General features: G+C 43.1%; 3 protein-coding genes across 6 annotated transcripts; 1 reads left to right on the top strand and 2 right to left on the bottom strand.

Moving 5' to 3' along the window:
- The first annotated feature begins 405 nt into the window (after positions 1 to 405).
- Positions 406 to 2,957, top strand: NKX2-5 (NK2 homeobox 5). The gene is made up of 2 exons (XM_030829883.2): positions 406 to 736; positions 2,317 to 2,957. The coding sequence occupies exons 1-2, from the start codon at positions 406 to 408 to the stop codon at positions 2,955 to 2,957; spliced, it is 972 nt and encodes a 323-aa protein (XP_030685743.1).
- A 45,093-nt stretch (positions 2,958 to 48,050) lies between these two features.
- On the bottom strand, positions 48,051 to 69,321 carry BNIP1 (BCL2 interacting protein 1). The gene is made up of 6 exons (XM_030829914.3): positions 69,086 to 69,321; positions 66,261 to 66,353; positions 61,970 to 62,061; positions 58,699 to 58,800; positions 57,776 to 57,894; positions 48,051 to 50,837 (listed from the first exon to the last, which is right to left on the bottom strand). Exons 1-6 carry the CDS (start codon positions 69,167 to 69,169, stop codon positions 50,641 to 50,643), a joined length of 687 nt encoding a protein of 228 aa, XP_030685774.1. The 5' UTR covers positions 69,170 to 69,321; the 3' UTR covers positions 48,051 to 50,640.
- Positions 69,247 to 138,436, bottom strand: CREBRF (CREB3 regulatory factor). 4 transcript variants are annotated; one of them, XM_070045225.1, is made up of 10 exons: positions 138,315 to 138,436; positions 112,970 to 113,163; positions 110,574 to 110,699; positions 108,081 to 109,167; positions 100,867 to 101,061; positions 99,023 to 99,212; positions 97,734 to 97,807; positions 85,733 to 85,855; positions 78,838 to 78,973; positions 69,247 to 69,362 (listed from the first exon to the last, which is right to left on the bottom strand). In XM_070045225.1, the coding sequence occupies exons 2-9, from the start codon at positions 112,976 to 112,978 to the stop codon at positions 78,858 to 78,860; spliced, it is 1,920 nt and encodes a 639-aa protein (XP_069901326.1). In that variant the 5' UTR covers positions 112,979 to 113,163; positions 138,315 to 138,436; the 3' UTR covers positions 69,247 to 69,362; positions 78,838 to 78,857. The 4 variants fall into 4 exon arrangements, with proteins under 4 accessions (XP_069901326.1, XP_030685769.1, XP_060152596.1 ...); XM_030829909.3 differs by lacking the exon at positions 69,247 to 69,362 and having other exon boundaries at positions 78,381 to 78,973; XM_060296613.2 differs by lacking the exons at positions 69,247 to 69,362; positions 138,315 to 138,436 and adding an exon at positions 137,123 to 137,224 and having other exon boundaries at positions 78,381 to 78,973.
- Positions 138,437 to 144,179: the final 5,743 nt, after the last annotated feature.

Here is a 144,179-nt window from a genome sequence, read left to right as displayed (position 1 = left end):
TCCTGTGCATCCATCCTGGTAGGATTTTCAGGCTAATGTTTTGGACAAATCTCAGGCTGCAGGAGCGAAAGGAGTCTTCCGAACGCGTTGCGGGCCCTTTAAAAAGCAGAGCGGGATTTTTTTTTTTTTTTTTTTGAGCCGTATGACTATATTAGGTGACCCGAAAGTGCTCATCGCTCCTGTCAACGAGGCCCCCGGCCCAATGGCAGGCTGAGCCCCCCTCCTCCGGCCTGGTCCCGCCTCTCCTGCCTCTTGCGCCCCGCACTACCTGCCGCCCGGCCACATCCCGAGCTGGAAGGCGGGTGCGCGGGCGCGCGGCGGGCACCATGCAGGGAGGCTGCCGGGGGCCGTGGGCAGCGCTGCTCTCTGCCGCCCACCTGGCGCTGTGAGACGCGCGCTGCCACCATGTTCCCCAGCCCCGCGCTAACGCCCACGCCGTTCTCGGTCAAAGACATCCTGAATCTGGAGCAGCAGCAGCGCAGCCTGGCCGCCGGGGAGCTCTCCGCGCGCCTGGAGGCCACCCTGGCGCCCGCCTCCTGCATGCTGGCCGCCTTCAAGCCCGAGGCCTACGCGGGGCCGGAGGCCGCAGCGCCCGGCCTCCCCGAGCTGCGCGCAGAGCTGGGCCCCGCGCCCTCGCCCGCCAAGTGCTTGCCTGCCTTCTCAGCCGCCCCCGCCTTCTATCCGCGTGCCTATGGCGACCCCGACCCTGCCAAGGACCCTCGAGCCGATAAGAAAGGTGAGGAAGAAACACAGGCTCCTTCTCCCCTCTGGGGTTGCTTTCGTCCCCAAACCTCGCGGCCAAGAAACTCTGGCTTGGGTAGAGGAGAGGCGAGTGCCTGGGCGGATGGTCGAGCAAAGGGGGCTCCGAATGTGAGAAGCGAGGTTGTCGCCAGGGTCTCCTCCCACCCCCGCCCCACGCTTCCAGTCGGAGGTTTAGAGGAAATGCTGGATCGTGACGATCAGAAACAAGAGACCGGAGAGAAATATATATATACTTTCTTGCGGCCTAACAAAGCCCCAGGCGGCGGCAGCCCCGCTCCTGGATTTGTTATGAAGTTGAAGTTGAGCGATCCGTTTGTGGTAGACAGAACAGAGGGAGAGAGAGGGAGTCTGTATATCGGTTTTTTTTTTTTTTAATCTCTTGAGGGTCTTTTTGAGGATCTGACGAAAACCGCTAAACAGAAATCAAAATGCTGCACGCCAGACATACTTTTGCGCACAATTGGAGCAGGTCCAGGACCTTCTATAGCCCACCCGTTACCCGGGGTGGCTGGGGCCTTTCCTCCTTTGTGCCCTGAGAGTGGAATGTTTGAGAACAAGGATCTTGAATTTAAAATGGGATACTCCGGACTCTCAAGAATCTGACTTAGCAGCTTTATTTTTCCATAACAATTTTCCCACGCGGCCAGGGCCGAGAGGTTCTCTCCTGGAAAAAGTTAGAAAATGCCGCGCGACGAAAGGCGTGGGGCAATGGAGGAGACGACTGGGGAAGTCGGCCGGATCGCCGCGCGCATCCCGAGGTCCAGGGGGAGGCTTGCCCGCCGGTGGAAAGGGCGCGTCGGGGAGACGGTGGCCCAACGCGGGGTCCGCAAGAACCTGGGGAGGCCGGGGGCACTGGCTGAAGGGCCGCCGAGAGCCCAGAGGGGCTTTCTGTGATCCTACAAAAGTTTGTCTAGTTGCAGAGGGGAGGCCTCAGGAACAGCTGCCGGAGGGCACGGCAGCTTGAATTGGTCACTACCGATTCAAATTCAATTGGAATCCAGGGACGCCTGCCCACCCGCTGCTTTTTGGGCGCTGCAAAATCTCCGCAGCAGTTGCACGGGAGCCTTTGATAGATCACCAAACCAACACCTCTTGGCCTTCTGTTTCTTCGGTTCCCGTAATTTTGAGATAGTGCGACTGACCCTGGTGTGAGGCCTAGGTCTCCTTCAGTTAACCTCTCAAACCAAAGTAGTCCTAATCTAATTCACCCCAGCGCATCACTTGGCTTTATTTTCTTTGCAACCTGAAGTCGTTAAGTCACTGTCCATCTCTTTCACCAGAATGTGAACCAACCCGAGGGCAGGGACCTGTCTTGTTTTGTCCTCCTGTGCCTAGAGCCGTGCCCGGCACATAGTAGGCAGTCAACAAATGTTGGCTGTCGAGCGGAAACCGAGCAGTCGCAGCGCCCAGTGCAGCCGGCAGAGTGACCCGTAGTCAAGCTGGGGGCTCCAGGCAGGACGGGGTGGCACCCACTGGGGCTCGTCACCCGGCGGGAGCTCGGGGGTGTCGGGTCGCTGTGACCCAGCGTCTCTCTGCCACTCTGTCCCCCCTCAGAGCTGTGCGCGCTGCAGAAGGCGGTGGAGCTGGAGAAGCCTGAGGCGGACAGCGCCGAGCGACCCCGGGCGCGACGGCGGAGGAAGCCGCGCGTGCTCTTCTCGCAGGCGCAGGTCTACGAGCTGGAGCGGCGCTTCAAGCAGCAGAGGTACCTGTCGGCCCCGGAGCGCGACCAGCTGGCCAGCGTGCTGAAGCTGACGTCTACGCAGGTCAAGATCTGGTTCCAGAACCGGCGCTACAAGTGCAAGCGGCAACGGCAGGACCAGACTCTGGAGCTGGTGGGGCTGCCCCCGCCACCGCCGCCGCCAGCGCGCAGGATCGCGGTGCCAGTGTTGGTGCGCGATGGCAAGCCTTGCCTCGGGGACTCGGCGCCCTACGCGCCAGCCTATGGCGTGGGCCTCAACGCCTACGGCTATAACGCCTACCCCGCCTACCCGGGTTACGGTGGCGCGGCCTGCAGCCCTGGCTACAGCTGCACCGCTGCTTACCCCGCTGGGCCGCCACCGGCGCAGTCGGCTACGGCGGCCGCCAACAACAACTTCGTGAACTTCGGCGTCGGGGACTTGAACGCCGTGCAGAGCCCCGGGATTCCGCAGGGCAACTCAGGAGTGTCCACGCTGCACGGTATCCGAGCCTGGTAGGAAAGGGACCGGTGTGGGACGCCCCCGACCGATCCCACCTCTAAAGAAGGGCACCGACTCTCGAGGAGAGGGAGGGCTCCCGACACGATCCTGCGTCCCTCGGATGTCACATTCACTCCCGCGGAGGCCTCGGAGCTTTACCTGCCCCGTGCGCCTTTGTCTCCACGCGAGGGAGAGTTTGTGGTCGGGTTTACGGAGCTTGCGGTGAGTGATCCCGCAGCCTGGTGCCTTAGCCGTCGCCCCGGGAGTGCCCTCCGAGAGCCCACGGGCATCCCCAGTCTGCCGAACACCGGCCAGTTGGGACTGGGAGCCCGGGCGCGGCAGGCCTAGCATCCGGCCGCCTTTCCTCGAACCTGGGCCGGGCGCCCGGGCCCTTGCTGCCTTGCCGCTGCCCCCACCCCCGGTATTTATGTTTTTACCTGTTTCTGTAAGAAATGAGAATCTCCTTCCCATTAAAGAGAGTGCGCTGATCCTCCCGTGTGTTTCATTCAGCTTCGGTGCTTCAGAAACTGAATTTTGGAGGGCAGAGGCAGCCGGCCTTGAGTTGTAGGGATGGGTATTCACTGAGCAAATTGATAATAATGATAAATAAAGACTCACTGTGCTGGGTCCCATGTTAGGTGCTTTCTGGGATTGCTCATGTAACCTTCAACAATCCGACAAAGGGAGGTCCTATTTTAAAGTTTAGCAGACTGAGGCCTGGAGAGGTTTAATGACTTGCCTGTGAGCAAACAGCCAGTACTGGTAGAAATGAGGTTTGCTTCTGGGTCTCACTTCAGAGACTGAGGACACTGGCCCAGAGGTCTCAACCTCACCTCCTTAACCCTACTAGGTACCAGGCACTGTTCCAGGTACTGGGCATTAAATGGAGGGCAAAGGCACCTAGGCCCTATGCGATCGGAAGGCACCGGAACTCATCCTGCTTAGAAGAATGCTGCAGCCCATTTTATAGATGGAAAAGCCCAGAACCAAAACCTTTGTCCAGCTCCTCAGAACTCCCCAGCCCAAAGCCGTGGCCCGGCCTCACCGGTTTCTTGGCTGGGCAGAATGCAGAGCCTGGACCACACAGAGGTGTCTGGCAGACCGTGCTCACCTCCTTCTGTGGTTAGGCCCCCATGAATTCACGTAGTCAGGGAACCCTTCTCCCCCACTTGGCCGCCTCTCAGCATTTAACGAATTTTGCACTAGTCCTCACCAACGAAGGTTGTTGTATAGATTTTACAGATGAGAAAACTGAGGCTCAGGGAAATCCAGCTAAAAACCTGCTCACTGTGGGAGTTCCTTGCTGCCTTCCCCTGTTTTTTCATCAGTAAAATAAAAATAACAAAAATACTCAGGTCCCGCCAGTCCTCAGGGGCTCGGACCTGACTTCCAAGCTCCTCTACCTCTGGCTCATCTACCGCCAGCCTCCAAAGTCAAGAGGAGCTAATTCAATTCTTTAAAAGGGAGGAAAAAGGGAGGGAGTCAGGGACTTTGTGTTCCTGTGGAATGTGGGTTTTTCTGAATTTTGCCTGGAAAGTACAGGCCTGGCTGCCTGGTCCCAGAGCTCTTGGTGGAAGACAAAACATTGCTCCCGGCATATCCTAATTCAGTGCACCTCTTAGGCTGGGGAAGAGTCCTCAAGCCGGGCCTGGGGCCATCCTTCTGTCGAAGGGAGGGACCGAGCCAGGAACCAGGCAGCTCTGCCAGTGCCTGTACCGTCCTCTATTCCTCAGGCTCACCCCACTGCCTTTGGGGATAGGGGAAGATGCCAGGAGATTCTAGGCGCTAAGAGCTGAGCTGGACGCAGCTTGCGATTCAGGGATGCTGGGGTGTATGCAATCGACCATTGCAGGGTTATGGGCTGTACTCTGTAGGGAAGTGGGAAAGGCTGCCTCAGAGCTTGGCTCGGGGCCCTCGGACTTGAATGTCTCTGCTGTAAAGTCCAAGCCGAGGACTGCGGGGTGGGGAAGTGTTCAGCTCAGCACTTGCACACAGCCTCCTGAGCCCACGACCCTACTCCGAGATGCACACCGCGGTCCCATCTCATGGAAGGGCACCCGGAGGCTGTACCAGACCACCAGACCAGCTCTTAATTCAGACAGCCCTTTCCTACCAGGCAGTCCCAGCAGGCGGCCTAACTCACACAACCAGGGAATCCTTCGACCTGGAGCTCATCCACATTCTCACCCTTAATTAGTGTCCGCCCCCCACTCCGGGGTCCTGCATGTCCGTGGGCCTTTCTCATCTTACACTCGTCTACGGTAACATTAGAGAGAAAATTTTTTTTTGCACAACGTTATACTGCTACGGTTTTTCTATGATGCCTCTGTCTCCCTCTTTATCATCCTTCAGGGAGCAGCTGAGTGACCCCAAGGTCTCTCACAAACGGATAATAATGGCTGGCTGGCTTTGGGCTCACTGAAAGCCAGGACTCCGGGCTAAATGCTTACCGGGGTTCTCTAATCTAATCCATCTTAATTTGCAAGCCAGGAAGCTGAGGACCAAAGGTTAAGGTAATGGTCAAGGTCATACATTCCCTAAGCGCGGAACTGGGAAACCCACCGGGCAGATACTGAAGGGCGGGGGTGGGCGTGGGCGTGTTTAAGAACCGAGAGCCCGTTCACGTCGCTCTTCAAGATGCAGCGGGACGCTGCTCCCTGCCCCGAGCGAGCCTACGTTCTCACCAGTGGGGTGAGGATCTCAGGCTCGGTATCCAGGCTCATTATGGAGTAAACTGTAGTGCGCAGAGCCCTGGGAAGCGGCACACGGCTCTCGCCAGCCGAGGGTGTTGGGTCTGGGAGCCAGGGGCATGAGGGTCTAAGGGTCATTACTATCTTAAACTAATGACGCCCGCCTTCCCATAGCGACCCCTTCGCAAATCAAATCGGCAGTATTTGTTTTGTTTTCCAAGTATTCTATAAACGAAGTGTGCAGAGTGAGAATATTCAACCAGGACAGAGAAGTGAGAAATGCTGGGGACCTCCGAGGTGGCAAAGCCCGCGGAGATTAGTGCGGTACAGGCGGACTCTGCATGCCCGGAGTGCCAGGGGCGCACCTCGGGAAATAGTTATACTTAATAATTTTTTTTAAAAAATCAGCCACCCGCCGCGGTTAAAAATTAATGAGATGATAAACCGTGACATTAAAAAGAAAGACGCTGGCTCCGCAGGCTGAGGCGGAGTGGTTCCCTCAAGCCCAGCGCCGCCCTGCACCAGCCGGCGGGCGAGAGCCCAGGCTGAGGGTCCCCAGCACAGAGGCTGGGCCACCACGCCTCTCCCCTTACCGCCGAGCTCTTGCCCAGAAGTCCTCTCGCTTCCTAGCGTTATTCCCAGCGAACAGACACAGGTTTGGCCAAATCAGAATAGCTCCCGTTTTATTTTGTATAGATTCCCCATTAAATCGATGTCATGTGGCGTATTTCAATACCTGTATTTAAACGAACGCTCAGAGCACGCAGGGTTCCCTGGAACTTTACGACTTGACAGCGGCCGGGAACCCTGGCCGCTCCTTGGCAGGCACGCCCTACGTGGGCCTGCCCCTCGCTTCCTCTGGGAGGTATTCCCGGCTCAGGCCGCGGGCGCTCCACTGCGGGAGCCAACAGCCCGGCAGCTCCGGGTCTTGCTGACCTCCCTGCTAGACTGGGCTCCTGGAAAAAGGGGCCAGTGGCTTAGATTTCATTTATAACTCATGGAGCTTCCTGCGGTACAAGCACTGTCCTAGCTCTTTACAATAAACCCGGGACTTCCCTGGTGACCCAGTGGTTAAGAATCTGCCTGTCAATGCAGGGGACACGGGTTGGATCCCTGGTCCAGGAAGATCCCACACGCCGCAGAGCAAGTAAGCCTCTGGGCCACAACTACGGAAGTCCACGCGCCTACAGCCCCTGCTCTGCAACGAGAAAAGCCACCGTAATGAGAGCGCACCGCAACAAAGAGTAGCCCCCACTCATCGCAACTAGAGCAAGCCCACGGGCAGCAACGAAGACCCCAAAAATACAATAAACCCATCTAATCCTATTTTACACCTCTGAGTTCTGCTGAGGAAATAGATGAAGAATGAATCTTAGGCCCAAAGAGGAGGAGTAGCTTGCCCAAGGTCACACAGCTCATTAATGCCAGAGCTTGGTTTCAAACCCAGGCAGTCTGATTCCGGAGCCCAAGAGCAAGGTAACATCTCATGCCCAGTTCAAAGAGGAGGCACAGAAATGTCTGTCAGCAATCCCACTACTGGGCATATACCCTGAGAAAACCATAATTCAAAAAGAGTCATGTACCAAAATGTTCATTGCAGCTCTATTTACAATAGCCAAGACAGGGAAGCTACAGATGTCCATCAACAGATGAATGGATAAAGAAGATGTGGCACATATATACAACGGAATATTACTCAGCCATAAAAGGAAATGAAATTGAGTTATTTGTAGTGAGGTGGATGGACCTAGAGTCTGTCATACAGAGTGAAGTAAGTCAGAAAGAGAAAAACAAATACTGTATGCTAACACATATATATGGAATCTATAAATAAATAAATAGAAAACAGTTTTGATGAACTTAGGGGCAGGACAGCAACAAAGATGCAGAAGTAGAAAATGGACTTGAGGACACGGGGAGGAGGAAGGGTAAGCTGGGACGAAGTGAGAGAGAGGCATGGACATATATACACTACCAAACGTAAAATAGATAGCTAGTGGGAAGCAGCCGCATAGCACAGGGAGGTCAGCTCTGTGCTTTGTGACCACCTAGAGGGGTGGGATAGGGAGGGTGGGAGGGAGGGAGACGCAGGAGGGAGGAGATATGGGGATGTAGGTATACGTATAGCTGATTCACTTTGTTATAAAGCAGAAACTAACACACCACCGTAAAGCAATTATACTCCAATAAAGATGTTAAAAAAATGTCTGTCAATTGATTAAAGGGTACAGTAATAATATTAGCTAACAATTCTTCAAAGATTTCTAGGTGCTAGGCGTATCAAGCATATGAGGTAAGCACGACTATTTCTCACTGAGGGCAGAAGAGGAGACTGAGGCACATAGAAGTGGCCCACCCCACATCAGGGCAGCTGGGATTCCAGGGGGCCCATCTGTCCCCCTTGCACCACTCTGCTGCTTCTCAGGAGAGCTTACTGCAGAGGCAGGTAGGAAGTGAGCAGGCCTGGTAGGCCGGTCACCCAGAGCCACCACCCACCCTGCCCCAACCCACAGCTGCCGAAGATAACAGTGGGGACGATTGCCTAATATCTGTTCTTGCTTCCTCTGTGCCAGGCACAAGGCTAAGTGCTGAACCTGCAAAGCTCATTCTGTCACTTCCCAAGGAGGAAACTGAAACCCAAAGGAGTTAAGGACATTGACTACCAAAGGTCACTCTGGTAGTGTGGCCCAGGGAATCCTAGATGGGAATCTAAATGGCTCCACTAGAAGCCCTGGCTCCTTTTTTAAAAAAATATTTATTTATTTATTATTTATTTTTGGTTGCATTGGGTCTTGTGCTGAGCGCGGGCTTTCTCTAGTTGCGGCGAGCGGGGGCTACTCTTCGTTGCGGTGCGTAGGCTTCTCATTGCGGTGGCTTCTCTTGCTGTGGAGCATGGGCTCTAGGAGCATGGGTTTCAGTTGTTGTGGCACATGGACTCAGTAGTTGTGGCTCGCGGGCTCTAGAGCGCAGGCTCAGAAGTTGTGGCACATGGGCTTAGTTGCTCCGCAGCATGTGGGATCTTCCCAGACCAGGGCTCGAACCCGTGTCCCCTGCATTGGCAGGTGGGTTCTTAACCACTGCGCCACCAGGGAAGCCCGAGCCCTGGCTCTTTGAAGCACTCTCAGCAGTTTCCAGACTTGCCTGAAGACATAAACTGCTGGAGGCTGGGACAAACCCAACCCCCTGCCTGCCCCAGCTCCCTTGAATTGGCCTCCCTGGGGACATCACCTAAAAAACCGCCTTTGTAAACAGGTGATCTTCATCATGTGGCAAGTTGGAGAACTGCGTCTTTCCCAGAGGCCCCAGTTCCTTCAGGCTCCTCTCCTGATGGCCTGGGAGAAACTGGAGTCAGATTTCCCCTCTCCAGGCCCTGCTTGTCCATCTCAGCGTCTCTGTGTGTTTGCTGGGATCCAGTGGCTACAGCACAAACCCAGCAGCCTGGGGACCCTGGGAGGGCAGAGGGGGGCAGAGGGAGGGAAAGAGGAGGGGGGGGAGGTTAGGAGAGGTACTCTGGGACACACTTGTCTTGGCCCAGACCACAAAACCACCCCTGTGGCTTATGCAGCCCAGTACCTGCCAGCACTGCATAGGAGAGAAGATGAATTCTGGGGGACTCTTCAGAGACAGTCTATCTGTTCTTCCCAGATCCTAAGCTCCCCCGTGGAGCCCCACAGGAAGGTGAGTAGGGGCGAACCAACCTCCACAGGGGTTTACAGGGTGCCAAGCTTTCCATCTGGCCCTCTGTCCACAGGAGGCTTAAAAGGTTTTTGTTATTTACCCTGTTCCACACTTAAGAAGCAGCCAAGCTGAATTCTAAAACCAAACCCTCTTCTTTCCAGCACACCCCAACTAACCCTACCCCACCCAAACTCCAGCCTACAGAAATCTCACTTGCTGCTCTGTCTCACATTAACTCCGCCACTCACCCCAAAGAAGTTTCCTTTGTCCTCAGCTTCTTAGGGGAGGTTTGTCACACAATCCTGGCACATTCCTGCCTCAGGGCCTTTGCACTGGCTGTTTCCTTTTCTTGCAATGACCTCCCCCAGATATCTGCCTGGCGGATGCTTCATCTGTTTCAAGTCTTTACTCAAATGTCACCTTATCATGAGGCTCCTATTTAAAATTGCACCCCCTGTGGAGAAAAGGGAACCCTCCTACACCGTTGGTGGGAATGGAAACTGGTGCAACCACTATGGAGAACAGTATGCAGGTTCCTCAGAAAACTAAAAATAACGTTGCCATGTGATCCTACAATCCCACTCCTGGGCATATATCCAGAAAAGACAAAAACTCTAAGTCGAAAAGATACATGCACCCCAATGTTTGTAGCAGCACTATTTACAATAGCCAAGACTTGGAAGCAACCTAAATATATATATATATATATATATATATATATATATATATATATAATGGAATATTATTCAGCCATAAAAAAGAATGAAATAATGCCATCTGCAGCAACATGGATGGGTCTAGAGATTATCATACGAAGTGAGGTAAGTCAGACAGAGAAAGACAAATACCATATGATATCACTTATATGTGGAATCTAAAAGAATGATACAAATAAACTTATTTACAAAACAGAAATAGACTCACAGACACAGAAAACAAACTTATGGTCACCAAAAGGGATAGCTGGGGGGCAGGAAGGGAGAAATAAATTAGGCATTTGGGATTAACATATACACACTACTATATATAAAATAGATAAACAACAAGGACCTACTGTATAGCACGGGGAACTATATTCAAGACCTTGTAATAAACTATAGTGGAAATAAATCTGAAAAAGAATGCATATATGTATATGTATAACAATCACTTTGCTGTACGCCTGAAACTAACACAACATTGTAAATCAAATATATTTCAATTAAAAAAAAGAATTAAAACAACTGTAGATACAACTATATTTATTGACTATAAGATGAATTTATTTTCCTAATTTTTCGTTTCATTTTCTTCAAGACAAAGTCCCAAACTAATTTTTCCTTTTTTTTTCCCTATATTTTGTTTTCACATTTTGTACTCTATTTTAAATAGCCCTTTTTTCTGGCATGAGTTTTCTTTAGAAAATGATCATCCCCTGTTTTGTCTTAGGACAGAACTTTCTCTTATAGTCTTGTATTTGAAGTTCCTCCTTTCTATCTGGTGAACTCCTACTCATCCATCAAGGTCCATGTCATATGGCCCCCCCCCTTTCTGAGAGCATCCCCCACTGTTAGAGAATTAACTTTATAACTTGGTAATCACTGTTGTATCTGGTGCATCTCTATGCCCACAGTGCTTAACAAAGAACATGCTACATAGTAGGTGCTCTCATCTGACAAATGAATGATTGAATAAATGAATGAATAAAGCCTGCCGTTGGGAAGCAGTACACCCCACAGAGGCATCATCTCCTGTACTTCCTTTCTGTAACAGTCATGGCATTTGTAAGTCCTGTTGTAATTCTCTCTCCACTGGTAAACTGTGGGCTCCATGTGGGAAAGACAGCGTTTGTGTGCTCACCCTGCACAGAGGCTGATCATAGCAGGCAGGTAATAAATGTGCACTGCCTGAATGAACAGATTTATTTATTTTGATTTTCAAGATAAAGAAATGCACTTCTGGAAACAGAATCTTAAAATGTGCCTGTTTGCAATTACTCACCACCTTCTCAAACCCCGCTCCTCCCTGGCAGCCGTGAAATTCATTCAATACATACTTATTAAATAATCTGAAAGGCACTGGTGAACCCACCGGAGAGTAAGATCCCTGCCATCATGAGTTTCAGTTCTGGTGGGGGACAGACAATAAACAGATAAATACATATATAAGACCATTTGAGATTTTTATCAGTACTGAGAAGAAAATTCAGCTGGGTGATATGACAGAGGGGGCTGGGGGGGTAGCTGAGGGGGAGGGGGAAGAGGTATTTTAGACTTTGTGGTCTGGCAAAGCCACACACTGAAGGCGATGTTTAAGTTTTGAATGTTTAGATGCAGCCGCCATGGGAAGATCTGGTGAAGAGAGTTCAAGGCAGAGGGAGCAGCTTGTGCAAAGGCCCTGAGGTAGGAATGACCTTGGCATGTTCAAGAAACAACAAGTGTGGTCAGAGCTTAGTGAGCACTTGGGTGGTTAAGTGGGTGGGTGGAGGAATATGATGTGGGGTCGGAGAGGTCAGCTTCATAGGCATGGGACAGATTGATTTATCGGTTATAAGTCTCCACTCCCCTGTATAGTATTTCCACCCCTACCCAAACTTCTCTGACGCTTGACTTTGGACTTGCCCATGGGAGTTGCTTTGATGAATAGATGTTAGCAGATATGACACAGGCAGAGGCTTGACATATGCTTTGCTCTCGTGTTTCTGCCATCGCCATGGGAAGAAACTGCTCTGCCAGCCCACTGGTCCAAGGAGGAAGAGAGACACCTGGACGTGACCTATGGGCCAAGCCCCCAACCTCTGCCAAACTCCAGCCAACCCAAAGATGCGTGAACAAGAAAAGCTGATGTTTTCAAGCTACTGCATTGGTGGGCAGGGCTGTTTCACAGCATTAGTGTGGATGCAGTTAACTAATAGAAGGCCATTGCAGGAGGTGGGAGCGTAGTTCAAGGGTAATGAGAAGCCAGCCGGGAATGCTTCCTTCCACGGCCCGTAGATGGCGGCAGGTGGGCAGCCATGAGGGCAGTTCACTCACTCTATTTGTCCTCCTGTGGGACACAGAACGTGACTGCATTTCCCCACTACCTTAAAGTTAGCGTGGCCATGTGACTTGTGAGCAGAAGCAATATTAACGTGTCACTTCCAGATGAAAAGCTTTAGGAGCCAGAATATTGTTCCGTCTGTCATTCTTCCTCTGTCAGGGCAACCAGTAAATCTCGTCTAATTCCCCAGACTTCGCTACACTTCCACTGCTCCCAGCTTGGTCCAGGCTACCATATGTCTCACCTGGGTGACCACAGTGGCCTCCAGCTGGTCTCCTCCTTTTCATTCTTGTTCCCTGTGTTAAACAGAATAATGGCCCCCAACAATGCCCGCGTCCTAATCCCCAGAACCTGTGAATGTGCAAAAACAAAAGCAAAAAACAACAAAACAACGACAACAAAAAGCAAAAACCCTTGCAGATGTGATTAAGTTAAAGGTCTTGAGATGGGGAGGGTATCCTGGAATCTCTGGGTGGGCCCCATGTAATCACGAGGGTCCTTATAAGAGGCCAGGCAGCGAGAGTCAGAGGAGATGTGACGATAGTAGCAGAGGTTGCAGCGATGCAGCCAGGAGCCAACGAATGCAGGCAACCTCTAGAAACTAGAAAAAGTAAGGAACAGATTCTCCCTGGAGTTCCCAGAAGGAATGCAGCTCTGCCGACACCTCGATTTTAGGACATCCGGCTCCGTTACTGTGGGATAATATATTTGTACTGTTTTAAGCCCCTAAGTTTATGGTAATAGAAAACAAATGTACTTCCCTACAGTCTGTTCTCCACTCAGCAGCCAGAGTGATCTATCAAAGACCAGAAATCGGATGCTGTCACTTCCTGCACAAGGCCCTCGAGGGGTCCGTCCCCCTTGCTTGTAGGGGACTCTGAACTCCTTGCCTGGGCAGCTGGCCTTGCCCACCGCTCCAGTCCTGTCACTCACTCCTGGTCACCGGCTCCTGCCACGTTGGCTTTTCCTCACCTCCTTCCTACAGATCTCTTCCTTCTGCCCATGATATTCCTCGCTTCACTTGTAGCCTGTATCTCCTCCTCTTCCCACGGGACTCGGCCTGAATGCAGCTTTCCCAGAGGACTTTCTGAGTCCCAGTCTAAACCGGGTGGTCCCGTGTCCTCTATTTCAGCAGCCTTATTACAGTCTGTTGTTACACGTTTGCAGGTGCACTGTGTACTGCCTTCCCTTCTAGACTGTAAACACCACGAGGGCAGGGACTTTGCAATCACAGCCAGTACTTACTGAGCAATTACAAAGTGTCAGGATGCACTTGCAACATCATATTGAATCCTTACAATAATTCTGTAGCTGGACACCGTCCTTATCTTTGTTTCACAGATAAGGCCCAGAGTCTTAGTGCACAGGACACCAGGAGCAAGGGGCAGAGCCAGGACTGAACTCAGCACCCAGACAGGCTGGTCCACAGCCCATTCTTTAATTCACTAGACTCTCCTACTTCTGTTTGATTTCAAACCTGACAGCGTTTTCCCTCAAGGAAATGCACTGTTTGGTCCTGCAGGAATCATATTCAAAGCCAGAGAACCTGGTTTAAGCACTGCCTTTCGAAGAAGCTAATCGTGCCCCTGACTCCCGCCAACCACATGCTGGGCCATCTTCCCCTGGTGGATTAAGGGGCCTGCCCCTCACAGCTGTCCAAGCTGGGGGCTGACATGAAGATGCCGGAATTCATCCTCTGCTCTTTCATCCGCAGCCTCTGGGGCCTGTGGTCCGGAGTCCAGTGTGGGGTGGGCGGCAGAGGCTGCAGCAGGTGAGGCCTCGCCAGCAATTAGCTCCCATGCCCAGACACTTACTCCTTTTTATGTTCCTAATCTTTTTACTGGAAACACTCTGGATTTTGTTCTGAGCTGTTCTGGGAACATCACCCTCTTCAGAGGGCACTGGGAAGTCAGGTGTTTTCAACACCAAGATCCCCTTGGAGAATGGCCCCCACTCTGAATGAATAAGTTCCAGAAACACCACCACTAGAGAGAATGGGTGGCGTTAACAGAGGACGCCTAAACAACAGGTTAAGAGAGAATTGTTGCAACAAGAGAAAAAAATAGGTAAATTGGACGTCATCCAAATTAAAAACATTTGTGCATCAAAGGGCACCATCAAGGACTTCCCTGGTGGCACAGTGGTTAAGAATCCGCCTGCCAATAGCAGGGGACATGGGTTCGAGCCCTGGTCTGGGAAGATCCCACATGCCACGGAGCAGCAAAGCCCCTGCGCCACAGCTACTGAAGCCCATGCACCTAGAGCCCGTAGTCCGCAACAAGAGAAGCCACTGCAATGAAAAGGCTGAGCGCCACAACGAAACCTCCGCTCGCCGCAACTAGAGGAAGCCAGTGCACAGCAACGAAGACCCAAAGCAACCAAAAATAAAAGAATAAATTAATTAATTTTTTTAAAAAGTCACCATCAACAGTGTAAAAAGGCAGCCCACAGGACGGGAGAATATATTTGCAAATCATATGTTTAATAAGGAATCGATGCGCAGAATATAAAAAGAACTCCTACAACTCAACAACAAAAAACAAACAACTGGATTTTTAAATGGGCAAAGGACTTGAATAGACTTTTCTCCAAAGAAGATATACAAGTAAGCCAATAAGTACATGAAAAGATGCTCAATATCATTAATCATTAGCAAGATGCAAATCAAAACCACACACACATTAGGATGCCTACCATCTAAAAAAAAAAACAAACAGAAAATAAGGGCTGATGAGGATGCAGAGAAACTGGAACACTTGTACGCTTCTGGTGGGGATGTAAAATGATGCAGCCTTTGTGGAAAACAGTATGGCAATCCCTCAAAAAAAGGAATCATAGAGTAACCATATGATCAGCAATTCCACATCTGGATACACATCCAAAAGAAGAGAAAGTAGGAACTCAAATAGATATCTGTGCAATGTTCATAGCAGTGTTATTCACATTAGCCAAAAGGTAGAAACAACCCAAATGTCCATTGATAGATGGATGAATAAATGAAATGTGGAATATACACACAATGAAATATTATTCAGCCTTAAAAAGGAAGGAAATTCTGACATATACTAGAACATGAATGAACTTTGAAGACTTCATGCTAAGTCAAATAAGCCAATCACAAAAGGACAAATATTGTCTGATTCTACTCATATGAGGCACCCTAGAGCAGTCAAATTAATGGAGACAGTAAATAGAATGATGGTTTCCAGCAACTGGGGGTAGTAGTCATTGGGGAGTTGGTATTTGATGGATACAGAGTTTTAGTTGGAGAAGATGAAAAAGTTCTGGAGAAAGATGGTGTTGATGGTAGCATAAGAATATGGATGTACCTAATGCCTCTGAACCGTCCACTTTAAAAATGGTTAAAATGGTAAAGTTTATGTTATGTATATCTTACCACAATAAAACAAAAAGAAAGAATTATCCTCCCAACAAATGAACTACAGGGTCACCCTTGACATTGTCCTCCTCCTCAGCAGCGAACACATTAAGGGTTACAAAGTTCTGTGTTTACATCCTTGATGTCTGTAGTAGAGTGATTGTAAAATAGCCCCAATTATCCACCTCTCCCCACATCCATGTCCCTGACAATGTGACTTTGCTGCTCCTCCCATCAAGCAGTAGAGTCTATTTCTTTATCCCTAGAATCTGGGCTGGCTTTGCGGCTTGTTTAGAATCTCGTGGAAGTGGCAGTATGCCAGTTTTGACCTTGTCCTCAGGAGATCTGCTTGCCCTGTCGGAATCCTGTCACTGTCATTAGAGAGAGCCAGAGGTAGCCAGCTGGAGGATGAGAGACTCTGTGAAGAGAGCCCATTTATCCAGCTGAGGCCATCCCAAACCATCCCACAGCCAGCGGGGCCCCAAACACGTGAGCGAGGCTAGCCAAGATTGGCAGAGCTCGTCTAGATGACATGTAGCTGGCTGCATATGCATGAGTAGGCCCTACCCAGACCAGAAAAACTGCCCAGTTGACCAGGAAACTCAAGAGCATAATACATGTTTATTGTTCGCAGCCATTCTTGGGGTTGGGGAGGGATAGTTGTTATGCAGCAACAGCTAACTGATACATACAGTACAGAGACCTCAGAGATATTGTGGGTTTAGTTCTAGACTATTGCAATAAAATGAATATGGCAATGAAGTGAGTCATTGGAGTGTTTTGGTTTCCCCATGCATTAAAAAAAAGAAAAGAAAAGAAAAAAGGTTCTGAAGCACCTAGGAGCAGGAGAGGAATAAAGATGCAGACATAGAGAATGGACTTGAGGACATGGGGAGGGGGAAGGGTAAGCTGGGGCAAAATGAGAGAGTGGCATGAACATATATAAACTACCAAAGGTAAAATAGATAGCTAGTGGGAAGCAGCTGCGTAACACAGGGAGGTCAGCTCAGTGCTTTGTGACCACTTAGAGGGGTGGGATAGGGAGGGCGGGAGGGAGACGCAAGAGGGAGGAGATATGGGGATATATGTATATGTATAGCTGATTCACTTTGTTATAAAGCAGAAACTAACACAACATCGTAAAGCAATTAAACTCCAATAGAGATGTTAAAAAAGTTATATTTACTCTATACTGTAGTCTGTTAAGTGTACAATAGCATTATGTCTAAAAAAAACTACATACCTTAATTCAAAAATACTTTATTGCTAGAAAATGCTAACCATCCTCTGACAATGCAGGGCTGCCACAAATGTTCAATTTGTGAAAAAACACAATACCTGCAAAGCACAATAAAGCACATGCAAGAGAAAAAGGAGTGCCTGTACATTTTTCATCCATTCCCTCTGTCTTTTTTGCTGCCAATAACCTCCTTTGGACTTTGATTAACTTATATATTTTTTGTTATTAATTTCTGCTTCTTACGTGCTTTAAGTTTTTTTTTTCTTCTCCTTGAATTGGAAGCATGTAATATTAATTTTTAGCATGTTAACTGTATGACTCAAATCCTCTATATTTTTTGTCTACTTTGTTAGACAACCCCCAAGAAAGTTTTGTTAAAGTCTTTCACGAAAATTGTGATTTTTGCCAAATTCTTGTATTTTTGAGAGTTCTTGTGTTGTATATTTAATGGCTTGTTCTTCGGCATACAAAGATTCATAAATGGTACATACTCATATATCTTCGCTTCCTATGCGCCACACAATATTCGAATATATTGTTTAATTAATGTCCTAATTTACAAATGAAGGTGCACAGAGAGGTTAAGTAACTGACCGTGGTCACACAGGAGAGAAGTAGCAAAGCTGGAATTTGAACCCAAGCAGTTCTGGCTCCAGAGCCTACCACTTAACAACTACACTCTACTGCTCCTCATTGTGATGGGTAGAATTTTTCAACATGAATGAATTTGTACCATTTACTCCTCATTGCCTGAATCTACTTTGTCTGATATTGATGTTGTTTTTCCTTGCATTTCCCTCAGGTTTTAGCCTGCTTCCTCAGAAAGCAGAGCTGAGGTCAAAGCTTACTACTTTGCAATGCAATAGGAGACCAGCTGCAGTGGGGCAAAGGAGGTGAGGTCAGGAAGGAGGGTGAGGTCATGGGAAGGTGGTTTCCAAGCTGGTCACCATCTGGTAACCAGCACAGTTGATCAATGGACCTCGTGGGATTGTCTTCCAGAGGTTGTAAGCACAACTGCATCTCCGGACACCACATGGGGAAGAAGGGAAGAGAATGATTTGCCAGCTCTGGTCTCTCATTGGTGGAGGGTTTGCTCCATAGAGTATCAGCTCCCTGCTTTTCCAGCTTTGCCTGCATGGGGACCAAGTGGTCCTCGAGCATCTCACACCTCAGCAGCAACAGGGAAATCCCAGGACCCGAGGTGAGAGGCACACAGCGTGGGCATGAGGCTGCTCTGTCGGGTTCTGCCCACAGGAATTTGGGTGGAGCTCACAGAGGTGTGACTGGGGTGACCTGAAGACAGGTGAGGCGTATGAGAAGTCTGATACACCTTGTCAGCCATCTCTATTTTCAACTTTCCACATCATTTGATTTTAGGTCTGTCATACTGTTTATTATTTATAAGGGGCTGATCTAAAATAAATAGAATGACCTAAATGTTTTTTAACCTAATCTGAATCTCTGTTTTTCTTTAGAGAATCTAACTTATTTAAATTGTTTTCCTGTCTTTTAATATTCTGATCAGTCTCGCTGGTGATCTGGAAGTTACACATTATATCCACACTTTGCTAAGTAGGTACATTATATCAAATTCACACACATGACACACGGACTTATTTTTCTCTATTAATGCCCAGAATGAAACAGATTTATTGATTCTAATCTGTGGAGGGTAAGAAATTGAGTGTACTCTTATTTAGTCCTTTCTTCTCGTTATTCAAGAATTACATTTGACATTTGCACTTAACACCAAGATTACATTATCAACAAGTATTTAGACTTAATTTCAATTTTACTGCTGACTGCCATTTGCTTTACACCATATTTTCCTAGTTTTTGTGTCCTCTATTTTATATACTCATTAAATGACAGAATTAAAAATGGAATATCTCGTGTAATTTTGTTTCAGGAAGAGTATGTAGATGGTATACTTAAATTGGTTTTTAATTATAAAAGCTCTGCAGCTTGTGAAACGTCAAACAGAATATCAACATACAACTCAGACAGAGAGGATGCTTTCTGAGTTCCTGCATGTCTGAAAGTGACTTTATGTTGCCCTTGAATTTGAAAAATTGCTTGACTGAATATGAGATTCTTGGGCTATAATATTTTCCTTTCAGTGTTCTGTAAACATTGCTCACTATTTTCTAAGGAAGCAGTCTGACACCGACCCTAGTTTTCCCTCCTTTCTGAGAACCAAATTTTTTCAATGGCTAATGGGCAGGATCCTTTAAATTTAAAAACTTCACCAGGGTATATTCAGACACTGATTGATTTGCCCTAATTTTTTTTTCACAGTTTTTGACCTTTGACAATGAAGTATTTTTCAGGTGAGAATTAGCATTCTGTTATCTCATTGATTCCTGCTTCTGTTCCAACATTTCTTCTATGCTTGCTTCTCCTTCCAGTGCACATAAACTGGTGGATGATGGGTCTCTGGGGGTCTTCACCATGTTTCCTGTGCTCTCTCCCATCCATGTCCTTCCTTCAATCTTTTTCTCTGTGTTTTGGGAGCACTTCTTTTTAATTCCTCAATTCGATATTTTGTAGGATCCAAATTCCTGTCACTTCCTCCATGACATTTTAAATTTCTGATCATCATAATTTTCACCCCCAGGAATATTTTCCTGATTCTCAGATTCCTTTTCATTACTGCTTAGCTTTGTTTTCCAGAGGCTGTATCCTCTCAAATCTTACTAAGAAGATAAATGAGAGTTTGCTTCCCCTGCTCCCCACACCCATTTCTTTCTTTCTAGTAATTATGTTTGAAGGGAGATAGTTGTTTTAATTTATTAATTTTTTCTTTTTGGTCATGTTGCACGTCTTGCAGGATCTTAGTTCCCCAACCAGGGATTGAACCAGGCCACGGCAGTGAAAGTGCTGAAGTGCTGAGTCCTAACAACTGGACTGCCAGCCCAGGAGATATTTGTTTTAATTCCTCCAAGTAGGCCCTTTCTTTTGATCTATTCACTTCTTTCCATATCCAGGTAATTTTGCTGTTTGCTCATTCCTATAGGAATGGTGGTTTTGATAACTACAGTGGAGTGGTGATGGTGCTAGTGATGATGAGGATGGTGGTGGTGGTAGTGGTGGTGATGGTGGTAACGGTGGTGGTGGTGATGGTGGTAGTGGTGGTGGTGATGGTGGTGGTGGTCATGGTGATGGTGGTAATGGTGGTGGTAGCGATGGTGGTTGTGATGGTGGTGGTGGTGATGGTGGTGGTGGTGATGGTGGTGGTGATGGTTGTGATGGTTGTGGTGATGGTAGTGATGGTGGTGGTGGTGATGGTGTTGGTGGTGGTGGTGATGGTGATGGTGGTGGTGATGGTGATGGTGGTGGTGATGGTGGTGGTGGTGATGGTGGTGGTGGTGATTGTGGTGTGGTGGTGGTGATGGTAATGATGGTGGTGATGGTCATGGTGATGGTGGTGATGGTCGTGGTGATGGTGGTGATGGTCATGGTGATGGTCGTGATGGTGGTGGTGATTGTGGTGGTGGTGGTGGTAGTGATGGTCGTGATGGTGGTGGTGGTGATTGTGGTGGTGGTGGTGGTAATGGTCATGGTGATGGTTGTGATGGTGGTGGTGGTGATTGTGGTGGTGGTGATGGTAATGATGGTGGTGATGGTCATGGTGATGGTGGTGATGGTTGTGGTGATGGTGGTGGTGGTGATTGTGGTGGTGATGGTGGTGGTGGTGATCGCGATGGTGACGTTGGCGGTGGTGGTGGTGGTGATGGTGGTGGTGATGGTGATTTTGGTGGTGGTGGTCTCACCCCAGGGTGTTGTCAGTCTTTATTGGTTATCTGCAGAGCAGCCTTACCTTGAGCCTATAGGAAATGTTCCTGAGGACTGTGGTCACCTGGTCTCTCTCCAGCTGGGCTTGGCCAGCATGGAGGTTATTCCCATCCCTAAAAGCTGTGCAGCCAGCCCAGCCCAGCGGTGCCCATCCTCTTATCGCCTCAGAGCCCAACCCTGGGTGGGAGGACCAGCCAAATCCTATGGCCACAGGCAAGCAGAGCATGTAACTGACCAGTCCTGAAACAAGAAGTCCTATGGGACATACAAGGATTTGTCTGGGGAAGCACGGGGGGTGGGGGAAGGGCAGGGAGGTCTTTTTCTGGAAGGGGCCATGGGATGATAGAAAAAGCACTGGTTTCAACACCCACTGACCTATGTTATTATCCCAGTTTTGCCATCATGAAACCTTGGGCAGATTGCTCCACCTTGCTGAGCCTTGATTCTCTTGACTGTAATATGGGACTAATAATGCAGGTTCTCAAAAAATGTTACTTTCCTTCCCCACTGCCCATGAGTCTCTGTCTCAAGCAGGAAGCTGGGCCTAAGGCAGTTTCAGTCTGAGATTCTAAAGCTGAGATTCCCCACAGACAATCCCAGGCCAGTAGAATTGGAGGTGAGGTATAGTGTGGTTAGAACACAGGCTTTAGCCACAGACAGCCCTGAGCACTGCTTACCAGATGCATGACCTTGGCCAAGACGCTTCACCCCTGCTGCACCTTGGGTTCTTATGCGTCGTCGGGATAATGCTGTCCTACCTCATGGAGATGCTGTGAGTGGACACTGGGACACGGAAGCACTCACTGAATGGTGGTTGTTAAAGGATTTGGGAATCCTTGAAGTGGATTTTTATAATGTGGTTTGAACAGAAAGACACAGTGTTTGCTGTGTCTGCTCACTGGCCAGGAACCAGCTGGTCTGACTGTTTCTTGCAAGAGGGATTGCCAAGGACACACATCCACTCTGCTGTCACACTGTCCCTGGTCACCTTGGCCCCATTCAGAGTAGGCACGATAGACCTGGAAAGGGGCGAGTTAACAACCCTCGCTTGGTCATATCTGACCATCACACAGTTAGAAAGGAAGGGGCTGGGGGCACTGCTTTCATGTTGTTCTATATTTACCCCCCATTGGCCTGTCTGTGGGACCGGGTGTGTGCTAATCCCTGCCCAGCGCCTCCCTGGCTCCCAGGGGCACTGTTATCATTGGACACAGACACCTTATCTCCTGGAAGGCTCAGGCGGCAATTTGCTTTCAGGTTGAAACCTCCTCAAATCAATATTGATGCTTTCTATGTGACAGCCTGTGGCTGCGGTCACCTCCCTGGTCCCCTCTACTTTGGTCTCTGCCCCTCCAGAGTGGTTCAAAGGAGCTTTTGGAAACCTTTAACCCCTCCAACAAGTCATCGTTCATTCATTCATTCATTCATTCATCCAGGTACTCAATCAATGTTTCCTGAGACATTGTGTTGAGGGCTGGGGATATAAGCGCTAATAAGAGATATAGAAGGACGCTGCCCCTCCTGGAGCTTACAGTGAATAAAATAATGACAGGGTAGTGAGCGCTCCTCTAGGAAGAGACAGCAGAAAAATATTAAAAGGGGGATCGCCTTTGGATGGAGTGGTAAGCTCACAATGTAGCTGATGCATTGGGGTCCCCCAGAGGCCCCTCCGGGGGAATAGTGTGGGTGCTCCACTAGTAACTTGGTGAATCCTCCCAGTCTTGGTTCTCCACCGCCCTTCCTGCTGGCTCAGAAGTTCTTTTTTAAATTTGTTCTTTATTGAAATACAGTTGATTTACAATGTTGTGTTAATTTCTGCTGTACAGCAGAGTGACTCGTCAACACATACACACATTCTTTTTTATATTCTTTTCCATTATGGCTTATCACAGGATATTGAATACAGCTCCCTGTGCTCTACAGTAGGACCTTGTTGTTTATCCATTCTACATATAATAGTTTGCATCTGCCAACCCCAAACTCCCAATCCTTCCTCCCCTACCCGCCTCCTCTTTGGCAACCACAAGTCTGATCTCCATGTCTGTGAGTCTGTTTCTGTTTTGTAGATAGGTTTGTTTGTGCCATATTTTAGATTCCACATGTAAGTGATATCATGTGGTATTTGTCTTTCTCTTTCTAACTTACTTCACTTACTATGATCATCTCTAGTTGCATCCATGTTGCTGCAAATGGCATTATTTCGTTCTTCTTTATGGCTGAGTAGTATTCCATTGTATATATGTACCACATCTTTATCTGTTCATCTGCTGATGGACATTTATGTTGTTTCCATAACTTGGCTATTGTGAATAGTGATGCTATGAACATAGGGGTGCATGTATCTTTTTGAATTAGAGTTTTGTCCGGATATAAGCCCAGGAGTGGGATTGTTGGGTCATACGGTAACCCTATTTTTAGTTTTCTGAGGAACCTGTATACTGTCTTCCATAGTGGCTGCACCAACTTACATTCCCACCAACAGCGTAGGAGTGTTCTCTTTTCTCCACACCTTCTCTAGCATTTGTTATTTGTAGAGATTTTTTGTTATTTATTTATTTTTGGCTACGTTGGGTCTTCATTACTGTGCATGGGCTTTCTCCAGTTGTGGCGAGCAGGGGCTACTCTTCATTGCAGTGCGCGGGCTTCTCACTGCGGTGCCTTTTTTTTTTTTTTTTTTATTGCGGAGCACGGGCTTTAGGCGCACGGGCTTCAGTAGTTGTGGCTCACGGGCTTAATTGCTCCACAGCATGTGGGAGCCTCCTGGACCAGGGCTCAAACCCATGTCCCCTGCATCGGCAGGCGGATTCTTAACCACTTCGCCACCAGGGAACTCCATTTGTAGAGTTTTTAATGACGGTCATTCTGGTTTATCAGCATCCCAGGAGCAGATCTTATTTCAGAGGTTGCCTAATCTGTTATGGGTTGAATTGTGTCCCCATAAAGATATGTCAAAGTCTTAACCCCCAGTACCTCGGAATTTGACCTTGTTTGAAAATAGGGTCATTCCTGATGTATTTAGTTAAGATGGGGTCATTAGGGTGGGCTCCAGTCCAATATGACTGGTGTCCTTATCATCTTCCCCTTATGAGAAGGGGAAATTGGACACAGAGACGAGCGTACACAAGGGAAAATGATGTGAAGACACAGAGGGAGAGGACGGCCATGTAGCAATGTAGGCAAGATTTGAGTGATGCTTCTTCCAGCCAAGGAGTGTCAAAGATGGCCGGTAGGGCTTCCCTGGTGGCGCAGTGGTTGAGAGTCCGCCTGCCGATGCAGGGGACGCGGCGGGTTCGTGCCCCGGTCCGGGAAGGTCCCACATGCCGCAGAGCGGCTAGGCCCGTGAGCCATGGCCGCTGAGCCTGCGCGTCCGGAGCCTGTGCTCCGCAACGGGAGAGGCCACAACAGTGAGAGGCCCGCGTACCAAACGAAAAAAAAAAAAAGATGACCGGTAACTACCAGAGGCCAGAAGAGGCAAGGAAGGATTCTCCCGTAGAGCCGTTAGAGGGAGATGGTCCTGCCGACACCTTGATTTCAGACTTCCAGCCTCCAGAACTTCAAGACAAGAATTCTCTGTTGTTTTAAGCCACCTGCTCATGCACCAAGTCCTTACTGAGCAATTATTATGTGCAGACACTGTGCTAGATACTAGGGACACATCAGGAGGCCTGGAGCCCGAGGTGGGAGGTAAGCCGGTGAAGGACCTGGGGCAGAGGTGGCAGGACCAGGGCATCGTCATGGAAAGGTGTTTGTGGGTGAGACTGGAGCCAGAGGCAGGGGAGGTGAGGACCCATTCTCCCTGATGGGCAGAGCTGGGGGGACTGTGGGATGACTTCTGGGGCAGCCCTTTCTTATCCTCTGGGCTGTGGTGATCACCAGGTTATTTCTCTCGATGGACACAACACAGTAGATGAGGCTTCTGCTTCAAGAACTACAGTCCCCTCCAATAGTTAGGCCTCCCTGAGGCCTCCCTGCCTCCAGATGGCATTGGTTGGAGTTTGGGGCATTCCCAAAACTCTCCATTCACATTTACGAAGATGTCACTAGTTTAACCCAGATGTCACACAGGGCTCACCCAAGGCCATCACGTTGGTGTCCTGTTTGCAAGACACAGTGTGTTTGCCTCGGTCCCTATTCTAGGCCCTATTCTCACATTTTAACTGCATGCCTTGCCCTAGTAAAAGCATCTGAGGTTAAGATCTCTGGCTTCCTCAGATTATCAATAATGTTCCAGTTATCTATTGCTGTGGAACAAACGATCCCACGCTCAGTGGTATCAAACAGCCACCATTTAACTCTTCTGTGGGTCAAGAATTCAGACAAGGCGCAGTGTGGCTGATTTGTCTCTGCTCCATGATGTCTGGAGCCCCAGCTGGGGGACTGGAATGGCTGGGCTGGAATCATCTGGTGCCTGGGCTGGGATGACTCAAAGGCTGGGCTCAGCTGGAACTGACAACCCAAAGCATCTACACTGGTTTCTCCATGTGGATTGGGCTTCCTCACAGCATGGTGTCCTCGGGGTAGTTGAACTTTTTACATGGCCGCTCACTCTCTCTCTTTTATCACCTGACCTCAGAAGTCATACAGAATCACCTCTGCTGTACTCCATCGGTCAAAGCAGTCCCAAGCCCTCAGAGATTCAAGAGGAAGGACATGGAGGCTGTGGACATAGACACAGACCCCTCCTGCAGAGGACAAGTGTCAGACAATCTGCCGCCATGTTTCAAAACCACCAGTCAATGACATCCACTAGATAGGAAGCCAGACTGCCCTCAGATCAAGGGACACCTCACTTGACTGACAGCTCCTGGCCCTCCCCTCAAGCACAGGATGAGGTCCAAGCCCCTTGGCATGAAAAGCAAGGTCCTTCATAGCCTGTCCCAGCCTGCATTCTAGCATCCTCCCCTGGCCCTCTGAGCTCTCCCTGAACTGGCCAAATGCTCTCACACAAGGGCACCACAGGCCAGCATGGGCCTGTGGATCCGTGACCCTCAGAGGTGCCGTCGAGGCCACGGCTCCTGGGATTCTTCTTCCAGAGGCTCCGAGCTCCCCAAGGGGACACAGAAACCCACCTGAGCTCTGGATCCCCAGCCTGAGGGTGACGCCCCTCACCCTCCACTAACGACTCAGCCATCTGTCTTCCTTCCCTGAACTCTGCCCCGCTGGAAGCGGCCCAGATCCCCAGCTGGGGCTTCAAAGCCGGGGGGGATTGAGTGGCCCTAAGCACGGGAATCGGAGCTGCTTGAGATTCTCTAGAGTTCCCGCCCAAATACATAACTATTCACAGGACAACTGAGCCCTGTCTGTGCCCTTGAAAGGGCCGCCTTTGAAGCCGGCAGTGGAGAGCTGAATGGCCCCCCGAGTGGCCACCACACCCAGAGAGGGGGAGAGAGGCCACCGGGGCCACACCTGGAAGGGCCACTCTGTTAGAAGCACCCATGGCCACTGGCGGGAGGCGAGAAGAGAGACAGGAAGAATGTACTTCCGCTCCCAGTGACCTCTGGTCCCCAACAAAATGATGACCGTGGGATCAAAGGGGACTGAGAGTCTAGGGACGAAGACACTTCTCATTTCAGTTGACAAGCTGCAGCCTGACCTTTTCCTGGCGGACAGTGATACTAGAAGGAAAAGGACCCTCGCTCTTTGTTTTTTGTTTTTCTGCGGTACGCGGGCCTCTCACTGTTGTGGCCTCTCCCGTTGCGGAGCACAGGCTCCGGACGCGCAGGCTCAGCGGCCATGGCTCACGGGCCCAGCCGCTCCGCAGCATGTGGGATCCTCCCGGACCAGGGCACGAACCCGTGTCCCCTGCATCGGCAGGCAGACTCTCAACCACTGCGCCACCAGGAAAGCCCAACCCTCGCTCTTTGGAAGCGGGAGTTCTTCCCTTCCTCCCCCCTTCATTCATTCACTCATTCATTTGTTCTTTCCATCACTGAACACATAGTCACTGAGAGCTCACCGTGGACGTGGCCCTGCTGGGCTCAGCACCAGGTGGCCAGGACACCCCGCCCGCCCCAGCGTCCAGATCATCAGACAAGCCTAAGTTCATGTCCCAGCCCTGCCACTTGCTAGACGAGTCTCCCTGGGTGTGGTGGGCTGAACAGTGGTCCCTCAAGAATAAGTCCACATCAAATCCCTAGAACCTGTGAATGTAACCTTATTTGGGAAAAGGGCACATGGCAGGAGCTCAGGAAATGTTGGCTGGTTCTTAATTGTTCTGTGCCCCCCACTCCCCTGCCCGGCTATGAAAGTATTTTTGGTCTCCAGTGAATTTCTTAGTGGGACTCTGAAAAACAAAGATGCAAGACTGGATTCTGATACCATTTAGACGTTTTAAGAGGGGCTGTTCAGGCTACCCGCCACCCTGAACTGCCTGCATTCCGTGGTGTGTTGTTTGAAGGTCCTTGGTGTCCTAGACAAGAATGAATTCTACGGGATCAGACGCGTCAAATTCATAAGTATATAAACTAAGTGACATTCTGCACTTGGACTCCTGCCTCTGAACAGCACTTAGTGAGTCAGGAGTGAGTAAAATGAACACCAGCAATCAGTGTGAAGTCTTCTTTCTTGATTTATATTCGTCTGCAGTAACTCCTAATATTTAGACGTTTTTAAAACTTTTTATTTCGAAATCATTATAGACTCACAGGAAGTCGCAAGAATAGTACAGAGGATTCGTGGACCCTTCACCCAGCGTCCCCCAGTGGTGACATCTTATAGAGCACTAGTCCAACATCTAAAGGAGACCAACCTGGGTATACTACTGTGAACTAGACCACCCACATTATTCCATTCTCGCCAGTTTTTTACATGTGTTCATTTTTGTGAGTGTTTCTATGTAATTTTATCCCAGGGACAGATTGGTGTCACCACCATCGAAATCAAGGCACAGACCAGATCCATCCCTACATACGGACTTCCTCATGGACTCCCGGGTTCCCTTCATAATCACAGGTCCCCACACCCCTGTCCCCTGACAACCTCTAATCTGTTCTCCATCTCACTAATTTCATCATTCTGAGAACGTTATATAAGTGGACTGACAGAGCATGCAACCTTTTGAGACTGGCTTTCTTCACTATGCAGCGCTCTCTGAGATGCATGCAGGCGGTTGCATGTATCAATAGCTTGATCTCTTGTGTTGCTGAGTAGTATTCTATTGTAAGGATGTCCTAGATTTTGTTTAGTCCATTGAAGGACATTTGAGCTGTTTCCAGTTTGCGGCTATTAAAACTGCTTTGAACGTTCGCCTACAGGTTTCTTTGTGGACGTAAGTTTTCATTTCTCTGATATAAACAGGCAAGCGAATGTTTAGTTTTAAGCTCCTCTATTATCTAACACACGTCTGCTAAGGCGTTATGATCTGCAGAGACTTTAGATTTTGTGTTTTAAAGGACTGGGCAGTTAGTCATTTTTCTAAAGGGAAATCATCTTGTTCTCACACGGGTTTTGTAAATGGGGCTTCTTCTATATAGAATTTGAGTGTGAAAGAATATTAATGTGTTCTTTTTATCCAAGAGGTAATCATCTATTCTCATAACCAATTTGAAAAGTAGAGAAGAGACAGGCATTGTACTGCCATTCCACTTATGGTGACATTGAAACCAGTGGTTGATGTGGTTTTGTTTTTCATTCTGCCAGCCCTAAACTGTCCTAATGGACCACCCATGGGTTTAATGGCACAGTTGCCCCTAAAGGGGACACATCAGCCACACTGGCAGAAGTGTCTGTGTAAAGACACGGCCTCAAGCCAGCAGCCTGGGCTGAGCCTGCCCAGGCACCTGCCTCCCTCCTTCCCTCCCAAGCCCGGGGGCCCTCTGTGGCTGTACCCGCTGCTTCTGTGCACTCAGAACATAAGCCCCTCCAGCCCCGTGGCCCTTTCCCATCTGATGCAGTGGGCACTCTGCGGCTGGCTATGGTCTGGCGTCCAGGTGGCCAGCATCCAGCCCAGACCAGCATCTAGCTCATCTATGCCACTGAGGCTCACGGTGGCCTCTGGGGCACCACAGGGCCACCATCAGGGCTGCGCACACATCTTGGCTCCCTAAAGTTGACTCACAGACCAGGGGCTCCTGTGGCCCAGGAAGAGTGACAGCCAGAGAAAAAGAACTAGCAAGACGGAAGCCATGATCTTTCGTAACCCGTCCCTTTGGCCATATTCCATCCGTATTCGCAGAAGCTGCCTGTCCCAGAGCAGAATGTATAGGAGGACCTTGTTTCGTTTAAAAAAGAAAACAACTCACCATATCTCATCAAATCTAAGATGCCCTAGATTGTAAGACTACGACTGTTTTATGTACCACAAAGAAAGAAAATGTGCTGCCATTTAAACTACAACACGTGGTTGACTGTAAGACATCCTGAGTTCAGAGATGCTCACAGTAAAACCATGTGCATCTTGGAATTGGTGGAATTCAGGATACAAAAATTAAGAAGCACTTCCTGGAATGTTAACAGCTCATCCCTCTACATGGAGCACCCCATGCTCACCTGGGTGACTTCTATCTACTCTCAGAGCTCAGCTTAGGTGTCTCCTCCCCAGGGAAGATGCACCAGGACATTTTGGACTCTATTCTGGGAGCACAGAAGTCGCAAAATGATGGACTGCGTGTCAGTCTGGTGCAGAGATGTGTTCTGTTTGGCCCATCCAGGGGTTTTTTTGTTTGTTTTTGTTTTGCCCATAATCAAAACTTTTTTGAAAAACTGACACCAAAATGGGACAGTGTTGTTGTGTATACCTTAAAATTAAATGTAATTATATTATGTTGGTAGATTAACTAGAATGATTGAACTGACAAGTCTTTCTGTGACAGAACGCAAATCCAGGCCGTTGTGTGGATCATTGGTGGTGTTTTCTTCTACATGAACACCCTACTGTGAGTCTGGCCTTTCCTCCTGTCGGCCGGCACAACACTGTTGAACAACCTACACAAAGCACCACCATCTGAGCATGGCTGAAAACCGTGGTAACCTTGAGTAACCTGGACATTTTTCATCCGTAAGGTAAGAACTTGGACTTTGAACCAGCCGCTTCATTTTGCTTTTTCTTCTCCTCTTCCAAGGACGGATGCAGTAAATCTCTAGCCAAAGGCATGTTGATCCTTTCTCAAGCCCAGCCCGTCCAGATCTTTAAGGCGACACCTCTAGCCAGCAGCATGCAACCCAGAGCGCAGTATCAGCTTCCGGGATCCCTGCAGGGTGCTTTTGTTTGTCTGTCTTTGGGGTTTTGGCTTGCTTGTTTGTTTTTTCTTAATTGGCAGCTAACATCTATAAATCAAGAGACTTACAAAAAATTCAAGTATCTGGCTTTTCTAGGAAAACCTAAAAATGTGACATCACTGGGCCCAGGTCCCTTGGGCCTGAAGATGTTTGTGTTATGACCCCTGCCATGGGCTTTGAGGGTTTTGAGAAAAGCATGGCATGAGCTTCTGAAAGAGAGGGGCTGATGTGTGGCACTGATTTAATGAGGAGGCCTGAGCCAGGCAGAGGCTGAAGGTAGAAGTGGAGGCCTTGGTGTCTGACCAGGGAGAAGAGATGAAGACGAAAGAGACAGGAAACAGGTTGAATTTCTGACCCAGGCACTGGGGGCCAGGGAGGATGGGGGAAGCTTCCAGGTGGGGATTAAGTTGCAACCAAAGTGGGCAACAATGGGGTTGGTAAAGGTTTTGACACCCAGTTTTTTTTATCCTCGGTTACTGGTCCCATTTAAGCAGGCATCCCTCACCCACCTTCTGTGGTCAGGTGGGGTCCAGTGATGGGCCGAGGGTCAGGCTTAATGTCAAGAAGAGACAAATCCCAGGCTTTTTGGGCAATGTTAATCCCAGCTCTGGGTAAGACCAGTTCACAGTCAACTGAACAAGTGGTGGTAAGAGGAAAAGTAAGCTGCAAGGGCCAACGGGCTGCACTGGGGCCTGAGGTCTTTGCAGGGGGAGGTTTTTTGCTTTGGGGCCACACTGATGCAGAGGGCTCTTCCCTGAAAGCTTTGCTGGGGAGGGGGTTGGCCTGCCAGTATCACCCTCTTAATCTCAGCCACCTCCAATACTCAGGGGCTGTACCATTAAGGACACTTGGAGTTGCAAGCGACAGAAACCCAGAGTAGAAGTTAATTTTTGGCTGACCTAAATAGGAAGACCAGAGATACATCCGGTTTCAGGACTGGTTGGATCCAGGGGCTTAAATGATATCAATAGAATGCTGTCCCTCTGTCTTTCAGCTCTCCTCTTGAACAGGCTCCCCCCAAAGATGGTCACCCTATAGTTTCAGGATCCCTTCCTACAAGCTGATTGATCCCAGATGAAGAGAATGCTTCTATCTGGAGAATTCCAGCAAACAGCCCAGGACTGATGCTCAGTGGCCTGGCTTTGGTTATGTGAGCCAATCACTCTGACACTAATTGTCCAGGTCACATCTCCAACCCTGGCATCGGGGGTTGGGTGAGCTCCACCCTGACCAGGTAGACTGAGAGTGGGCAAGAGTGTTTCCACAAAGGAAAATCCCCAGATGAAGGCAGACACAGCAGATGCTACCACAGGGCATTTGCCTCTCAACCCTGAGGCCAGAGGAAGGGGGACCTCCCCTCCCTGCCCAAGGGAAAGGAGTGTGGGAATTTCTCCCAGACCATCTCCTACCACAACCAAATAACCTCCTCTGTGCTCTGTGCTCTGTGCATTGCCTTATGAGATAGCCTCCGATGTCACACAGTGACACTTCCACTGCAGTCTTATTAGAAGCAAAAGTCATGAAAGTTAGCCCATGTTCAAGGGGAGAGGACTCAGACTCCACATTATGATGGGAGGAATGTCAAGAAATGTGCAAACATTTTTAAAAGGGATTGCACAGTGTTTTCCTGAACCACAGTTCCCAAGAACCTCTGCAGTCCTCCAACCCTAGCAGCCATCTTACCCACGACCCCATGAGTCCCTGTCTTACCTGTCTTCTCAGCATCCCTAAACCCCACCTTGGACCCTCTGTTCTCAGCAGAAGACCTGGTCCCCTTATGAAAGGGAAACCAGAGACAGCAGATGTCCCCACACATACCTATTCTTAGGGCTGAATCTGAACCCCCTTCCCAAGGTGACCCCTCTCCCCTCACCTCCTCCATGACCTCACCCAGCCTATTGGTCCATCCTTTCTCTCCTTTTTCCTTCACATTCTTGGAATGTGCTCAGTTTCTTCACCTTAAATAAGCCAGTCCCTCGGAGCCTGGGGGAGGGAACCATACAGAAAGTTATTGCAATCAGCCAGCCCAGGTCAGATCAGGGCAGTGGGCAAAGGCAGGAAAGGGTCAGCCAAAGGAAAGTCTCCTTTGGAAACAGAATGGCCATCCCCTCAGAGGTGATGGTACCGGGATTGTTTTGAACGTGACTTTGAAGTTTCCAGCTTTGGTGTCCCATGTATCCTGGTACCTTTCCTACTAAATATGTAAGACAGAGCTCCCTCTGTCCTCTTAAATCCCCGAGCAGCAAGTGGGCCTGTATCCTGCCGTGAGGAGGCTGAAAGACCAAGCCTTTCTAGAGAAGCGCGGAGAAGGGAAGCGGCAGGAGCAGGGTTCTGGGGCAGAGAGTGCCCTTCTCAGAGGCTGTGTCAGCTTAGCCTCACCTAGAGGAGGAGGATGACAGCTGTCACTCACTGAAGATCTGCTGTGGTGGCATGTAAAAATGTATACCCCAAGCTCACTAGCTGAGTCAAAACTGATGAACCTGCATACAGTACCAGCAACGACATCCAAGCTCTGCAGGGTCCCAGGAAGAGAATGGAGAGCCTGGAAGTCACCTTAATGCTTCAGGGTCACAGTTCACGCTCGTTAGCCTATCCAACACCCTGTCCAACTGAGTGGAAACGACTTCTTAAAAAGCAGAATAGTTTCTGAAGAAACTGTATGCCTAAGAAACCTAGGAGAGAAGTTGTGACAAAGAGTCATAAACGAATACCAAAACAAATCAGGAAGGGTCATGTGTACTGGCTATTGTACGGCATTATTTTGTGTTGAACACAAACATACTCACTTTATGTGTGAAACAGTTGTTTAAATGCCAGCTATTATGCCGAAATGTATGATGATCCCAAAATGCCTGATGAGTTGTGAGGATGGGTGCCTGAGAGTGTATAGGTGCAATGATGTTTGGGGAAATCGGTCGGGATTTCTGGATGGACTGGAGGTGCAGGACGGTCTTTCCCATTCAGATCAAGGGTGGCACAGCCCGTTGCTCTCTGCAGTCCACGACTCAGGATCCAGATTTCAGGATTGGGGTAACGAGCAGTGCTTGTTCCCACTTACCCACACCCTCGTCAGCACCCAATAAGCACGGGTCTTCTTCGCTGTTGCCACTCTGGTGGGCGAGACATCGTATGTATCTCATCTCAGTTTCGGATCGTGGATTTCCAGTTGAGGCAGAGCATCTTTTCATCCTTTATTGGCCGTTTGTATCTCCTGACTCCCATCAACTGCCCGGGCGCCTTTGGGGCTTTTCAGTCCCCAGACCATCCTGCCTTGTACAGAGAGAGATCCATCTCCTGCCTGAGGCCCGCACTCCCAGCCACGCCCTGCCCACCAGGCTAACCTTCAGGGATTCCCAGGGACCCCAACAGGCTCTCCCACAAGCAGCTTCCAGAACGGAGCAGACAACCACATTCTAAGAAGCAGGGCTGTCTCAGCTCCCTGGGAAGAAGTCGGACCCAGGTACCAGGCCGTCTCTGGGCTCCACTGCCTCCCCCAGTAGCCAAGCTTGGGGTCCTTCTGGGCATGCTCGGGAAAGTGCCCAGTTAAACGCCAGCTGGCATGGCCACGCCGAGTGGACACCATGTGAGGCATGTGACCGAGGGTGCATGCCACTCACTGGGCCTTCGAGAGAGTGTTCCACCCTACAGTGCCACTTGTTATTTGGAAATGCCGAAAGGAGCCGAGAGGCACATTCAGCCAGATGGTCCGACTCTCCACGATGTGCCCTAAGACCACGTGGCTGCATGCAGCCACAGGTTCCCCGACCTTTAGCGTCACCTTCATCACTGAAGGGCGGTAACCACCGGCATCTGTAAACTCAGGGCCCCTGTGAGTTGGCTCTGAGCAGAAGGCTGGGAGTAGGGGCCTGGAGCTCCAGACAGTTCTGGCCTTCTGTCTTGATCAGGAACAGGTCAGAGAAGATAATGACACCTCAGTGTCTCTTACTCCTTAACTGTTTTGGCATGAGAGCAAGTCCCCAAAACCACAGAACCAATCACACACAAACACTTTAACGACAGAGCCAACATTTTAAAAAAGCAAAAACAACTTTCCCCTAGGCTTACTAAAACACTTCTAATTTGCAAAGTGCTCTCATATCCATTTTTGTCATTTATCCGCCCCCAAACCCTGAGTTTTTAGTTTCTTTTTATGGCTGAAAGAGGTGGAGCCTCAGAGAAGTCTAGGAACTTGCTCAGCATCAGAAATGTCAGAGCTAGGGAATGTGAAAACAGTCTTTGGAAAACAGTCTGGCAGTCCTTCAAAGAGTTAAATCTAGAGTTACCCCATGATCCAGCAATTCCACTTCTAGGTATATACCCAAGAAAAATGAAAGCATGTGTCCGCACAAAAACTGTTACACACAAAAAAAAATTTTTAATCTCAAGATATATTAAAAAAATTTTTTTTAAGTATGAACCGGGGCTTTCCTGGTGGCGCAGTGGTTAAGAATCCACCTGCCAATGCAGGGCACACGGGTTCGAGCCCTGGTCCGGGAAGATCCCACATGCCGCGGAGCAACCAAGCCCGTGCACCACAACTACTGAGCCTGCGCTCTAGAGCCCGCGAGCCACAACTACTGAAGCCCGCATGCCTAGAGCCTGTGCTCTGCCACAAGAGAAGCCACCGCAGTGAGAAGCCTGCGCACCGCAACGAAGAGCAGCCCCTGCTGCTCTAGAGAAAGCCCGCACACAGCAACGAAGACCCAACTCAACCAAAAATAAATAAATAAAATAAAACATTTTTTTAAAAAGTATGAACCACGATAATCAATGTTCAATAAATCTTAAAAATGAGAAGAGAAAAACCTGTTACACGAATGTTCATAACATATTCATAACAGCCAAGGAGTGGAAACAACCCAAATGTCCATCAACAGACAAAGAGATAAACAAAATGTGGTCAATCTATACACTAGAAAATTATTCAGCCATGAAAGGCATGAAGTTCTGATAATACATGCTACAACAACATGGATGAACTCTGAAAATATTATGCTAAGTAAAAGAAGCCAGTTCTAAAAGACCACATTTTATATGATTCCAATCAAATGAAAATCTAGAATAGGGAGATCTATAGAAACAGAAACAGATCAGGGGGTGTTTAGGGCTGGGGGTGGGATGGGGGGATGGAGGAGTGATTGCCAACGGGTACTGAGTTTCTTGCTGAGGTGATGAAATGTTCTAAAATTGACTGTGGCAATGGTTGCACATATCTGTGAATATACTAAAAACCACTGGATTGTACACGTTAAAAGATGAGTTGTACAGTATGTGAATTATATCTAAACAAAGCTGTGATAAACCAGTCACAGCCAAGACTTACCACATGAGCTTCCAATTATAACTTCATCTCCTCCTTCTACATGCTGCACCTCCCAAGTATTAGCACAACCGATAGGGTGCCTGACCGTGAGCCCCAGAGGTATTTGACTGGATGGCAAATGTTAGCAAGCACCAATGTTAGGCTGATTAAGGGAGGCTGGGAGGAAAGATATAGGCACAAAGATATTAACCAAGCATTATTCAAATAGCAGGGGGAAAGTTAATAAGTGATATGCTCTTTGAACTATGGGATTGGTTAAAAGTATCATGGAGTACGATGCAATCATGAAAAAAGGGATGTACTAGATATAATCTCCAAGTCCATCAACAGAGAAAATCATTTACAGTGTGTTTCCACAGTGGACTACACAGAACCATTTGAAAGAATGTGGCAGCTCTGTGAAAAATGAAATGGGAAGATTCCAAGATGTACTGATATAGGTGCAAAAGTGTGTGCGCAGGATTCTTCCACTTGTACAAGTTATATATACACACATCTGCACATATATTATATATATGTGTATGTAAACACACACACATATACTTGAATACAGGGGCAATATTCCAAATATTTAGCAATTGGTAGAGCAGGTCACCACCCAGTTAACATGGATGCTGGCAGATATGCCCTGTTGCTGCATCCCAGCTGAATGCTAAGCCCGATTTTGTGAACGGATACATTAGAACATTTTTGGAAAGAGATGTAAGAAGCTGATGGCAGTGGTTGTGTATTAACTAGGGAGCTTTTGACTGAAAATAAGATCATACCCAGGGGTGCCTTCAAGATGGCAGAGAAGTAAGACATGGAGATCACCTTCCTCCCTACAAATACATCAAAACTACATCTACATATGGAACAACTCCTGCAGAACACCACTGAACGCTGGCAGAAGACCTCAGACTTCTCAAAAGACACCCTCAGGCGACCTACCCGCAGAGGCAGGGCCAAATCCAAAGCTCAACCCCAGGAGCTGTGCAAACAAAGAAGATAAAGGGAAATCTCTCCCAGCAGCCTCAGGAGCAGCAGATTAAATCTCCACAACCAACTTGATGTACCTGCATCTCTGGAATACGTGAATAGACAACGAATCATCCCAAAATTGAGGAGGTGGACTTTGGGAGCAATTGTAGACTTGGGGTTTGCTTTCTGCATCTAATTTGTTTCTGGCTTTATGTTTATCTTAGTTTAGTATTTAGAGCTTATTATCACTGGTAGATTTGTTTACTGATTTGGTTACTCTCTTCCTTTATATATATATATATTTTTTTCCTTTTTCTCTTTTTGTGAATATGTATGTGTATGCTTCCTTGTGTGGTTTTGTCTGTATAGCTTTGCTTTTGCCATTTGACTAGGGCTCTGACTGTCCTTTTTTTTGTTTTTGTTTCATATAGTTTTTAGCACTTGATGTCATTGATTGATTTGTTTTTTGGTTTGGTTGCTCTCTTCTTTCTCTCTTTCCTTTTTAATTACTTTTTTATTTTTAATAATTTTTTCTATTTTAATAACTTTATTTTATTTTATTCTTTCTTTTTTTCCTCCTTTTTCTTCTGAGCCGTGTGGCTGACAGGGCCTTGGGTGCTCTGGCCGCGTGTCAGGACTGAGCCTCTGAGGTGGGAGAGCCGAGTTCAGGACATTGGTCCACCAGAGACCTCCTGGCCCCACATAATATCAGATGGCGAAAGCTCTCCCAGAGATCTCCATCTCAACGCTAAGACTCAGCTCCACTCAACGACCAGCAAGCTCCAGTGCTGGACACCCCATGCCAAACAACTAGCAAGACAGGAACACAACCCCACCCATTAGCAGAGAGGCTGCCTAAAATCATAATAAGGTCACAGACACCCCAAAACACACCACTGGAAGTGGTCCTGCCCACCAGAAAGACAAGATCCAGCCTCATCCACCAGAACACAGGTACCAGTCCCCTCCACCAGGAAGCCTACACAACCCACTGAACCAACCTTACCCACTGGAAGCAGACACCAAAAACAACGGGAACTACGAACATGCAGCCTGCAAAAAGGAGACCCCAAACACATTAGGTTAAGCAAAATGAGAGGACAGAAAAATACACAGCAGACAAAGGAGCAAAGTAAAAACTCACCAGACCAAACAAATGAAGAGGAAATAGGCAGGCTACCTGAAAAAAAATTCAGAGTAATGATAGTAAAGATGATCCAAAACCTTGGAAATAGAATGGAGAAAATACAAGAAACATTTAACAAGGACCTAGAAGAACAAAACAGGAAACAAACAATGACGAACAACACAAATGAAATTAAAAATTCTCTAGAAGGGATCAATAGCAGAATAACTGAGGCAGAAGGACAGATAATTGACCTGGAAGATAAAATAGTGGAAATAACTACCACAGAGCAAACTAAAGAAAAAAGAATGAAAAGAATTGAGGACAGTCTCAGAGACCTCTGGGACAACGTTAAATGCACCAGCATTTCAATTATAGGAGTCCCAGAAGAAGAAGAGAAAAAAGGAACTGGGAAAATATTTGAAGAGATTATATTTGAAAACTTCCATAATATGGGTAAGGAAACAGTCAGTCAAGTCCAGGAAGCACAGAGAGTCCCATACAGGATAAATCCAAGGAGAAACACGCCAAGACACATATTAATCTAACTATCAAAGACTAAATACAAAGAAAAAATATTAAAAGCAGCAAGGGAAAAGCAACAAATAACATACAAGGGAATCCCCATAAGGTTAACAGCTGATGTTTCAGCAGAAACTCTGCAAGGCAGAAGGGAGTGGCAGGACATACTGAAAGTGATGAAAGGGAAAAACCTACAACCAAGATTACTCCACCCAGCGAGGATCTCATTCAGATTCGATGGAGAAATTAAAACCTTTACAGACAAGCAAGAGCTAAGAGAATTCAGAACCACCAAAGCAGCTCTACAACAAATGCTAAAGGAATTTCTCTAGGCAGGAAACACAAGAGAAGGAAAACACTTACAATAACAAACCCAAAATAATTAAGAAATGGTAATAGGAACATACATATAGAGAACTACCTTAAATTTAAGTGGATTAAATGCTCCAACCAAAAGACATAGACTGGTTGAATGGATACAAAAACAAGACCCATACATATGCTGTCTACAAGAGACCCACTTGAGACTAGGGACACATACAGACTGAAAGTGAGGGGATGGTAAAAGATATTCCATGCAAATGGAAATCAAAAGAAAGCTGGAGTAGCAGTTCTCATATCAGACAAAATAGACTTTAAAATGAAGACTATTACAAGAGAAAAATAAGGACACTACATAATGATCAAGGGATCAATCCAAGAAGAAGATATAACAATTGTAAATATTTATGAACCCAACATAGGAGCACCTCAATACATAAGGCAAATGCTAACAGCCATAAAAGGGGATTCGACAGTAACACAATCATAGTTGGGGACTTTAGCACCCCATCTTCACCAATGGATAGATCATCCAAAATAAAATAAATAAGGAAACACAACCTTTAAATGATACATTAAACAAGATGGACTTAATTGATATTTATAGGACATTCCATCCAAAAACAACAGAATACACTTTCTTCTCAAATGCTCATGGAATATTCTCCAGGATAGGTCACATCTTGGGTCACAAATCAAGCCTTGGTAAATTTAAGAAAATTAACATCATATCAAGTATATTTTCTGACCACAACACTATGAGACTAGATATCAATTACAGGAAAAAATCTGTAAAAAATACAAACACATGGAGGCTAAACAATACACTACTAAATAACCAAGAGATCACTGAAGAAATCAAAGAGGAAATCAAAAAATACCTAGAAACAAATGACAATGAAAACCTGAAGACCCAAAACCTATGGGATGCAGCAAAAGCGGTTCTAAGAGGGAAGTTTATACCAATACAATCCTACCTCAAGAAACAAGAAACATCTCAAATAAACAACCTAACCTTACACCTAAAGCAATTAGAGAAAAAAGAACAAAAAACCCCCAAAGTTAGCAGAAGGAAAGAAATCATAAAGATCACATCAGAAATAAATGAAAAAGAAATGAAGGAAACAACAGCAAAGATCAAGAAAACTAAAAGGTGGTTCTTTGAGAAGATAAACAAAATAGATAAACCATTAGCCAGACTCATCAAGAAAAAAAGGGAGAAGACTCAAATCAATAGAATTAGAAATGAAAAAGGAGAAGTAACAAATAACACTGCAGAAATACAAAGGATCATGAGAGATTACTACAAGCAACTATATGCCAATAAAATGGACAACCTGGAAGAAATGGACAAATTCTTAGAAAAGCACAACCTTCCGAGACTAAACCAGGAAGAAATAGAAAATATGAACAGACCAATCACAAGCACTGAAATTGAAACTGTGATTAAAAATCTTTCAACAAACAAAAGCCCAGGACCAGAGGGCTTCACAGGCAAATTCTATCAAACATTTAGAGAAGAGCTAACACCTATCCTTTTCAAACTCTTCCAAAATATAACAGAGGGAGGAACACTCCCAAACTCATTCTACAAGGCCACCATCACCCTGGTACCAAAACCAGACAAAGATGCCACAAGAAAAGAAAACTACAAGCCAATATCACTGATGAACATAGATGCAAAAATCCTCAACAAAATACTAGCAAACAGAATCCAACAGCACATTAAAAGGATCATACACCATGATCAAGTGGGGTTTATCCCAGGAATGCAAGGATTCTTCAATATACACCAATCAATCAATGTGATACACCATATTAACAAACTGAAGGAGAAAAAGTATATTATCATCCCAATAGATGCAGAAAAAGCTTTTGACAAAATTCAACACCCATTTATGATAAAAACCCTCCAGGGGGCTTCCCTGGTGGCGCACTGGTTAAGAATCCGCCTGCCAATGCAGGAGACACGGGTTCGAGCCCTGGTCTGGGAAGATTCCACATGTCACAGAGCAGCTAAGCCTGTGTGCCACAGCTACTGAGCCTGTGCTCTAGAGCCCATGCACCACAACTACTGAAGCCCAGGCACCTACAGCCCAAGCTCTGCAACAAGAGAAGCCACTGCAATGAGAAGCCTGTGCACCACAATGAAAAGTAGACCCCCTCTCGCCGCAACTAGAGAAAGCCCGTGCACAGCAACAAAGACCCAATGCAGACAAAAATAAATAAATAAGTAAAATTTTAAAAAAAACCTCCAGAAAGTAGGCACAGAGGGAACTTACCTCAACATAATAAAGGCCATATATGACAAACCCACAGCCAACATCGTTCTCAATGGTGAAAAACTGAAACCATTTTCACTAAGATCAGGAAAAAGACAAGGTTACCCACTCTCACCACTATTATTCAACATAGTTTTGGAAGTTTTAGCCACAGCAATCAGAGAAGAAAAAGAAATAAAAAGAATCCAAATAAGAAAGGAAGAAGTAAAACTGTCACTGTTTGCAGATGACATGATACAATACATAGAGAATCCTAAAGATGCTACCAGAAAACTACTAGAGCTAATCAATGAATTTGGTAAAGTTGCAGGATACAAAATTAATGCACAGAAATCTCCTGCATTCCTATACACTAATGATGAAAAATCTGAAAGATAAATTAAGGAAACACTCCCATTTACCACTGCAACAAAAAGAATAAAATACCTAGGAATAAACCTACCTAAGGAGACAAAAGACCAGTATGCAGAAAACTATAAGACACTGATGAAAGAAATTAAGGATGATACAAACAGATGGAGAGATATACCATGTTCTTGGATTAGAAGAATCAACGTTGTGAAAATGACTGTACTACCCAAAGCAATCTACAGATTCAATGCAATCCCTATCAAACTACCAATGTCATTTATCACAGAACTAGAACAAAAAATGTCATAATTTGTATGGAAACACAAAAGACCCTGAATAGCCAAAGCTATCTTGAGAAAGAAAAATGGAGCTGGAGGAATCAGGCTCCCTGACTTCAGACTATACTACAAAGCTACAGTCATCAAGACAGTATGGTACTGGCACAAAAACAGAAATATAGATCAATGGAACAGGATAGAAAGCCCAGAGAGAAACCCACGCACATATGCTCACCTTATCTTTGATAAAGGAGGCAAGAATATACAATGGAGAAAAAGACAGCCCCTTCAATAAGTGGTGCTGGGAAAACTGGACAGTTACATGTAAATGAATGAAATTAGAACACTCCCTAACACCATACACAAAAATAAACTCAAAGTGGATTAAAGACCTAAATGTAAGGCCAGACACTATAAAACTCTTAGAGGAAAACACAGGCAGAACACTCCATGACATAAATCACAGCAAGATCCTTTTTTACCCACCTCCTAGAGAAATGGAAATAAAAACAAAAATAAACAAATGGGACCTAATGAAACTTAAAAGATTTTGCATAGCAAAAGAAACCATAAACAAGACGAAAAGACAACCCTCAGAATGGGAGAAAATATTTGCAAATGAAGCAACTGACAAAGGATTAATCTCCAAAATATACAAACAACTCATGCAGCTCAATATCAAAAAACAACCCAATCCAAAAATGGGCAGAAGACCTAAATAGACATTTCTCCAAAGAAGATATACAGATTGCCAACAAACACATGAAAGGATACTCAACATCACTAATCATTAGAGATAGACAAATCAAAACTACATATGTATCACCTCAGACCAGTCAGAATGGCCATCATCAAAAAATCTACAAACAATAAATGCTGGAGAGGGTGTGGAGAAAAGGGAACCCTCTTGCACTGTTGGTGGGAGTGTAAATTGATACAGCCACTATGGAAGACAGTATGGAGGTTCCTCAAAAAACTAAAAATAGAACTACCATATGACCCAGCAATCCCATTACTGGGCATATACCCTGAGAAAACCATAATTCAAAAAGAGTCATGTACCACAATATTCATTGCAGCTCTATTTACAATAGTCAGGACATGGAAGCAACCTAAGTGTCCATCGACAGATGAATGGATAAAGAAGATGTGGCATATATATACAATGGAATATTACTCAGCCATAAAAAGAAACAAAACTGAGTTATTTGTAGCAAGGTGGATGGACCTAGAGACTGTCATACAGAGTGAAGTAAGTCAGAAAGAGAAAAACAAATACTGTATGCTAACACATATATATGGAATCTAAAAAAAAAAGGTTCTGAAGAACCTAGCGGCAGGACAGGAATAAAGACGCAGACATAGAGAATGGACTTGAGGACACGGGGAGGGGGAAGAGTAAGCTGAGACGAAGTGAGAGAGTGGCATGGACATATATACACTACCAAATGTAAAATAGATAGCTAGTGGGAAGCAGCTGCATAGCACAGAGAGATCAGCTCGGTGCTTTGTGATGACCTAGAGGAGTGGGATAGGGAGGGTGGGAAGGAGACACAAAAGGGAGGAGATATGGGGATGTATGTATACATATAGCTGATTCACTTTGTTATAAAGCAGAAACTAACACACCATTGTAAAGCAATTACACTCCAATAAAGATGTTAAAAAAAAAAGATCATACCCATCTCTTACAATTCAACAATAAGAAAACAAACAATCCAATTAAAAATGGGCAAAATAGGGACTTCCCTGGCGTTCCAATGGTTAAGACTCCGCACTCCCACTGCAGGGGGCAAGGGATCAATCCCTGGTCAGGTAACTAAGATTCCGCATGCCATGCAGCATGGCCAAAAAAAAGGGGGGGGGCAAAATATTTGAATAAACACTTCGCCAAACAAGATATACGGGTGGCATATAAGCACATAACATCATTAGTCATTAGGGAAATACAAATTAAAACCACAATAAATACTGTCATACACTGGCCAGAATGGCTCAAATCTATACGGTTAAAATGTTGACCATACCAAGCGTTGGTGATGACGTAAAATAATTAGAACTCGCTCACACTGCTGGTAGGAATGTAAAATGCGGCAAGCGCTTTGGAAAACAGTTTGGCAATTTCTTAAAAATGTAAACATACACTTGTATGAGCCAACCAATACAGTCCTGGGTATTTTACTTAATACAAATGAAAGCATAAGTTCATAGAGACTTCTACACAAATGTTTATATCAACGTTACTTGTTATAGCAAAAACTGGAAATAACTCTAATGACTATTATTCGTTTCTGATAAACAGACTGATATATTCCTATAATGAAATATTACTCAGCAACAAAAAGGAATGGACTCTTGATACATTCAACAACACAAATGAATCTCAAAATAATTATACTGAGTGAAAGAAGCCAATAATTACACTGAGTGAAAGGACCCACACCCCCAAAATTGTATATATTGTATGATCCATTTATATAAAATGATGAAAAATGCAAAATATTCAATAGTGAGAGAAAGTAGATCAGTGGTTGCCTGGAGAAATTGCAGGAGCAGTGGAGGAGCAGTGAGGGTAAATAGATCACAAAGGGTCACTTTTGGGGGTAATGGATATGCTTATCATCTTGATTATGGTTGTATACATATGTCAGAACTCATCAAATTGTACAGTTCAATTATGTGCAGTTTGTTATATATCAATTTTATCCCAGGAAAACTGTTTTTAAAGTAAAAAAATAAGTTTGTAAAATGTGATCCCGTATTTTTTGAAGAAGATGGAAAAGATAGAAAAACAGATACATAATCCACTCCCAAGTGTTAATGGCAATTCTCTCCAGATGGGATTATGACTTCTTCATATATCTGGGGGGAGAAGTTTGTTCTGATTAAATATATTTACTAGCTGTCCTGCAATTGGCCTATACTGTATTGCTTTCGTAATACGGAAAACCAATCTTGACAAAAGTATGCTCCCTCCTACAAAGGAATCATCCCCCAGCCTTCATAAATTGGGGTGAAACCCCCAAGCTGACGTCTGTGAAGGGCTGACCCTAGGGTGGCTGGAAACTCACATGCACACCATCACTACCCCTGAGGTTTGGGATCCACCCTGCACTGGCTACCCCATCTGATCACAGCACCCTGATTTTCCAGCGGGAACCGCCCCCTCCCACCTTCCACTCTATGGTTGGTGGAAGCAGGGCTGACTCCACCCCCTTGCTGGGCATGTGACCTGGGCCTGACCAATCAGGCCATCCCGCCCCCCTGGCTGCAAGAACTAGTCCAGGCGGGACCACCCAGGGATTTTCAGGAACTCTTAGGGAAAAGGATCTCTCTTCTGGGGTTCCCAGATAAGTGGATGTTAGTCTGAAGCTGCCTGTGGGGGAAGGGGGATCCTGCCATGTCGGGCAAATCCGCCTGAGAATTAAGCCAACATGGAGAGAAACGGGGAGGGGAGATGAAGTGAGACCAGTTCTTAACATCGTTATTAGAGCACCTGGATCCAGCGTGATTAAAGCCACTTTCCGTGTTATATGAGCCAGTGAATTCCCACGTAAGCAAAAGCTTAGGTGACTTCCCCGTTCCTGAACTCCCCTTGCCAACCCCAGGTCAACAGGCATCTTCACACCCCTCAACCCCTCCCTCTACATCCTCCCCTTTAGATGATTTTGGTTGCTGGGTGGGGTCTGCATCAAGGGGGAGCAGCTAGTCCCTCTGCCCCTAGAGTTTATTTGGCCCCCCTTATTTCTGCTGTTGAGAGAATTCCAGAGTCTCTGGAGCCCAACTGCCTGATGGGAACCCTAGATCCCCCAGTTCCTAGCTGTGTGACCTGGGGCATCTTTCTGGTCCTTTCTGGGTCTTAATCGCCTCAGCTGCGATAACACTGCCTACCGTAGAGAATTCCTGGATTTAATGAAATAAGTAAGCACTCAGTAAATTGATTAACATCACCATCACCTGCTGAACATAAACATCTCACCAAATATTGCTTTAGGATTTCATTATAATTGCTTACCATTAATTTTATTTAGACTACCATTTGCTTCTTCTATGTAGTCTAAAGAAGTCACTTCGGGCTCCCAGGGTCTCCGGGGCCCTTTCTAGGACACCTACCACCCTCTAGTCTAACTGTCTGGCTCCGGGTCTGTCTTCCACAGAATGCAGTCTCCACAAGGCATGTGGAATTTTACCCCTCTGTCCTCGGCGCCCAGCACAGTGTGTAGCCAGTGTTCACACTCAGTAAGATGGATGAGGTCATTCAGGAAGGCAGCCAGGAGCTTGCAGAGTCTAGCAACTCACACCCGCTTCACCCTCTCATCCCCTGATTCACAAACCTGTTCAGGTGGAGGCAGAGAATGCGTGGAAGAGCCATCTCGTGCAAACCATGAACACCCTTCGGAGAAACTGTGACATTTCCGTCAGAAGCATGCTTGTTCTTCATACCAGTTAAGCTGTCAGATTAAAACTGATGGGCCATTTCCTCATTCTTCAGCCCATATTCTTTCGCTACTTTATGCATTCATTTCATCCAGGAGCACTCTGCCAGCAAACAAAACTGTCAGGGGAGGAGGGGAAGAGCGAAGATGTAAGAATAATAAAAAAGAGAACATTTTACACTGAGCTAATTCTACCCATTGCCTTTTGTTTTTTGGATGGATTGGGAGAGATGACCGATTTGCCCCGGTCTGCTCTGTCCCACTCTCAGACCTTTGCCGTTTGGGAAACTCCACTCCATCCTTAGTCCTGATTCCTTACATCCTTTTCTTGGCCTAAGCACCATTTTCCCCAAAATAAGGTCCCAAAAAGAAAGGGGAATGGATGCAGTGGCCATTGGGGTTATGGTGTGAGCTCTTGGCCTGAGTTTTGTCCTTTAATACTCCCAGTGTCCCTAAGAGGTCAGTGGTGTTGGCTGTCCCTGTGTTCCAGAGGAGGAAACAAAGAGGGGCGATCCCTGCCCAGGACATAGGGCCAGGGAGAGTGCAATTCACCCAAAGGCCGCAATTTTGACCACCATGCACTATGGCAGGTTGACCAATACCACAGGCCCTGGGGCTTCGCTGTTAGGGACTGAGGAGAGGGGATTGTTAACACCCAACTCCCCTCACCCCAGCCTGCAGCCCTTCATTCCCGACAGCATGGCTGAGACTCCCGCCTGTTATCTCTTAGATTAGCCCCCAGCTATTTTTATTCTGCCCTTGCTTAGGGAAGAAATACAGATTGGGCAAACCCTCAGGCCGGGCCCCAGGGGAGACCGCCATTCACCAAAGAAGAAAACAGAGCTTATTTTACATTTTACTATCTTTTCTTAAAAAATCTTTTCTCCTTAGAAGCATCTTCAAATTGAGTCACCCTGTTAGATCCCCTCCAGCAGGGCCTTTTGGGCCCCTTAAACTCACCCACACAGTGGTGGAGGCAGGACTTGTACCTGTTGAATGAAGTACTATCTCCTGGGCTGGAGGCAAAAGGAGTCAAGGGGAGGAGCTTGGTGGAGGGAAAAGGAACCCAGGAAGGGGAAATGAGAGGATGTCAGGGAACACAGAGAAGCCTGCAGAAGCCCAGGCTGTGTGTGGGAGAGGTCAGGGATGAGCTGAGGTGAAGGGACCTCGGGGACATCTGAATGGAGATAACAGGGGGTGTCCAGAGCTCACCTGAGTGGAGATAAAACTTTGGGTTTTTTTTTTTCTATTTTTGAATTTTATCTTTTTATTAAAAAATTTTTTTAATTTATTTTATTGAAGTATAGTTGATTTAGGATGTGTTAATTTCTGCTGTTATACATATATATTCTTTTCTATTATGGTTTATTACAGAATATTAAATATAGTTCCTATGTAATGCTATTTTTTAAATTTTTAAAAATTTATTTTATTGAAGTTGATTTACAGTGTTAATGTCTGCTGTACAAAAAGTAATTCAGTTATACATATATATACATATTCTTTTTCATGTTCTAACTTTGACACTCTTGATGATGGTCCTTTAGATGATGGTGACAGCTCTGTGGACATGGATAGATCAGCTTGCCTTTGAGAATATGTAGACCTGGAGAGGGAGGAAGATCACTGGCCATCGATGATTGAACTCATGATCGATAGACTGAATCTCCATCCCCTTTCCCCTCCCTGGAGGTTGGGAGGTAGGACTGTAAGTTCCAATCCACTAATCATGTGGTTGATTCCCCTGGCAACAAACTCCCATCCTCTGTGCTTTCCAAAATTCTCCTCCTGAACATAACAAAGGACAAATCTATCCCTCCTTTATCGTAGGAAATTCCAATGGTTTTAGGACCTCTGTACCAGGAACACAACGAAGACCAAATATATATTTCTTATTATGAATCACAATATCACAGATGCTCCCACCGTAGTCCTTTGCTCTAGCTGGTCCCTGTGTGGAACCCTATTCCCTCCGCCGTCCACTCTGCTCAAATCTTGCCTGTCAATGTGGCCAACTGTGACCTCCCAACTTAACACTGCAAACCTGCCCTCCCCCATTCCAAATCTTCATTAGCTGGGGCCACATTTCCCAAAACACTTATTTTCTAACATAATGAATGACTTATTTAGTATGTTAATTTTTAAATGGAAGTACATTCAAGTATTATTGATTAATAATAGTAGTTTCATGTATACAGCATAGTGATTCAGTATTTTTGCAGATTATACTCCATTTTAAGTTATTACAAGATAATGGCTATAATTTTCTGTGCTATACAATATATCCTGTTGTTTATCTATTTTACACATAGTAGTCTGTATCTGTTAATCCCATACCCCTAATTTGTCCCTCCTCCCTTCCCACTCCACTTTGGTAACCACAAGTTTGTTTTCTAGGCCATTAATTATCATCTGCCCACCCTCCCCCCACGTACTACAAGTTCCAGGACGGCAGGGAATCTTTGTTTTGTTCACTGAGTATCCCTAACATAGTGCCTGGCACAAAGTAGGTGTTCAGTAAATACTTGAATGAATGACCCCTTGAAGACTGTTCTAATACTTTTAATTCCTTGACTGTCGGCTAAGCAAAATGGAGAATAGAAGCTTGCCTTACTGCTTAACAGTGAAAATTAAGGTGATTCATGAAATGTCTTCCAAAAACTATACAGGTAAACTTTGTACATTTGCGTGTTTTTAAAATATCTGGTATCTTTTAAAAAAGAAAAAATCCGTGAGAGCATTTCATGCGGACGGATGGAAATAGTCTACACATAGCAAGACCACAGAGCAAATGTGAGTACTGCCCCCTCCTGGTTGAACATGGAGGTGTGGCTTTCTGCACCACCAGCCCCACCGGGGACGACTTACGGACCTGGTGGGGTTGCGAGATATGCTATCGATGACATTTCAAAATGGGTCACATTCAACCCTATTTTCAGACGGAGGCAAGGAAAAGAGGAATAAAGTGTCAAAAGGAGAATTTCTAGGGAGTACAGAGCCCACACATTTCCATATTGTGAGGAGGATGTTGACAATTAGTGGAAAGTAGTAAAGAAAAATGTTAAGCAAGAAAATCCTAACATGATCACATCCATCTGCTGCACTTACAGCTGGAATCTGAGTGGGAATTTCCCATCTGTGCTTTAGTCTCAGCTTTAATTTGACTATAAATAAGACACACACATGCACAACTTGCACTGAGTGCCTTTTGGGGCCAGAAGTTGTTTAAGGATGAGATATATATATATATATATATATAAACTGTGTATACTTTAACTCAGAACCTACTCATTAAACTAGTCAGTCTGAGGTGTGCAGCCAGTCTCTTCTAACTTGGTCCCAGGACGATGTGACACTTCATAACTGAGGCCTTAACTGTTGACATCCTCTGCTCAAACACATCTAAACAGAACTTCTGATGCCCAGGCCAGCTCTCCCTGGAGAACCTGGCTGTTTGCTTCAGGAAACCTTGGGGCCCAGAGGCCTGAAGGTGGCTGGATTTGGGAAGCCCGTGGCTCAGACAGAAGCTGCACTTGCTACTTTACATTCTTGTGTGATTCTCAAATGGACCCTACAAGCATCTATATGGACTATCACCCCCACTTTACAGGGGGGGAAGTTGAAGCTTAGTGACATAAGGTAACTTGCCCAGGGTCATGTGGTTCCTTAGTGGCAGAGCCAAGACTCAAAACCAAGTCTTTGAAGCAACATTCAAATCCACATGTTCTTTTCACTTTCCCCTCTGCCCCCACATTACCGTCCCAGGGCTTCTGGGGCTATAAATAGTGGGGGAGGCTGGGATTTTGTGTGCGAGGTCAGCCAGGCCTTTAGCACAAGGAGACACTAACATCTCCCAGCCTGGCCTAGCCTGGGCCCTGCTATCCCCCCAGGCCTCAACAGAACTCAGGCCCAGACAGGCCCCAGCTTATCACCAGCTTCACTCTCTTGGTTATATTTAGCTCTGGACCTCAAAGAGAAAGGTGTGGGCCAGCCCCTGAGACAGTGCACACCCCCAGGCCAGGCCAGGCCACTGTGCGTCGAAAGAGGGTGTCTGCCTCATCCTCTTCAGACACTGGTGTGAGCCTCCTCCAGGGGGGGCTGGGTGCATCCTCCTTCCTGAGAGTCTGCGGGATCTTGTTCGTCTTGCTCCTTGAGGGAGGGACCACGGCAGTGTCTGTGACACCCTGCATGTGGCTGTTGATTAATCACTCTTTGGTGAGTGAACAAATCAGTGATCTAAATTCATGTTCTAGAAATCTGGACATCCAGACAGGCACACGAATTCCCAGAGGGATACCTTAGAAAACCGAATGCATTTCATGCTGTTAAATAGTCAACTTGGGACTTCCCTGGTGGTGCAGTGGTTAAGAATCCACCTGCCAATATAGGGAACAGGGGTTCGAGCCCTGGTGCGGGAAGATTCCACATGCCGCGGAGCAACTAAGCCCGCGTGCCACAACTACTGAGCCTGTGCTCTAGAGCCCTAGAGCCACCACTACTGAAGTCACATGCCTAGAGCCCGTGCTCCGCAACAAGAGAAGCCACCGCAATGAAGAGTAGCCCCTGCTTGCCACAACTAGAGAAAGCCTGCGTGCAGCAATGAAGACCCAACACAGCCAAAAATAAATAAATACATTTTTTTAAATAAAAAAAAAATTTAGTCAACTTTATTCAAGGAATGGACGTGAGTTTCCATCCTCCTCTTTCTCCCCCTTTTCTCTTCCCTCCTCCAGATCTGGCATTAAGGCTGCAGTGGGGGAGGGGGACCCAAGAGGGGCATCAAATCCTGGAGGCCAGCCCGAGTGCCTCAAGTGGCAGCCACCCACAGTGTGGGACAGCTCTTGGAGTCCCTTTGTCTCTGCAGGTGTCCCGATGACAGGCCTTCCTCCCCTTGCTCTGTTCGCCCCTTACACGCCAGCCACCTGCAGAAGCTCCGGGAGGCGGGGCTGTGTCTCCATCGGACCTGCTGAGCGACTGGAGCAGACTGGGGGGCGTGGATCAGTCTGGTGGCCGGGGCCAGAGCTCAGGAGTGTGGCTGGATCCTGACACTGGAACTCAAAGGGCAAAAGCTGGCAGCTCTCAGATCTTACAAAAACGGAAAGAGCCGCTTTTTCACAATATAGAGAACCGTAGCAAGAAAGAGGGCGAGCGCAAGGAAAATGAGAAGCTTGTCAGTCAGCTCTCGGCGATTATATTTTGTGATGAGCTTCCGTCCCAACTGGATGGTCCCCGACATGGACTTGAATTCTTCATTTGCATCCAGGATAGTCCGTGAAGAATTAACTGAAACAAAAGAGGGAGGGAGCCTGACTAAGAAACTGTACAACACAGAATCCAAAGACTCTGCTCTGCCAGCTGGGTTCCCAGTAATTAACACTGTGCTCGGAAGCAAGTTCTGAGCCAGGGCAAAGGATGTGAACAGACGCGACGCAGAGGAGCACAGAACAAGGACAGGGCAAGGAGAGGCACTTCCCTGGGTCCCATCCAGCTCAGGGAAGGAGGAGGTTTGTTTACATACAGTCACAGGGCCATAACTAGGAGTCCTCCCAACATGGACATAACCAGGGAAAAGGGCAGAGCACGGTTCCTTTCCTCACCACCAATCTCCGCTTTCTGGAGGAGGCAGGCGCTGCTGAGAAGAACCCCCGGCCGCAAAACTAACGCGGGTGCCGTGGACAGGCACTGTGAGGTCTCTGTGGGGGCAGGGCTGGGGTAGGACTTGCCGCCTGTGAGGTGCACCCGCCAGGACGCCTGGTGGTCAGATCTGCTCTTTGTGGGATCGTGAAGGGGCAGGGATGTCCTGGGTCCTGCCACATGCCCTCACACATGCCTGTCCTGCAGTCCTGGGACACTGGCTGTAGCTTTAAACACGTGACACCTGTGCTCCAGCCCCTGTGTGAAACCTACAAGGAGGCACGTGTCCCTTAAGGCTCGTTGTGCCCACATGTCAAACTAACTGGAGTGTGGGTTCCTGGACCTGACACTTGAGGAAGAAGGTTTCCCTGGAAAGATTCCTCTACAAGGCATCACCAGAACAGCCACAGAATGAAACATGTTGTCGGGTGAGAAGGTGAGGCATGAAGGACAACATGTGAAATGTTTCCATTTCTGTAAGAAAGGGATAGGTAACATTTAATTTGCTTGTACTCTGCATGCTGGAGGGTCTCAGAAGGCTATGAAAGAAACTGGTAACAGTGCGCCCCTCTGGCAGCAGACCTGGAAGTCAGGGGCAGGGGGAGGTCAGAAGGGAGAGCCGTCTTTCTGTTTCCCTCCTGTACTGTCCAGGGCTGTGCAGCCCGGAACGACGGCCACTAGACACATGTGACACCTGAGTGTGTAAAATGTGTCCAATCCAAATATCCATGTCTCTGTGGGTAAAATACCTACACGATTTCAGAGCTCTAGTGTGGAAAGAAAAAAAAGGAATGTCAAATATCTCAATAATTTTCACTATGAATTATATATTGAAATGGTTAAATATATGATTACAATTAATTTCATATGTTTGTTTTTACTTTTTTTAATGTGTCTAATGAAAAATTTTAAGTGAATGTATGTGGCTCCCATTATGTTTCCATGGCACAGTGTTGGCCTGGAGGTTTTTTCCTTAACCACGTAATTTATATTACCTTTTCACAAAATTACAAGTTAATTAACAAATAAAAGAAATTACCAGAGGAAACAGAGTAGCGTTTTGAAAAACACAGATTAGAGAAGAGCTAAAACCGATCCTTCTCAAACTCTTCCAAAAATTGCAGAGGGAGAAACACTCCCAAATTCATTCTACGAAGCCACCATCACCCTGATACCAAAACCAGAAAAAGATATCACAAAAAGAGAAAATTATAGACCAATATCACTGTTAAACATAGATACAAAACTCCTGAACAAAATACTAGCAAACAGAATCCAACAACACATTAAAAGGATCATACACCATGATCAAGTGGGATTTATCCCAGGGATGCAAAGATTCTTCAATATACGCAAATCAATCAATGTGATACACCTCACTAACAAATTAAGGAATAAAAACCATATGATCATCTCAAGAGATGCAGAAAAAGCTTTTGACAAAATTCAACACCCATTTATGATAAAAACTCTCCAGAAAATGGGCACAGAGGGAATCTACCTCAACATAATAAAAGCCATATATGACAAATCCACAGCAAGCATCATACTCAGTGCTGAAAAACTGAAAGCATTTCCTCTAAGATCAGGAAAAAGACAAGGATGTCCACTCTCACCACTCTTATTCAACATAGTTTTGGAAGTCCTAGCCACAGCAATCAGAGAAGAAAAAGAAATAAAAGGAATCCAAATCGGAAAAGGAGAAGTAAAACTGTCGCTGTTTGAGGATGACATGATACTATACATAGAAAATCCTAAAGATGCCACCAGAAAACTAATAGAACTAATCAATGACTTTGGTAAGGTTGCAGGATACAAAATTAATGCACAGAAATCTCTGGCATTCCTATACACCAACAACGAAAAATCAGAAAGAGAAATTAAGTAAACACTCGCATTTACCACTGCAACAAAAAGAATAGAATACCTAGGAATAAACCTGCCTAAGGAGGTGAAAGACTTGTACTCAGAAAACTATAAAACACTGATGAAAGAAATCAAAGATGACATAAACAGATGGAGAAATATACCATGTCCTTGGATTGGAAGAATCAATATTGTGAAAATGACTATACTGCCCAAAGCAATCTACAGATTCAATGCAATCCCTATCAAACTACCAATGACATTCTTCACAGAATTAGAACAAAAAATTTTACAATTTGTATGGAAACACAAAAGACCCCGAATAGCCAAAGCAATCTTGAGAAAGAAAAATGGAGTTGGAGGAATCAGGCTCCCTGACTTCAAACTATACCACAAAGCTACAGTAATCAAGACAGTATGGCACTGGTACAAAAACAGAAATATAGATCAACGGTACAGGATAGAATGACCAGAGATAAACCCACACATGTATGGGCATGTAATTTATGACAAAGGAGGCAAGAACGTACACTGGAGAAAAGACAGCCTCTTCAATTAAGTGGCGCTGGGGAAACTGGACAGCTACATGTAAAAGAATGAAATTAGAACACTACCTAACACCATATACAAAAATAAACTCCAAATGGATTAAAGACTTAAATGTAAGACCAGACACTATAAAGCTCTTAGAGAAAAACACAGGAAAAACACTCTTTGACATAAACCACAGCAAGATCTTTTTTGACGCACCTCTTAGAGTAACGGAAATAAAAACAAAGATAAACAAATGGGACTTAATTAAACTTCAAAGCTTTTGCACAGCAAAGGAAACCATAAACAAGACAAAAAGACAACATTCAGAATGGGAGAAAATATTTGCAAATGAAACAACAAAGGATTTATCGCCAAAATATACAAACAGCTCATGGGGCTCAATATCAAAAAAACAAACAATCCAGTTAAAAAATGGGCAGAAGACCTAAACAGACATTTCACCAAGGAAAACATACAGATGGCCAAGAGGCACATGAAAAGATGCTCAACATCACTAATTATTAGAGAAATGCAACTCAAAACTACAATGGGGTATCACCTCACATCGGTCAGAATGGCCATTATCAAAAAATCTAGAAACAATAAATGCTGGAAAGGGGGTTGTGAAAACGGAACCCTCCTGCACTGTTGGTGGGAATATAAATTGATACAACCACTATGGAGAACAGTACGGAGGTTCCTTAAAAAACTACAAATAGAACTACCTTATGACCCAGCAATCCCACTACTGGGCATATACCCTGAGAAAACCATAATTCAAAAGGAGACATGTACCACAATGTTCATTGCAGCTCTATTTACAATAGCCAGGACAGGGAAGCTACAGATGTCCATCAACAGATGAATGGATAAAGAAGATGTGGCACATATATACAATGGAATATTACTCAGCCATAAAAAGAAACGAAATTGAGTTATCTGTAGTGAGGTGGATGGAGCTAGAGTCTGTCATACAGAGTGAAGTAAGTCAGAAAGAGAAAAACAAATACCATATGCTAACGCATATATATGGAATAAAAAAAAAAAACTGGTACTGATGAACCTAGTTGCAGGGCAGGAATAAAGAGGTAAACATAGAGAATGGACTTGAGGACATGGGGTGGGAGGGGGAAGCTGGGGTGAAGTGAGAGTAGCGTCGATATATATACACTACCGAATGTACAATAGTTGGCTGGTGGGAAGCAGCCGCATAGCACAGGGAGGTCAGCTCAGTGATTTGCGATGACCTGGAGGGGTGGGATAGGGAGGATGGGAGAGAGGAGCAAGAGAGAGGGGGTATGGGCACGTGTGTATGCATATGGCTGATTTGCTTTGTTGTGCAACAGAAACTAACACAGTATTGTGAAGCAATTATACTCCAATAAAGATCTATTTAAAAAAAAAAAAAACACAGAGAAGGGGTAAAAACAAACACTCATGTAACAAAAATCCCTCTCAGCCCTCTTTCTCCATGCCTGCTGCCATTTTGAAAACCTAAGTAAGAACCTGTTAAGTAAAAACCTAATAGGCCTTTCTTTGTTAAACTTTCTTTACAGAGAATTTTAACCATCACAAAAGTAGACAGAATAATATCATGAAGTGCCATGTGTCAGCACCCATACACATGAACCACCAACTCCCTTGCAGTCCTGTCCCCTCACGACCCCCATTCAATTCCCCCCACCTACAATTTTACAGCAAATACCAGACATCATATCCTTAATGGGCTTTTAAAAAAAAATTATGGTCCTAAAAGACTTTTTTTTTTTTTTTAAGAAGATGTTGGGGGTAGGAGTTTATTAATTAATTTATTTATTTTTGCTGTGTTGGGTCTTCGTTTCTGTGCGAGGGCTATCTCTAGTTGTGGCAAGCGGGGGCCACTCTTCATCGCGGTGCGCAGGCCTCTCACTATCGTGGCCTCTCTTGTTGCGTAGCACAGGCTCCAGACGCGCAGGCTCAGTAGTTGTGGCTCACGGGCCTAGTTGCTCTGCAGCATGTGAGATCCTCCCAGACCAGGGCTCGAACCCGTGTCCCCTGCATTAGCAGGCAGATTCCCAACCACTGTGCCACCAGGGAAGCCCCTAGAAGACTTTTGAATTTGTGAGTCATAAAGAAAGGATTAAGAACTGTATTCTTTGACTTCCCTGGTGATGTAGTGGTTAGGAATCCTCCTGCCAATGCAGGGGACACGGGTTCAAGCCCTGATCCGGGAAGATCTCACATGCCCTGCAGCAACTAAGACCATGCACCACAGCTACTGAGCCTGCGCTCTAGAGCCCGTGGGCCACAACTACTGAGCCCAAGAGCCACAACTACTGAAGCCCGTGCGCCTAGAGCCCACGCTCCACAACAAAGAGAAGCCACCGCGACGAGAAGCCCACACATCGGAACGAAGAGTAGCCCCCGCTCGCCGCAACTAGAGAAAGCCTGGTGCATCAACGAAGACCCAACACAGCCAAAAATAAATAAGTAAAAAAAAAAAAAGAACTGCATTCTTCTTTTTTCAATGGCTATCTCTCCTACAAAATGTACCCCAAGAATGACCCTCAACACCCCAGAAACCATCAGGATCTGTGCAGCCTTCTCACCACTTAAATATATGGTCTGTTTCTGATATACGTGCTGGGTGTGGGTGTCCTGTCGCTCGACCAGAGGCAGAAAAGTCCTCGATTCCAAGGCCAGGCTGGCTCCTCCCTCTCACGTTCTCCAAGGCCTCTCCCCAGGCTCAGGCCATGACCCCGGTGCACACTCAGAGGAGGTGACCAGCTGGTTCCGAGCCTAAACCCAGAAAATTTTCAAACACAGGGAGTGACCTTGGGGATAAGCTGCTTGCTTTCCTTTTGCTTCTGCCTGTTTTGATAGTACACTGAAAAAAAAAGAGTGGTTCAAAATTACAGATAATTTTTAGGGGTGGTAATGGTATTGTGGTTTTGTTTTGTTTGTTTTTTGTTTCCAGAGTCTCTTATCTTTTAGAGAGACATACTGAAATATTTATATGGATGACGTCTGAGATTTGCTTCAAAGTAATCCAGATGGGAGCATAGTGAGGACAGAGTTGGAACAAGACTGACCAGGAGTTGACAACTGCTGGAGCTGGGTGATGGGTTCCTGGGACTCATGTACCAGGCTCTCTACTTTTGTCTCTGTGTAAAATCTTCCAAAAGTCTTTCAAAGAGTAAACTCTCTTCCTGTTTTCCTACACGGAGGATCCTGGGCAGGGCAGATTCTCTTCTGTGTTATAAGGGAGACATCACGGAAAAGCTGTTGGGGAGACCCAGATGGTCTGCGGAAGCTTATTCTGTGGCCTCTGACTGCATCTTTTTTTTTTTTATTTATTTTTGGCTGTGTTGGGTCTTCGTTTCTGTGTGAGGGCTTTCTCTAGTTGCGGCGAGCGGGGGCCACTCTTCATCGCGGTGCGTGGGCCTCTCACTGTCACAGCCTCTCTTGTTGTGGAGCACAGGCTCCAGACGCGCAGGCTCAGTAGTTGTGGCTCACGGGCCTAGTTGCTCCGTAGCACGTGGGATCTTCCCAGACCAGGGCTCGAACCCGTGTCCCCTGCATTGGCAGGCAGATTCTCAACCACTGCGCCACCAGGGAAGCCCTGACTGCATCTTTTAAAAGCAGCTCACAGGACTTCCCTGGCGGTCCAGTGATTAGGACTCCGTGCTTCCACTGCAGGGGGCACGGGTTCGATCCCTGGTCGGGGAATTAGGATCCCGCATGTCGCATGGTGCAGCCCAAAAATAAAGAAATAAAAGGAGCTCACAGTAAAAATAACATTGGGGAGTACAACTGTAAGCTGATGAAATGCTAGCAGACTAGCTGCCAGCCAATAACTGATCATCTCTCTGCCTGGCCAGGGGTGTCCCCAGCGCCCTAGATGAGAAACAGACTCCCAGGCCCCTCCTCCAGCCTTGCTGCGCCCACTCTCCAGGAGAGAGCCCCTGGGAGTGCTTCTGCACATTTTGATGGGGTTGTGTGGATCTTGTAGTACAACTATAAAAACTGAAAAGGGAAATGAGAGAGGCGTATCCCACTCTGGGTGAGACCAGGCTGTCAAAGAAGTGAGAAGCCACACAGATCAGTTAGCTTGGGGGCGGATGGGGGCAGAGGTGGAGGAGCCCGGGGGCAAGGGCTCTGGAGCCCGTATCTCTGGGAGCAGCTTCCCACTGCAGGCCCGGCTTTACCCAGCGTCTGCATGGCTTCCTCGCTCTGCTGGACCTGCTGGGACATCATCCTGCTGATCCCCATGAGGCTCTCTGTGATAGCACTGGACGTCTGGGCCAGGCTCTCTTTGGCGGTTTTCCTAGAAGTCCAGAGTGGGAGGAGGAATGTCAACAAAAGCCTGGCTGCAGGAAAGCCCCAGATTCAAATGAGATCCCATTTTTTAATCTATCGAATTAGTACATATTTTTAAATGATTATAGTCAGCGGTGACAAAGGCGTGCAGAGAGCATGCTCTTGAAGACTGCTGATTAGGAACGTAAACTGGTGCTACCTTCTGAAAGCCATCTGGCGATATGTATTAGGGGCCTTAGAAATGTTCACGCCTTTGAACCAATAATCTCATCTGGGAATCTCTCCAAAGGAAACATCCAGAATGTGGACAAAGCCTTATGTACTGACATGTGCCCTGGTGTGTTATTTATAATACTGACAAACTAGAAATATAAACACACACAAACAGGGGATTAGTTAATATAAGGGAATACTATGTACTATTAACATTTTGTTTAAAGAGCTTTTTAAAAAAAATGTAAGTCTGTGCAACGATACTAAGTGAAGGGGAGTAGGAGACTAAATTTTATGCATGGTATGATATTGACTTTATAAAAAATATGGAAGAAAAATAATGAGAGGAGGCAATATATCAAAATGTTTGTGAGTAGTACAATTATGACTTACTTTCAGTTTGTTACTCATATTTTTATTTTACTAATTTACTACAAATAAGAATATATTTCTTTCATACTTAAAAAAAATATTACTTATAAAATTAAATACTAATTTTATGCTGAAAACAAGAAGGGGTTCCCCACAGTGGGTTTTGCACCTTGCCGATTGCTCTTTATTCTGTCACCAGAACCCAGAAAGACAAAAAGACAGGTACCTTTGCCTGAAGAGGTCTCCTCCCTGGAGAAGTTCTGCTTTCTCTAGGTTGTCAATAGCAATTTTGCAAGTGAGATTTGCCTTCCTCCATGAGGTCTGATTGCTGGAATTAGAAGGGTCATGTGTGAGTTTCTGTTGATGCCACCAGGCTGTCAGTTCAATTCACAGCAGGTCTTCCTTCCAGCCAGGGAGTAAGGAAGGCCACCCGAGTTTGGCCCAGGGTCCATCCCCACCCCCCCACCACTTCCTCCACTTGGTTGCCCCAGCAGCTGCTCCAGCTCAGGCCCCAACACCTCTTGTCTGGATCCTGGAGGCTGTCTCTGAGTTGTTTTCCTACTGCCCATTAACTGTCCCTCTCCCCCCAGGACAGCCACAGGGAGCAACCTGGCCATAGCATGCCTCTGTTTACAGCCCACAATGGCTCCAGACTTCAGGGTAACATCCAAACTTCCCAGCGGGGCACACGAGGCCCGTTCAAAGTTATCCCTTACACATTACTGCCTTGCCTTGTGTGCGACTTGGTTCTGTTCCTCGAGAACCATGACTTGCTCATCTTTGTATAACCAGTACCCAGAACAAGTTATTGGCCCATTAGCTGCTCAATCAATATGTGTAATAGGAAGTAGAAAAATCATAAGACAGTCTTCTTCAGTATTTCTTCAAGATTTGCTGTTCTTTACATACCACAGACCAACCATGGACAACACAAACACACTGTATTAGAAGAGTCCAGTCTGACATGATTTATTTACATTTTTTACCTGATCTCCTTGCGAGAAACAACTCAAATTTGGTGAACAGTTCCCTGGAGTTCGAGTAGGGTCTTTTTTTATTTAATATTTTATTGAAGTTGATATATAATGTTGATATAGTTGATATATAATGTGTTAATTTCTGCTGAATAGCAATGTGACTCAGTTATATATATTTTCATATTCTTTTCCATTATGGTTTATCACAGGATATTGAATATAGTCCACTGTGCTATACAGTAGGCCCTTGTTGTTTATCCATCTTATACACACTAGTTTGTATCTACTAATCCCAAACTCCTAGTCCTTCCCTCCCCTACTCCCCCTTGGCAACCACAAGTCTGTTCTCTCTGTCTGTCTGTCTATCTGTTTCATAGATACATTCATTTGTGTCGTATTTTAGATTCCACTTATAAGTGATATCATATGGTATTTGTCCTTCTCTTTCTGACTTACTTTGCTTAGTAAGATAATCTCTCGGTTTGTTGCAAATGGCATTATTTCATTCTTTTTTATGGCTGAGTAATATTCCATTGTATATATGTACCACATCTTCTTTATCCATTCATCTATCGATGGACATTTAGGTTGTTTCCATGTCTTGGCTATTGTGAATAGTGCTGCTATGAACATAGGGACGCATGTATCTGTTTGAATTATAGTTTTCTCTGGGTATATGCCCAGAAGTGGGATTGCTGGATCATATGGTAAGTCTATTTTTAGTTTTCTGAGGAACCTCCATACTGTTTTCCATAGTGGCTGTACCAGTTTACATTAGAGTGAGGTCTTTGTTTGATGGACTATAAAAAAGTTAACTGGGCTTCTCAGAGAATCAAACTCATGCACTAGAACTCTTACGCAGCTGGCTCAAATCAATTGTGCTAACCCCCGGAATATTTAAAGAGGCAAATGAGAGTACACGAACTGATAGGGTGGTTTTGAATAGCACCTCTATGTTGAAAGTGTTCAAATGAGCTCTCTGATGCCTGACCAGCATCTGCTATGCCGTCTCACATCTGATACTTTAAAAGAATCAATTACATTTTCAACTGTTTACAAGGGAGTTCTGCTGGGCCCTGCAATGCAGAGATAAATGAACAACAGTGCTTGCCCTCAGGGACTCACATTTACTGGGGAGAAAGACAAGCAAAAATATTTACTGTATAGTGTGACAAGCACGATAAGCCAGGTAAGCACAAGTACTGTTTCAACACAAAATCGCCGAAGTATTAATTTACTGCTTTCTCTCCTCTACCTTGGAATTGCACATCCTGAATGGCCACTCGCAACTTTAAACCCATGCTGAGGTGGTTTTGCTGGTGTAACTTGCTAGATTTTACACAAGGGTCCTCTTTACTCAATGTTTATAATCTGAGTCCCCATGGTGGCCTAGGGAAAGGAAAGCCATCATGACACAAAGTCTCACTGGTCCCCACTCACACATCCCTCCCTCCACACAGGAGCCTCTACCACGCCCATGTCTTTGTCAGTCCCTATCCTCCTGACGGCTGGGCATTATAAACAGAGCTGCTGTCAGCAAGGATGATGCTGGAGAATTACTCAAATCAGAAGCAAAGCCATAGACAAATACAGATGTGACAGTTAGTCCAATTAACAAGGATGAAGAGAAAACCTACAAGGATGGTGACATTGATAGGGACTTCAAAAGAGAAGGATATGGCTACCAGGGGCTTGGAAAAGTTGATGGGGCCCTCAAATATTTTTGCAATAACAATCCTCTTTTTGATTGTGGTGCAAACATCAAATGTGAAGGGTCAGGTACAGTTTCATGCTATTAGACAATTTTGTTGGATAAGTCCCCCAATTTCAATACCAAGAAATAGCACATACCTTCAGTTATATAATCAAGGATTAGCATATAGCTGCAATGAAAACCTCAATTTTATTTAACATAAGCTTATTTACATTTTTTTTTTCATTTTTTAAGATAAAGTCCCATTCAAAACTTTCTACATTTTGGTCCGTCTTAAGTAGGTTCACTTTCAATGGACTTTTTAAGATATCAATTCTCTTTAGATTAAAAAGGACCTTGTATTACTGGGACTTCCCTGGTGGTCCAGTGGTTAAGACTCCCTGCTCCCAATGCAGGGGAACCGGGCTCAAACCCCTGGTCAGGGAACTAGAGCTCACCTGCCGCAACTAAAGATCCTGCACGCACCAACAAAGATCCCGCGTGCTGCAACGAAGACCTGGTGCAGCCAAATAAATAAATATTTTAAAAAAAAAAAAAGGACCTTGTATTACAAAAGCAACCATTTTTTTGCTTTTTTAAAAATATAAAATACAGTATAATGTTAAATACGCTTTTGTAAACTACACACAGTCTCACTTACCCAACAGCCCCTGCTTGCCCCCCAGCTTTGAGAATTACATCCGGTCTGTGTATAAATGGCACAATTGAGTCATTAAGCTAGGTTTATTAGGCAAACTCTGGCACAAGCCTCACAGGCAGCAAGCAACCCAGCCAAGGCCACTAGCAGGAGGCCAGGCTCTACCTACCTGAGCATCTGCTTTTTGTGATTCTCCACTTCCTGGAGCAGAACTTGCTTCTCCGACTCTTTGTCTTGCTCTTTAGCCGACTGCTCAAGCTCCTGTGGGGGAAAACAGCTCTAAATTAAAATGACTTTAAAAGCTAATACAAAACTGGAGAGCACTTCTATTATGCAACAGCACTTGAAAACCCTCCTAGGGACTTCCCTGGTGGTCCAGTGGTTAAGAATCTGCCTTCCAGGGCTTCCCTGGTGGCGCAGTGGTTGAGAGTCCACCTGCCGATGCAGGGGACAAGGGTTCGTGCCCGGGTCCGGGAAGATCCCACATGCCGTGGAGCGGCTTGGCCCGTGTGCCATGGCCGCTGAGCCTGAGCGTCTGGAGCCTGTGCTCTGCAACGGGAGAGGCCACAACAGTGAGAGGCCCGCACACCATAAAAAAAAAAAAAAGAATCTGCCTTCCAACGCAGGGGACGCGGGTTTGATCCCTGGTCGGGGAACTAAGATTCCACATGCCACAGGGCAACTAAGCCCGCATGCTCTAGAGCCCGTGCGACACAACTAGAGAGCCCATGTGCTGCAACTACTGAGCCCGTGCCCCACAACTAGAGAGAAGCCCACATGCCTCAACTACTAAGCCCGCAAACTCTGGAGCCTGCGGACCGCAATGAAGGGCCCACGTGCTGCAACGAGAGATCCCACATGCCACAACTAAGACCTGATACAGCCAAATAAATAAATATTAGAAAAAAGAAAACCTTCCTAGAACGGAAGACTTAGGAATGCCAGTTCACATACAATAAACATCCTTTTACATAGATAGCTCAGTCTGCAGGAAGTAAGGAGCATCCCCAGGACCACAAAACAAGAAGGGAACTAAGAGCCAGAGCGGTCTTCCTGTGAGGGATGTGAGGCTGCCCTGGAGCAGGAGATACACTTCTCTAATCTAGGGCATGCCTGAAAAGAAAAGGAAAAAAATACAACTATATAGGAGCCTACTGATTCCACTCTGAAATATGATGGAAATACCACTACTGTTGCTTCATGCTTACTCTCAATCTCTGTACATATTTCATTTTAGACTGGCGGCAAACAGGGTTTTAAAGTCCATGTGGGGGGACTTCCCTGGTGGCACAGCGGTTAAGACTCCACGCTCCCAATGCAGGGGGCCCAGGTTCAATCTCTGGCCAGGGAACTAGACCCTACACGTGTGCCGCAACTAAGAGTTCACATGCCACAACTAAGGAGCCGGCGAGCAGCAACTAAGGAACCCACCTGCCACAACTAAAGAGCCCACCTGCTGCAACGAAGACGCAGCACAACCAAATAAATAAATATTTTTAAAAAAACAGAAAAAAGTAAAGTCCATGTGGGGACAGAAAATGAAGCCTTGGCCATTTGAGGCCAGGAATTGGAATGGAGAACACCACAAAGCCAGGACCACAAAGGGATACACCCTCAGTGAAAAGGTGAACTAGGAAAATGTCTGTCAACCAGCACAGAGAAAATGTGGAAGCTTGTCCTTTTTTGCTGTGGGGTCTGGCTAGAGGGATACAAAATACCTTCCCTGAGAATATATAACCATGGAGCTACCCTCACACTGATCTAGGATTCAAATTCATACTCCCTGAGTGGTTTCAGAAACTCCACGAGGAGAAATGAACACAAAAGTGCTCCCAGACTTGTGCTAATCCTAGGAGACCTGGCAAAAGCAAATGCAAAAACCTTTGAAGAGACTTGCCTTCAACTCAGGCCACACAAAAGTCCCACCAGGAAGGGCTTCTGAAGAGGAGTACTCAGAGCCCAAAATAACCAAACACCAGGACCCAACCATCCACCACAGTGAGGGACAGCAGACCTAACAACCAGCTGTCTGAGACCCCCGAGAACTTCAGATGATGGCACTATCAGACAGACTATAATTAAAGATGTCAATATACCTTGAGTCTCACGTCATTTTTTTTTTTTTTTTTTTTTTTTTTGCGGTACGCGGGCCTCTCACTGCTGTGGCCTCTCCCGTTGCGGAGCGCAGGCCCCAGACGCGCAGGCTCAGCGGCCATGGCTCATGGGCCCAGCTGCTCCGCGGCATGTGGGATCCTCCTGGATTGGGGCTCGAACCTGCGTCCCCTGCATCGGCAGGCAGACTCTCAACCACTGCGCCACCAGGGAAGCCCTCATGTCATTATTTTTTTAACTGAAGTATAGTTGATTTACAATATTGTGTTAGTTTCAGGTATATAGCAAAGTGATTCAGATATATATATATATATATTCCAATTCTTTTCCATTATAGGTTATTATAAGATTTGAATATAGTTCCCTGTGCTGTACAGTAAATCCTTGTTGTTTAACTATTTTCTATATAGTGCTGTGTATCTGTTAATCCCAAACTCCTAATTTAGCCCTCCACCACCCTTTCCCCTTTGTTAACCACGAGTTTGTTTTCTATGTCTGTGAGTCTATTTCTGTTTTTGTAAATAAGTTCATTTGTATTATTCTTTAGATTCCACGTGTAAGTGATATCATATGATATTTGTCCTTCCCTGTCTGGTCATGTCATACTTTTGGCTTTCAAATTAAAACAAGTTCCAGTTTTAATCAAGCTATTGATGCAAAAACATAAACTACTAGCTCATTTATATACTAATTTATTTATTTATATGCTTGTTTATACACTAATAAATGTTTGGAGATGCAGATTAAAACTGGGATGGAGTCAATATTCATTGACCATGTGCAAAATTATTAGGGCCTTACTAGGTGCCAGGGGTAGACTGGTGCTTGAAGAGCTGATGATTGGGAGGGAGGGACATAACAAATGTGTAAATGTACTGAGGTTATCTTACTTAGTGAAGGACATAAACACTGGGTGAGCACACAAAAACTTAAACAGAAAGAACAAGGAAATACTTATACGTAAGGTGGTGAGTGTGGTTGGAGAGCTGAAGTCATATGAGTTGAAAAAAGGTCTTTCATGGAATAAATTTGCTTTAAAAAGCAAAAAAACAGTCCAAATAAATGCCCTTTGACAGAGAACAGGCCAAAAATAAATTATGGCTATAAAAAAAGAATGAGGAAGCTTCCCAATACTGACATGGAAAGATTTCCAATACATATTCAGTTTAAAAATGGTATTAAAATACCATTTTTAATATGCTACCTTTTAGATGAGAAATGGGGAAGAAGTAAGAAAACATTTGTCTTTTTTAGTATCTGAGTAGAGAAACTATGGAAAGATACATAAGTAACATATAAGAGTGGTTACCTATTTGGAGGAGGGGAACAGAGAACAAATAAGGAGGCACACCTAAGATTTTCACTGCACTTTTTCCTGCCTGCCAATATTTACACACATATACGCATATATAAAAAAATGTGAAAGTAACAGGCTTTCTAAATTAAAAAATTAAAATGATTAAATCAGCACTAGAGATGGAGGTGGAAAGAGATCAGCCAGGTTCAGTGACATTGCTGAAATCTTCAAGTGAACTCCTTTGACAAAAACTGCATATTGCCAAAATTGCCCTTGAAAATCCCTTAGGAAGCAACGCACAGGACACAGACATCCTGTTTTTCAGGGTCCAAACTGCCAGTTTTTCTATCATCTTTGGAACAGACTGTCTTCTTCTGGTAAGCAAAAACAGGGTTATTGGCTGGCATTTGGGGCCATGTCATAAAGAGAGCACAAGTCTTTAAATCCAAGAACCATATGCAGCGAGACCAGGTGCCCCAAGACCCAGACAGGAATGGCCAGCTCCATGCCACCCATCTTACCCTCACTCAGGGCACAGCACAGAAACACCTATGCTATTCAGACTGCTACTTTTCTCATTCTATTGTTTTTGGAGACAGCACATATACCCTAGTCGAATTCAGGACTGTTACATATGCATATGATGTGACTGGAGACTACAGAAACAGAGAGGAAGAGGCTGGGCAAAGTGACAGCACGGAAAAAAAAACCAGGGGACACTGGTAATGGATTGAGGTGGATGGGTTGGAGAGAGTGGTAGAGAAAAGAAAGTAATGCAAGTGACCTCAGAGTTTTCAAGTTGAAAAATTCCCAGGACAATGGTGTCCCTACTATCTACCTGTAACATAGCTGGCAGTGCCGTGCATTCAGAAGTCCCTCATCTCTACCTGGATAGCAGGTTAGTACAGTTACCTCCACTGTCTAAACGTTTACTACTCCCATCTGAACATTTACTGAAGGACCTGGACAGCTCTCGAGCAGAGGTTAGTCCCAGTTCCAAGCCCCATTCATCGTTACCCAGTTTCAGCATCCCAGCTCTGCAGACACTCACCTGTATTCTGTGCCGCAACTGTTGAAACTTCTCTTTCACTTTAGTATTCAGTTCGGTAAGTGCACTTAATGGCCCTGAACAATCTCCAATATCCTAGGAGACATTGAAGAGATGAAGAGGTCGTTCTCAAGACAATGCAATGAAATGACACCAGCTGTACAGTGAGAGAGTTGGCTTACAGCACAACTAAGTTTGGCCTACTGACTGTAATTCACCCTGATCTTTGCTGTTTACCTCTGCAACACAAGCAAAAACATTATAATTTACATTTTCTCATCCCTCTTTAGGTTAATTCTGACCAAGCAACATAAAGGCATAGATAGAAACAAAATTGTCTTGACTTCTTAGTTCCTGAAGCTTAACAAAACGCCACCCAGCCACTATGAAAGACTTAAAGCAGCTTATACATCTGACAAGAATAAACATCCGAAAGAGATACTATAACTTTAGATCTTTCCAACTTGAAAATCAGGATGCTAAATTCCTGGCATCATATGCCAAGATTAACTTCTCAATCTAATTTTACAAACCATCTATTATAAATCACACTGTTTATAAACATGTTTGAAGGTAGATTTAGAATTTGTTTCTGGACATTCAAAATTACCGGGGCCAGGTTTTTTGTTTTTGTTTTTTTGGGGTTTTTTGCAAAAGGGCAGAGCTGGTTTTATTCAACAGTCTCATTACAAAAATAACCAAAATGTATGCAGCAGCGGAATTAGGAAGGACCCTGCCTGACTTCTGCAAGAGTGGGCAGCCCCCTTTTCCCCACAGCCCTGCAGGGGCAGTCAGCTAGCGCAGAGAGCCTCAGGGCAAGGTAGCGGGCAGAGCTCTGCATGGGGGCCTGGCCTTGGCTAGTACTGTCCACTCTGAGCACTTCCATCCTCCCCGCCATTGTAAACACCATGCTCAGGTCAGGTCTCCCAATGCTGGGCATCAACCCTGCCCCGCTGTTAGGTCCTCAACAGGACAAACTATCCTGGAAACTTCCTTCCATCCAGCCAGCCAGGAAGGTAGCAAATAAGGGGTGACGACTCGAGGAAGGATGGGCCACCCCAGCATGGTTGGGGGCACTGCTTTCCCCCAACACTCCTAGGTGGGCTGTCCCTGAGCTGAAACAGTTCCCAAAGAGGCCATGGCGGCTCCCCAAGGCTGAAGGGAGTTGAGGCTGTGGTGGGCCCAGAGGGGAGCACTGGATTTCATTCCTAAGACCCTAGAGGCCCGGGGAGGGGAGCCCTGGGAGGCTCAGGCGTGCTCCATGGGGCCGGGGCCACTGGCGTGGGAGTGGGCAGGGGCTGCAGCCTGCAGGGGGCCAGCACTGGGCTCTGGGGATGCCGGCAGAGGGCCTGAGAGGCCGTCAGTGGAGTCTGTGTTGAGGTCCAGCCTCCAGTAAGCTTCACACAGAGGCAGACCATTAGCTTCGCAAAGACTTGAGCTAGACGAGTAATACTCCTCCTCCAGCTCGCAGAGGTCTATGGAGACCTCATCCCAGGGCCAGGTTTTAAAGAAAGCCCTAGAGCCAGATTATGTGGATTCAAATTCTGGTTGTAGCAGTTTATTAGCTGTGTAACCTTGAAAGTTAGAGTCCTCTGTGCCTCAGTTTCCTCATCACAACATACCCACTTCACAGACCAGGTACCTATGTAAAGGGCTTAGCAGAGGAGCTGGAACACAGTAAGAGTATGCTAAATCTAGCTATCGTCAATTGCTCTCATCATGAGAATGCAAATGTTGGAAAGTGCAAAAGGGCGCTTAAGCAATTTAGATTATGTGAAAAGGCAATTTCATTTGTTCTGAATCTTAAATTTATTTTTCTAGAATTGGCCCAGATGTTTTGTAGTTTACACATGGGAAATGTGAAGTTCAAGAAGTTTAAATGTTTGCATCAAGTTGCCTCACTTATTCTCTGGATTACTCGTTAAATCACAGTCCTCGCAACATATAATAAGCTATTAATTTGGTTTATTTTGCATCTGATTTCCGTGGGTAGCCTTACTTTCCTTCACCTTTTACGACAGCTAGTTGCAAACTCTGAGTCTACATCGAATGTTTAGTAACATTTGTTGGAAATGGAAACGATCTGCCTAAAAGGAAGGTTTTAAACTTTTGGTTTCTTTTTGCTAAACTCAAGGAACTATTTCTACATTCCTAACTCTTGCCTATGCCAATTGGTTTACTGCAATACTACCTTCTATCCTTAAAATTGGCTTAAGGCAAAGGACCTCAATTACCCCATCTGTTAAACGAAAGAGTAGACTCTTAAGTCTTTTCTACAGACTGACTTTCCCTGTCCGGGTCCCAGTTTTGCCAGTATCTGCTTTCTGATCCAGGCAGACTCGATTTCCTCATTTACAACAATCTCAACTACGGTCTAGGTGACGTTCGTTTCACGTAACGAACGGTGCCTCCCATGCCAGGTGGCCTTTGGTGCCACGGGGCATCGGACCCTGGGAGCTGGCCAGCAGGGGGCGAGGCTAATGGCTTCCAGGACGCTACCAAAGGATGGAGAGGACGGTGCCAGAAGGCGGGGCCAAGCAGGATGACAGGTAAGCTTTGAAGCTGTCGTGGGGGCGAGGCGACGGCCAGAGGTGTGTAGGGGAGGGGCCACAAAGGGGAAGGCTGGTCGGGACTGAGGTGGAGGGGGCGTCCCGGAAGAGGGCGAGCCAACGGCAGCCAGATGGAGTATCAAGGCCAACGGTCAAGGGGACGAAGGGGAAGGGACCAAGGGGGAAAAGCTCGGGAGTGAGACCGCCGAGCTCACAGAAGGCCAGTGGATCTTGGGTTTAGGGCTACTGGACCCCGGCGGGGGTCCCGGGCATTAGTACCTGGATAAGCGCCTTCACCTCCAGGTCGAATTTGACAATCTCTTGGTTACAGATCCTGACGTGGACGTCTTGGGGAAACGCCATGTTGGGAAAGCCGGCTACGGGCTGCCGCGGTGCCCAAATTCCAACGCGTTTTCGCACCAGCTTCCTTCTTCCCCGTCGGGTTTTGCGGCAGCGACCCCTAGAGACCGGCCTGCGGCGAGCGAGGGTGGTAGCGCCGAGTCGTGTGGACTTTCCCTGACTCGTGGGAAAAATCAGTCGGCCCCTTGGTGTGGACCTAGTAAGACGGAGAGAAAGAGAGGAGGAAATTATCAGCAACGCTTTAACAGGGGCCTCTCCCCATCTTCCGCCCATCAGTCATTCTAATGACTGCATATTTTTTGCATAGAGGGGGGAAAAAAACTGGAGGAAAAGTATCAATTGGGATGTCTCTGGAAGGTGGAATTAACAGTTTTTTATATTTCTTTAAACTTTCTTGTATTTTTCAAATTTTCTACAGTGAATATAAATTGTGGAGTGAAAGAAAAAAAAGACAAATGTTATCATTACATTTTTAAATGTACGGAATTCAAAGCAGTTTGCTAGGGTACTTCCTGTCAGTCCAGCCCACGGTCCAAGGGATCTTCCTAAAACGCACATCTGATCAAGTCACATTCCAGCTTACACCCCTTCACTGGCTCCTGGTGGTTGCCTTTTGTGTACAATTGGATTTAATAAATTTACCTCGCTGGAGTAGTTTCGATGGAAATAATTAAGAACAGACCCTCAACAGATGGAGGCCCTTTCATTGAATTTTTATTAACTAGTCCAAGTTTCTTAGCTGGACCTCAAGGGCATCAGGTACCCCATACAGCCCTGTCTCCTTCCTGGATTCTTCAAGCTCTTTTTGGATCTGTAGCCTTGGAGGGAACACCCTCCCTTAAGGTGTTCATCACCCCACTGCACCTAATAAACAGGCTGTATATTGCAGGCTTGGGAATCTGCCCTGGCTTGAATCCTGCTTGACAACCCACTTCACATCTCTGTGCTTCAGAGGCTAAATGCTGGTGATCACAGCATTGACTGAAAGATTAAAAGAGGTAATACATAAAAAGCACCAAGCACAATGTAGTAATTTGGTACATCGTAAGAATGCAATGCACATGACTGCTATTATTATATTACTGACATTTGTGGAGCACTTCCCTTGTGCCAGGTACTTTGTACTAAGTGCTTTATATGTATCATTCTAACTTAACTCTCACAACAACCCTGTGAGGTAGAGTTATCCACTTTTTACAGATGAGGAAACAGGCACAGAGAGATAATGAGTTGCCCAGAGCAAATGGAATTGCTAGGTCAAAGGATATATGCATTTTAAAATTCTGATACATGCTACCGAATTGCTCTTTATAGAAGTTATATCAATTTACACTCCCACCAGCAATGTGGTACAAATGCCTGCTTTCTCACGGCCTCGTACACACGGTGTGTTAACAAACACTGGGATTTTTGCCAATCTGATTAAGTGAAAAATGCCATCTTTCAATTTTCATTTCTCTTATCATGAATGGAGAACTACTTGTATTTATTTTACTATCTGCTCATTTTTCTATTAGGTTGTCAGTCTTTTTCATATCAGCTCCCAGAGTTCTTTAGATAGTAGGAGGATTTGCCCTTAGAAATGAGCTTTGTCTCTTAGTCTACAGAATTTTGACTTGGCTTTTATGGTGTTTTGGGCCTTAAAAAAGTTTTATTTGAAATTTTATTTTTACATTTAGATCTTTACCCATTTTGAAATATGTGTTGGCTTATGGTGGGAGATACAGAGCCAAGTTTACTTTCTCCAGAGGGTTACCCAGTTGTTCCAACACTATTTTCTGAACAATCCATCCTTTTCTCACTGGTTTCAGATGCCACACTTACCATATAAATTAAATATAAATAATATATAAATTAATAACATTAATATTATTTATAATATATAAATTAAATATAAATACATCTGAATCTATTTCTATACTTTCCATTCTATTCTGTTGGCCTATTCATTCATTCACCAAAATGATACTGTTTTAATATTAGTTTTATGTGTTTTAATATCTGTTAGGATCGAACACTCCACTTTTTTCCCCATGTGAACTTTAGTTTTTTGAAATCGTATTGGTATGTCTTATCGGGATGGCACTGAATTGTTCATTTAAGTTAGGAGGACTGACAGGTTTATGCCGTTGACTGTTCCTATTCAAGAGCTTGGTCTATCTTTCCACTTGTTCAAGTCGTCTTCTGTATCCTTCATAGTATTTTAATGTTTTCTTCAGAGTTTGTACATTTTCTTTTAAGCTCATTCCTGGAGACATTTTAAGATTAAAACCTTTTAAAGAAACTGAGGTTGACATTCTTCAGGTCAAACGTTTTGGATCCTCAAGTAGAAGCTCCCTGTTCAGGACACTGAAGAAACCCAAACTCTGCACGCAGTAGATAGGCCCACGTGACCTTGAGCCCCTTTCCCATCATGCTACTTGGTGGAAAGTCCTCTGCAACCAACAGTCACCAATTGCATTTCCATGAGGCAATTAGAGAAAACATAGCTCCTCTTTTCTCCACCCTCCAACATACTCCATTCTAACAAAAAAGACTCAATTCTAAGGCCTTCAGCTAGAGGCCATCTTTGAGGGATAGATATACAATTTGGTGACCCGCACTCCCCATCACTGACTACTGCCAATGCTGTTTTGCTTCCGTCACCTTTACCTACTGATCCTGAGACTAGCTTTTGTTTACTGCATCTACTAGGTTCTGGCTTTAGTTCTTTCTGGTTTGCAGACCCTAAGCCCATTATCTCCCTCCTACACAGACATCCATCCAAATATTGCCAGTGACTTGGCCAGGTCCCTTACAGAGGGGTACGGATTGTCTCTGAGTGCTGCAAGCAGATTGCCATTTGAATTGGAGTTCTGTATCACCTAAGCTGGGTCTGGGGTGAGTCCCTGCATCTGGTTCTAGTCTCTTTTGTAAAATGGACACGATCACCCACCTTACTGGGCCACAAAGAGCAGCAGGTGAGTTCCCTGATAGGAAAGCACCTAGCAGGGGCTTAATGAATGCCACCCTAACCTTCTAGGACTTTCTAATGCCTTCTTCCTATTCTGAACCTTTCAGCTGGGATATTAAAGTATTTCCCAACTAATGTTTTTCTCTCTAAGGTGCTCTCCTGGTTCCGAAATCAATGTGGGCAACGAGAGACAATTGAACAGCCCATCTCACTGGGTGCTACCTAACAGAAGGGTTGGTTTCCTAAGAGCTGTACTGGAAGGGCTGGCTCACCCAGCTCCTTAAAGTGCCCAGACTCTGACAGAGGCTCCTGTGAGGTCAAGTCCTGAAGCAGAACCAGTCCATGAGAGGCTAGGCCCACTTTGCTTCCTGACAGCCTCAGTGTCACTCAAATGAAGCAAAAAGGGCTTCTTCAAGGGACCAGGGATGTCATGCACACAGCCTGTCAATTCTCTTAACATACCCCACTTGATGTGGTACCAGTGTCCTTGCAAATACCTCTGCGGTAATGTACCTAGAACCCTTTGTGTGTTTAACAGCTCTTGTGTTGTTCTGTGGCCCTGTTCACACGTGGCCTCCCTTAGCAGACTAAACGTTAGTGGCGGTCTCTTTAGTCTCCTTCTGGCCAGTACGCAGCACAAGTCTTGGCAGAGAAAGTGCTAAACAAATGTTTGTTGGCCGAAGGAACACACTGCTACAGTGGTGTTTACTCGGGTCCCCTGATTTAACAGTTCTATGTATATGCCCAGCCTAGCTTGGGGACCTACTTAGAATTATGAAACACACAAACACATACAAAGGCTTAAGTCAGGAGAGACTCAAAATACCTTCTTTCCCTCAGAGAAATCGCTTGGCCAAAGAATCAAGGAGGAGAAATAAGGATAAACTAAACTATGCTCTAAACTATAAAGAATGTAAATGTTTTTGTCAATGAATAATTCTACGTAATAGCTAAATTTAACTAAAGTATTGAAAAAGCAGCCCAAAATGTTAAAAAAAAAAAAAGTTAGCTGTTCGCACACTACACCAAGAGAGGCGCAGCGCGATCAAGAGTTCACTGCTGTCTCCAGTTTGGAATTCTGTTGCAGTGGGTTATTCTGAAGGGTGGATGATCACCTTGGAAAGCAACAGAAAAGCAACAGAAAAAGGAAGGACGAAAGCATGAGGCAAACAATTCAAAACCTTTTCTTTTCATCTTTTTTTATTTTAAATTACAAAGGATGTTGCATACACTGATGAATCTGTATCTGACTAGAAGTGCTGAGGGGTTGGAAAGTGACAGAAAACAAAGGCAATGTTTGAATTGCCTTTTCTTCTGAAAAGAAAAACTGCACAACTATTAACCAACATTTAATAGAATAATTTTTAAACAGCTCATGCGTCAACGAGATAAAATTCTTTCTAGACAATAGACAAGACTAAATCCAATAAAAAGTTTCATAGCTACAGTTAGGGGAGTGGGGAACAAAACTACAGAATATTTATGATAGCATTACAAACAGGATCCTACGCAACTATGCAAAAGAGGTCGCCACATTGTATGAACAAACACTTTGAATTCTTGCCCTTCCGCTCTTCTCTTGTGACGTCTTATGTGCAGTCAGCCCTAGTATCACTGTTAACCACAAATGCTAAGTTATAGGACAAATCCTAGGGAAAGAAGGTTAAAAAAAAAAAAAAAAGCAGGCAGTGGAATACAGTGTCATAAAAATGTGGTGAAAAGGCAGATACAGTACACACATATACATTTCTGTTATTTGGTTCTGAAAAAAACAAAGGGCGAAGGGCAAGACACAGTAATCAGTCCCGCTCACATCCACCCATAATTTAATTAACTACACCATTGTGTTTACATTGTTACGAAAGAGGCAAACTTAGTTCACCCAAACTTGGCACATTGAAATACCCAACTTTGATGTTCCTCACTAGTCACCAAGTCATCAATTCCAAAATACTATTTGGAAGTAGTTTTAAGGTTCTATTCCCTCACCACTACCCCCAAATCTCTCTTTTCTAAAGGAAAATGGCAATTTGGCATAATTCAGTTCCTAGGTGTAATTTCTACAATTTCAGTCAGTTTACTAAGCACGAGGATTATGCTTCAACACATAATCCCACTTGTCTATGGAAGTGTAAAACTGTCAGTAGTACATTTTCATCATCTTCCCCCAACATGCTTATTCCTTAAAACGAAACAACCATTCCTACAGTTGACATTCATGGTTACATCCCAATGTGTTTGAAATATTAAAAAAACATGGAGTCATCTTCTCATAATGCCCTTATTAAGATTACAAAGATTACAAAAGAATCCACAAGTATTACGGCACTGTGTGAGGCTTATTTGTCATGATCCGAGGGAAGAACAAGACTGCAGTTCTGTGCAAAGTTGTGGAAATGGCCTTAGTTCCATGGGAAATGGTATTCCACAATAGACTTCACTAGAAGGATAATTTGAAACTTTAACACTGAAAGCATAATTCAATGCATTCTCAAAATTCAAGTTTCAAGATTTGGAGAGATGCTAACATTCTGTTACATAATTAACTAGAAAATACTTGAACAGAATTTTAGGAAGACTATATAAAGAAAGGGAACATAAGTTTTTGTTAATTCCTGCTGAAGGCAACTTGATTTCGTTTCTTAGAAAGTTAACTAACTCTTAGCAGCTAAAATATTTAGAAATGTATGGAATAAAGAAAAGCACATCCATTCTTGACATTTTGGTGAATAAACTAACAGCTTTATTAATGAAGGCAAACATCAGATAACTGTATGAATATTATATATAAAAAAAGAAATCCAAACTAACAGCATTGTATTTCAAAAGTACTGTACTTCTGTTTCTTTTAAAGAGACTTGTCATCTGTTTTATAAAACAAACAAAACGAGTACTCTTCTCCTAAAAAATTCTGGAAAAATGAAAATAGTCAATTTCAAGCTGATGAACTGAGCATACCTTTCTTTAAATGCAGACTACTGCTAAGGAGCAAATGAAGTCAAGCATCAGAAAGAAGATGTATGACAAATTCATGAAAGTTAGGAAAAAGGGATGTAGTGAAATTACTGCTAATCTCTCCCCCTCATATTCAAAGACCATTCAAAACTGGTCTTTCATACAAATATAAAATAACAATAAAGAGAGGGAATTTGAAACCATACCCATCTGAAATCCTTCATGATGTTTTTATAATAGCTCTGATTCTCTTACCAAAAAGGTCAAAGTGAAAGATTTAGGAAGTGAAAGGGAATGGAGATGTTTTGTTTTAAATGTACAAGTAAGGCACAATATAAAGCCACATCATAATCTGTCATGAAGGATATAGGAGAGGACAAGAATCGTACATGGTACAGTAGAACAAGCAATCATATTGACTGATAAAGTGTGGCACCCAATTCAAAACTCAGACAAGATCTTAACAAGAACAACTGGACAGCATGCTTTCATATGGAGACAAACTCTATAAAGAATCCAGTGTATCTGAAAAGAGGAAGAACGTTTTTTGTTTTTTTAAATCATAGTAGTACTAGAGTCAAAGTTTATAATCGCTTTGGGAACAATGGGTTTATTTGAGGTGAATTCACAATGCCTTCACTTAAAGTAAAATTCTGGACTTCATTATGAGCTATCTGTATACCATGTATGAACACAGAAAACCTTTAGAGAGCTCTTCTCTAATGATCTTCACCCAAAAATACATGCCACAATTTTCAAAAACAGAACACGTACAATTGTTGGGGTTTTTACGTTACCCTTATAAGATTTGTTTGTGTGATACACTAAACGTATACATTTTAATGACAATAGAGGAAGCAGATTATTACTGGCATTAAAGTACAACCATTTCTAGACGGTTTTAAATGCCACAGAGTCCCCTGGTTAAAATGTAAAGCTGCACAGCTTGCCTATGTCATCTTTATGATAAAGTTAAAACAGCAAGAGGATTTAACTTTCACTCTACATTTTACTGCCAGGTTTTTATTTAGATCAAGTATCGCTGCAGCATTCTGACCAGCCCAGATTTAGCAGCAAATGGCAGGAATCATATAAAATGCAATTTTTTTTAACAAAGTGCTTTTCTAAGATATACATACATATATAAATAGGTACAAAATAAAGTGTCAACATTAAAAAGCTCAACTATTTAAAAGCTTTCACCTATTTAACTTAAGTAGTACATATAAAACACTGAAATGCAAGGATATGGAATCTACTAAACAGATTCAAAGTCTTTTTTTGAAATGCAAGACCAAAAAATCAAATTCTGGTTTGCAGACAAGAAAAAGGTATAAAAAACCAGAATTCCTAACAGAGCAGCTAGAAAGGGGCAATTTTATAAACCTCATCAGCTGAATCTCTATCATGAAGTGATTTTCACCTGATTGCAAAACTGCCATATTTTGGAACATGTTTCAATTTCCCAGACACATTCTGTCAAAACTTCATATACCTCCAAGTTACAAACCTGTGCTTTGCCTTCTCCCACCTAAAAATGAAAAACTTTAAAACAATAAACTTACATTCTATTAAACCATTAGATCTAAGCTTATCTGTTTAGTGTGAATGCACTAACCAGGTACATTTCCACCAAGCACACAGGGTAATCTTGTGCATCACAGTTCAGCTAAGGTGTTAAGACAATCCTTCTTGGAGTTTCTTTTTCATAATGTCAAAGAAGCATGAAAGCAACATTGCTCACTTGTTACTGTGTGTTTTAGAATCAAGCAAACCTTTATAAGCTATAGCTTCATGTGCTATCACTTACAAATGGGAAACCGTGGTGGGGAGGGAGAAAATAACAGAAAAGGAAACACACTGTATAGACAAAATATAATTAAAAATAAATTCTCCAAGGGGTAATGGAGAAATAGTTGGAGAAATAGATACTTTCCCGGCAGCTAGGTCGGAAATTTTTGGTATTTTTTTTTTCTGGCTAAATAGGATTTTTTTTTAAGGTATAATTTTTAAGCTACCAGTTTTCAGAGTTCAAAACACAAGATTTGAAAATAAAACAGTAAGAGAGACAGGACGGAAAGATCTGTAGGGAAGGTTTATAACGTTGCCTTGACATAAGAAATTTCTCATCAAGAGGTAAAGCTTTAACATAGTTAAAACACTGACTAATGAAGCTGTTTTATGTGAACAAAAAAGAGCACCTAAAAACTAAATGTGTTAATATTTCTCAGTTCTAGAAACTATAGAAGAAGAATAAGTCACATGTTAAGTTTGAAGAAGCTAGTTTGAAAATACCTGTACAAAAATATAAAAATCTATAAATCTTTTTGTTTTTGTTTTAAGCTTGTGTTGATCTTTGAAAATATTACATGCACAATAATACATCAATTGGAAAAGTGGCAACTAAAGAATTAGATATTTTTAGCTTTTTTCTGTCTTTACATATATATATACATAATACAATAAAAATAATCTGTATTTTGGTTGTTTGGTGGAAGTATACTACAATAAGCTAAATAAACTTTTTAATTTTCAAGGTCAAAAACTATTTTACCAATAGCTTACTAAAATGAAATATATTAAAATTTCCTACAATAAGTGCAGAAATAAAAAGACTTATAGACACCTAAATGGCCACCAACTTATCTACTATGGAAGCGAACTAGAGGAACAGCAAAATAATATCTGTATGTGTGGATGCTCCTTCTGTAGATAATTGGACCCAAACAGAAATAAAATTCACAGTTCAGTAAGATCCCTAACCCTGACCTTTTCGTTTTTCTTTTTTTTCTCCTTTTTTTTCATACATTCATACAGTATCATGTAAGCTGTGCAAAACTTTACTTAGACTGGCAGTATGCCATATCAGTTGCATTTGTCTTTGGTACAAAAAATAAAACAATCGCAATAATGTGCAAGTATTTGTCTTCTTCCGGTCAAGTACCGAAATATGAGTTTTCTAGAGCCATCTTTTTTTTGTTTGTTTTTTTGTTTTGTTTTTTATACAATACACAGACTCTGTGGCATATATCTACATTTCAACATAGTCCTATATACATTCAAAAAATTTGAAAAAGAGTTGGAACAAAAAAACATTTAAACCCCATAATTTTTCCATCTATATATCTTGTTTTTCCTCATTAGGGTTTTCATCATACAAAATATTACCAGTTTTATAGTTTCCCCAAAATACAAGGCACAAAGAATATGCTTTTTTTTTCTTACTTGCACAGACATTATATATATATTTATATATATATTTATATATACCATATTGAGCTCGGAAAATGAACATCTAATATGGCACATGGGCATGAGTGCTGGGTTGTGCCATGTACAAGTGAGATTAATGGTTGTGGAAAATTAGAATAAAAAGCAATAATTCTAAAAACAATCTAAACTGACTGTTTAAAAAAATGCTTCCTCAATTTTTTTGTGGTTCAGAGCATAAACCTGCCACAATATTTGGCATTTACTATTATCTTCACTCTTCCAAAATGTTTTGCTTTAACAGATTTTGTAATCTGTATCTAAACATCTACTTAAATGTATGAGTTTCAATTCTGATGCCAGTAGCAGTTTTAACCAACGGTTTATGCTCTGAAAATGTAATAATCAAGTATTTTGGATCATGCTTCACTTATGCTACTTAGTTCTTAAAACAATGTAACCTAATTGTAAATGTTTACATAATGCTAAACTGACATGCAAAACAGAATGAAAATTTACAATGAATAACGTGACAAACACAGACATTTCTGACCAGTGGTCCAATGAGGCTGATTACACTTTTGATGTTGGTATCCTTAGTCCTACAAGGCCTCCGGTGGGATTGCCTTCCGCAGTCTTCTCTAACACTTGGTTAACAAATTCTGAGGTTTGCCCAGCAACTGGGAGACCTGAAGAAAAGAATAATAGGCACACTTAGACACATATGAAGGTGAGGAGTAGGAAAATCTGAGGGTCAGGGGTGACTCTCAGCTAGACACTGGTCCCAGATGAGTGTTCTGCCGTTTGCTACTGCAGCCCAGAAAATAATTCTACCCACCATAATTAGAGCCTACAAGATTAGAAGGATCAAACCACCAACTGCTCCAACCTCACTACATCTCATAGATGGGCTTCACCCACGTGACTGAAAATATATACCTGAAGGATGTTTTCATTCATTTTTATAATGACGATCAATTTTACGTTCCTTTTTCTTCATTTTAAAGAAAAGTGGATAAATAAGCAAACTTGGAAGAGAAGAAGGAAAGGTGGGAGACACTGCAGGTATGTTGATTTTTTCGTCTTCCTCATCCTCTATAGCTGAGGTCAAAGATATTTGATATACTGATTTTATGTAACAAAGGTGTACGTGTTTTAAATGTAATACAAAGCTGAGCAATTAAAGGAGATGGAAGCAGAAAAATACTATGCAGTAATTGCTCATAAGAAGTCAAAAGATACTGTAAAAAACAGAGAATTGACACCACCTTAACCATGTGATCAAAATCAGCCTGACCAATAATGGGACAAACTGATACTGTTTCTTGATTGACATAATGAGAAGGATATATAAGCTACAATGAATCCTTGCCAAGAAAATTTAACTGTAACTAATCATGGGCAAACAGATGAATTCAAATATTGGGACATTTTACAAGATCAACTACCTGGATTTTTTATGGAAGAAAAAAGCCTGGGAGACTGATCTAGATTAAAGGATACAAAAAAAAAAAAAAAAAAGACACAACTAAATGCAACTCATGATCCTTAAATGGATCAAAAACAAACAAAAAGGTTATAATGGACATTACTGAGACAACTGGGGAAATTTCAATATGGACTCCATATAGATGTCACATCAACGTAAGTTATAGCAGTATTGTGTCTAAGTAAGAAAGTGTCCTTGTTCTTGAGAAATACATGCTGAAGTAGTAGTTATGGATGAAGAATCATATGTTTATAAGTTACCTTCAAATATATAGGGAAAAAATGTACACAGAGGCAGAAATAAAGCAAATGCAGCAAAATATTAACAGCTGGTGAATCTAGCGGAATGACAGGCAGGTGTTCACTGGACTGTTTCTTTCTACTTTTCTTGTAGGATTGATATCTTAAATGAAAAGTTGAGAAAAAAATTAAGTATACATGTTATTAGCTAAAAAGTGAACCTGCAAGACAAAAATGTAGAGCTTGAAAATAATCAGAGGACACATACAAAATGAAACTATAATAATAATGGATCATAGAGTGAAGGACATAAAAAGGCAAGAAAGCCATATGAACAAATCTTAACAGCTTTTTTTTTTTTTTTCCTTGCGGTACGAGGGCCTCTCCCATTGCGGAGCACAGGCTCCAGACGCGCAGGCTCAGCGGCCATGGCTCACGGGCCTAGCTGCTCCGCAGCATGTGAGATCTTCCCGGACCGGGGCACGAACCCGTGTCCCCTGCATCGGCAGGCAGACTCTCAACCACTGCACCACTAGGGAAGGCCCTAACAGCTCTTTTGATAACAGAAATAAAACCAAACATACATCAATAAATAAAAATGAGCTGGGACTTCCCTGGTGGCACGGTGGTTAAAAAGCCACCTGCCGGGCTTCCCTGGTGGTGCAGTGGTTGAGAATCCGCCTGACAATGCAGGGGACATGGGTTCAAGCCCTGGTCTGGGAAGATCCCACATGCTGCGGAGCAACTAAGCCCGTGCACCACAACTACTGAGCCTGCACTCCAGAGCCCACAAGCCATAACTACTGAAGCCCATGAGCCTACAGCCTGTGCTCCGCAGCAAAAGAAGTCACCACAATGAGAAGCATGCACACGGCAACGAAGAGTAGCCCCCACTCACTGCAACTAGAGAAAGCCCATGCGCAGCAACGAAGACCCAGCACAGCCAAAAATAAATAAATAAATACATTAAAAAAAAAAAAAAAGAATCTGCCTGCCAGTGCGGGGGACACGGATTCAATCCCTAGTCCCGGAAGATCCCACATGCCGCAGAGCAGCTAAGCCCGTGCACCACAACTACTGAGCCTGCGCTCTAGAGCCCGCCAGCCACACCTACCAAGCCCACGAGCCACAACTACTGAAGCCCACGTGCCCTAGAGCCTGTGCACCACAACTACTGAGCCTGAACTCTAGAGCCTGCGAGCCACAACTACTGAGCCTGTGCACCATAACTACTGAAGCCCGTGAGCCTAGAGCCCGTGCTCTGCAGCAAGAGAAGCCACCGCAAATGGAGAAAGCCTGCACACAGCAATGAAGACCCAAAGCAGCCAAAAAAAAAAATAAAATAAAAATGAGCTAAACTCATCCATTAAAGAAAAACTCCTACACTGACTAATAAAGAAAATCAAACTACAAGTTATATATAAAAATCTAGAAGTGAATTTTATGGTATGCAAATTGAAATTAAATGTAAATTTTAATCTAATTAAGATCTTTTAAAAAGAGATGTGTATCATATAAAGTAATTCAGAAAGACTGAAAATAAAAGGGAAGGCTACCAAGCAAAGATAAATAATAAGAAAGCTACATTCATGATTGTAAGATCCGACAAGATTGAATTCAGGGAAAAAGCTGTAAACAAGACAAAAGATGTGTGCTTCTTGATGATAAAGACTATAATCCATAATGAGGGGGATGTAACATATAGCATGGTGACTGTAGTTAATAGTACCATACTGCATATTTGAAAGTAGGTAGGAGAGAGGATCTTAAAAGGTCTCAGCACAAGAAAAAAATATTTTATAACTATGTATATTGACGGATGCTAACTGGACTTACTGTGGTGATCATTTTGCAATACATACCAGTATCAAATCAGTACATTATACACCTGAAATTAATATAATGTTATGTCAATCACACCTCAAAAAAAAAAGAGAAAAAAATGAAAACATGAACTCCGGAAATTAAAACAAATCTAAAAGGATATAAGAGCCGCAAATAAACACAACAGATAACGCATTTAAGAGAAACAGCAGTGAAAAGGGGAAGAATTTTAAAATAAGAAATTAAGAGATTTTTTTTTTAAATTTGAGAAGAAGTGAATATACTTCAGAAAATACTGAAGACAGGCAAAGAAGATCCAACCCACAAATAGTAAGAGTCCCCAAAGAAGAAAACCAAAGCAAGGGAACAAATCAAATATTAAAAACATATGGGCTTTCCTGGTGGCACAGTGGTTAAGAATCTGCCTGCCAATGCAGGGGACACGGGTTCGAGCTCCAGTCCGGGAAGATTCCACATGCCGCGGACCAACTAAGCCCGTGCGCCACAACTACTGAGCCTGCACTCCAGAGCCCGCAAGCCACAACTCCTGAAGCCCAGGCGCCTAGAGCCTGTGCTCTGCAACAAGAGAAGCCACCGCAATGAGAAGCCCGCACACCGCAACAAAGAGTAGCCCCCGCCCACTGCAACTAGAGAAAGCCAGCGCACAGCAGCAAAGATCCAACGCAGCCAAAAATAAATCAATTAAATAAAGAAAATTTAAAAATAAATAAATAAATAAAATTTAAAAGATCTGAAGCTACTTACTGAAAGAGCACAGAGTGTATATGAGAATATCAACCTAAAATGACCAACTCCAAGACATGGTCTAGTAAAATTACTAGGATTTAAAGAAAAAGGAAAAAATCCTGTTGACATCTGGGCAAAAATAGCAAACGGCATAAGGGAAAAAAATTAGGCAATTATTAGCTTTGCAACAGCAACACTTTATTCCAGAATAAAAATGGAGAAACATATTTAAAATACTCAAGGCAGGAAAATGTGAGTCAAGGATTGTATCTGGTAAAACTGACAATCAGGTACAAAGGGAAAACACAAACTTATCAATATATAAGACCTTTAAGTTAAAAAATAAAAAGGCAGGAAGAATTTTTTCTTATAACATTAAATTTCTCTCTCTACGTAACACAGGAAGACAATGTAGAAATAAAATTCTTTTAAGGAAAAAAATTCAAATGTTTACGATGTGGGCTTTCCTGGTGGCACGGTGGTTGAGAGTCTGCCTGCCAATGCAGGGGACACGGGTTCGAGCCCTGGTCTGGGAAGATCCCACATGCCGCGGAGCAACTAGGCCCGTGCACCACAACTACTGAGCCTGCGTGTCTGGAGCCTGTGCTCCGCAACAAGAGAGGCCGTGATAGTGAGAGGCCCGTGCACCGCGATGAAGAGTGGCTCCCGTTTGCCACAACTAGAGAGAGCCCTCGCACAGAAACGAAGACCCAACACAGCCAAAAATAAATAAATAAATTAATTAATTAAAAAATGTTTACGATGTAATATGGTAACATCAACAACTAATACTTACTAAGTATTGAGAATTTGTGTTCAGCAGTATGCTAAGTGCTTTACATGCACTCTTTCCATTTAATCCACACAACTGTCCACACTTTACATTATAGATGAATAAAATTAGGTTGAGGGAAGTGAAGTTACTTCCCTAGGGTCCTCAGGTAGTAAGTGGCAGGGCCAGGACTTGAATCTAGAACTGATTTCAAATACTCTGATTTTAACCATTATGCTGAATGAGCTTTTGTTTTTTGGAAACGTATCTTAATTTCTGCACATGACCAGTGGGTATTGCTAGAGCCACAGAGAAACCACTAGCATTTTGTGTGTAAAAAGATAGGAAACAAGGCATGCAGAACCTTAAGTATCTTAAGATAAAGAAAATGTTTTAAGAATGAAGATAAATGCTCAAAAGAATCAAATGTTACACAGAATGTCAAGAAAAATAAATTCTCAAGTAAGTCTACTGGATGAGGCAATTAGTGGGCCACTTGGGAACTATACAGTTCAGAAACTATCTAGAGATGAGTGTCAGATGACAGGGCCAAGTGATGATCCATGGGTACAGTGCAAGCACTTGCAACTAGGAGCACTTACTTCTAGCTCCTAGTCCTGCCACTTGTTGGCTGTAGGACTTGTGGCAAGTTACCTAATGCCTTGTTGGGCTTCCAATTCCTCATCTGTAAAACCAGGATAATAATACCTTCTTCACAGAACTGTGGAAGTAAATCACTAAATCTGAGTAGACAGATCCTGGATCATAATAAGTACTATATAAATGTTAGCTGTTTATCCCTTCCTAGACTAAGGAATTCTTTTTTCTCATCTCTTAATCTCTCTTTTAGATCTTCTCCTTTGGCCTTTAAACATGAAAGTTGTCAAATTTCATGAAATCGTTGGGTTTAAATCTATATGCCTTGCTAATTTTACTAATGATTCCAAATTGCCCTACAGAAACACTAGTATATTTTACGTTCAGTATGAACACAACACTGACAAGAGAAATTAATGACATTTCAAAAACCATAAGAAACTTACTAAGTGCATGGAAGCATTAAATGTGTATTTATTTTCAATTAAAGAAAATGCAATGATTTGGGTAGCAGATTTGGTATACAGAAGCATTTCTGTATAAGTGGAAATAAAATATTCTTGCTCACTCCACTGCATCTAAGCATCTTGATTTCTTCATAGCAGTTACCACAATGTTATTATTATTATTTTTGGTTTTCTATTCCTTGCCTTCCATTTTTAGACTACAAGCATCTAAGAAGAGTAGCAACCAAGTCTCTACTTAACCCCTGTGGATCCCCCAACACCTGGCAACGTAGTAGGCATTGAAAAAATTTTGTGGAATGAATGAATTTATAATAACTGGAAGTCAGAAAAATTGTCTTAACAAATTCTAAGATATTTACAATTAAAAAAATTTTTTTAATTATAGTGTTTGGCACTCTAAAATTCAGGTAAATAACTAATTAATGATTGAAAAGTAAGCTGTAATTCTTTTAAGTGATGTGATTCAATATACAGTCAGCATCCTGGGGAAGAAAATTCTCAGGTAAGTGAAATTTACTACTCTACACAACAACTATGTAAGAACCAGTTTTTAAGAGACAGTCCTAGAATAAAAACTGTTAAACAAAGAACATATAATATAGCTGAAACAATTTTATGATGCTTCAGGGTCTTCATGGCTTGTGTTATGCTGTAATGCCCTTGGGATGCTACTGATCATAGGGTGATTTGCTCCTATGGCAGCCAAGCTCCTGGGGCCTCTAGGGTTTGCATGTCTTTGTCTACATTAGCTACCTCTACCCTCCCTGTCAGTATCACTCTGCCTGACTTGTGGATGCCTGCCTCTCTGTTCCTCCCCATGTGGTATAAACTGTTCAGGGATGGAAAACCAGATAATCAAGTCTGTTAGAATCCTGTGAAAGAGTAAAACAAATAGGTAAGAACCTCTATTGAAGTATATACTGCAGGCTTGACAAGGTCAGGGATCTTTATTTTCCCCACAGAAGGTTAAAGTTGCTAGAAGTTTATCTTTCCTAAGTGTTAAAACAGTTCAGTGACGAAGTCTAAATAATAAATTGTGGGGCAGCACAACGCTCACCTGCCCACTTGTAAGCCTAGTAAGCGTCCTAATAAATCACTTCTTGTCTATCAATCAATCAATCAATCAATCGTGGTAACCAGCAGAACATGTTTATGAATGCTAACTCTCAAAAAACAAATCTTCTCATAAAGGGAGGTAACTACAATGAGACCACTTGAGTTTTTCCTTAAAAGAATTTTGAATATTCCCTTGAATCATATACCTTACACTATACGTTATTAATGGTTATTAGTTTATCCAGTGTTCTTCTTACCAAGAGTATCTTTAATGAGGATTTCAAGCTTCTGTCCCATGTTGGGTCCTCTCTCCTCTCTTGGATTCTGTACTCGGTTTACAATCTCTTGCTTGATGGAGTTGATTACAAACAATAAATTATCTGTAAGACAGAACAGGACAGTTGGAGCATGTCATTAACATGGAAGAATTTACTTTTAATTATGTAATAACAGATACTCAATTAAAAATGAAGAACATATAAGAAAACATTAAGCAGTGATGGTTGTAAGCTTTCTTATCCAAAGAGACTAATAATCAAACGATATGCCACTTTTGATAACAGATTGTAGACATGTATCAATGTCCACTATCCTGTAAGCAATTTGCCCTACTTGTCTTCACAGCTATGACAGTGCCTGGTATATTGACTCATAGGGTCTTAGTAAATGTTTATTAAATAAATCGAACAAAGCCCTTCAAAGACAAAGCTTTAAAAACAAATTTCCCGGGCTTCCCCAGTGCCTCAGTGGTTAAGAATCCTCCTGCCAATGCAGGGGACACGGGTTCGAGCCCTGTTCCGAGAAGATCCCACATGCCGCGGAGCAACTAAGCCCGTGCGCCACAACTACTGAGCCTGCGCTCTAGAGCCTGCGTGCCTAGAGCCCGCGCTCCACAACAAGAGAAGCCACTGCAATGAAAAGCCCGCGCACCGCAACGAAGTGTAGCCCCCCCCACGGCAACTAGAGAAAGCCCGCGCACAGCAACAAAGACCCAACGCAGCCAAAAATAAAATAAATAAATTAAAAAAACAACAACAAATTTCCCCACCTTAAGAAGCTTTAAAAAAAAAAAAGAGCATCAGACTTCCGGGAAGATGGCGGAAGAGTAAGACGCGGAGATCACGTTCCTCCCCACAGATACACCAGAAATACATCTACGCGTGGAACAACTCCTACAGAGCATCTACTGAACGCTGGGAGAAGACCTCAGACCTCCCAAAAGGCAAGAAACCCCCCACGTACCTGGGTAGGGCAAAAGAAAAAACTAAACAGAGACAAAAGGATAGGGACGGGTCCTGCACCAGCGGGAGAGAGCTGTGAAGGAGGAAAAGTGTCCACACACTAGGAAGCCCCTTCGCGGGTGGAGACTTCGGGAGGCGGAGTGGGGGAGCTTGGGAGCCGCGGAGGAGAGCACAGAAACAGGGGTGCGGAGGGCAAAGCGGACAGATTCCAGCGCAGAGGATCGGGCCGACCGGAACTTGCCAGCCGAGAGGCTTGTCTGCTCGCCCGCCGGGGCGGGCGGGACTGGGAGCTGAGGCTCCGGCTTTTGTCGGAGTGCCGGGAGAGGACTGAGGTTGGCAGCGTGAACACAGCCTGCAGGGCGTTAGTGCACCGCGGCTGGCCGGGAGAGAGTCCGGGGAGAAGTCTGGAACTGCCGAAGAGGCAAGAGACTTTTACGTCCCTCTTTGTTTTCTGGTGCACGAGGAGAGGGGATTAAGAACGCTGCTTGAGAGAGCTCCAGGGACAGGCGCGAGCCGCGGCTAGGGGTGCGGAGTCCAGAGACGGACGTGGCTAGGGCCGCCCAGAGCGGCTAGGGCCGCTGCTGCCGCCACCGGGAGGCCTGTGTGCGAACACAGGTCACTGGCCACGCGCCCTTCCGGGGAGCCTGTGCAGCCCGCCACTGCCGGGGTCCCGGGATCCAGGGACAACTCCCCCGGGAGAACGCACAGGCGCGCCTCAGGCTGCAACGTCTCGCCGGCCTCTGCAGCCGCAGGCCCACCCCACACTCCGTGCCCCTCCCTACCCCAGGGCCTGAGTGAGCCAGAGCCTCCGAATCAGCGGCTCCTTTAACCCCGTCCTGTCTGAGCAAAGAACAGACGCCCTCCGGCGACCTACACGCACAGGCGGGGCCAAATCCAAAGCTGAGCCCCTGGGAGCTGTGAGAACAAAGAAGAGAAAGGGAAATCTCTCCCAGCAGCCTCAGAAGCAGAGGATTAAAGCTCCACAATCAACTTGATATACCCTGCATCTGTGGAATACCTGAATAGACAACCAGTCATCCCAAATTAAGGAGCCCTGTGGATGAAAGGCTCTTGGGGCTGCAGCCAGGAGTCAGTGCTGTGCCTCTGAGGTGGGAGAGCCAACTTCAGGACACTGATCCACAAGAGACCTCCCAGCTGCACATAATATCAAACAGCAAAAATTTCCGAGAGATCTCCATCTCAACGCCAGCACCCAGCTTCACTCAACGACCAGCAAGCTACAGTGCTGGACATCCTATGCCAAACAACTAGCAAGACAGGAACACAACCCCACCCATTAGCAGAGAGGCGGCCCAAAATCATAATAAGTCTACAGACACCCCAAAACACACCACCAGACGTGGACCTGCACACCAGAAAGACAAGATCTAGCCTCATCCACCAGAACACAGGCACTAGTACCCTCCACCAGGAAGCCTACACAACCCACTGAACCAACCTTAGCCACTGGGGACAGACACACAAAAAACAACAGGAACTACGAACCTTCAGCCTGCAAAAAAGGAGACCCCAAACACAGTAAGATAAGCAAAATGAAAAGACAGAAAAACACACCGCAGATGAAGGAGCAAGATAAAAACCCATCAGACCTAACAAATGAAGAGGAAATAGGCAGTCTACCTGAAAAAGAATTCAGAATAATGATAGTAAGGTTGATCCGAAATCTTGGAGATAGAATGGACAATAGAATGGACAAAATGCAAGAATCAGTTAACAAGGACCTAGAAGAACTAAAGATGAAACAAGCAACGATGAACAACACAATAAATGAAATTAAAAGTACTCTAGATGGGATCAATAGCAGAATAACTGAGGCAGAAGAACGGATAAGTGACCTGGAAGATAAAATAGTGGAAATAACTACTGCAGAGCAGAATAAAGAAAAAAGAATGAAAAGAACTGAGGACAGTCTCAGAGACCTCTGGGACAACATTAAACGTACCAACATTCGAATTATAGGGGTTCCAGAAGAAGAAGAGAAAAAGAAAGGGACTGAGAAAATATTTGAAGAGATTATAGTTGAAAACTTCCCTAATATGGGAAAGGAAATAGTTAATCAAGTCCAGGAAGCACAGAGAGTCCCATACAGGATAAATCCAAGGAGAAATACGCCAAGACACATATTAATCAAACTGTCAAAAATTAAATACAAAGAAAACATATTAAAAGCAGCAAGGGAAAAACAACAAATAACACACAAGGGAATCCCCATAAGGTTAACAGCTGATCTTTCAGCAGAAACTCTGCAAGCCAGAAGGGAGTGGCAGGACATATTGAAAGTGTTGAAGGAGAAAAACCTGCAACCAAGATTACTCTACCCAGCAAGGATCTCATTCAGATTTGATGGAGAAATTAAAACCTTTAGAGACAAGCAAAAGCTGAGAGAGTTCAGCACCACCAAACCAGCTCTACAACAACTGCTAAAGGAACTTCTCTAGGCAAGAAACACAAAAGAAGGAAAAGACCTACAATAACAAACCCAAAACAATTAAGAAAATGGGAATGGGAACACACATATCGATAATTACCTTAAATGTAAATGGACTAAATGCTCCCACCAAAAGACACAGATTGGCTGAATGGATACAAAATTTACAAGCAGCTCATGCAGTTCAATGTCAGAAAAACAAACAACCCAATCCAATAAATAGACCTAAATAGACCTAAATAGACATTTCTCCAAAGAAGATATACAGATTGCCAACAAATATATGAAAGAATCTGCAACATCATTAATCATTAGAGAAATGCAAATCACCACTACAATTAGATATCATCTCACACTGGTCAGAATGGGCATCATCAAAATATCTAGAAACAAAAAATGCTGGAGAGGGTGTGGAGAAAAGGGAACCCTCTTGCACTGTTGGTGGGAATGTAAATTGATACAGCCACTATGGAGAACAGTGTGGAGGTTTCTTAAAAAACTAAATATAGAACTACCATAGGACCCAACAATCCCACTACTGGGCATATACCCTAAGAAAACCATAATTCAGAAAGAGTCATGTACCAAAATGTTCATTGCAGCTCTATTTACAATAGGCCGGAGATGGAAAAAACCTAAGTGTCCATCATCAGATGAATGGGTAAAGAAGATGTGGCACATATATACAATGGAATATTACTCAGCCATAAAAGAAACAAAATTGAGTTATTTGTAGTGAGGTCGATGGACCTAGAGTGTGTCATACAGAGTGAAGTAAATCAGAAAGAGAAAAAGAAATACTGTATGCTAACACATATATGTGGACTCTAAGGGGGAAAAAAAAAAAAAAAAGGTCATGAAGAACCTAGGAGCAAGACAGTAATAAAGACACAGACCTACTAAAGAATGGACTTGAGGATATGGGGAGGGGGAAGGGTAAGCTGGGACGAAATGAGAGAGTGGCATGGACATATATACACTACCAAACGTAAAATAGATAGCTAGTGGGAAGCAGCCGCATAGCACAGGGAGATCAGCTCGTTGGTTTGACTAACTAGAGGGGTGGGATAGGGAGGGTTGGAGGGAGGGAGACGCAAGAGGGAAGAGATATGGGAACATATGTATATGTATAACTGATTCACTTTGTTATAAAGCAGAAACTAACACACCATTGTAAAGCAATTATACTCCAATAAAGATGTTAAAAAAAAAAAAAAAAGAGCAAAGTTAACCAAAAGTAAATAAGGAGGGAAATAATAAATATAAGAGCAGAAATCAATAAAACAGAACACAAACACACAACAGAGAAAGTTAACAAAGCCAAAAGCTGGTTCTTTGAAAATATCAACAAAATTGATACCCACTCCCACCCTCATCCCCATCTCCAGCTAGACGGCTTGATCACCTCTACCTAGAATGGAAAACGGGTTATCACTTCAGAATACAGCCATTAAAAGGATAATAAGAAAATGCTATGCTAACAAATTCAAAAACTTGGATGAAATGGACAAATTTATTGAAAATGCCACTTCACAAGAAGAAATGGAAAATCTGAACAGCTCATTTCTAATAAAGGAATTGAATTCATCAAAAAGTATTCCCCAAAGAAAATGCAGAGGGCTTTAATGGAAAATTCTATCAAATGCACAATGAAGAAATAAAATTAATTTCATCAAACTTTCAAAAAAAAAGGAAGAAAGATCATGGCTGAATTCATTCTCTAAGCCCAGTATCCTCAAATACCAAAACCTGACAAAGATATTACAAAAAAAGAAAATCACAGACTAATAACCCTCTTGAATATAGATATAAAAATCCTTGACAAAATATTAACAACAGAATCCAACTTAAAATATCGGAATAGAATCTTACAAAATATTTTCAATAGACTCTAATATAAAGAGGAAAATACATCATAACCAAATAGAGTTTATTCCAAGAATGCAAGGTTGGTTTAATAAAAAGTTAGTTAATATAATTCACCATATTAACAGGGGAATATGTGACACATTACCAGAATAAAGGAAAACAATGTGATTGTTCCAATAAATGCAAAAAAAAAAAAAAGGAAAGAAAATGACAGTATTCAGTATCTATTCATGATAAATGAAACTAGGAAAAGAAGGAAACTTACTCAAAATAATAGAGAGCATCTCATCTACAAAAAAACCTACAGCCAATATCAACTTAAAGGTCAAAGTTTCCCCTGCAAACAAGGCAGTCACCACTTCTTTTCAAATGTCTCAGACATTGCAACAAGGCAAGAAAAAGAGTTAAAAGGCATAAAGATCAGAAGGGAATAAATAAAGCCATTTCTATTTGCAGATGATGACTGCTTAAATAGAAAATTCCAGGGCATCTACTGGAATATCTACTACTGGAACTAATAAATTTAGCAAGAAAATAAGGTATAAGAGTAATACACAAAAATTCATTTTATATACTACCAAGAAAGAATTTGAAATTTCAAAAATGAGTCCATTTACAACAGCACCAAAAAACATAAAATACTTAGGAATAAATCTAACAAAAGATGGTCAAGCACTCTACATTGAAAACTATAAAACAAGTCAGAGAGAAATTAAAGAAGACCTAACTAGATGGAAAGAGAAACCAAGTTCATGGATAGGAAGCCTCCATTTTGTTAAGATGATAATTCTCTCCAAATTGATCTACAGATTTAAAGCAATTCCAATCAAAATTTCAAGAAACTTTTTTTGTAAAAAGTGATAAACTGATTCCAAAATTTATATGGTCATGCAAAGGACCTAGAATAGCCAAAACAACTTTGAAAGAACAAAATTAGAAGACTAACAAGGACTAACACTGCCTGACTTTCACAATCTACTATCTACAGTAAGACACTATATATTCACATAAAGATAGTCAAATAGATCAATGGAACAGAATACAGAGTCCAGAAGTAGACCCATACATATAGGATCAACTGATCTGATAAAGGTGCAAAAACAATTAAATGGGGAAAGGAAAGTTCTTTCAATGACTGGTGCTTGATCAACTGGATATTCATATGGGGAAAGAAAATCAACTCTTAGCCTACACCATACATAAGAATTAACCTGAAAAAGATCTCATAAACTTAACTGTAAAACCTAAAACTACATAAATCCTAGGAGAAAATATACAAGAAAATAGAATTTTTGGAGTCGGCAAAGTTTCTAATTAGAACACACAAAAAATGTAAAATATAAAAGGAAAGACTGACAAATTGGACTTCATCAAAATTGAACATTTTTGCTCTTTGGAAGATGTCAGTGAGAAAACAAAAAGGAAATTCAAAGACTAGTATAAAATATTTTCAATACATATATCAGACAAAGAGCCTGTATCTAGAATAAAGAACTTTTAGAAGACAAAATTTTTAAATGGCAAACTATTTTAATAGATACTTCACATATACACACAAAGTATATGAATAGCCAGTAAGTACAGTAAAGATGTTGAATATCATTAATCAAAGCAATATAAATTAAGACCACAACGAGATACTGCCACATACCACCCATTAGGTTGGTTAAAAGTAAGAAGATTGACCGTGCCAAGCGTTGGCAACGATATGGACCAACTAGAACCCTCATACACTGTTTTTGAGAATGTAAAATGGTACAGCTACTTGGAAAACAGTTTGGCGGTTTCCTATACAGCTACTCGTAGGTATTTAACCAAGAGAGATTAAAATATATGTCCACCCAAACACTTGTACGGAAATATTCACAGCAGCTCTGTTACAGCGAAAGCAAACAACCCAAGTATCCATCAATAGGTGAATAGATAAAGAAACTGTAATATATCTAACACAATGGAATACTACTCAGCAATGAAAAGGATTTAACTATTGATATAGATGACATGGAGAAATTTTTTTTTTTTTTTTTTTTTTTGCGTTACACGGGCCTCTCACTGTTGTGGCCTCTCCCATTGCGGAGCAGAGGCTCTGGACGCACAGGCTCAGCGGCCATGGCTCGCGGGCCCAGCCGCTCCGCGGCATGTGGGATCCTCCCGGACCAGGGCACGAACCCGTGTCCCCTGCATCGGCAGGTGGACTCTCAACCACTGTGCCACCAGGGAAGCCCGAGAAATTTTAAAATAATTATTCAGAGTGAAAGGAGCCAGGCAAAAAAAGAGAATGTATGGTAGGATTCCATTAATATAAAATTCTGAAAATGTAAACTAATCTACAGTGACAGAAAGCAGATCGGGGCTACTAAGGGATAGGAATGGAGGGAGGGTTAGCTTACAAAGGGGCACTATGAAACTTTTGGAGGTGATCAAAGTGTTCATTATCTTGATTGATTTCACATGTATATACATATGTCCAAACGAACCAAATAATACTCTTTAAATATGTAGAGTTATTGTACTTCAATTATACCTCAATAAAGTTGCAGGGGGGAACACATCACCAATTTCAACACACAGGATTCCTATGGTCTGAAATAAATCTCTACTACTTCAGACACTGCTTTGAAATCAATGATGTGTTATTCCTAACCTTGTAATACTTAGAAGAGACCAATCTAGACTAACATTGAAGCGAGAAGTCAGAAATAACTGGGGGTGGGGGGGTGGGGAGGCAGTTTAAAACTACATGCAGGAACAATATATATAAAACGTGTCAGTAAACAAGGAAAGCACAGCTGACTCCCTAAACCACATGAAACAAGAAATTTATGCTTCTTCTCGAATAACTGAGAGAGAACACCATTTACTCAAATATAACGACATTTACATGCAGGCTGGACTTATGAGAAGCAAATGAGGTTCCCTCATCTTCAACAGGTAAAGTAAATCAGGTCACTTTTTTTTTTTTTTTTTGCGGTACGCGGGCCTCTCCCTGCTGTGGCCTCTCCTGTTGCGGAGCACAGGCTCCGGACGCGCAGGCCCAGTGGCCATGGCTCACGGGCCCAGTCGCTCCGCGGCATGTGGGATCCTCCCGGAACGGGGCACGAACCCGTGTCCCCTGCATCGGCAGGCGGACTCTCAACCACTGTGCCACCAGGGAAGCCCCAGGTCACTTTTAAAAAGAAAGAAAGAAAAAAAAAAAAACTCACTGTAAAATCAAAATTGAAACAGAGCAGAACAGCTCTTCTCAACCTGGGCAGTGTCCATGCCAGGCCCTGGGGGGAGGGAGGGCAGAGGTGAAGGGTTCTAACAACATCAAAAACTTCTGGGTGAGGAAGCGGAGGCATCTGGCTCAGAAAGTGAGGCCAAACCTTAAATCTCTAACAGATCCCTCCTGTTTTGATTCCATGTTCATCCAAGAATCTTCCAGTTTTAATTTTCTCATGTAGCTTGCTTAGGGATAAAATATGTCAATCAGGATGAACGTCCAATCCTCTTAGTAGCTTTACTTTTCATTCTGAGTCAACAAATCTACATTTGACTCACGGAGCAGCTTCTTGCGAGCTTTGGTAGAGGGAATCAATAGGAGGAGGAGGTTCGGCAGGATAGGACGGGATGAGTAGGACAGTCCTGGGCCCTGAAGCTAGTCCTTGGAACGGTGCTAGTTGATGACAAATTTAAAAGGATAAGGACAACAGAGTACATTTTTTCATAAAGCTAACTTTACTCTGAAATTATGCCTGTCTCAATTTTCTAATGCTAAAATATTCTACCTTGTATGAAATGACAGTAATTGTAGATGATGTTCCTTTTAATGGCTTCACATGGCAAAATATAAAGCTGGCAACACTATGGTTCCCAAGTCCCAAAATCTTTTTCCGATGTCACCGATTTGTAAATCACAAATTCTAGAAACCATTGGGTCAACAGATAGGTAACAGAGCTTCCCTGGTGGCACAGTGGTTGAGAGTCCGCCTGCCGATGCAGGGGACACGAGTTCATGCCCCAGTTCGGGAAGATCCCACATGTAGCAGAGCAGCTGGGCCCATGAGCCATGGCCGCTGAGCCTGCGCATCTGGAGCCTGTGCTCCGCAACGGGGGAGGCCACAGCAGTGAGAGGCCCGCGTACCGCAAAAAAAAAAAAAGATAAGTAACGGATAAAAGTGTTCCACAAAGCAGTAACAGAGTGACTCCCAGATATTTAGAGGAATCAAGGGCACCATTCCCTTGAGAGATGTATCAGAAACTCCGGGAAGAACTTTCAGACTACATGTGGCAAACTACACAGGAGTATCTCATTGCTTCTGAGGTCTTCTAAACCAATAGTCGAAGCTGCTCTTCCCCAGACTGGAGGAGAGAAGCTAGTAAGACAGAAGTGGACGAGAAATAAATGAATGAGAAGATCCTTTTCCTCCATGCTGACTAACTGAGAAGAAAATGCTACCTTTTAAAGACAGGCCTTCAAATGTAAAATAGCTAGCTAGTGGGAAGCAGCCACATAGCACAGGGAGATCAGCTAGGTACTTTGTGACCACCTAGAGGAGTGGGATAGGGAGGGTGGGAGGGAGACGCAAGAGGGAGAAGGAGATATGGGGATGTGTGTATGTGTATAGCTGATTCACTTTGTTGTAAAGCAGAAACTGACACATCATTGTGAATCAATTATACTCCAATAAAGATGTTAAAAAATAAATAAATAAAAAATAAAGACAGGCCTTTCCTACATGAAAATATCTAGAGGCTTTAAGCTAGCTTTGGAAACAAGAAACATTTAAGGCCATCAAAAACTCAATGAGATAGAACAACACATTCAGAAATACACATATTCCTGGCCCTTACCAATTCCCCAATTGTTCCACACCCCAGAATATATTTACATCACAGACAGAAAGCATGTGTGCGTGGGCATGCATGTACATATATACAAATGCAAAAACATATGGCCACACAGATGTACATCATTATGGATAAATTTATTAACTGAGTAACACACAGATATATGCCTACATGTGTCCAGAGAAAAAGAGACCAGAAGGCTCCCAGGAGCTCACCACACTTCCCTGCAGTGTGAGTCAGCTGGGTTCTAAAATGAAGTATGAATGTCCATGACATTGCAATCATATATATACTCACAGAGCTCAAGGTCAAAATGCTTCAATAAGCAAGAACGAATAATAGGAAAATGGGAAGATCTCCATTCCAACAAACCAACTATTGTTTTACCTAATTCATTTACCTTGATTAGAATTCCTGTGTGGTCATTAATAAATAAAACGATCAGTTCCTTTCACAAGTTGTAAACATCACAGTTGGAAATCCTCTTTCTGTCCTCACAAATGGAAACAAGATAACCAAGATAAAGGATTAAGAAAAAACTCCACAACATTTATTGAGCACTTATGTGCCAGACATCATGCTGGACTTAAGAAAACCTCTGGAAACAAATAATAATCGATCATTTAGCCACTGTTCCACTTTCAGATACAATTTAGCCCAAGAGCAACACAGTGAAGAGGACAATTTTAGACGCAAAGGAACATATGAGCTCTTATGCTACCAGGCTTAAGGAAGAGTAACAGAGCAAGGGGAAAAGAAGGGGTGGTTCTTATTACAGAAGATCAAAAGCAGAGCTTTCCAACCCACTAGTTCGTTGTAGAAGGGTTCCAGGTGTATGAGATAATGATCATCTCAGCCCAAAAGGGCCTCCTCCCATCAGCAGCCTACTCTGTTATACTCCAGGATGCCTTAGGGATGATAGTTTTCTGCATGTGCCATGATGTGAAAGATTGGGAAGCACTGATCTAAACCAACGGTTCCCAAATATGTACTAGGATGGTTGCATAAGAGTAATCTGGGGTAGGGGCTTCCCTGGTGGCGCAGTGGTTAAGAATCCGCCTGCCAATGCAGGGGACACAGGTTCGAGCCCTGGTCTGGGAAGATCCCACATGCCGCGGAGCATCTAACCCCATGCGTCACAACTACTGAGCCTGAGCGCTAGAGCTCGCGAGCCACAACTACTGTGCCTGCATGCTACAACTACTGAAGCCCACGTACCTAGAGCCTGTGCTCCACAACAAAAGAAGCCACCGCAATGAGAAGCCCACACACTGCAGCAAAGAGTGGCCCCCACTCGCTGCAACTAGAGAAAGCCCGTGCGCAGCAATGAAGACCCAAAACGTAGCCAAAAATAAATGAATTAAATTAAAAAAAAAAAGGGTAATCTGGGGTAATGTTAAAAATATGGATTCCTGGGTTCTACTTGCATAGATTACAGTTCAGAGTATCTGGGGAGAAGCCTAGAAATCTACAGTTTAACATGTACACACCAATGATTCTAATGAACAATCACATTTGTAAAACATGTTTCTAAACTATCCACTCAAAGGTTAAAGTATACATTAGTTAATAAAATTGGCTAACCCAGCACACAACTGTAAAATGGAAGTCAGAGATTACCCATGGTCACAAGAGGTGAGCTCTTTAGGATAGAGGTGAGATTTGGCTTGGCGCGCCACAGACGGACATACTAAGAGAAGGACGTGAATGAGTAAGAGTGAGTATATAGCTTACTGAATGGATGAACAAAAAAGAGGCTGGCCTAAAGCTGGGCAGAATACAGGGAAAGCAAATAACAAAACCAAAGAAAACGAGAGTGGTCAGCAAGGTAAAAGGAAGTTAATCAAATTGTTAAAAGTGTAGGTTTACCATATTCTGTGTTGAGGCCCCATAATTTCACTTTATTAGCTTCATACTGCGCTTTTTTCTTTAACCGACAAGCCCTGTGAAAGGAAGGAGCAATTTAGTTCACTTTTTTTTTTAAAAGGAACATTCAGAATATACTTCTTTTTGCTGCTGTCAGACATTTTCTAATAGCAACCAAAAATCGCTGCCTACTGATGTTTGTATCGAGGGCCTCAATCATCACCCCAAAACATACAATATCATCATTTATCCAAACTGATTTTTTAAAGTTTCAGCATAGATTCAAAAATAAAGCTATGGCTAGTATGCCAAAATAAACAAACAAACACTGACAATACCAAGTGGTGTAGAAGATGTGAATAAGTGTAACCCTCGTATGTTGCTGGAGGGGATGTAAAACAGTACATACAACTACTTCGGAAAACAGTAAATATTGTTTTAATTTACTTCATTACCTTGGAAATAGCTACTCTGGCAGTTTCTTATACAGTTAAACACACACTCCTGGGAATTTACCCAAGAGAAATGCAAACTTATGTTCACATAAACAACTGCAGATGAATGTTTATGGTGACTTTATTCATAATTGCACAAAATTAGAAACCACTCAACTATCCCTCAACCGGTGAACAGATACACTGCAGTGTATCACTTCAAAGGACTACTACTATCAATACTCCTCCACACAACAACATTATGAATCTCAAATTCATCCTGTGCGATATCAAAGCCAGACTCAAAAGGCTGCATATAATACGATTCCATCTATATTCTGGAAAAGGCGCAACTGTAGGAACAGAAAACAGATCGGTGGTTGTGAGGAGTTAGGGGTGAGAGAGGGAGTTCACTTTTACAAAGAGGCATAAGGAAATATTTTAAGGTGATAAAAATGTTCAATATCTTGACTGTGGTTGTGGTTACATAATTGGATATGTTTGTCAAAACTCACAGAAGGATACACTGAAAGTGAAGAATTTATCAAGTAAATTATACCTCAATAAAAAAACGTGACTTACTGCAAAACAAACAAAAAATAAAGAGCTATGATAAAATTTTTCCTTTTTATACTATAAGGCGCTTGAGTTCATTCACCTCTCCCCTTTAAAAACTTCTTCCATGAAGCATAAATACCATCATTTACTTTCAAGGGAAAAATTATAATACTCTCATTGTAGTATTTATAAAAGTATATTTCTGAAAAAAGGGCCGAGGGCCATCTCCTCTATGAAAGCTCACTGAAGTCTAACCTCACCTCCTAGACTTCAATCACATGAGTAAACATTACCATTTACCTGGAAGCCAGCTTATTTTTTTCCTTCCTTGACCTTGGCCGGGCTGTTAAGGGAAGCTCACTGACTGGAGTCAGATCACTAATCACCTTATTCAGTTTCCGTAGTTCATTGCCTATCTGGAGTAGTTTTTTAGGATTTGGAGTCAGGTCTTCCACATCCGTTCTCCGTGACTTCTTTACTGCATATTTTCCTATAGATGGTTTAAAAGAAGTTTAAGTGAGATCATTTTATTTAACAAGAGATACATTTTATATAGCCATATGTAAAAATCCATCTCTCCCCTCGTCCCTTTTCTTTTTTCAGAGGTCTCAGCACGTGAACAACCTACGCTAGAAGGGCTGGCCTCCTCTCCTTCCCACTTTGTGATGGCAAGAAATGGGGGTAATAGAGCACAACTCCAGCCTTTTCCCAAACCTTCTCCACCTTAAGGTTTCTAGCCCTGGTATGATGGATTCTTAATTATCTGTATGGAAGTAATAAGCATCTCAAACCTCAGGACTGGAGTCCAAGTTCACCTGCACACAAAAATCAGGGCTAGGGTACAGTATATGGTCAGCAACAAATTTGGAAATTTTACCCAAACCAAGACATTTATGCTGCTATGACTGAAAATTTGTCAGACATATATATTCCTGTGTTGGACCCAAAAGTCCAACAAATAAGGATTGCCTTTTCAGAAACCACGTCTTCAGTTAGTTTGATAAATAACATTACAGAAGACTCAAGAAGACTTTCCCTACCACTGCAGGCAAGAGGAATGGCTCTGTCCTCTGAACTACAATACCCTGAACAACTTTCCTAGTACTCACTACATGCTACCTGGACCTATTTTTTGGACCCATCTTTTCACTTCTGGTAGAAAATTAATCTGAAGTCAAAAACTAGGCCTTTATTCACTGAAAGATAATAGAGTACAGACCTGGGTGCCAGTGGAAAGGGAAAATGAGGCACAAATATACTTCTGATACAACTTCTGTGTCAAAAATGCTTAGCAACTTATATCTGTAGCATGAGCAACTACTAAACTGTTTACTGAGTCCAAGCCTACTAGTGCCCCTCACCTTCTCAGTACAGACTTTGGATTAAGGTAAAAACATCTGTGCAGAAGAAATTCTACTCAATTACATCCTCCTGGGTTCACAGATCAAAATCTGGCCTACCTAAGATTATAAGCCTCTCCTGACTCTTACTATTCAATTCTTCCTGCTCCATTCCTTTTCTCCGCAATTGTTCTTCCTTTCTTTCCTTTCCCTCCTCTTTTCTCTCCACCACCGTTTTGATTCCAATCTCCCTGTTTATATTTAGGCCTGGAGATTGGACAAAAATGAAAGACAGAGATGCTAGAGCCCATTCTCTTCTTCCCCAACCCTTCTTGCTTATGGCAACTGTGACAGGTCAGGAATCAGCAGGCTCTTGGGTCATTTCCTGGGTAGGATATATAGAACAAGAAGTGACTACAAATCATTTTTACACAAGCTTTCCTCCCTGTTTAGGTGATGGCTCTCAATACTGATAAACGCTATTTGTGAATGAAGAGCAGTCATAGCAAATACAGCAGCTCTACTGTTCTAGACTCTCCAATTTGCTAGGAAGGGTTGAATACCTACATATAATGTATAATGATTAAGCATTATGGTTTACTATCTCCATTTAAAAGTGACATGAAATATCCAGGACTGATGGTTACACCAAGACTTATCATGGTGATCATGGTGCATGCAAATGTCAGATCACAATGTAATACACCTGAAACTGATATAATATTGCACATCACCTATATTTCAATAACAAGAGAAAGGAAGGGAGGGAGGGAGGGAACATACATGATCACAATCCCCTCTTACCATGATGTAAGCCATTTTTCTGATACATGTTACTTGGCAAGGTATCTCTGTTCCATTCAGATGGCCTTAGCATCCTCTCTTGCTGTGATGGTGTGAGTTGTTCACTATACTCCCAGAAGTACCTTCTTTTACCTCTCTTCCGAGAGGTAATTGAAGTCATCTCCTTCAAATCTTCCACAGAATCATTTTCATAGCCTTAAAAAAAGAAAGCCCCCCGCCCCGATTTTAAGTTCCGTACATTTCAATAAACCAATCAGGACAAACAAAAAGATCCCCTCTATTTACCATCTGACACATTTCCTTTCATCAAAAAACAGTATTAACATGTCAAAGATAATAAACCAAATCTATAAAATAACTTTTAATATAGAAATCTCTAATTCAAAATATTTAGAGACTAATAAACAGAGATAACTACACTGTTTACCTTCCTCAGGTTTCTCTTTGGTTAGTATATGACACTTTCTTTTTGTATCTTCACATGAGATTGAGAGAATGAAATACAGCCACAGGAAAACAAACAACCCAATCAAAAAATGGGCAGAGGGGCTTCCCTGGTGGTGCAGTGGTTGAGGGTCGGCCTGCCGATGCAGGGGACATGGGTTCGTGCCCCGGTCCGGGAGGTCCCACATGCTGTGGAGCGGCTGGGCCTGTGGGCCATGGCCGCTGAGCCTGCGCGTCTGGAGCCTGTGCTCCGCAACGGGAGAGGCCACAGCAGTGAGGGGCCCGCGTACCGCCAAAAAAAAAAGAAAAAAAAAGAAAGGGCAGAAGACCTAAATAGACATTTCTCCAAAGAAGACATGCAGATAGCCAACAGGCACGTGAAAAGATGCTCAATATCGCTAATTATCAGAGAAGTGCAAATCAAAACCACAATGAGGTATCACCTCACACCAGTCAGAATGGCCATCATTAAAAAGTCCACAAACAATAAATACTGGAGAGGGTGTGGAGAAAAGGGAACCCTCCTACACTGTTGGTAGGAATGTAAATTGGTGCAGCCACTATGGAGAACAGTATGGAGGTTCCTTAAAAAACTAAATATAGAGTTGTCATAGGATCCAGCAATCCCACTCCTGGGCATATACCCGGAGAAAACTCTAACTCAAAAATACACATGCACCCCAATGTTCATAGCAGCACTATTTACAACAGACAAGACTTGGAAGCAACCTAAATGTCCACAGACAGATGAATGGATAAAGAAGATGTGGTGTGTATATATATATATATATATGTATACACACACACAGACACACACACATACATACACACACACACACACACACACACCAGAATACTACTCAGCCATAAAAAAGAATGAAATAATGCCATTTGCAGCAACATGGATGGACCTAGAGATTATCGTATTAAGTGAAGTCAGACAGAGAAAGAAAAATAAGTATCATATGATATCACTTATATGTGGAGTCTAAAATATGATACAAATGAAGTTATTTATAAAATAGAAACAGACTCACAGACATAGAAAACAAACCTATGCTTACCAAAGGGGAACGTGGTGGGAGGGATAAATTAGGAGTTTGGGATTAGCAGATACAAACTACTATATATAAAATAGATAAACAGCAAGTTCCTACAGTATAGCACAAGGAACTATATACAATATCTTGTAATAACCTATAATGAAAAAGAATATATATATGTATAACTGAATCACTTTGCTGTACACCAGAAACTAACACAACATTATGTAAATCAACTATATTTCAATTAAAAAAAAAGAAATACAGGCACAGAAATGTTAAAAAGTACCATTAATTAACGGTACTTAGACACTATACAATTATTTTTAATGTCTTCCGTCTAATATTTATGCATCTGAAACATCCCCAGACAGAAAGCTGTGTGCATTTCTGGGAAGGTATCCTATGAAGCAGAATTCTGTGAGGTAGCAGTGGTTTTCTTCCTACTTCCCACAATACGCTTTTTGTAAAAGTACAAAAATGACAGTTCTCACACAGGCTATTCAAATAAAAACTTATATGCCTATTCTAACTAATATTTTATTGGAAGCAATTTGCATTTACTTCACTTTTTAAGAAGTTATTTTCCCTACTAATAGGAAGTTTCAGAAAATACTTAATTCTGAGCTGCTAGAACTACTGGTCAGACCCAATACAGAATAACCTATAAATCTAAAATACCCTCAGAGCATGCCCATCTTAGAGATTACTCCACCTAATTAGTACTAGGTACCTGGGGCAATGGAGATGGGCTGTGCACGGGGTGTATACAGCCCTAAACCTAAGGTAGCAAGGAAAAACTGGATGGCAATGGCCAAGCAAAATGACCATTTTCCCTCCTAAAAACATGACTCCTCTGGAACTGACACTAAGAAAGTGATGACATCTGGACATTTTGGAAATAAAAATCGAATTTTAGAATTTTGCCAGGTTTTCTTCACATTAAGAGTTAATTAGGAACATGATTCCATTTATTCGACATTGTGGGAAAGGCAAAAGTACAGGGACAAAGTGGTTGCCAGAGGTTGGGGGTGGAGGGAGAGGCTGACTATAAAGGAACGGGAGGGAAATCTGGGGGGTGATCAAACTATTCCGTACCTTGATTGTGGTGGTGGTGGTTTCATGATTACATGCACTCGTCAAGACTCAAAGAAGTGTACACTTAAAGAGGGGTGAATTTTACTGTTATGCCTCGATAAACATGACCTTTGAAAAAAGAATCAATTCAGAGAGCAGAATGATTTCGAGGCAACAGTAAAGACAAGCTTTTGTAGCACTGCTGGCTTAACAGCATTAAAATGCTCATGTAGTACTTTAAAACAAATTAAAAAAACACAAACAAAACAACAACATGGCAAGCAGTGTGACAGAGAACCTTAGTTCTTCTTAAGAAATGAGGCACAGACTACCCTGGTGGCACAGTGGTTGAGAATCCGCCTGCCAATGCAGGCAACACGGGTTTGAGCCCTGGTCCGGGAAGATCCCACATGCCGTGGAGCAACTAAGCCTGCAAACCACAACTACTGAGCCTGCATGCCACAACTACTGAAGCCCGTGCATCCTAGAGCCCACATGCTGCAACTACTGAGCCCACGCACCTAGAGCCTGTGCTCCACAACAAGAGAAACCACTGCATGAGAAGCCCGTGCACCACGACAAAGAGTAGCCCCCGCTTGCCGCAACTAAAGAAAAGCCCGCATGCAGCAACGAAGACCCAACGCAGCCAAAAATACAATTTAAATAAATAAATAAGAAATGAGGCACAAGTGACACAATCATTTTTGGAAATCTGATTTTTAAAAATTCTGTTAGATACATAAAGTAATATTTTTTTATTTACTTGTGTTAATGTATCACTTTAAATTAAAGGACTTTATCTTATTCCAGTTATCAACCTAGCTTTGGAAAAGGTGCAAGGGCTACATGCTTCTGCCAGAAATGGCCTTTTAAAAAGGCCTTTGCTCCATGAGGCCAAGCTAAAATTACTGGCTCACAGAGACTACCCTAGTATGGCTGGGAACACCTCAACACAGGCAGCACCAACCAAAACACTCCCATCTTCCTATCAATGTCAAGAACTGGTGTCCCAAGTCTATCCCGGCCCAAAGTATAAGGTAAACATTTTTACATACAGCTCCCTCAGGCAACCCATCCCCTGACACTTTATTTGATATGCTCCCTCAGTGGCCTAGATTTCTGGCAAAACACTTTCTCTCTCATTTAATGTACTCACATATTTCACTCACAGATGTTTCATTTGAGGCTTCTAAGAACTGGGTAGGAAGAGGTTATTAACCCTATTTACACAAAGAAACATGCTCAATGGAGGGTTTAAGTGATTTGGCAGAGCTGGGACTGGCTCAGGCCCCATGACTCCAGCTCCAAATGGGCTTCCCGCTTTGCCTGTGCCTATCTAGTTAAATGGTCTAAACAGATTTTTTCCCCCACATATATTCCACGTTAAATCCAAAGAGTCATTAGGATTTGGATTTCTTCTCTCCCACCCAAATTAATAACCAGTTTTATTTACTTACATATGTTCAGCATTTTCCCAAAAAAAGTATTTAAGGGTTATCAGTTTTCTTTGACCTAATATTTTAATATTTTCTAATAGCATACACCATGAACTCACAATAACACACATACACACAATGGATTTGTTAAAGTCATCTGCCTTTCAATACAGAGACTACTGTGATCAAGTAGAATGCATGAAAATTATATTCCCAGATCACTGGTCTTGCATTTAAGGTGATTAAATATTTCTTGAAGTGTGTTCTGAGGAACACTATTACTATAAAATGTCTTCAATCCCAAGTGAGTTCTGTGATCAAATAAATTTTAAGAAATTCTTGTCCTGAATCTTTCTCTTGCCAAGTCACAGTACACATAAGATCAGAAGACTGAGAAATCATGACAGTAAATAAACCCACTCAACTCTAAGTTGCATGAAGATAAGGATCATGTCTATTTTGTTCATCTCTGCATAGCCAAAAATTAGTACACACAGTGCCTAACACAAAAATAGGCACCCCCACACACAATTTTTTTTTAACAAATCAATGATTTGTTTAATGTAACATTTCCCATGGAGCCTTTTCCATTTTCTTTTCATTTGATGGATCACCATATTGATCTAACTCATTCCTTCCTGACACAGTTACCAAAACGTAGTCAAAAAGGCCTAAAATTCTGATCACACGTCTTTGGTTAGTGCAGATTACTGCCATTAAGCTGGTAAAGTCAATCATGAAAATCCTTAGTAGGGATTACAAAATAAACTCTCATTCTGGGGGCCTAATTCTTAGACTTACAACCATGTAATTCCATGACCCCAAACAGTTGTAGCCTGTCCACAGAATAGGCTCTATTAAAACTTGGGAGCAAGTCCAGAGTAGGGACTGAAACTCCATTTTACACCTTTCCTGGAGCTTTGTAGGCTCAGGCACTGTTGTAGCCAACTGCCAAGAAACAGCATCAAGGGAGCTAGTCATCACAAAAGGGCCTTTGTAAACTGCTGCAAATTAAACCAATCAACCCACTCTGAAGAAACTATAACTATCCCACTTTTCTGCTTCAAAGAATTTCTTCTTGCCTCTCACCAATAACTCACATTTGTATTCTTAAAGTCACTTGTTTAGCTCTTTCTTCCAAGAAGAAGGGAAATTTTCATTAGCAAATGAGAATAAGCCCCCAAAATACCATAAAATATCATTGATTTGTGGATAAGGCATGTCATTTGTTGACATTTGTGAGAAGTGTCCAAGTAATACTAACCAAAGAGGTTTTACTTCAAGTCAACTGGAAGTGAGTGAATTAAATGCCATCCAAATATTCAGTATTGTTAAATAGTGCCAATAAGAGGGGTTCACCCTGACAAATGCCAGCTAACACATCTCTGTTTAAAGCACTGTTGGTTGCTTAACACCAACAAACTCACAAATCAGGGCTCTCCCGCCCCACCCCCGACAAGAGTCAAAAGGCTGAGAAAATGGAAATGAGGGTCAACTTATCAAGTGGTTTCTTTTCATGGACCTACTCATCTCTCAACACATTTATCCTTGTGAAATCAAGTCAAAAGATCAAGGATGACTGGAGTTAAAAGTCAAAGAAAAGCAGGAATTCCCTGGCAATCCAGTGGTTAAGACTCCACGCTCTCATTGTCAAGGCCCAGGTTCAATCCATGGTCAGGGAACTAAGATCCCACCAAAAAAAAAAAAAGTCAAAGAAAAGCAAAACTACAACCAGAAGTGGAATAAACAGTATAGTCCTTGCCTGCCTTGCTTGGTGATAGTGGGATTTACCGACTCCCTCAGATTTATATATTCCTTTTAGCACCAGCCAGTAAAGGCATTTTCTTCCCCATACTTTCCACTTCCTAGTTATCACCCTAGTTATCACTCCTTGTCTCAACCCTTACCCTCCCTCCTACCCTAATTCTAAATATGGGACTCAAAACAATAGGACTGACCTGTCAGGTTTTAAGGACCACTCATGGAGAACACTTTGGTCTCCCTATGGGAGGGAGCTATATAACTTACTGCTAACTGCAAAGACAGTTTGAAACACCTCAAAGCAGATTTCATTAACTTGTTGAGAGAGAAGTTTTCCTGCTAAGTAGAAAAGACAATTGTTCTGTCTAGACTATACTGAGTGCTAAAGTAAGCCAAAGAAAAGGCATAAACCCTTTTCCTCCACCTTTTCCTTACTTGAAAATCCACTCAAGTCAAACAACTTAATTGTCTCAAATGCATAAATCTAAGCATTTGTGCAATAGAAAGATTTCACTAAGAGGAAAGTCTCTGGGCAATAATATGCTTCACTGGCTACAATATAGCTACTATGGCTGAAAAACCTTTCTGAAAATTAAATACCAATGTTTATACTGGCTGAAATTCCAACAATGAAAGGGCTCTCTTTGACAATTTATATTTTTCTTAATAACTTGGTCTTTTATGTAGAAGTTATAGTGCCAATATTATTTTTGAAGAAAATAACTTTCGCTTAAATGTGAAGATCTTCACTTCTTTGTGCATTTAACTGTGTGCCACTTGGCAACACCATTTTCATAAATAAACTGCACAAGCCAACAGTGGCAAAAGCCCAACCATGTACATGCTGAAGTGAACCAGTTCCCCACAGGTTTCATTTTCTTTCTCCCTTTTTTTTATATGCACTGTATATAAATAGAGCAGAGACTCCTTCATGCTCATTAAATTACAGCATGTATTTTTCTTCAGTGGAAAAATACTGTGCAAATGAAAGATGCAGCAGACACAAAGAAAAAGCTCTCTTTTACCTTATTCATTAAGTAGGCTTTGTTGGTTATTAGGGACGAGTAATATAAACCATCATTGCTTGGTTCACCATTCTAGGGACTCCAAACATACCTCAATTATAACAGAGGGACACAGGCAGAAATAGGAATATTTTTTAAACCAATCAATTTTGGCATCTTTGCACAGCTGCTCAAGACAGTAACAAATCAGATCACTTAACATAAGATAAACTAAGAAGAAGCCCTCGAGGAATCAGCATATGAACTACACATGAGCAAGAGTGATTATTTTAGAGCTGTTTCAATAGATAAAAGCAATTACATATCCAAGTCAAGATACTAAGTCATTTAATCCCCAAACTAAGACAAAGAAAGCAACCACAGCAAAACTTTCTATTTCAAGAGAGTAGCAAAAAGTCAATTCAGTAAGCCTCCAAGCACTACAATACCTGGTTCAGAGAAAGTGTCACTGATGTCATCATCCTTGTCATCTTCATAATCCTCTTCCTCTTCTTCCTCTTCCTCGTTTTCAGAAAGTTCGTGCTCGCTGCCAAATCCTTCATCATGGTCCTCATCGTCAACATCTTCCTCGTCCTCCTCCTCTTCTTCAGGACTGCATTTGGTTGGCTGTTCACCCAAGTTGTCAGAGACAAAAAGGGAATAATTGTGCTCTTCTTTTTTCTGGGATGAATCTGAGACCGATGTGCTGGCAGAAAGGCTGCTACTCTCTCCTGCTGCAATAGACACAGGCCCCTCCTGGGGCAGGGGACTGAGTAATAGTTCCTGGGTTTCTTTAAAAGGCAAAGCTGGAGTGGCATGGCCCTGCAGAGGCTCCGTCCCTTTTTTCTCTGGTCTTTTGGCTACGGCACCACAGTAGCAGGTGTTCTCCTTTGCTGCATCTGCATGAACCTGGCTCAGTAGAGGCCGGCTCTGCTGCACTGGGTTAATCTTTACCTTTGCCTTTTTCACATAGTCTTTACATTCAACATGAAAGTTCACTTTTTCATTATGATACATGTTGGTCTTCACCATGATTTGTGTGCTTGAAGTGGGTTTACTTGCTTTTTGGACACAGTCTGACAAAGGGACCTCAGCCTGAAGAGTCTTAGAAGAACACACAGGAGCAGCTGCTCTACTTGCGATCTTTTTACCAGGGAATGATGAGGGCAAGGGATTTTGTTTGACACTGAAAAGTGAATCAGGGTAATAAAGGGAATCAGAAACAGACTGAGAGTCCTCGCTATTAAGTTGGGCCAAAGTTGGAGTTTTACTTATGACCTCTTCATCTTGGTAAGGGCTAGAAAAGTCATCGAGACCCAAGTAATCCACTTCTTTTGTTCCCCAGATGTCACAGCTGGTTAGTTTGGTGTACTTCGTTAAGTCTTCACAGTATGTATCCCACTGTTCCCAGTTTGAGGTTAAAGTACCCTCGTTATCCAGGACATCTGTGAAAGACTCCAGATTTTCAATGTCTTTGCAGTCCTCCAAAGAAAGGAAGTTGTCTCTAGGATTTTGCTGGTAGTTCATCTCTCTATCCTGAGAAAGGTTTAAAAAAATATATAAATCACATACTGTAACTGAGGAAAGAATTATTTACCTCCATCCTCACTTTCATGCATCAAACTGATAAATCAGTACTCAACCTCTGGTCTGCTTTTACGATAAACACTACTTACATGACACTCTACCATTCCATTTAATATCATTTCCTCGGGCAAGGAAAAAAAAAAAAGGGAAAATATGTCCCCTGAGAAACTTAGGTATGGTTCAGGGCTCTTGAACTTCACTGTAAACACTCTTCCCGAAAAAAAGTTTACATTTCCTGATCTTTAACTTAGAAGGATTTTGGGACCTTCTCAGAAACAAGCTTCAGTTATAAAGCAAATAACAAAGGCCTTACCTTCATCACAGAATATGTCTTCCTAAGTGAGAATTTAAACATAGAGGTGAAGAGCAATCCAAAGAGAGGTGCAACTCAGCCACAGAAAGATAAAATCTTTGGTAAGACCTCGTAATAACTCTTGGGCATGGGAAAGTACTTTAACTCCTCATGAGTAGAGAGATGATTTTTTAAATGTCAGTAAGACTATGCAGCCATTAAAAGGAATGCAGTTAAGCTCTAATGTACTAGGATGAAAGGCCACTTACCATGTTTTTATGTTAGAAAGAGTTAAGTTACAGAATACTGTATCAATGATATGTCATCCAATTTAAAATATTCATATATTTATATATGCATAGAAAAACTCTGTTAGTGGTAATTATCTCTGGGGAGAAGGTTTGGTGGGTGGAGGCTCAGGAAGAAAATGAGGAAATTTTCAGTTTTCCAGTTTGTTTTTGTTCTGTTTTTGATTTCTCCATTTGTTTGTGGGGTTTTGGTTTTTTTTTTTTTTTTTGGTTGCACGTATGTCTCCGTGTGTTTTAACAGCTTTATTGAAATATAGTTTATATACCACAAAATTCACCTCTATTAAGCGTACAAATCAATAATTTTTAGCAAATTAACAGATTTGTGTTAGTTTTCCAGTTTTGATATACCTCCGTGTTTCTGAAGTTGCATGTAATTTAAGTTATTTTTAAAGTCTTTTTCTTAAGAATCTTAAGTGTCTTTTTACCTCGAGAATAAATAATTAGTATATTCAGATGTTGCTTGGATTTGCTACCTTTGTCTCACATTCTCTGTGTCATCTGCCTTGCTCAATGTTATCAGTCCTAAATATCCCAGCTGAAAAGTCCTTTAGCAGTTAGGCATATTAAAAAGACGGCTTCTACCTTCATCGTCAAAAACTAGAGTTAAGGATATTTAGATAACCTTTCCTCTTACTATTTTCAATGTGGCCTGATCACATCATTTTTTCTTTTTAGACATTTATAAATAAAAAAATGATACAACACCTTTACCTCAAATCGATTAAAGCAGAATCCAAGAAAATGTTACTTACCAGTTCATACATGAAATCTGGATCTGAACTGTTTGCTAAGAGATCTGTGCTCGTCAGAGTCTGTTCTGAAAAGGTGTGGCTTCGAAAGGCATCCCCAAAAGGCGGATCCATTCCGCTTACACTAGGCTACAACAGAGTGATTTTAATTTTGGAAAGTTAACGACTGCTTCGAGACCAGTTTATTACACACAAGCCCCACCCTCACACCTACTAAATAATTATCTTTAAAACAATTTTGTATTTTTTCCTGCTTTTTAATTTTAGTACATTTAAAATATCTAACATTAAACTATGGAATTATATTACGAAAATAACTAAGATGCATCAAACATTGGAAAAGGAATAGACTGGAAATTGTTAATTATACCTAACTTCTAAAAACTAAAGCTTATTTAGCCACCAGAGTCAGCATGTAATACCTAATGAGTACTTTTATTTATTAGCTATTGTAACATTTCTTCAAATCCATCTCTAACAACACTCACTGTTCTAACTCCAGAAAGTGGAGAATCCCCTGCCATTTCTTCGGGTCTGAAGAGATAGCAAGACAGTCTCTATACTCCTAAATGAGTTCAATGTCTTATTTCCCAAAACAAGTGTAAGACCATTTGGGCATCTCTAGTCCAACTAATGCCTCCAGGAACGTGATGGAGTCAGGATCAGCCAAATATCAAAAAATCTGCTGCGTGAGGCCAGTAACTGGTGCATGAACTCAGTAGCCTTAATCGTGATCCCTGAGAAGGATACAATTTCTATGATAAATAAGAAAGGGAGAAAAAAAGGCTCGGCACCCAGAGTTGATGCTCCTTCTTTTCTCTTTATCCCCCCTTTATCATTTCAAGGTCTAAACAAATCATTTCAGAGTGAAGTTCAGGCTAAGACTACTAAAGTGGCCCAAACAAGTCAAAGTCCTCACTTTGAAATCTAACTTGGATAAAGGAAGATGGGAAAGAATACAAATTCCCTGTTTGCCTTTTTGTTCTTCTCTTGCAAGTTTCTGTCAAAACTTTTAAAATTATATTAGTCTACTTGCTTATATTTCTCTATTCATATACCTTCTACCTACCACAGACTGACCCCTTTTCACACACTCTTTCACCATGTTTTCCTTCATGGGTACTTCCCATCCCATTCTTTTCTTTCTCTAATTTTCCGCAAGCTTGCCAGGTTGCAAGCTCAAAATAAGTGTTTTATAGACCTAAATTCAAGTATTCAATAAATAGCGAATGAAACCTTGAATGGGAAAGATCTCAAAATGGGTATCTGCAGTCCACTTGGTATAGTGGTTGGGGTGGAGGGAGGCCACTGGTCTTTTTACTATCAGCTAGCAAACCCCCTTTTGCCTCCGCTGCCTGTCTCCAAATCACTGGACCATCTCGGCAAGTTGCTGATTTCCTGTGCTCGAGGCACAGTTCTGCCTGGCCCCACATAAAGCCACCTCAGAGTCCCTGCCCTCTCATTATTTCTAGGTTTCTCCCCAGCATAAAAAGAGGGGGGACAGGGCTTCCCTGGTGGCGCAGTGGATGGGAGTCTGCCTGCCAATGCGGAGGACGCGGGTTCGATCTCTGGTCCAGGAGGATCCCACGTGCCGCGGAGCGGCTGGGCCCATGCGTCGCAGCTGCTGAGCCTGCGCTCTGGAGCCCGTGCTCCGTGGCAGGAGGGGCCGCCGCAGTGGGAGGTCTGCGCACCGCGGCTAAGAGTGGCCCCCCTCGCCGCGGCTGGAGAGGGCCCGCGTGCAGCAGCAGAGACCCAACGCAGACAAAAAAAAAAAAAAAAAAAAAGTGGGGGAGGGATAAGACCTAACCACGGGAGGGGGAAGGGAGGAAGTTTGGATATGCCGAATAGGGACTAACAGGACTTCATTTATTGTTTCAGTGATTGCCTCAAACCAGAACTGAGCAATTCAAAGTAGTTACCATGATATAAATAGTCATCCTTAGACATGTTTTGTGGGAGGTATAGGTATATATGTGTATGTGTGTGTGTGTGTGTGTGTGTGTGTGAAAGACAGAAAGGTTGAAGTCCCTCACCATTTCCTCCTAACTGAATTCAATGGGCATGAAGGGAAAGGAACAATTGGGAAACTAGAAGAAGATAGAGGGGATGGAAATGGGCTTTCTGTGGCAGATTAATTTTCAGGGGAGTTGGTTTAGACCCCATAAAAGCCAGCACCTCTGCTACCTTCTAACCAACTTTTCCTTCACATTGTTCCCTGTGTCAACCTCATTAAATTTCAAAGCTATAGCAAAGGAAGGACATGTATTCAAAACCAGTTGAGATCAGCAGCAAAATGTCTTTAAAAGATATTATAGCAAGTTGTGTTAAGATTCAGAGAACTTACTGAACCAACTGCAGTGGGAAAATATAAAACTTTGCACCTACTCTGTATGATTTACCTGAGGCATTTCCAAGCCCAGATCCTGTGAGTCCGATCCCAAACTTCTTTTTTTTCTCGTTTGTAAATTCCTTTCCAGCTTTACTTTTAATTTCAAGATCAAAGATGATTTTCACAATAAACAGTAGGTTTCCCAGAATGCCTTCAATTCAACTGCTTGTATCACTGTTGTTTTTTTAATAATTCTGTGCGAATCTGTCAACAACACAAAGTAACTTCACTGAAAGCCACTAGAAACAAGTTGACCTTTCAAAAATAACATTAACAAAGAACACTTTAAAGGAATAAGTACTGTGATTGTACTATCAAGAATTTAGGCCATTTTTTAGTACCAACTATTCTGAAATTCACCATCCCTCCCTTTATTTGTTTCTACAATAGGACTGGTCAATAACCAACTGGCACCATTAAAAAAAAAAAAAAAAACGCTGACAAAATTAACATAGGCCTGGGACTTCACTGACAGTCCAGTGGTTAAGACTCCATGCTTCCAATGCAGGGGGCACAGGTTCGATTCTCTGGTTGGGGAACTAAGATCCCACATGCCCGGTGGTACGGCCAAAAGGAAAAAAAATATTATTAACATAGGCCCATCTTTCCTGTGATCTAAAAATGTATTTTACTTAATGTTAAAATAAACCTCCCATTCTCTTCATGTTTTGTATGAGAAAACACAATGTCTCAGCAATTCCATCTACTGTATAATCATTACTGCTAAGTGAACCTACATTTTATATCTCTCATAAATGTACAAGAAGAGCAATGAATATATATCACCAATAACAGAATTTAATATATCCTCTACATTACATAAAATCATGTTCATAATGGTATACGCAGCATTATTCTTTGAGTTATAAGTGAAATCTGTCCTTGAAGTAATTATTTCAGTAAGCTCTGAACGTGTATTTTGAGAGGCGAAACAGGGATAAGGACTACTTTGCAGAGTGGTTTCAAGGGTTAAATTAAATGACTGCAAGTCACCTGGCACAGGGTCTTGACTGTGGTAGAAACTGACAGGTTAGTTCCCCTTTCCCTCCTCTGTGAAGGCTTTAATCAAGAAGAACTAAACAGCTATACCCACTTCATCATCTCTTCCTAGATAAGTGGTCCTCAAAGTGTGATCCCAGGACCAGCAGCATCAGCATCAACCTGGAAATCTGTTACTAATGCAATTCTTGGGCTCCAGCCCAGACCTACTAAAGCAGAAATTCTGAGCGTAGGGCCCAGTAATGTGTTTTAACAAGCCCTCAGGGTGATTCTGCTCCTCTCTAAAATCTGAGAACCTCTGCTTTAAACTGAACTTCTTGCTCTTATTCATTCTAGATGCAGTATCATTTCTTAGACTGATGTAAAGAGCCAATTTAAGCTACGCTGCCCTCTGTAGTTAACACATTCTCTGGCCTAGAGCTTCAGAGTGATACATTACATCAATTTCAGAGACCTCTTGCTGAACAAATAAGAGATAGTCAACAAGGACGCAATAATTGTTCTACTCAATTAGATTAATAAATTGAGTATCATCTGCATTTCCTAGATCTTTGCTGGGCTTTTCCCACTACTTGGCTGTCATTCTCAGTGCACTGTTCTAGCCTAGGAAACACCCTCAAGTGCCCAACCTGGGCCCAGAAACAGAATTAACTATGCATCTCAATCCAGTGCTACAGTTTTTAAATGGACTGATGCCTGCTTGTGCCAAAGGCTAGTTCTGGCCCAATTCCTCCTTGGACATACTGCTGACACGTACTCTCAGTCCTAACTCTTCCCATGATTCCTGTGAGAAACAAGGTCAGTTGCCTTTTCCAGACCTATTACTTAGACCCCCTCCCCAAAAAACAAATTATTCAAGTGATGCATTCAACAAAGTGGACTAGTATAATCCCGGTCTATAACTTTGGATCTGGGAAAAAAGTTTGATACTCTCTAAAACCTGAAACTTATCCTTTCTAGCAACAAGGTTGAAGAATCAAGAAGAGATTGAGTTCTCTACAACATATATATTTTGGCATATATTTATTGACAACCACTATAGACACCATGTACCAACAGCTTGGTTTATCAGGAAAACACTGGACAAAAAAAGGGCTAAGTTCTAGTTATTGCTCTCACTTGCAAACTCTACAATATTGGGTAGGTCAATCTTTCTAAGGCTCATTTTTCTCATCTATATAAAGAAAATAATATTACTCCTGGCTACCAAATTTTCTAAGCCATAAAACTTCCATACAAATACAAATATTTATGTAAAACGTTATTTTAAACACTTGGCATCGAAACAAATTTGTCAATGCAGTTAGCAAAAAGAGCACTTGTTTGGAAGACAAGAGACCTGGATTCCAGTTTTGATTCCATAATTAAAACTAAATAGGAGGGCTTCCCTGGTGGCACAGTGGTTGAGAGTCCGCCTGCCGATGCAGGGGACACGGGTTTGTGCCCCGGTCTGGGAAGATCCCACGTGCCGTGGAGCGGCTGGGCCCGTGAGCCATGGCCGCTAAGCCTGCGTGTCCGGAGCCTGTGCTCCGCAACGGGAGAGGCCACAACAGTGAGAGGCCTGCGTACCGCAAAAAAACAAACAAACAAAAAACAAAACCAACAACAGCAAAAAAACCCCAAAAAACGAAATAGGAGAGTGGCCAAGATGGCGGAGTAGAAGGACTTTAAGCTCATCAACTCTCACAAGCACACCAAAATCACAACAAGCTGCAGAACAATCATTGTTGAAAAAGACTGAAACCTACCAGAAAAGATCCTCTACAGCTAAAGACATAAAGACAGAACCATGAGACTGGTAGGAGGCATGGACTTACAATATAATCAAGTCCCATATCCCCCAGGTAGGTGAACCCCAAATTGGAGAATAATTATATTATAGAGGTTTCCCCACAGGAGCAAGAGTCCTGAGCCCCATATCTGGGATCCCAGTCTGGGGGTCTGGCAACAGGAAGAGGAGCCCCTAGAGCATTTAGCTTTGAGGGCCAGCAGGGCTTGATTGCAGAAGCTCCACAGAATTGGGGGAAATAAGACTTCATTCTTAAAGGGTGCACACAAAATCTCATGCACACCAGGACCAAAGACAAAAGCAGTAATTTCACAGGAGCCTGGGCCAGACCTACCTGTTGGTCTTGCAAGGTCTCCTGGGAAGGTGGGGGGCAGCTGTGACCCACCCTGGGGACACAGACACTGGTGAAAGATACATGGGGGAGGCTGATATATTGGCACCAAGACCTGGTTGCACCCAACAGCCTGAAGGCTCCAGTGCTGGGATACCTCAGGCCAAGCAACAAACTGGGTGTGGACACAGCCCCACCCATCAGCAGACAGGTCGCCTAAAGACTTCCTGTCCACAGCTGCCTCTAAACACAGCCCTAAACATGGCCCTGCCCACCAGAAAACCAAGACCCAGTTCCACCTACCAGGAGGCAGGCACAGGCCCCTCCCACCAGGAAGCCTGCACAAGCCTCTGGACCAACCTCACCCACCAGGGAAACAAACAAAATTAAAGAAGACAATAACTGAAATGAAAAACACACTACAAGGAACCAACAGTACACTAAATGAAGGAGAAGAATGGATCCGTGAGCTGGAATACAGAGTAGTGGAAATCACTGCTGCCAAACCAAAAAAAGAAAAAAGAATGAAAAGAAATGAGGACAGTCTGAGACCCCTGGGACAACGTCAAACATGCTAATATTCACATTATAGGGGTCCCAGAAGGAGAAGAGAGAGAGAAAGGACCTGAGAAAATATTTCAAGAGATAATAGCTGAAAACTTCCCTAAACTGGGAAAGGAAATAGTCGCCCAAGTCCAGGAAGTGCAGAGTCCCATAGAGAATTAACCCACAGGGGAATACACCATGACACACTGTAATCAAAAGGACAAAAATTAAATATAAAGAGAGAATATTAAAAGCAACACGGGAAAAGCAACAAATAACAAACAGGAGAACTCCCATAGGGCTATCAGCTGATTTTTCAGCAGAAACCCTGCAGGCCAGAAGGGAGTGGCACAATATACTTAAAGTGATGAAAGAGAAAAACCTACAACCAAGAATACTCTACCTAGCAAGGCTCTCTTTCAATTTTGATAGAGAAGTCAAAAGCTTTACAGACAAGCAAAAGCTAAAAGATTTCAGCACCACCAAACCAGCTTTACAACAAATGCTAAAGGGACTGCTCTAGGTGGAAAAGAAAAGGCCACAACTAGAAACAAGAAAATTACAAAATAAAAAATCTCACTGGGAAAGGCAAACATACAATAAAGGTAGGAAATCATCCACACACAAAGCTAGTAGGGAGGTTAAAAGATAAAAGTAGTAAAATCTGGACTTCCCTGGTGGTGCAGTGGTTAAGAATCTGCCTGCCAATGCAGAGGACACGGGTTTGAGCCCTGGTCCAGGAAGATCCCACGTGCCGCGGAGCAACTAAGCCCGTGCGCCACAACTACTGAAGCCTGTGCGCCTAGAGCCCGTGCTCTGCAACAAGAGAAGCCACCGCAGTGAGAAGGCTGTGCACTGCAAGAAAGAGTAGCCCCTGCTCGCCACAACTAGAGAAAGCCCGTGCACAACAACGAAGACCCAATGCAGCCCCCAATAAATAAATAAATAAATAAACAAATTTTTTAAAAAGTAATAAAATCATTTGTATCCAACAATAAGCAGTTAAGGGATACACAAAACAATTAGATGTAAAATAGAAAATCAAAAACAGTAATCATCAGGGGAGAATACAAATTCAGGGTATCTAAAATACGTTTGAAATTAAGAGATCAGCAACTTAAAATAAGCACGTATAAATATAGACTCCTATACAAAAACTTCATGGTAACCACAAAACAAAAATGCATAATAGATATACATACAAAACAGAAAAAGAAATCCAAACATAACACTAAAGTTAGTCACCAAATCATGACAAGAAAACAAAGAATGGGGGGAAAAACCTACAGAAACAAATCCAAAACAATTAACAAAATGGCAATAGGAACATACATATCGATAATTACCTTAAATGTAAATGAACTAAATGCTCCAACCAAAAGACATATACTGGCTGAATGGATACAAAAACAAGACCCATATATTTGCTGCCTACAAGAGACTCACTTCAGATCTAGAGACACATACAGACTGAAAGTGAGGGGATGGAAAAAGGTATTCCACGCTAATGGAAATCAAAAGAAAGCCAAAGTTGCAATACTTACATCAGGCAAAATAGACTTTAAAATAAAGACTTATAAGAGACAAAGAAGGACACTACATAATGATCAAAGGATCAATCTAAGAATATACAACAATTGTAAATATATATGCACCCTACATAGGAGCACCTCAATATATAAGGCAAATGTTAACAGACATAAAAGAAGAAATTGACAGTAACACAACAGTGGGGGACTTTAACACGCCACTTACATCAATGGATAGATCATCCAGACAGAAAAGCAATAAGGAAACACAGACCTTAAATGGCACTTTAGACCAGACGGACTTAGTTGATATTTATAGGGCATTCCATCCGAAAGCAGCAGAATACACATTCTTCTCAAGTGCACATGGAACATTCTCCAGGACAGATCACATGCTGGGCAACAAAGCAAGCCGCTGTAAATTTAAGAAAACTGAAACTGTATCAAGCATCTTTTCTGACCACAACACTATGAGGCCAGAAATCAACTACATGAAAAAAACTGCAAAAAACACAAACACGTGGAGGTTAAACAATACACTACTAAACAACCAATGGATCACTGAAGAAATAAAGAGGAAATTAAAAAATACCTAGAGATAAATGAAAATGAAAACATAATAATCCAAAATCTATAAGATGCAGCAAAAGTAATACTAAGAGGGAAGTTTACAGCAATAAAGCTTACCTCAGGAAACAAGAAAAATCCCAAATAAACAACCTAACTTTAAGTCTAAAGCAACTAAAGAAGAACAAACAAAACCCAAAGTTAGTAGAAGGAAAGAACTCATAAAGGTCAGAAGAAATAAATGAAGTAGAGACTAAAAAAAACAATAGAAAAGACCAACAAACTAAAAGCTGGTTCTTTGAAAAGATGAACAAAATTGATAAACCTTTGGCCACACTCATCAAGAAAAAAGAGAGGGACTTCCCTGGAAGCACAGTGGTTAAGAATCCACCTGCCAACGCAGGGGACACGGGTTCAAGCCCTGGTCTGGGAAGATCCCACATGCTGTGGAGCAACTAAGCCCGTGCGCCACAACTACTGAGCCTGTGCTCCAGAGCCTGTGAGCCACAACTACTGAGCCCATGTGCCACAACTACTGAAGCCGGTGCACCTAGACCCCATGCTCCGCAACAAGAGAAGCTACCACACTGAGAAGCCCGCACACTGCAATGAAGAGTAGCCCCCCCCGCTCGAGGCAACTAGAGCAAGTCCGCACGCAGCAACAAAGACCCAAAGCAGCCATAAATTAATTAATTTTTAAAAAGAAAAAGAAAAAAAGGGAGAAGGCCCAAATCAATAAAATCAGAAATGGAAAAGGAAAAGTTACAACCAACACCACAGAAATACAAAGGATCATAAGAGATGACTATGAGCAACTGTACACCACTAGAATGGACAACCTAGAAGAAATGTACAAATTCTTAGAAAGGAACAATTTCCCAAAACTGAACCAGGCAGAAATAGAAAATACGAACAGACTAATTACCAGTACTGAAATTGAATCACTAGTTAAAAAACTCCCAACAAGCAAAAGTCCAGGACCAGATGGCTTCACAGGCAAATTCTACCAAACATTAAGAGAAGAGTTAACACTTACCCTACTGAAACTATTCCAAAAAATTGCAGAGGAAGGAACACTTCCAAACTCATTCTATGAGGCCACTACTACCCTGATACCAAAACCAGACAAAGATATCACAAAAAAAGAAAATTACAGGCCAGTATCACCGATGAACATAGACGCAAAAATCCTCAACAAAATAGTAGCAAACGAAGTCCAACAATACATTAAAAGGATCATACACCATGATCAAGTGGGACTTATCCCAGGGATGCAAGGATTTTTCAATATCTACAAATTAATTCAGTGTGATACACCACATTGACAAACTGAATAAAAACCATATGATCATCTCAGTAGATGCAGAAAAAGCTTTTGATAAAATTCAACATCCATTTATGATAAGAACTCTTCAGAAAGTGGGCATAGTGGGAACAAACCTCAACATAATAAAGGCCATATATGACAAACCCACATCTAACATCATACTCAATGGTGAAAAGTTGAAAGAATTTCCTCTAAGATCAGGAACAAGACAAGGATGCTCACTCTCACCACTTTCATTCAACATAGTTTTGGAAGTCCTAGCCACAGCAATGAGGAAGAAAAAAAAAGAAAAGAAATAAAAGGAATCCAAATTGGAAAAGAAGTAAAACTTTCACTGTCTGCAGATGACATGAAGATACAGATACATATGCAGATACATAGAAAATCCTAAAGATGCTACCAGAAAACTACTAGAGCTCATCAGTGAATGTGGTAAAGTTGCTGGATACAAAATTAATATACAGAAATCTGTTGCATTTCTATATACTAACAAAAAATATCAGAAAGAGAAATTAAGGAAACAATCCCATTTACCATCACATCAAAAAGAATAAAATACCTAGGAATAAACCTACCCAAGGAGGCAAAAGACCTGTACTCCAAAAACTATAAGATGCTGATTTAAAGAAAGTGAAGATGATACAAAGAGACGAAAACATATACAGTGTTCTTGTGTCAGAAGCATCAGTATTATTAAAATGACCGTAGTACCAAAGCAATCTACAGAATTCAATGCAGTTCCTATCAAGTTACCAATGACATTTTTCACAGAACTGGAATGAAATTTTTTTTAATTTGTATGGATACACAGAAGACCCCAAATAGCCAAAACAGTCTTCAGAAAGAAGAATGGAGCTGGAGGAATCACGCTCCCTGACTTCAGACTATACTACAAAGCTACAGTCATCAAACAGTATGGTACTCACAAAAAAAGATACATAGATCAATGGAACAGGACAGAAAGCCCAGAAATAAACCCATGCACTTATGGTCAATTAATCTATGACAAAGGAGGCAAGAATATACAATGGAGAAAAGACGGTCTCTTCCATAAGTGGTGCTGGGAAAACTGGACAGCTACGTGTAAAAGAATGAAATTAGAACATTCTCTAACACCATGCACAAAAATAAACTCAAAATGGATTAAGGACCTAAATGTAAGACTGGATACTATAAAACGCCTAGAGGAAAACATAGGCAGAACACTGTTTGACATAAATTGCAGTGATTTTTTTTGAATCTGTCTCCTAGAGTAATGGAAATGAAAACAAAAATAAACAAATGGGACCTAATTAAATTTAGAAGCTTTTGCACAGCAAAGGAAAATCATAAACAAAACGAAAAGACAACCTATGAACTGGGAGAAAATATTTGCAAATGATGCCATCGACAAAGGATTAATTTCCAAAATATACAAACAGCTCATACAGCTTAATATCCAAAAAACAAACAACGCAGTGAAAAAATAGGCAGAAGATCTAAACAGACATTTCTCCAAAGAAGACAGACAAATGGCCAAGAGGCACATGAAAAGATGCTCAATATCACTGATTATTAGAGAAATGCATATCAAAACTACAATAAGGAAAAATAAATAAATAAACTACAATAAGGTGTTTCCTCACACCAGTCAGAATGACTATCATTAAAAAGTCTACAAATAATAAATGCTGGAGAGGGTGTGGAGAAAAAGGAACCCTCCTACACTGTTGGTGGGAGTGTAAATAGGTGCAACCACTATGGAGAACAGCATGGAGATTCCTTAAAAAACTAAAAATAGAGTTACTATATGATCCAGCAATCCCACTCCTGGGCATGTATCTGGAGAAGACTCTAATTTGAAAAGATACATGCACCCCAATGTCCACTGCAGCACTATTTACAGTAGCCAAGACATGAAGGCAACCTAAATGTCTACTGACAGAGGAATGGATAAAGATGTGGTATATATACATACAATGGAATATTACTCAGCCATAAAAAAGAATGAAATAATGCCACTTGCAGCATCATGGATGGACCTAGAGATTATCATATTAAGTGAAGTAAGTCAGACAGAGAAAGAAAAATACCATATAATAATCACTTATTTGTGGAATCTAAAAAAATGACACAAATGAACTTATTTACAAAACAGAAATAAACTCAGACATAGAAAACAAACTTGTGGTCATGAAAGGGGATAGCAGGGGGTGGGGGAGATGAATTAGGAGTTTGGGATTAACATATACACTATTGTATATAAAGGAGATAACCAACAAGGACCTACTGTATAGCACAGGGAACGATACTCAATATCTTGTAATAACTTATAAGGGAAAAGAATCTGAAAAAGAATATTACATATACATGTATAACTGAATCACTTTGCTTTACACTTGAAACTAACACAACACTGTAGATTAACTATACTTCAATAAAAAAAAGAAAAAAACTAAACGGCCTTATGAATTAGAGCAAGTTAGTTAAATGTATGCTTTAGCTCCCAGACTGAGGAATTACAATTATTACCCCTTAACTATGTAATAGAGGTGTTATGAGAATTGAATGAGATATTAAATTAGGATGTAGCAATGAACTAAATCTGAAAGGTGATTATTATCAATAGGTGTATTTTGCCAACACATTCTTTTCTCCCACAGCTATTCCAGCTTAAAAACTCAACATCTGTGACAGCTGTTGACAACAAAGCTGTATATTTTAAAGACACCAATTCCCAAAAAGAGGGTATCCACCATATAGAGGGTTGAGCTTGTTCTCCTGGGATAAAGGTCCTTAGTTGCTTCTCCTAGTCTCTTAGGTGGCAGCAAACAGGATGGGGGAGGGCCAATTCTACCCCAAGCAGTAGAACCTCTTTTCAGTGATAAACTCTCCCAGTCTCTAAAACTAATGACTAAAGGTCACAACACCAACTATCCTCATTCCCAACATTTTGCACCCATTTTCCAGAAATGCTTGGTACTGTTCCAAACATTTATTGTGAAACAACCAAGAAGAGCAAAATTCCCCACCCAAAAGTGGAAGGGAAAAAGAAGAATAAGGATTTCTACAGCAGTTACACCGTTACAGTTACACCGTTACACAGAATCTTCCATAATGACACACTGCTTCAAAACTACCTCTTAGGGCTTCCCTGGTGGTGCAGTGGTTAAGAATCCGCCTGCCAATGCAGGGGACACAGGTTCAAGCCCTGTTCCGGGATGATCCCACATGCCGTGGAGCAACTAAGCCCGTGCGCCACAGCTAATGAGCCTGCGCTCTAGAGCCCGCATGGCACAACTACTGAAGCCCGCACGCCTAGAGCCCGTGCTCCGCAACAAGAGAAGCCACCGCAGTGAGAAGCCCGTGCACTGCAATGAAGAGTAGCCCCTGCTCACCACAACCAGAGAAAGCCCGCGTGCAGCAATGAAGACCCAATGCAGCCAAAAATAAATAAAGTAAATTTATTAAAAAAGGCAAACAAAACAAACTACCTCCTATACCAGGGAGCCATATACAAAAGGCACATTAATACTTAGATGGCCAAGTGACACTGAGGAGGAAGGTGTAACAACATGCTTTTTGGGGACGCCTTCACACTTCTGTGGGTCTCAAGAATATCCATATTTTATTCAAAGTTTTTGATATTAAAGTACATAAAAAGTTAATGATCTAATTTCCCAATGTGTGACCTGAGGAATATTTGTCCCTAGGAATGTTAAATGGTTACTCAACAAAAGGGTTGTGAGGTTAGGAAAACACCACGTTAACCAAACTTATACTGCCTTTATGCAGAATTTCTTGGAAACTTCAAGATGCTAGGTGTTAATGTGCATTACAGACCCCAATAGGTGAACAGAGCAGATCTCATTTCTCAAACTTATTTGATCAAAAAATCCTCCACCCTGCCCTCAAGCTGACCTCAAGGACTAGTAGTTATTCCGAAAAAACAAAAACCAACGACAGCTAGGGGAAAGGCTAAATTAATTCCCCTAGTTACTACTTTCTTATTCACAGCTCTGGCTCACCAGTCCCAATACAGTTTTGTGAGCCTTTCAAGGGAGAGAAGACTGTGGTCCATCAGAAACAATATTTACCAGTAGATTTTCTGTACCTGGGCTCATTCAAAACTATTCAACAACAGCTCCTAGGGGCAGGAAGACACTGCAGTAACAGAGAACTACCTCTCTAAAGCAATGAGATGGGGCAAATGATTTATTTATGAGCAGCAATGGTACCACCTGAAGAGAGCCGCAGCTTCAATCTCTTTTCATAGCCCTTTCCACCAGGTCCTACCCTACGTTTTTTTGGTTCTCCGTTTGAAAATATGTTGAGGCTTACTATGTACATTAGGCAAGGCAAAAGGTCAAGTAAAATAATAGGAAAGATCAAAGGACTTCTTACAAAGGTTCATCCCCGGGACTGCTCACAACACTAATCCAAACCTTAAAAGCCAAATCCAAGAGCTGACTGGTGTGGCCCAGGCAGCTCACACATACCCAAGGGCTCCTAAATTGTGCCCCTTCCAAATCTGAGGGTTTCAGCTGATCCCTAAGGGTCCACATATTTTACAAAAAAAAAGGTTGACATCAAGAAAAATATAAACCTCTTTATAAATAAAAATGTCTATGAATAAGCAGATATTGCATATGATGGCTAGAATCCCTGCAGCTCCTCTTTTATATGTCACTGCCTTAGGCCACTGCTCCCTTTTACTATCTTGAGGGAACTGGTTCCTCACAATAGTAAGCAGCACTTCTGAATCATCAGAGTAGATGTTAAAATTTTTTGACATACCCATCAGGATGGCTATCATCCAAATAAGAGAAAATAACAAGTGTTGGTGAGGATATGGAAAAATCAGAAAACTTGTGCATTGCTGGTGGGAATGTAAAACAATACAGCTGAGAAACAGTTTAGTAGTCCCTCAAAAAGTTAAACATAGAATTACTATATGATCTAGCAATTCCACTTCTGGATATATACCCAAAGGAATCGAAAGCAGGAATTCAAACAGATACGTGTACACCCATGTTCAGAGCAGCATTATTTCCAATAGCCAAAAGGTGGAAACAACCCTAGTGGTCATTGACAGATGAAAAGATAAACAAAATGTGGTATATACACACATTGGAACATTACCCAGTAATAAAAAGGAATGAAATTCTGATACATGCTACAACATGGATGAACCTTGAAAACATTATGCTAAATGAAATAAATCAGATAGAAAAGACAAATAATATACGATTCCACTTATATGAAGTACCAGAATAGGCAAATTCATGGAGACAGAAAGAGAAGAGAGGTTACCAGAGGCTGGGAGAGTACAGTTTCTGTTTGGGGTGAAGAAAATATTCTGGATATTTCAGAACAGTGGTGATGGTTATACAAAACTGTCAATGCACTTAATGCCACTGAATTGTACACAATATGGTTTAAATGGCAAATTTTATGTTTATTTTACCACAAGAAAAATTTTTATTATTATTATTGGTTTTTTTTTTTTTGGCTACGCCGTGCATGGCTTCCAGGATCTTTGTTTTTGTTCCCTAACCAGGAATCGAACCCGTGCCCCCTGCAGTGGAAGCACGGAGTCCTAACCACTGGACCACCAAGGAATTCACCACAAGGAAATTAAAAAAAAAAAAAAGTCTGTGGTAAAACAGGCCAACACATTTATACTGTTATATACCACGGTTTATTTTGATCTTTCCTAAACTCTGCTAGTTCATGTTCATCATTTCTTTCAGGTGGCAGAGTTCTTGGGTTCTCTCTCTGTAGGTGGTAATTGTCCTGACCCCTAATTTAAATCAGTCATTCCTCCTGAGATTTAATCCCCAAGATGAAAGAAAGGGAAGAGGGGGAGGGAAGGAGGAAGGACCCCCACACACTCCATCCAAACTGTTACACTTCAAATGTCCCACTCAACAATTCCTTGCTTTCTGAAAACTACTTAGCAGGAGTTCAACAAAACAAACCTTCAGATGCTTACTAAATCAAGCCACTACCTATTTCATGGTACAGTAGAAATCAGAGATCCCCAAATCTCCAAACCACTGAGGAGGAAGAGGCTGACTATGCAAGGAATGCATTGGAGAAAAGGCGGGGGCTGCGTTCTCCCTTCATCATGTAATATAAATCCTGTGAACATGACTGCAGAGAAATTGCTACTCTCTGCCCTTCAACAACAGTTCTCTAGACTCCAAAATCTGAAAAACAAGTAAGTAAATTTCAATGTAGATGGTTATCCTAATTAGATGTTAATACAATCGGGATATGGATCCTTCTGCCATAACACCTTGTGAACTCTTTATCCCTGGGTCAACCCAATAGTCTCCTTTTATCTTCACACTCAGAATTTAAAAAATAAGGGGGTAAATTAGGTTGGCCACAATATCTTAATTAAATAATTAAAAGCACATTTTCCTGAGGATCCTGAGGAGCTAAGAAAATATACTAAATCTCAAAAGTGATCTCTCCTTGGAATTCTGTCTTAGACAGACACAAGCCCTCTCAGAATTTTATTCAATTCTTTTCCAAAGGCTTTGGCACAACGTTAATCTTTGGGCTACAGAGACAACACACTAGAGCTTATTTAAACCACTTTGGGAACCAATAAGAAAGATCATTAAAGCAGGTTTCTAGATCAGCATGAGGTGAATGGGAAGAGTTTTTATTTCTGAAAACTACTGACGGTTAAGATACTAGTAGGGTCTTTCTGCAGCCTTGATACCTGCCAATTAAGTTGTTCAAAGCACAAGAATAAGAGCATGAGACAGTTTTAGATAGAACCAAAGAATGCATTTCTAACCCCAGCCACCTTTGATTACTCCTGGTAACAAATATACAGTTTATATTTGATGTAACTGTTTACAGATTACAGAAACACTGCTATACCTTGTCATTTAACAAAACCTAGTGAAGTAATTAGGGTTAGTATTAGCACCCCCCACCCTCTGTCTAACCACTTGTACATGAATTTAAAAAGTTCAGCAAGGACAAGAGTTGTCCAAGGTCAGCCAGTAAATGGATGCCTCTGTGCAAACCTATCATCACAAAGACCATCTCTACTCTCAGTGCCTCAAAAGTCATCTCTAGAGAACTCTCGAATCTACCTCTTCATCCTAAACACACCAGTGCACCATCCCTACCATCTGAGATCCAGGTATTTCCCTGGATCACCCGCATCCCATGACCTCGGACACAACATGCCACCTCCCCACCCAAACATTCCTATTCTGCCAATAGTATCATCACTCTCAGACATCCAGGCATGTAACACTGATCTCAGCCTTGACTCTTTCTTTCCTCCTCCCCACTTGCTTTGTTATTAAATCACGTCAGTCTCGTTTATCAAAAATACACTGACGACTTACCTTGTACAGAGCATGCATGTACCTGTCTGACTTTGCCTTTCCCACCTTCTCAACCCTTGCTTGGACCTCATCATTTTCTATTTACCATCCCAATATTTGCCCTGCATGTCTTCTTGCTTTCAGCCTCTCCCTCTCTCCAGTTCTTATGCCCCGTTATAAAATTATTTTCCCTAAACTACCACATCATATTAGCACTGTGCTCATAAGTTTTTAGCAACTCCCGTTATCTCTTGGATAATATTCAAAATACTCAGACACAAGAAAACTATCTTTCCAACCCCATCTTCCACTACTCTTTGATAAATATAACATTAGTATTAGTTTGGTCTTACAATTTTCCCCCAAATCCTTGAAGTACTTACAATCCCACTTCACTCCACTAAGGATGTCCAGCAGTGAGACTCCAGCTTTTCATGCCTTTGCCCATAACGTTTTTCCTCTTTCTCCTCCCCAACCCCTTGCCTCTTCTACCAGAGATTGTAAAATTTTTGAGAATGACCATTACATCTCATGTCTGTTTCACCACAGTGCCAAAAGCAATGCTATGCCCAGCACAGGCATGCAGACAAGAGCTGACTGACAGCAAACAGGAAATCTCCTAAGACCACAGGTCATTCTGGATAAGGAGTCAAGAGGTGCGACGTTCTTCATGTAGAAAGAGTACATTACAAAGAAGTCAGTCATTCAGTATATATTTATTAAGTCTCTTTTAAATGCTCCGAAGTATCTTGTACAAGCTTGTTCATTTGAGTCTTGAACCACTGTAGTATTGTATAGTAAAAATATTTAACACTGTACTCCTGAATTTTCTTTTAAATTTCCAGGAACAGTAGTGTTTGAATTTCAGTCAATTTTAAAGACCTGAAATAATTTTTGTCTACGGAGGAGAGGGTAGAGGAAAAGAGGAGGATTAAAACTTATTTAAACCAACTGAATCCAGGCACTGGACTAATACATGTTCTTTTTTTAATTTTAATTTTATTTTATTTGGCCACGCCATGCAGCATGCAGGATCTTAGCTCCCTGACCAAGGATCAAACCCTGTTCCCTGCATTGGGAGCACAGAGTCTTAACCACTGGACTGCCAGGGAAGCCCCTGGACTAATAAATGTTGTACTATACTCTCTATCTTTCGCATGCACGCTCTCTCTCTCTCTCTCTCTCATACACACACATTTTTAACTAAGACAAAGTACTTTATCCAGGTTAAACATTGGAGTTTTAAAGAATCATTTCGTTTTCTGAGCTGTTCTGCAAAAATCTACAAGATGTAAAAAGGGAACAGTACAATTAAAGGTAGCAGCATAAAAACAGCGGTGCACGTGAGATCACACTTGAGCCGTCCAGCAAGATTGCAGGGAAACATCCATCATAGAGGACACTGGGGACATACCCTAACAACTTCAGTGCTCTTGTTATCAGGGATCTGGACTCTTCCTCAAAATTTATTGTCTCCTCCCTCCCTTCTCAGAGTTGATGCTTTTCACAAGTAGCATGAATGTATACTAGAGACAATTTTGAAATTCCCTTCGAATTCCTTCCTAGTGTGAAATGGGCTATATAAACCACCAGCTCAGGACTATAGAGGTACAGAGGTTGTGGCGCAGGGCTACAAAGAGGTTGTGAATACAGTTTTGCAATCATTTCTTTCAAAACTGAGAAAGGCTGCCTGCCTCTTTGGCTCCAATACTCCTAAAGACTTGCTCTTTGAGAAACAAACTCTAGATTCAAGATAAAATGTTCTGCTTTAAAATTGAGTATTTGGAATTTCATTCCAGATTCTTACTTGCCTTCTTTTATTTGTAAATACAAGAATTCCCCCTCTTACTTTGCAGGGATATTGTGATTCATGATAATATGTAAGGAATCTAGCCCTGGCACAAAACAGACAATAAATGGTGGCTATTTTTTGTTTCCTGATTCCTTCGTCAGTGTAAGATGTTCCTGGGATGTGGCTGCTATTGAATGTATAAACCTAAACTCAATTCAGAATCCTAGATTGTCTGAATTCCACACTTAATTATCACAAAAACCCAACTGCCTGGAACTAGGGTGAATAAAGGATATGCAGGCAACACAGGTCATTTAACACCCTCGCTCCAGCTTTATGAGGGTGAAATGTTCAACATGCTGGTTTAATCAGCAAAAGAATCTTTGGAGTCACAAAGTAATTCATAAAGTTGCAAACTAGTCATCTCTACACACAGTAAAGAATTGGTGGATAAATTACAAGGGGAAAGGCTTCTTCAGAGAAATTACTGCTCTTATTGTTCAAAAAATTACATACAATTTATCTTTTTTATAGTATTTATACTGGCTTCACCAAAGAAGCTGAGCAACTCGAGGGAATGGATTTATACAAAATTTATCTTTGTACTCGTAATACCTTACACAGTTTCTAACGAACACACACACATACAAACACACAGTTTAATCTATACTATACTTGTCTCAACAGGGTTCAGAATAAATCAAAGGAGGCAGACTATCCCAATTGCTGGGAAAACATAGCTTTGAATAGAATCAGCAGCTCTCAGAAAAGAAATACAAAGAGTAAAAAGAATCTGGTCCCACCCTTCCATTAGACACTCATAATTCTTATATCCCCCTACAATCAGAAAACAGAATAAAATTCATTTACAGTAATTCATTAGTTTTTAACCTGGGAGATAGAAAATCAGCAAGTTATTATTCTAAGCTATAAAACAAATGTAACAAGGTCCTAATAAGTTCACTCTACCAAGAGTATGTACATTTTAAAACAAGAGACAAAAAACTGAAGGCTTTGTTTTTTTGGCCATGTTGCACGGCTTGCAGGATTTTAGTTCCCCAATCAGGGATTGAACCTTGGCCCCAGCAGTGAAAGCACCGAGTCCTAACCACTGGACCGCCAGGGAATTCCCAAAAAACTGAAGATTTAAAGCAAAGATCTCAAACTGGATTGCAGCCACAAATCAATGCCTACATATGAGTTTTGTTCAGCCCACACATTAGTGTTTTGAAAAAATTAAATTTTAACTGCCAGCACTTAAGTTGGAAATTTCATATAAAATTTCTGTATCCTGTTATCAAATGCCACTCCCTTGGGGGAGAAATATCAGACCTGACAACATTGGGTACATATTCTCAGGAAGATCACTTGAATTGAAGTGAGAGTTATCGCTTGAAACGGGCCTGTGCTTTCCAGCTTGCTCCAATCTCCAACCAGGCCCATTTTACAAGTAGGGAATCTTAAAGATTCTCAAGGGCTTCCCTGGTGGCGCAGTGGTTGAGAGTCCGCCTGCCAATGCAGAGGACATGTGTTCGTGGCCTGGTCCGGGAAGATCCCACATGCTGCGGAGCGGCTAGGCCCGTGAGCCATGGCCGCTGAGCCTGCGCGTCCGGAGCCTGTGCCCCACAACGGGAGAGGCCACAACAGTGAGAGGCCCGCGTACCGCAAAAAAAAAAAGAAAAAAAGATTCTCCAAACCACAGAATTAGCAAAAAGCTTGTTTGGGAACACAGGTAACTCCAGGACTTTCATTCTTAACCATTTTGCAACTCGACCTCCAAAATGAAAGGGAATGTGAAAACAGGTATTTAAAAGAACTGTACATGAATGTCTACTGCAGCTTAATTCACAGTAGCCCAAAATCTGGAAGCAACCCAAATATTCACCAATTGGTAAATGGACAGACAAATCGTGGTACATCCGTATAATAACAAGTACTCAATTGATAACTTGAAACAACATGAATCTCAAAAGCATTATGTTAAGTAAAAGCAGTCAGACTCGAAAGACAACACATTCTATGATTGCATTTATATGAAATTCCAGAAAAGAAAAAACTACAGTGATAGAAAGTAAATCAGTAATTGGGGCTGGGGTGAAGGGGAGCACGAGGGAACTTTTTGTGGTGATGGAAACATTCTATATCATGACTGCAGAGGAGGTTAAACAATTGCATACATTTGTCAAAACTAAAAATTGTGTGAATTTATGTAAATTATACCTCAATAAAGCTAGTTCTAAAAAGAGGTGTTCAGAAAAGGCTATAAAACTAGAGAGAAGAGTACTGCCATCTCTACCTGGGGAAAGTTTCAGGCAAGGTGAGATTTGAATTGGGTCTCATCACAGAACAAGTTTAAGGCACATAAGAAGTAAAAAACACAAGATATAACTAGCAATATTCTGCACTGTAGCCTATGAGAAGTGACAACTCTGAATACAAAGAAAAATGCTTCGAAAAAGGAAATTCATAGAGATGGATAATTAGTACCTAGATAGGTATCAAAGACAAGTTGATTTCCCAAGATTTCCCAAGAGGGAATCAACTCAGACATATATTGCTGTTCATATGCAAAATAAACAGTAATGTGAAAGAATTTTTGTTTTCTTTTTAAATAGAGCAAAATGAAAAGTAAGACTCAAAAAAGGGAAAGGAAACCTAAAGAGAGTAAAGGAAGGGATGGCGGCAAGGAGATGAAGTAAAGGTAAGGGACACACTGGGTCAGAATCAAAGGTACCTGGTGACCACAGATGAGAAGACAGAAGGGAGGCGTGTCAGACCTTGATGAGGGGCTAAAAGAAAAACTAAAAACTAGGGGGAAAGAGACCAAAGTCAGAGCTACAGAGACCTGAGTGCAAAGCAGGCCCAAGAGAATTAAAGGACAAGGGAAAGCAAAAATGTTCTTTCCTCCTAAATCTCACAAAGTAGTCCCTTCCTCTTCCATCTCCACCTCTGCCTTAGTTGAGGCCTTCTCATACCCAACCCCACCCTACACATCTTGTACACCTTTTAGACTTCCCTGACTTCCTTCACTAGTCTTCAAACCCAGTTCAAATGCCGTCTTTTCTGGGAAGCTTCTCCAACTTGCCCAGGCAGAGTTAGTAGCCCATCTTCCATATTCTCAGGACATGTTGTTCTAAATACTATAATGTTGAACTGCAATGTCTGTCTCCTCTACTCATCAATGGGCAACTCCAGCAGAGGATTCAGTAGTAAGGATGTAAACTCTTACTAAAAACAGTTCAAAAAGCTATAAAGTCTACCTCATCTTTTACAACACAAGTAGGATGTTTGAAGCCTTGTTGTTTAAAGGGTACAGTGAGGGAATTCCCTGGCAGTCCAGTGGTTAGGACTCAGTGCTTTCACTGCCAAGGGTCCAGGTTCAATCCTTGGTTGGGGAACTAAGATACTGCAAGCTGAGCAGTGAGGCCAGGAAAAAAAAAAAAAGGGTACAGTGAATCTTTCAAACAAGAGTATATCCACCCTGCCCCTTGTTTCTCCCTATAACATCAAGGACATTTTAAGTTTTGTTTTCATAATGCTTTAAATTTCTTGGTGAATGGCAAACATATAATAGGGAAGAAGGCAAATTGTACCAGGAATGGTGTGTAACAGTCAAAGGAACTTCCTCTACAAAACAAAAGGGGCAGCTTAAATTCGCCAAGACAAAACATTATCCGGAAGAAAATAAGTGTCAACAAAGAATCTGAAGAAAACTGAAGAAGGACAAAAAATCAGCAAGCTCATGACGCTTTCGTCAGAAACTTGTCAACATCAATAATACCCAAAGATAAATGAGTGGAAACATGACTTTGTAACAAAAAATGTAAAAGTGGTTTTGGCGTTAAAAGGACAGAATGACAGGATGATCAGAGTTGCTGGGAATTAGTGGAGAGATGAGTAGTTTAGAAAGCTGTTGGGGCAGGAGAGTTCCAATATAGATTTTTGGAAGGAATGTCATGAACTGGCATTGAAAAGGTATACTGTCATGAAGAGGCACACAAGGCTTGGCTGGCAATCGAATGGGATTGCAGTCACAAAGTACCATTTTCTCTCTCCCTCTCTTTTCTCGTTCAAATCAAAACTGCAAGTCCTGAGACTGACAACCTGCGACAATGACTAAGCTTCACCCGCTGACAGGGCTGGGGCCTGGAGGCCCCTGGAGGGGGTGGCCTTGGCGGGGAGATGGCCTCTCCCAGCTGCCCTGGGGCCAGGCTGGCTCCTCTGGGCTTCCAGGGAAGTTCCATCCATCCATTTTCAAAGATGTCAAACCACCCTTCTAACTATGGGGCCTCCTGTCAGGGCCAGACCAGGGAAGGCTATTTTCTATTCTGGGGGATTGTTGTAATTTAAATGATTGTTTTAATAAAAATTCTAAGTTGTAAAAAAAAAAAAAAAAAAGGCATACTGTCACGAAAAGGCATACAAGGCTTGGCTGGCAATGGAATGGGATTGCAGTCACAAAGTACCACTGCAGTCCCCTGCATCAAACTCCCTCCACATCTAGCCTTCCCCATTGGGGTAAATCAGACTTATTAGCCAGAATGATTTTACAGTGCTTCTCCCCCAAAGGGACCCTGCTACATAGATGAATAATTATCCCAAACAGCTAAGAAATAAGAGGTTTCACTCACATTTGCCAAACACCCAAAGACCAAGTGTGCCAAGAGCTAATGACAAATCCAAGGACAAAGCACAAGGTCTTTTTGTTGTTGTTTTTTGGGAGTGTGCGCACCTGGAAGGAATATTCAATGAGTCTAACTAACGGAATGTACCTGAAAAAAATTAACAAAAGAATTCAAGGGGTTTTTAGACATCATCGAAATAGCTTCTCTATAAACTTCCTTACAAGAAAGGGTCAATTTTAACATGAAGACTTTTTGTATGAGAAGATGGTGATTAATTACTCCCTTCCAAGTCAGAAAGCCCAACATCTCTACTAATAGCAGACTGACTTCACTGCCTTCCAGATAAGCAGTTTTTAGCGATTCACTCATTTATTTAAGTAGTTCAGAAGCACTAAAAGGTGTGAGGCACTGGAGATATAGAAATAAGAGGCAGACTCTGACCTCAAGTTGCTCGCTGTTAAGTGGGTAGAGAAATGCTGTAGGGTGGGGAAAGTCCTAATAAAGAGAAACTGAGAGGCAATCACTAAGAGAAAGAAAATTGAATCCAGATTTGGGATGTGGTTTCAAGCGGCCTGAAGCATTAGCATATTCAAAGTACAAGAGTTTGAGAACACAATAACTAACAATTTCCCAATATCCCTCTGTGAGATAGAAAAACATCCCCACTATTAACAAATTAATAAATTGAATTACTCATAGTCACCCAGGCAAACATAGGTTAACTAGAACTAGAAACAAGATTGAACGCCACATGATGCTTTTCAGCTTTAAGAGGTCAATATATTCTCTTTCCTGAACTTTCATGCTCATGCTTGAAATCCAGTTCAAATCAACAAGACTGGTGAAATATTACATAAAAACAAAACAAAAAACTACACATGAAAAAGTATTTGCCTGTGTAATATTTTTAGTTACGGCATCTCTGCTTCATTGGGCACTTAGCACCACCTGACATTTTCCAAGGAAGGGGAGTGGCGGCAACCTAAAAATTTTGGGGGTCTTCTTTGAAAAAGCACTCCACCTTATTTAGGTAATTCTAGAAACATCTCAGGCAACAACACAATCAATGTGGCTTCCAAATTAACTATATGTGTATGTATATATATACACATATATATATATAAAATATATAAATAAGAGCTAAGTGTGTTATCTATTCACTTGACCAACCTCTCTTCAAACAGCTGTACAGTTTTGTTACGAATGATGTGTTAAATGCACTTTTAAACCTCAACAGGACCATACCCTTGAATATACTGAGGTTCTTAGAGACATCTTAAAGCCAAATTTTTTTTCAATCACAATGCATCTCTAAAGTAAATAGGACTTAACAGTCCAACATTTACTTTAAATGGTTTTTCAGGAAAACACCTATTTGCAAATAAAATAAAAATATAGAATACAATGTTGCCATGTGCTCTTACTCTAAAAATTCTTCAAGGCAGGAGATATGTACATTCTGCAAGTGCTCAAATATTACTCGAAGTTCACGTTTATATATGCTGCAATAAGTTAACATCTAAGTACTTAAAACCCAGAGACTGATGTCTTGGAACATGGGTTGACAAACAAATTACAGCCTTCAAATACAGCCTGTTCTTATAAATAAAGTTTTACTGGGTTATAGCCCCAAACATATTGTCTATGGCTGTTTTCATGCTACAATTTGCAGACCTCAGTAGCTGTTACAGACACTACATGGTCCACAAAGCCTAAATATTTACTACTTGACCCTGTACAGGAAGTCTGTACAGGTTACACTATCTTAGAATCATTAGCACCAATGATCTGACAAATTTATGTCCAGTCTAAGAGTTTATCTACTCTGAAAGACAAACTACTGAATACGGTGAAAGAGGATTCATCCCCAAAACATCCAAGTACAAACCCACATGGAAACAAACCTCTGCTGAATCACTGAAAGTCTCGTAGTTGTCAATCTTGACTAAAAACTAAACTTTAAAAGCGAACAGGGAATTTAGTTCTCTTAATCTTTTAAAACTGTGCTACATTAATAGAATCAATATGCAAACTCACTGTATTTTCATTGTCACTTGTATTTAGTTCACCACCACAAGGAGCCATAATTATTCCTTTATTCCTTACACTGGCATCCAAGAACCCACATATGTTAAACTAGTAAACCAGACGAGACATAGTTTTTGTAAAAGCTTGTTTCCCCCTGTCATGACAGACAGAAAGTGGGATAGTAAGTGGAGGATCCCAAATCTCTTCTTTTGGATATATTTAGCCTCTTCTATGCTTACTAGTCTAAAAATTCCAAAGATGCTTTATCAATCATATAAAAGAATTACATCCAAATAAGTCCTGTTGGATCTATTTACCATTCTTAGAATAAGAGAAAAAATAAGGTAATATTTTTATTTGTCATAAAAATTATATTTAATAGCTGAAGTCTATCAAATAATCAGGGATTATATTTTCATATATCATTCTTAACAGAACTGTGAGTCAATCATATCAAATTAATACAGAAATCGATAAATCATTTATTTACCAATTATTATTTTTCTCCAATTAACAAAATAGGAGATAATGCAAATTCCTAAATAAAAACAGTCAACTCTTGAATAGCCCCTGCACGATATACCTAAGGCACGTTCCTAACCATAAGTGTTTAACCAAAGATGCAACAACAGCCTGGTACCCTTGACAATACCATTGCAGTCACAGATTGTAAGGTTATGTTAACATGAAACTAAATTAAGCATCTAATACGGCGGACAAGATGCCAAAATAATCGTGAACCAAATAAAGTAAAATAAGTTACTTTCTAATTACTCATACCATTTCCTCTTTCATCTTTGGTGTTTCTCCTAGCTATTGCGGATTACAAGAAAATGGGGAAAAAAATATTTAGAAGTACAACCAAGTGACAAACAGTTTACCACAAATCACAAGATTTACAAAGAAATCTTATTTTCTGCTTTTTTAAAAAGAAATAAGTCAGCTCTTGATCCTATTTCTCACCTGCAGGGTATTCGCAAGACAGAGTCTTAAAGAACCTTCAAACCTAAATAATTTTCTCATGGCTCAGTTTTCTCACGAAGCTAATTTAAGTTAGCTACTAATTTATGTAAGCAGGAGGGGCAAATTACTACTAAGCTAGGGCAAACACGAGGGGCCTGATCTTTAGAAGGTATCCTGATGAAAAAACGGAGACCCCGCCCAGCCCTTAACTTTTCTCGGCTTTTCTAGTCCTGGCTTCCTCTGTGCAAAATCCAGAAAAACATAACTTCCTCCTCACTGCTTCTATCTGAGGCCTGGTGCAGAAATTTAGACCGCTAGTTATCCAAGTACCTTCTTAAGGCTCAAGCTCGCTCAGAAACAGCAAAAAGGTTTGCCTTCTTGGGTTAAAGGAGGGCAATTACAGGGTTTGGCGGCCGGGTTTGTCAGGAAGCGTAAGGCCGAGAAAGAGGGCGAATCCAGAGACTGAGCTCCATCTAGTCCCAGGAACCACCCCCAAGGGGCGGCTAGACTGCCCTCGGTACTTCCCTGCCTCCTCTGCTCGGGTGGGGAGAGCGGTGGGTCGGGGTCAAGCTCCCCTGAGCTACTTCATCGTCCGATATGACTCGCCTTCGGACACCCGAAACGCCCCCGGCCCGGCTCCCTTGCCCTTTGCCCTGTCTCCTCCCCTCTCAGTGACCCACCACCACCGGTCCCCTCCCATCTAACATGGCCGCCCCACCCGGCCCACCCCGGCACAGCCTAACATTTGGGGGTCCGAGGCACCGCCTCCCCTACTCTCATTGGCTTGGCAGCCTTCATCCGCCTGCTCCATTGGACAGCAGACCTGCCACTCTGCGCAAAAAGCTCCGCCTCCAAGCCGCTTCAAGCTGCTTTGAGAAGACATATAAACAAATCCCGGGAGGGAGGCCCCCGCTCGCCAGTCGCCGGGGCGGGGACGGGAAGGGGAGCGGCCATCCCCGAGACACCCCTGCCTGGAGCCCCCCAACCCCCAGCCCGCGCCTCCTCGTCTCCTGTCAGCCTGGTTCCAACCTTCGTGGCCCCGGCCCTTCCTCACACGCCCCTCTCTCTCGTCCTCCCCCGCCAGCCTCGCCTCCCCTCCCTTCCCCGGCCCCTCCCACCCGCTCGCTTCTCTGACAGGCCGGTTGCCGGCAGCCACGGCCCCGGGCTCCGAGGCAGCGGTGAAGGGCCGGGCGGCCTGGCAGGGCGGACGCCCGGCACTGCCCACCCCTGGCCTAGCCTGCCTCCCGCCCGTAGCTCCCTCTACCGCCGCCCCGCGCTTTTATATAACCATCCCGGGCCGGGGGTGGGGGAGGGGAGCCAGAACCCCCGTGACCGGCAGGCGGCAGCCTGCGGCCCGCGCGCCCCCAGACTCTGCCCTGGTCCTGGCCCCCGCCCCGCGCCGGCCCAGCGCAAAGCCCCGGCGCTGCCACCTCCTAGGCCAGCGGCCCTCCTCCGCCCCCCGCCCGGCTCGTCCCCTAGTCCTGGCCCCTGCGGACTCCGGGTGGCGGGCAGCGGAGCTCACCTGTGGGAGTGGGGGCGGCTCAGGGGCTGGGTCCGGTTCCGCTGCAGGGGCCGCGGCCCCTCTCCATGCTTCCTCGGGTTTGTTTTGTTTATGTCCTTCCTGACGGGTTCCCGGAAATCGCGTGACTCGCCCCCCTCACGTGGGCCGCGGCGAGGAGGAGGAGGGAGGCGGGGGCCCGCCGGCCTCGGGCCAATCGCGAGGCGCCCAGCAGCCCGGCCAATCAGGAGATCGGCCCGGTGAAGCACCCCTATCACATGACGCGGGAGGGGCGGGTGGCCGGGAAAAACCAGAAAGAGGGGGCGGAGCGGGGGCTCGGCGCCTGCAGCTGCATTGTGGGCGTGGGCCGTCTGATAGCCAGCTACCCTCACGTTTCTCGGCGCTGTTCGTTTACAAATGCTTTCACGTCCTGCATTCTATCTAACCTTAGAACTACGCTGTGAGGCCGGAAGTGCTCGTATGCCCATTTTACAGTTTAAGTTCACTGAAACTTGAAGGAATCTACGAAAACAGAGGGCATTAACTTAGGAGGGGGATTGCATCCACTTTCTGTTTTATGAATGTTCTTCGCATCTGAACCTCTCAATTCACTGAGAAACTGACCTTGCCTTCAGTCGTTCGATCATTCTTTCAACTAATATTTATTGCACACGTTTGCTCCAGACGCTGGAATAAACCAGATTTCGTGCACCTTTGAGACAGCGATCTGTACACAACGGTACAAACAGAATGCTACCAGAGCGCCTAGACAAACAAGCCTTCGTAACACATGTACCTGAGTGTGTGTGTTTCCTAATTCTATTAATAATAACACGCAGTGCTAATACACCAATTTTTCAGACGGGGAAATTAAGGCTCAGAGAGGTTAAGTTACTTGCTCAAGGTCAGGCAGTTTGTAAATGACCCAACTGGGACTAGACCCAGTTCTGTCATCACAGCCTGCGCTTGCAGACTGCTCTTTATTCTCCTTAAGGGCACAGAATTCATCTTCTGAGCACAGAAATCTGATTTTAGTAAGCATTGGGAAAGGACGATTGGGGAACAGAAATGCTTGACTAGATTCCTTTAGGATGCCAGTTTCCTCTTAGGAGTAATTGCCTTTGAAAAGGTGGCTCCTCTTTGCACACATATAGAGAAGTAGTAACGTCAATGTCAAAACCATGGACTTTTGCATCAGAGAGTTTTATAGGTCATAAGCTTCAAGAGGACAAGGACCAGCCTGTATTGTTTATCCTCTACCTTTCATGCCTGCCACATAGTCATTAAATACTCGTTGAATAGCAACCTGGATTTGAAACCTTGCTCTACCGTGTGTGAATCAGCACAAATTATTTAACCTCGTGAGGCTCCACTGTAAGTAGCTCATGGGGTTGATGTGAGAACTGAGCGAAAATAATTCGTATAAAGCACTTACCATAGTGCTTCAAATATAGTGAGCACTTAATGAATGACAGTATGATTAGATTGTTTCAAGGACATTATTTAGAAGATCCACAGCAGACTAAATACAAGCAAGGATAACTTTAGACTTCAGCAGTTAAACAGCTACTGAAATAATACTTTTGTACACCATATTAATAGATAAGTATATGTAGATACCAAAGAGGACAGTAAAAGTAAATCTCACCTCTGTATCCTTCAAAATGCCTTAGGGTCTCAATACCCAATGAAGGAATGAGTATTTTCCCGATTGCACAGAAGTAGCAGGACTATAATTATTTTCCTAAGTCTAACATACCACCTTCTAATTTTCCACACGAACTGGAGTTTAAAAATGAAACCCCAATAGAAAAACTAGCTTGGGAAGTTTGAGCCATGTTCCTCGCACTCATTCATGAGATTCATGCATTAAATCTCTGTAGGTCACAGATAATCCTCTCTCGTAATACTATATTTGGAAAAACTCCAGCAGATGGTTAGCTTTTCCACTGTTACTGCCCTTTGAACATAAGTATTTTCACCTCCTCTACTGGGCAACAGTTTCTTGGGCTCAAGGACCACCCAGATTCTTCTCCCAGCACGAGACTCTGCCCATTGAAAGCACTTACTAATGAATTACGTTGTATTCCCGCCTTTGCATGTTCTGTTGTCTTGGAAAGGACAGACTTTTGGCTAACAGAGACCTTTCCATCAAGCTTTATTAATGACTACTTCCTGCTCTGAAGTGAATGAAATCACTGACTCCTAATTGATTTCTGTTTCTCTGGGCTTTATCCTGCCAGTCAAAGTTGGCAGGGAGTTAGGACTCTGGAATAGCACTGCTTTGAGTTTCAGAAGGCTCTTCTTGTTCTAGCCACAAAGCAGTAACCAACTGCCATGACCACTTCCAAAATGCTTAACCTTGATATTGCAGAACCATTTACATAGTGGGATAGCCTGAGTCAGAAAACTATGTTTTACCCAAATATGAGTCAATGGGGTAAAAAAGTAATACTTAGGACTCCACTGAATTCTTGAAAATAATTTTTATTGTTTGATTAGGTAACATGTTTACACTGTACAAAATTCAAAAGGTACAAAAAGTATTCAGTGAAAATTAAACCTCTCTCCCACCCCTGTTCCCGGGCCACTCATTTCTCCTTCTCAGAACCAACCACGGTTACCCACACTCTCTGTATCCTTACAGAGACATTGGAAATGCAGACATTTCACCCACTTTAAGCCTTGATGTATTTGAAACACTGTTCTTGGCGCCAAGACCCCAGTTGGAGCTCTACCACCAACTATGAGACCCAGGGTGAGGGGCTCGACCTCTCTGGGTTCCAATTTCTTCACCAGGAGGAACTGGGCTAGAACTGGATGTTCCCTATGGTCCTTCTAACTTTGAGTTCTCCTGAAAGCATTAAAATAATTGCCACAGGTCCTAACTTTCCTTTTGACCTAAAGTTTGCACTGTGTGTAATTTTTCATTGGAGCACAGACTGAGCCCTGCCTGCTGGTCATGCACATATCTTCTAAATGAGTGTTTTCCTTTTGAATCTGTGTTTTCTTTCCAGACCCATCTGGATCTGTGTAATATGTTAAGATTTCACAGCTTTAGAAGTGAGATTAATTAACTCAAGATTAATCAAGATCTCCAGGAAAAGCGGTGTCCTTCTGACACTTTTGAAAACCAATTTTCTTCCTGAGAAAACTGGAGTGTTGCTGAGGGTGAATCTAAAAGGGATACTAATTGATGTTTGGCAATTGGCACCCATCCCTCATTCATCCCTCCTAAAAAATATTCTTTGGGGGAAGAGAAAAGATCAGTTCTTCCCATAGCCTCAACCTCTCAATAGGATGCAGTGTTCTTTATGTGACAGCTCTGAGCTTCGGTTTCTTACTCCTCCTGGGAGGCACCAAAGTTCAGCCCCAAATGCACTTTCCTAGTCGATCATTTACTTATTTCCCCTGAATCCTCGTCCTCCAAACCCAGACCATGTCTGCCACAGGATAGGAGCTTGTTAACTGCCTGTGGTCGGAAGGCACAGATTAACCTCTAAATCCTATTCATCCTCCATGGCTGAAGACCCCATATCTTTTTTTTTTTTTTTTTTTTTTTTTTTTGCGGTACGCGGGCCTCTCTCTCATGTGGCCTCTCCCGTTGCGGAGCACAGGCTCCGGACGCGCAGGCTCAGTGGCCATGGCTCACGGGCCCAGCCGCTCTGCGGCATGTGGGATCTTCCCGGACCGGGGCACGAACCCGCATCCTCTGAATCGGCAGGAAGACTCTCAACCACTGCACCACCAGGGAAGCCCCCCATATCTTTTATGAAGTTTATTTCTATCGTATCTATTTCTGCCCTCATTAATCTCCTTCCTTCTTCCACCCAACTGAGCATTTAATGTACTTACTGCTTTGTATTATTCGTAACATGTGTTGATATTATTTCCTCGAGTAAATCAAGGGGCATAAACACTAACACATCCTTGAATTACAGAGAATGCCAGGCACATCAGTAGACAGCAGATTCAAGCCTGCTTAGTGACAGATAAGGGAAGAGAAAGCAATAAAGAAACTGACATTTGTTGAGTGCCTAATGTGTACAGGAAGACACAGTCTCTGCCCTGGAAGAACTCAGAACCTGGTGAAGGAGACTGACTTGGGAAGGTGACAATACAAGAGTTTATAAGAGGGGAAGCCCTGACCTGATTGTTAAGAATATGACACGTGTTTCAGGGCCACTTTCTTGCTAACTGATTTGGGCAAGTTCCTAATCCATCTATCCCTTGATTTCTGTCACCTGCCTCACAAGTTGATTTTGAGGATGAAATGCACGGCCTGATGCCTAATAGGTTCTCAACAGTGTTGGTCTTCCCCTCCTCTACCTTCCAGGGAGGAATGTGACCGGAAGTTTCTTGCAAGAGAAGCAGCAGCAGAGAAGGGAAAGTGGCATGGCAAGAGAGGGCAGCAAGCAACTCAAGACTGTTTTGGGACGCCATTATCTTCCAAGGCAGCATTCCTGTCAAAATTGTTTTGTCTGTTTCACTAGACTGAAAATTTCCAGGACATCTAGTAGTTCCTGTGGGGTTTTCGTTTTTTGGTTTGGTTTTGGTTTTTTGTCAGTGCTGAGCTGAAGATACACTGTTACTATCAGCCACTCTAACTGAGAGCTAACCAGGAAGCCAGGGAGTGAGAACAATCTAGTGTTTGTTGTAGGAAAGACTCCCAACGGACAGGTACAATAAGACCTTCTTGTTGGGGAGGCCAGAAATAGGACAATAAAAACAGAAAGCGGAGGAACAGACTGATAAGAAGTAGGAACCAAGACCTGTAGCCAGATAACAGTTTGTTGAACTACAAATAGAGGCACATTCCAAAAGGCCCAACCTGGTGTAAAACTGTGAAGCTGGATTTCTAAACACAGGAAGTAAAGAGTCCAGAAAAGGTCACTAAAGGAAACAAATAATAATAAAAAGTTCAGAGAACTGAGGGTGAAGTGAGGGGGTCCTGTGTATCCAAGGTCCCCCCCACCCCATAAATTCACAAGGTCATAAATTTCCCTCATGCTACAGCAAAACCAGGGATGGTGCTCACCAGTTTTGAGTTTCCAGCTTGTTTTCACAAGGTCCAGCCCAAGAGTGAGATGCATAAAATAAATGGGTGCAATGTACCTGAATTCACACTCCAGTCACAGTGAGACATAGAGCACATTAACAAACCTGAATGCCAGCTGTGGACTCTATCCTGTGTTAAGAGGGCAGTACTAGGAGGAAGTCTCATTAATCTACCCCCATAACTCAGTGCCCATCTAGGCTCCTGCAGGGCTGCTGGCCTTTCCATACATATCCTAAGGGCATCAGCTCCCTGCAACCTGGGCGGTGCACCCACCGCTCAGGCTTACGTCAGGATTCTGGTGGCAGAAGTCCTGGTGAGCTGGCTACAGCTCCTTCTTGGTGCCCTGATAACCAGTCAGCTTGACATGAAGAGGCTTCTTGCCCACTTACCCAATCACCTCTTCCCAGTCTGGCAAAAGAGAAGTCGCCTTTGGGGAATTTGGGAGTAGGGTGGTTCAGGACAAAGTAAGGGGTGGTTCTCCTTTCCTCCAAACAAAGGTTCAGGCTCCTGCCAACTCCATAAAAGAAGGGAGGACCAGGTCGGTGGTTTTCTTCTCTCCTCTGGTTGGGGAACAGAGGAGTAGGGAGTATTAGAAAGGAGGAAAATGTACAATACTGCTCTTGCCCTGCCCCAACTCAATTACACTCTGGTGAGGCGTAAGGCAACACAGGTAAAGTCCTTAGAGTCTGGCACACAACAAGCCTAAGTGAAGGTTAGCTATTGTTGTTATTATTAATAACAATGGCTCTGAACTTCCCTAGGGGTCTGATAAAAGCCATAGACTTGCTCCCCAGAAAAAAGCGCACAAGTATACACACACCTAATTTTGC

This window comes from Globicephala melas, chromosome 3, assembly GCF_963455315.2.
Source record: "Globicephala melas chromosome 3, mGloMel1.2, whole genome shotgun sequence".
Taxonomy (NCBI): Eukaryota; Metazoa; Chordata; class Mammalia; order Artiodactyla; family Delphinidae; genus Globicephala; species Globicephala melas.
This window is presented reverse-complemented; position numbering and strand designations above follow the sequence as displayed.

Bases quoted from the DNA above. Each gene is read 5' to 3' on its own strand.
- BNIP1 (XM_030829914.3), bottom strand. From the start codon at position 69,169: ATGGCGTTTCCCCAAGACGTCCACGTCAGGATCTGTAACCAAGAGATT. The intron at 62,062-66,260 runs GTGAGTGTCTGC...TTTCCCCCACAG, and splicing joins AGTTGCGGCACAGAATACAG to GAGCTTGAGCAGTCGGCTAA. The intron at 50,838-57,775 runs GTAAAGCCGGGC...CTTTTGTTTCAG, and splicing joins GGAAGCCATGCAGACGCTGG to TTAATTCTTCACGGACTATC.
- NKX2-5 (XM_030829883.2), top strand. From the start codon at position 406: ATGTTCCCCAGCCCCGCGCTAACGCCCACGCCGTTCTCGGTCAAAGAC. The intron at 737-2,316 runs GTGAGGAAGAAA...GTCCCCCCTCAG, and splicing joins CCCTCGAGCCGATAAGAAAG to AGCTGTGCGCGCTGCAGAAG.
- CREBRF (XM_070045225.1), bottom strand. The intron at 97,808-99,022 runs GTAAATGGTAAT...TTCCTTTCACAG, and splicing joins AAAAATAAGCTGGCTTCCAG to GGCTTGTCGGTTAAAGAAAA. The intron at 78,974-85,732 runs GTAAGAAGAACA...TCTTTTCTTCAG, and splicing joins CCTCATTAAAGATACTCTTG to GTCTCCCAGTTGCTGGGCAA.